The sequence below is a fragment of the Seriola dumerili genome, unplaced genomic scaffold (assembly GCF_002260705.1).
Source record: "Seriola dumerili isolate Sdu_G_001 unplaced genomic scaffold, Sdu_1.0 BDQW01000169.1, whole genome shotgun sequence".
NCBI classification, from domain to species: Eukaryota; Metazoa; Chordata; class Actinopteri; order Carangiformes; family Carangidae; genus Seriola; species Seriola dumerili.
The window spans coordinates 4607034-4751212 of NW_019174424.1; the positions used below are offsets into that span (position 1 = coordinate 4607034).

The following is a 144179-nucleotide window of genomic DNA, read 5'->3' on the forward strand; positions in this document are numbered from 1 at the left end:
GTAGCTAAATTTAATTTACCTGGTGTAGCTATGGGTTCTCAGATGAATGCATCTGTTGGGGTTTGCTCACACGTCTGTCACACTTTCACTAGACATGCTGTTCTGCATCCATCATAGCCTCTAAAACAGATTAAAAAAAACAAACATTTAGGGTAACATAGTAACTCAAATAAATGCACAAGTCACCTGTAAACGGTTGTATTTTTTGAATAACAGACTTACGTTGTGCCACTGATGTTCCAGTTTGTTGGGTGGTAAAAAGTGAGGTACAGTTCTGTGCCAGGATGAGGCAGAGAGTACAGAAGGTGTAGCTGCAGTCTCCTGAACACAAGCCAGAGCACACGTCCACACACATCTGGCAGCAGATGTCACAGCAGCGGTCAGAGCAATATCTCCAGTCGCTGCACACACACGAGCAGCCACCAGCCGGCTCACATTCTTCCTTACTTTGTAGGCAGGAGTTGCAAAGCTTGCAAGACTGTAAGCCCATGGGTCTGCCTGTTAAAAACACACAGACACCAGGAGATGAGATATTGGAAGAAATCACTGTCTGGAAAAATGGTCTTCTTTTCAAGTCCAGGACTGGAATTGAGGATGTATATACAAAAGGAATTCGGAGGAGAAAAAGATGCTGATAATTGGCTGTCAGCCTGTCCTGAAAATTGTACAAGTTTCTTGCTATTTTGTGTTAAGTCCAAAGTTCCTACTGTGTGCAGTATTTGCCAATGTTCTCCGTGAGCAGTTTGACCAACTTTTAGATATAAAGCATGGTGTCATACTTTGCCCCCTGAGGCCTTACTCCAGCCTGCTCCATCATCCCCTACGTTCACGAGACAAACCCTCAAGTCAGCCTGAGTGCCAATTCGGTGAAGTAATCTGCCCTTCAAAAGAAGCATGACAACCCCAAACGTCACTCTCAACAAGGTTTTCCTCTGTTAACAAAAACCCAAAATGCTCATAACACCAAGGAAGCGTTTTTTTCTCTTCTGACCATGAAATGAAAGAGAGAAGCTCTTTCTCAGGCTTAGCTGTCATGGGACCTTTAAGATAGAGATGGTGGTGAGCAAGGATAGAGAGCAATTTGAAAACACAGATTTAATTACAACAACAGCACTCACCATCGAAGTTTCTGAGAAAATAAAGATAGTGTTTTGGTTTAACAGTTTCCTGGTTTTTATCTTGTGTTAAGGAGAAAACGGTGTGTGGATTTATTGTAAAACAGCTGAAATAATTCTTATTTAAAGGGAAAGTCAACCTCAAATAAAAGCAAATATGAGAGAGCACTGCACACTGAAGGTTTGTGACAAAAACAGAGCTCTGTCAGGGAACGCAAGACAGATACCTGCGTGGCACATTGACAACACCTGATCATCATTACAACAATCAGTCCAAAGCCAATCACGTCGCACGCAAGCTAAACCGACTCATTTGTGCCCACAGTCATGTGATGTATACAGACCAATGTGCTTACACAAATACCTAGAAGCAACAATTAGAGATGCGTAAGTGCGTGCAGTCATGAGGGAAAACAAGTGGTTTGCCCAGTACATTTCAGACTGAAGTAATTTAGGTTATTGGAGTACGAATATCCAGGGTAATTGTGTTCAGTAATTACACTTAGTCTGATACAGCAGCCCTGCAGGAAGGTTGTGAATCAACTTTATGTTCATTTTGGAGGCTTTAGTGTTTGTTGCGCATTTGTTGTCGAGCTGTATTGCATTATACAGAGAGGCGTGTCTTTATTGTTCACCCCATTTATATCAATTTAGGATCTACTATGGAAGAGTCGATGAGCGGATGTGTGCAGCTGTTATCAAAATCTGGAGTTTGTGTCAACTAGGCCACTCCTAAAATAAGCGGGTATTAAATAGAAATTACGGGAATGAAAATTTTTTGCCAGGCTTGTGAATGAAACATGACTCCTTAGTTTTTATTTATTATCATCTTGCACCGCATAATAAAACTTATTTACAGCAGAAAATGATAACAGAGTTGATTGATCAAAGTTAAAATGACTCTCTTTCTCTCCTCCTGCTTGTGGCAGATGCAACATTTAATTTTATTAAGTCTTCAACTGTCTTTGAAAAATGATCACCTCTTTTCAAAACCCAATGATCCAGTGATTAAAAATTCTCCCCAGGAAACAGATTGCCTTTATATTTTTACTTACATATTGTATTCTCATAGGAGCTATACTCATCACGGTTAATCAAGGACAGAGAACAGGCTACATCTGTTCACATGGCAGCTCTCCTAGTGTTTTATTATTTCCCTTCCTTCTCCTCTCTGTCATTCTGTCTCTTTCTCTCTTTCACTCCCTTTTTCTTTCTTTCTCTCTCTCTCACACACACACACACACACACACACACACACACATACACACACATATTCCTTCTTGCTCCCTATAACACAAATGTCAGCAGGCTGAGTGTGACAGGTGAACGACAGTGAAGCAGATTTGACCTTGACGGCTTTGAGAGTGAAGTGACAGTAATAAAAGGCTGTAGTGAGCTATTGTTGGCCCTGGGGCATCCATTAATGAATGACATGAAGCAGCCGTGAGATCCGTGGACAGGCAGGGGGAGGTAGGATGATGGAGGACAGGTGGCAGCGGCCCACACGCGGCCCTCACCTGTGATGAGCGCCGCCAACACCTCGCGCAGGGGTGCACACTTAAACACACACTTGATGACACGCACTCGGTGGCAGGGTGCATACAGACGCTAATGTGCACACAAGCAATGCAAGGAGGTGTCAAAACACACAACCAACTACAAACCCTCACCGTTTGAGGACATTCTGTCAAAAGGGTGTGTTTACTGTAGAATAAATCACCAGCTATTCATTACATTATTCATGTGCTTAGTACAGCCCTCTGCACCTGAGGGCGACTTACATTCCTTCCACCTCCCACTCTCTCTGACTTCCATACCCGGATCATGCACTGATACAAACCCCAGTGACAATTCAGCCTAATCCTCATCTCCCCCTGCTGCAGTGCATCCTGTTAGTCAATTGTTGTGAGTGTGGAAATGAGGCTATTTCAGGGATTTGAGCATCTTAAATTCAAAGCACTGAAAGTACAGCACAGTCTCGGGTTCTTGCAGTCTAGTAGAATTTGTTGGTCTTTTCAACTGATATCAGGATAATTATAGATAATGAATTGATAAAGGCGATAAGTGTCAGACGCTAATGGAATGCAGTACTTAACCTCCATAATCCCTCTGTGCCCTTCACTTAGTGTCAGGAAAATTAGATTATTGCTGCTGATACCTTCTTTGCTCGCAGACATCATCTCATACATATACACACTTCCGCAGACATGCACACACACACACACACACACACACACACACACACACACACACACACACACACACACACACACACACACACATAAACCCACTGTGCCTATATAATGGACTCATGCAAACTTAGCAATGCATTGGGATGCATGGGCACACTGCATATAAAGATAAGTGAGAAGGGGACTAGTTTAAATAAGAGTGTGAAGTTTTGATAACATTTTATTTTTTCATGTATTTAAGTTCCCTGTGGAGCTTTTGACTGCTAGTAGTGCTATGGAGCAATGTTTTTACAAGTGGGTCCCTGTTTGATTTGTAGTGTGCATGCACATGTGCATGGAGGCGATGTGATTTACATCCTACTGGGCTGTTTCGCAGTACCGTGGGAATTCACAGTTGGTGGTGGTAATGCAAAAAAAAAAAAGATACATAGCAATGTGCTAACAAAGACAGTGAAGCAGAAGACTGCTAGCTGGCAAACATGGATGTAGATATGTTTTGAAAGCATTTTTTTAAGGAAGCAAATGTATTCAACATGTGTGTTAGACCTCATGGATGACCACAATGTCATTTGTGACGAAATACTGAATGTAAAGGTAACTTTTGTTTGCATGCAAGACAACTCCATAGGGCACCTTTAATGATTTCAACAGAGGAATACAAAGTGTCTTTCGAAAGTAGATGTCATCCTTACTTTAAGTACTGGAATTTCCCTTTGATCCCTTGATAACACTGGCAGTGCTGATCTTTAAATGATTTAGCAACCAAAGAGATATCTTCTTTCAGACAGACCATCAGCTGAAGAGAGGAATAGATGTGACCTGGATCAGGATTTGTTTAGAGCTCACTTGGAGGAACCGTGACCTTCATCGTGGTGGTAGAGGCGTGGATGATCTTGTATTGGTTGTGTGTGCCCGGAAAGTGATCATCTGACAGCTACAAGGTGATGAGATGGTGATGGTTGGATCAGAATCTGACTTGTGAAATTTGTGAGACGAATAGCAATATGGCAACATCCAAAGTCAGCTGATGTATGAAAGGTACATGTGTGAAATGTGCTATGCTCCGTCCTCTTAAAACTTGTATGTTCTAAGGAATAAAAAGTACCACATGTTGGATGGCTGTGATTAAAGTTCCATCATTTCAGTACTAGGCCTAGCAGTTCTTGGCATGATGTCCACAATGTTCTTCCACAACCTGCCTTGGGAGGATGGCTCAAGATAAGCAATGAGTAACAGATTAAACAGTAAAAACACTGAGAGATTTACTGAGCCTGTCAAAGAAGATATGGCAGCGCTGGGTGATGTATGACGGCGGGGAGGGCATACTGCGAAACAGGCGACTCCAGCATTTCATTGGGATTGGCAAGACACTTATATTTTACCTTGGCCATCCCCCAAGGGCTCTGCTCCAGCACCCCACATCTCTACATCACTTCTATCAACTGGGTGGGAAGCAAGATCTAATTGGCAGTTAGCATGTCACATTCAGCAGTGACAAAGTGGGGAAAAGAGGGGAAGGGAGGAAAAAGATGTTAGTGGACAGGAAGCTTGTATTAGACAAATTGTGTGAATTCATTCAAACTATTGTGGTCAAACTAACTTTCTTCTGACTTTTCCTTATATGCTACCAGTTACATTTTTTGGGTTTGTTTTTTTTGGGTGAAATTTATGAACAGCTATTGAATACGAATGAAATTTGGTACAGACATTCATGCGGCCCTTGGAATGAATTGTATCCTGAGCTTTTGATCCCTTTCCGCTACCATCATCGTAAGGTCAAAATTTCACTTCTTTAAAATATTTTCAACAAGTCCCCCACACACATCAAAGTGTTTTCTGATTTGACGTCCATCTCAGCAGGACGAGACACGACTTGGTTTGGGTTAAGGAAAGAGTATGGTTTGGGATAAAATAAGCTTGGAAAAAAATCTTGGATTAAAATTACTACTTCAGGCATGTCTTTGTGACGGTTACAATAATCACTACTTGGGTAACGTGAGGGAATGATCATGGTCATGCTAAAAAGAAACCAATGTTGACTGCTGATAGGAAATAAACAGCTTTCTCTGTTGCTGCAAAGTCCTATGGCTGCCAGACGGCTTTGTCACTCTGTCACTTTTTGGGCAAGCAGGAGAGTACACTCTTATTAGCATCAACACAATAAAATAAAATAAATACAATAAAATAAACACCATTCACTCTGGCACAAATGAAGACCCTATCTGATATTTTTTAACCGCTGAGCGGCAGAATCAGACCAGGTGAAGGTTTTAGTGCCTTGTTTACGGGAACCTTGTGAGAACAGTTGTTGGCAAAGGTATGGGAGCGCTCTCACTTACTTCCCCACCCAGACCTCCAGCCTGTCCAGAGATTTGAATGAGCAGCCATTTCAGAGGCCTGCTTCTTTAACTTTTTATGCTACAGCCACTCAAGGACAGACTAGCCATCTGGAGTGTGGGAGACCTTTGGGACAGCGGTGACTCCAGCAGCACTGATATGAAAAACAAAAGAAATAAACGGCCCATTCTGTTTGGCTATATCCTGATTTAGACTGGCTCACTGGGTCCACAGAGATGTCTGTGCGCAGAGGTCATCAATTTATACTATCTCAGGAGTCACATCTTTCCTCACTGTCAGCTTTAGAAGACTGCTACCCACATACACCAAGGTAATGCACACATACTCCTGAAGGGCTGGTGCTCAGATTTTTATTGAATTTAAAATATTATACTGCATGTTAATTACCAGTTCCATTTTAAAGAAGTTCCCATACATGTGTCCAGCTGATAACATAATTTAGAGGCTGTCGAAGAGGGAGTTTAAGACAGTGATGTATGTCTTTAACTTTAAGTATACAGTATGTTAATGTGTCATTTATCAGCTCAGCTCAGGCAACAACTTCACCCGCTGTTTGCCAGCTGGAAACTGACTACACCCCCCACCCCACCCACCCCCACCCGTGAAGTATCAGGTGTGAGATGCGATGGATAGGTGCCATGACAGGCCTTTCATAATGACTGATGTCATCTGCCGCACTTTCATTTACTGTTCAAAGTGATGGACAAATGCCCAGAGTGTGCCAAGGGACCGTGTCATCAAGATGTCTTTTTGAATGAGTGTTTCTGGCACTTGACAAGCTAGCGGGGTGGTTCTGTCTCTTTTCTTGCCCATGGTTTGACAAGGCGATCGATTATGATTGGTTCCTCAGCAAGTAGTCGAGCTGCAAGATTGACTTGGTAATGTGTGTTGACATGGAGATCAACTGGGCCTACTGAAGCAGCTGGTATTAATGAAGCACAAAATAACAACTGTTTGTTAGTTAGTGGCCCCGGGTAAATAACCCCTTCCCCCCCTTCATTAACCACAACACCCACTCGAGGCTGTGCTTGTGTGGTAACAAACTAGTCTTCTGTACCAAACTAGCTCTGACTCGTGTTGTTATGGCAATTAGATGATGTCATGCTTAGTCAAGCCTCAATTTTCGCTTTGTTCGCTCCTCTCAACATTTCACTGAGGAGCTGAATCTTCAGAACACGACCTTGCGTTCTCCTTTTAGTGAGTTACTGAAACTGTTGGCTTTTACCTTGTCTGTACTATGATACTCGAGCTATTTTTTTTACCCATAGCGTAAAATAATGCAGGTGGATTCTTTCTTCATTCTTCCTAAACCTACCTTTATAAACTGCAAAAGCCTCTTACAAAAAATCAAACCAAAAAATAGAAAATGTGTATCTGTCTTGTTTTCTACTTAGGGCGCACCAAATAAATGGACAGACAGATACGCTGCTGCTAACTTAAACATTGCTGAATCTCCACTGTCTGTGTTTGTGTGGATTATGCGCTCTACTGGAGCTTGCTTGGCATCCAGTGCTTTCTCTAGCCCATTCATCAAAAGGACCAGTGCTCTTGTGAGTGAGAAGATTTATACACCATGGAAGAGAGGTGGAGAATTAGCCCAGATTTATGAGCACAGACTGCAATGGCAAGACACTGGCAGCTGCTGCTTGACATTTGAACAGAGAATGTGAAAGAAAATTGGAGACGGGGGAAACAGGAAATTGGAACAACAGTGAGGTGGAGAAGGACTGAGGAGTGAATGAGACATTAGCTGGTCCTGGGTAAAAAAAAAAAAAGACAGGCATGTGATTGGGAAAGCTAATTCCTAAAAAAAAGGGGCTACATCAGATTTAAATCAAATACCTCATTAACTTGATTCCAATGTTTTTTTGTTTTTTTTTCTAATGCTCAACTGGAGGCACAAGTGAATGAAAAAGAAATTTGAGGCAATACGTTTGACATTTTATAAAATGACTTGTAATGATCTGTAAAGCGAGAGAGTTAGTAGCCTAATGCAGATCTCAGTAAGAATCGAAGAAAACACTGCAGCAGCTTTGACAAAAGCTTTCAGCTCATTATTCTGGTCTGTATTATTGACTACAACTGACTTTTGACCCACAAGACAGATGCCCAGAACAGAATTTATGAATTTTCTTTTCCTTTTCTTCATTGTGAGGTGGAGATCAAAAGCAGTCAACCATCCTTGACCTGAAAGAACCTAAAGATATAAACTAATAAAGGACCAAAAAAGCAGCTCAGCATCCTTCCCACTTCCCGCTCTCCACTGTCACATTGTGGTTTATAATGTGGTCCCATTCCCTCAGCAGCTCCAGCCTGTAGGTTGATGCCCAGGGACTGCTGACACACTACACATCAGCGTTCAGTTCTCACCCTTGCAGCAGCTGAGGTAGTTATGATAGGTGGAGAAAACATCAGGTCAGACTTTGGATACACAACGGAGCAAAGAAGCAATGTTGTGCACAAAGCAAAAGAAAGCCCAGTAAACCTTGTCAGGGGTTTATTTGAGAGGAAAAAAAGAGCTATTTTCAAGCAATTCAGCATTCCTTGGTTTTTCTTATACCCAAGTAAGTAAACATAGTTTTAAACAAGACAAGCCATTCTCTATGTGCATCATTTCTAGCATAAGCTTGCTAGCTCACATACTTATTTTGTTTTGTATCAGCTTAGAGCTACAAAACATGGATTTTTGTCATAAAACACTTGTGTTTTGTGCATTTACATGATAAGAGGAAATGGCTGACAGCCATTTGCAACAGATTAGGAAAGAGGATGCTGAACGAACAGGGCTGCTCAGTGGGTCAACTTTTTTTTTTTCTTTTTTTTTTTTTTGTTCATACAACCTCTAAAAAAAAGTCAGTCATTTTGCCTCGTAGGAGGAAACAGCAGAGAGAACATGAATGCCCTGGATGGTCTGTAGCGCAGTGGGAGACTGCCCTTCTCACCTGGGTTTGGGAGGCATGCTGGAATGACTGGAATATCAGACAGAGGTGATGAAAAGCACAGAGAGGGCTTCTTGGCCTTGGTGTGTATGCAGTCACATCAACTCGGGGTGAATCATCATGAGGTGACACAGAGAACCACAGAGGACAGTGGGCGCCTGGCCTCAAGGCATACATCCGCATCCAAACTGATTCCAAATCTGACTCACATCATCGGTGTTCAGCTTTCATTAGTCCGCCGGTGGCCCACACTCTACCTACTGACTTCATCATGATTCCCCCACATCCTGTTAGCCATCTCCGAGCGCCAACACATAGGCAGCTGCTCTCAGTCGGGGTCACTCCCTGCCACAACCAGTCATGACTGTCTTGGCTGGATGGAAAGAGCTCCAGGAGCAGCTATAGCTGGCGTTAGTCCACTGTTCTTCACCATCTGAGAGATGATGCAGACAAGGTGGGTTGTTGGGCCTGATGGGCTGGGAGACAGTAGAGTGTCTTCATCATCACAGATGCTCTCTCTTTAGCTGGAAGATCAGAAGGAGGGGAGTTAACAGCAGTGTTTTTGGCCATTAATAATATGTAATATAATAATATGTTAATATGTGTTCAAAATGTGCCCGGGGTAGATTGTTGTGATGCGATAGAGGACAGCGTTCGGTCACAAGGCACACAGATTCTCTTCTGACCTACTGAATTTAGGCCAAATCTCTCCCACTGAGATTACATAAGTATATTTTTTTTCCACCTGAAAACTTTTATCTGAGACGACAAGAGGTTCCCCGAGTGCTCCCAACGTTTTTTTCCTTATGTACTACATTCATATTTGGATTTATGATATGACAGGAATTTCTTTTCCCACCCTAAAGATCAAGGACCGAAAAAATGTTCAAGGGTTTGGGAGCTCAGTCACGCTGGAGTCTCATGAGGCAGCTGGTATAGAATCAGGAACAACAGAGTTAAGTCAATAAAGACCTGTGAGGGCAGGACTGCAGGTCAGGATCAGAATTTATCCAGCAAACGTGATCTGTAGAATACATGAAATCTACACACCACCCTGGTTTTTCTATTACTCTTCACCGTTTTGTGTGTTGATATTCTTGCATGAATTAACTACACTTAATTCCAGCTAATCGTTACTTTATCTTAGCATAATTAAGACATCATAATGACATCAGCTTAGGCACACCAGTCTCTCTTAAAGATGAAGTTCTAATGAAGTTCTTATCATGGGTTGCTGTGTACTGTGTGTGTATATAATATTGGAAAGGGAAACATCAGTCATGATGAAGATAAAGCTGTTTCTGATGTGTTTGACTGTGATCTCTTGACAGTGGCATAAACCCCAAGCTGAAGCATACAGGCTTTGCGCTGGGGAATAGATAAGAGCTCGATTGTAAACTACTGAGACTGCTGAAGCCTGCAGGCATTCTTCCTGGAGGTTTGGAGGCTGGCTGTATAGACTGATGGAGGCTGTTGCATCAACAGGAGATAATATCTGACTCCCCTCTCTTACTGCCCGAGGGGGAAAATATATGTGAACCTGAAATGCGATCACTCTATTCAGTCCAAGACTGTCGTCAAAAAGACAACCACAGGCCTGCTCAGTGGTTAATGTTTAATGGACTTAAAGGACATGATTGCCCGTTGGCACTGTATCAAATTTATGGAGCAGCCATATTCAATGCCACGATAAAAGGTTTGGCTCCATGCTCCTGATGACAAAAATGACCTCTATCATAAGTGTATGTCTGCTGAAGTTACTGCAGCTGTCCAATTCCAAACGTGATGCCTTGACGTCACAAGGACACTAATTATGGTTTTGACATAATCACTTCACAAGAGCTCTCTGTGATTAGCTCGAGTGGCTCCTCTAATGAAAATGTTGTCTTGCTTTGTTAACCTTGTGTGGCTTTAACACTCAGGTGTTAAACAGTGGAGGACGTGGGCTGCATACTGAGAATAAGAAATTGCATCAAGAATATAAGCCCTTAGTCTGAACAGCTCCATCAAATCTCATCAGCGTTGACGCTGTCATAACTGGGTTATGGTTGAATGTACTTTACAGTGCACTTTATTGCTGCTTTATGAAAATCAATATGTCATTTTATGGCATATCGTACAAATAGTGTCAATAAACTGTTAACAGGTCATCTAATCTCCTGTGGCCAATCCCATTAAAAAAAGAGGGAAGGAGCAGTTTTTCAAGCCTCATTTACAGGACACGATCATGCTGCTAATGTTCTAATCTCTCTCTATGGGGAATCATTTCCTAATGACAGTTAACAAAAATGCTCCTGCAAAGACATCTGTGAGAATCATTGATGTCATTACTCAATATAACCAATTGATTGCATGTCAAAGTCGCCTGCTGCATTATCTTTTTGTTGTGATTTGTGATTTGAATGTCAGATACTGTGAGTGTACACTTCTCTAATCTTCACACAAAGCAGTACGCTCCAACTTGCCATGTTTGGAAAGGATAAGTCACTTCTCATTTTACAGTCATCTCGTTTATGCTGTGCTTGTGTTGACAATAAGAAAGGGGAGGGCGCAGAGCATTTGGAATGAATCCTAATTTTTGTATACACCTTGTCTTATGCTTTCTAGACAGCGCAAACAATGCCCAACCCACATGGGAGCACTCCAGCACTCTACCACATTCATTTACATTACAGTACAGCCCAAACTCCTGAAAACTACATAAATCACTCTTGTCTCTGCTGGGCTACATGGGCAATTCAATTGGATTAAGTTTAGCCAGATAATACAGTATAATGGCATCGGTGCAGTGCAATAATTCAAAACCATTGATCTGATTACAAGCATTCTGCCCCACAATTCACTGTGTTGAAATGTATGCATAGCGAGCAGACAATAGTTTCATCTCTGTGGGATTTGACACAGCTGGGTCAAACATGCTGTATATTTATATTTTTTTGTGTTTCTTAATTTAGCTCCATGCTAGCTGTGCATGGTTTTGGAAATCATTAGAGTCCAAAATCTTCACACTTAAACTCAAGAGGCTATTATCACTCTTGCCTCCTTCATTGTGTTTCGGACAAACAGCAAGGCTCTAATGAACACCCAGAAACAAGGCATCAAATCCACAGAGACCCTTCACATACAGTCTGACACCGCTTTCCTTTTGGATCCCACTGTAATGTCATTAAAACCAAGTTATGGATTCTTCTCTGTTTAGATGTTGGGTTGAACTGGTTTGCTGCAACAGTGACGCATACACACGGGAGACTTATGGCAGAGTGACGGCTACAGGGGAAGAATTTCACAAGCTAAAAACCAGTGTGAAATTGTGAGAGACCTCTGGCTTCTATATCTCTGTTCATCCCACCTAATCTTTAGTGTGCCCAGGGTATTTTATAATGCCATGATATACCATGGCAGGGTTTATGGGCTCAAGGATTTAGCAGTGTGATGCGATCAGCCAAAAGGCAGAGTTGAGAGCAAGTAGGGAAAATTATTTTGCTCTGCATGTAAATAGCTGCTTTAATTACCTTCCAGCGGCTGAATACGAAGATGACAAAGATGACCTTTATCAGCCGGTGATCTAAAATTATCAGGGATATGCTCTCTAATGCTTTTCCCTTTCACATTTTTAGCTCGCTTTTGTTTGCAGCCAGCCAAACTGTCTTGTGATTAATGAACTGCTTTCTGTATGCAAGGAATAATTATTGATTGCTGTGTTTCACTTTAGTTAGAAAGAAACCTCATATAACTCTGCAGCACAATGGTATACATTGATTTTTTCACTATCTATGTAGTGCTGTAAACTCATTTTTTCCACTCACTCATCAGCTCAAAAGGTAATGAACATGCTGTTCTTTCTATGCTACAGCTCTCTCACTATCAGCGGCTCAGATGGACCTGGCTAAGTGAGAGGGAGAACAAAAAAAAAACCAAACACCTTCTATAAGCAGTGCTTTCTTTTGCAAGCTGTTCATTCTAAACAGAGGAAGCAGGAACAATAAATGGCCGCATCAGTGTGGTGAAGGTCACAGTGAGTGACACAGGAAGGAGGAATAGCTACAAACATAAAACAGGGCACAACAATCTCTAAACAAATGTCAAGTTGTCAGGTAGCTCGGTGGATTCGCGAGAAGAATTGTTCTGTCTGATAAAGACTTGAGCCCCCAGGAGTGGCAGTTTATACAGCATAACGTGAAGTCACAAATGCATCTGTTTGACTCTGCGGCCGGCCATCGAAAAATGCAACGCCCGTGCACGTGTATACATGTGCTCATTTCGGTCAGGGCATGGTGGACAGAAATTGCCACCGGCGAGGCACAGAATCAATCCCAATAATGTTGCATCTCTCAGGTGGAGCAGTTTCTCTTGACAACTTGAATGAAATGCACGCTTCACATCTCTAGTTTAAGACATTCAATTTGCAGCCGCTTCTTGGGGCAGAATTCTGCAGTGGAAGATCAATGCAAAATGACTGGAAAATTGCTAATGTTATTTACATCAAAGTGAGACTGGAGGAGACCTATTATGCCAGTGATTCAAGGCAATATTCCTAAGTGAGTTGTCCCTTGGGTAATAACGCTAAAATATTTTGATATTATGAATATTCCAAGAACTACCGAGTATTGTTTTTTTAACAACACATAAACTTAGATAACCTAACTGCAGGTATTTGATATCCTGCAGGTGTAATAGTTAATACGCTGTTGATTAGAGTAATTTATTTTGAAATGTATTTTTTGTTATGGTGAAATCCTAAAAGAATATCAGTTGCCAAGTCCACAGGATGTACAAATTGTGTTTTGTCGAGAGGAGAAACCAGATCTGAGAGAGTGACATATGATGCTATCCTCTGATGTATTTTGCTCAGATGCAGTTATGCATCTCGTAGCAGCAGCAGCTTGTTTGTATTTTTCATGTTTCAATTTGCAGCCAGAGTTTACCAGTGTCTCAAGGAAAGAGCTGTGAGATGATCTGTTACTGGGGAGAAATCAGATTTTTCTCTGTGAGGCACTATAGATGAAGTGTCAAGACTGATGCAGCAGCTTTGTGTAGTGTATGTACTGTATGTGTGTGTGTGTGTGTGTGCGTGCGTGCGTGCATGCGTCTGTCACATCTTTTTTTTCCACATCTTTTTCTTTCTTTTCTTAGGAACGCACATCCACATTGGAAAATCAACAATAGCAACATGTGTGTCAAATTGCAGCAGCGTGTACCGAGGGGCACAGAGAATGAAGAACAAAGCTGAAGCGAATGGCTGGACTATTTTTCTATTTTTTTCTGTTTAAAACAAGATGGAGCATGGCAACTTTACTGTTCTTTGCCCACAGATGTGACCGGAGGAGACTTGTATTTCATGACCACATGAAATACAACGCCCGCATGCATAAGTGAGGCAGCACAGAGCCAATCTTAAATAAAGCTCATTTCAATCAAGCCATTTCAGATCAGGCGAACTGATGGAAAGAGAACACCTTCTGAAAGGCCACGGTGCACTCCTCCATCTCCCAGACCGGCATGAGTATTTGTTTAGTTGTGATGCTTTTATAGGAGTACATTATCATTACAGTCCCATTGACAGTGAACTACAGTGACCTGCCAAGCGACTGCCAGTGACCCTGAGAACATACTGGAACAAAAATACAGATAGTTACATGTGAATGAAGTCTCTAAGAAGAATTGCTCTGCATATGTTATATTGGTGTCATTTATATTATTGCTGTACTGCAAAGAGCATCTGTCTTAACAAGTCATGTTATTGCAGATCCAGCTTTCAGGACTATCAAGGAAATGACACTTGATTGCAGCAAATTCTTGAATCGAGCTGACGTCTTTTGTACTTGTTACAAGAAAATAAGACAATATGAACTGTTTGGAGAGAGGGTTTTGTGCTTGTTCAAGGTTTCAAAATTAAATTGAAATTTTGTTTTTTTTTAAAAAAAAAAAGTAACTTTACTGTATGTTTTTCAGTCAAAATCAATGTCACCAAAATAATTTGGTCTGTCAATGTCAAATCACTTAGCCCATCAAGGACTCTTGTGGTACCTTTTAGTTGTCATTTAATTTTCTTGTCATACAGCAGTGGAAGCACTTTGCCTTTACCTCAGCTAACCTGTTTTTAACATTCTGTGTTACAATGTAAAACTGTGTCTCCCTTGGCAAATAAAAGTAGCTATTCTCTGTAAGTCTATGTATAAATGTCAGCTACACAATACCTTATTGTTTGACACCAAGCCTGTGGTGCACCCCCACCCCCACCGCCACCACCGCCACCACCACCACCAGTATGGCTTGTAGCATCAGGCAGCCTCGGCTTCCTCTGCTGCAGAACAGTTATAGAGACGGAGACAGAGCACCTGCCCTTGTGCCGGAGCACCGTTCCCAGCAGCTTGCTAATGTCAACCTGCCTGATATGCACAGCGGGGTGGGTGCTCCAAGACAGCAGCAATTTTCCACTGCATGCGAATGAGACAGGAGAGCAATCTGCTGGCCTAAGAGCCTCATAATCAGCACATCATTATCAGGAGGGGGTTGGTGCATGGGGTGGCAGTGGGGCGATGGGAGAGGAAATAAAGGGAGGGAGCAGTGGATGAGACCAAATGAGCCCCCGGCAGCAGTGAGACGTAAGACATAGGGAGAGGGGACGGTGGTATCGGTGGAGAGGAGGACAGGGGAACAGATTCACTATGGGACTGTACAAAGAAAAGCATAAAAGGGACTGAGGTGAGGCAACATCCCACAGGCAGAGAGTACCACCTCTGTTTACACTTCAAATAGGCTCTTTGAAAAGCAGTGGCAGACTTTACCTTGCTCATGGTGGCTTGGATGTTCCCTGCTCGTCACTACTGCTGGTCTTCAAAACTCACACACATCTAACAGCACACACATACATACCCATGTATTATTTTTTTTTTGGTTTTTTTTAAATGGTAGAAATATTGTGACAGCTCTTTGAAGCTTCTGCCTCACCCTCCATGCATTTTTCAGTGAGTGCAAAAGGAGCAAGGACAACAAAGCTTATATCACAGCCCATATGTAGCCGCCTCTGTTCAGAGAAGTGCAAGCCATTTCTGTTTGTGCTTACACTTGCCTTTTATGCTTTGTCTGGTGATAGAGGAAACACTCTGGTGCACTCGCAGACGGCAACGCTCTGCCATTCTACTTGATCTCAGACTAATTCCTAGACCACATTAAATTGTTCAGGTGTAAGCTATTTCCTATGCTATTCGTCTGTGTAATGGTGTGGCTGCTGGGGCTTTGAACCACACCACAGAATCAGGGTTTACTGAAGCCAGTGCAGAATAAATAGATCCACAGATCACAGCTCATACCACTTACTTTTAGTCTGTGACCCAGTTAATACTTTATTCTCAGCAGCAAAAAAAAAAAAAAAAAAAAAAAAAAAAAAAAAGAAAAACCAGAAACAGCCATCTGGAAAGATTTAGTTGTCATCAGGTAGTTTTGAAATCCAGGCTTTTGGTTTTAATATGTCAGCAATCAATCATAGCTGTCCGGATAGATATGTCCTACAACTTTCTGCCGCGTGGTGGCAATAGCGTACAGAGCACTTGGCCTGGCATTGCCTTGTTCAGGTTGTGCGCACTGCTTTACTCTATCTGATGGTCAATTCATAAAAAAAAAAGAATAAAAGAAAAAAAGATTGCCCGAATGTATAGTGAGCGACCACCCATACTGGCGAATGTGGAGCACAACAGAGATCGTTTCTGTAAGCAGAAGGAACCATTTTCAACCTAGATTGAGTCTGTTTACACTTGCAAACAACACACACACACATACACACACACACCTGGGCGCCACTGTGTAACCTCACTGCTGGCCACTGGGTAATGGAATGGAGCAGGTGGCTTTGCGGAAGTGGCTTGCTCAGGGACACATTTTCTAAGGAGAGGTATCTGTGTAGGAAACAGACAATTTTTTTTCTCTCTTTAGTCAGAAGACTGACTTATGACACTAACAAATTTCGGCTCAGGCAGAAGCTGTCATCCAGACGTCACATGAACTTGGGGGCTGAACGCAGTCACTACCTCGTCACGTTTTCTTTCATGTTATTTTACTCATCTCTCTCTGTGATACATTCTGAGGTTACTCGGAGCAGGAGGGAGATGATGTCAATATTCTGTCTCGCACACTTGACAGCCGAGCAAATTCAATTGGACTGACTCCGCCTTGCTCATGCGGGACTTGTCCACAGGCTTTTCATACCACCGCGTGCCCGTCTGCATGCTTGGCGCTCTCTGACGGACTGAGCTCTCTCCAAACTCTACCCCCACCCCACCCCCTCCTAACCCCCACCCCCCACCCCCCCTTCCAGTCAGTCACTCACCCTCATCACCAGTGAGGAGCAGTCTGACGCACAGGACCAACAAGCAGCCAGGACTCTTCCCGGGAGTGTGTGTGCCACCGAGCAACATGTTCCCAGCGTGGAGACGGGGAAGGCGCACCGGAGGCTCGACGGTGGCGCCGCGGACCATGGTTACTACAGCTGGACGGAGTGGACAGGTCGGACAGGTGTGGGTCTCCTGTTGGATTCTGCTGTCGGCGACTTGGATCCTCAGCGCTCAGGCTCAAGGTAAGATGCGCAACTCTGATTTGTTTGTTTTTTTGTTTTTTTGTTTTTTTTAATTCACACAGTGTAGCTACAGTTGTTGTTGGAGGCGACCAGAGGAGCGCACAAGAAAGTCTGCGATAGGGATGCATTGAAGTGAATAACGTAGCAAACAAAAACCTCTCCTGATCATAATTCCAAACTTAGACCAGTTATAGTGCAATGCCTGACGCACGCTAAATAAGATTCAGTATTGTCACATTCGTCTCCTCAAACAGCGTCTGCAAACTGTTGTTTTCGCCTCCACCACATTCCCACTGTAACCACAAGGCTACTTGCAAGCTGTAAATGCTCAAGGAGCACAGCCTGTGTCTGCAAAACTCGACACTAATATTCAGTGACAAATGTTGGCAGGTTTGAACAACCCTATTTGTGAGCAATTAAAAATGCATCACCCATTGGATAATGATTGTAATGTAGTGTATCATTCTAAAGAGTTCTGTGTTTGTGACTTTAAATCTTGTAGACATTTTCATATTATTAAAATCATTTGTTTTATAGTTTGTGATGACATTTTTAAAAAAAAAAGGCTTGGGATGGCTTTACCAAGGGTCCACATGCTCTGTGAAAATGTTTTTTAATCTTCAGTGAAAGCTGTAGAAAGACCAGTGGCCCCTGCTGAACAACCTCAGAATATATTGTTTCATTCATTGCCTGTATATTGAGCCGCCCCTCTTGCCTATAGGCCACCTTAATAGCCTAGCAGAGGCAGTCATTAACTCCTATGAATATGACTATGGGGCAGTGAAGCAGGGCCATTATTGGAAGGCTGTATTACATTTGCCTAATGTCCAGTGCTACTCTTGCACTCTTACTTACAGGCTGTGTGAAAGTGATGTGCAAGATGCAGGGTGAATAAATCAAAACACGTAGTTTTCATTTATGTCCAGCACGGTCAGAGATGAGTGGATAAAGGCATGAACGTGACCTACACTAATCGTACAATTACTGTGAAATGGGTATCTGTCAGTGACTGACCTGTACCTCTTGACCAGTGGGATGGTAATGAGATATACAGTGGATGCTAGATAGGGACAGGATGCCAGCGAGAGCAAAATCCTTCCTGCCTTCCATATTTCATAGTTGGAAAAGCATAACTGCCAGATGTCACAAGAACTGAAGGTAAGTTGATAAAGGACAAAATATATTGGATGGGCTTACTGGGCTATGAATTTCATCAGTAGACTCGATGTATATTCACATTATATGGTGTTTAACCTTATGCTTCAGAATTAAACTGCAAGGTCATGGTTTTTATTACAGAGGGGCCATGCAGAACCACAAAAGAAAGACGCATGTTTGTCATACAAATCCTTTAGGCATTGACTTCAGTAGGTCCCAAGGGAGAAAAAAAGTTGCATATTAGAAGTTGATTCATATGAGAAGTGGCTCCTTTATGCAGTACCCATCTTATAATCACAATGCTCAGTGCACTAAAGTGCTAAAAGCAGCATAATCCCTTTGCTTGTTTGTCTTTGAACAGGTCGCATTGCTCTAAAGTGCTCCCAACCTTATCTAAAAAGAGTCTCAGGCGTCTCTTATTATGCAGGGCACAGTTCCTCTAGCTGTTATTACCATCCTTTTCTCCAGCTAACATGCCTGGAGTCTGTGAGGATCTGTTTAGCGCTTCTAGGCTACTTCACAGGGCTTTACCTTTCCTCCCCAAACAGACCTCTTTCTCATCCTTGCAGTTGGTATTCAGGCCCTTTGAATGTTCCCGGCTGCGCATTAGCATTGGTGAGAGATTCACCCCTCTGTCTTCCCGCTCTTTCAATTGAGAAGGACCTCCTCTATGGTGCACAGTCACTGCTCTAGGTTCTTTAGTGAAGACGCAGTTGCAGTCTTTGCACTCAGCATCCAGAGAGGTCTTGTTCTTCTGAAGGAGGAAGCAGATCTCATCCTCATGGGGCATCTGTGTTTGCAAATGACTGGCAGGGTGGCTGTGCCTGTGCATAAAGTTAGAGATGCTGTAGCCATTCCCAGAGAGCGGGGGACCTCTGAGGATGCCATAAATTAGACGATACACAGGCACATACACATGAGGCCCCCAGGGAAGCGGAGGTGGCATGTACTTGTTTTTCAGCAGGTTCCCACTGAGGCCCCTGCTGTGTTTAATACTCCAGGCTGCTCCATTGCACAAGAGGATACCTGATAGAGTCCATGGGGGGACCTTTCTCCTGCCACAGGCCACTCTCAGCAGGCCATTTTAAGACTCATTTAGACCCCCTCATCGAAACACCAAATGAATAGATGTGAGGTTTTGTCTTTCTTCACCTCAAGGCGGTCTCTGTATGTCCTCTTCCCTCCTGAAAGCCTGTGCCACTGAAATCCAGCCATTTGTCTCATGTGTTTCTCTGTGCATCTTGTTGTGTGCATCTGTAAAAAGTGTGTGCGTGTGCGTGCTGACGCTTTTGTTCCCGTCTATTGAGCTTTAATCTAGATAGCAGCATTGACATTCTGCCAACTGGTAGCTGCTATAATTTTCTGGACGTACGTTATTATGCAGCCTGACAGCTGTCAGCCATTTCCAAATCTTTAAATCTTATGATAATCCACCATGCTTACAAAAAAGCATTTGTTTAAAACACTCTGAATCCTTGTGTGATTAAAACTCTGTGCTCTAATGCGGGCACCAGATCATAATTCATCTCCATCAGTGACACACTAACACACACGCGCATGCATGCAAACACATTCACAGAATGATAAAAAAAAAAAAAATCAAAAAATCAATGTGTACAAGATTACACAACTCCATCAGGAGAAATATAATACAGTTTTAATAGAATCAAAGGCATCTTCTTCTAGTTCCAACAAAGACTGATGACAAACTCGATCATCTGCACCCACACGTACAACACTCCATCACAAATAATAGAAGGCTTAATCTGTTTTGCATGTAGCTCCACAAAAGTAGACCCACATACTCACATTGATGCCACATTGGCCTCAGGCATCTGATTTTAGACATGATACTAAATCCCAAGCCCTATCTGATGAAATCATTGCATTTTTCAAAAACTTAAAGCACTTTGATCACGTCACAAGTCCCATATGGGGCATAGTAATGTGGTAGTGGGAGTGCTGTAGCATCTCAGCTACCATAGCATAATTACACACAGTGCATATTTATGACATATGTATTTCCCTGTTTGGTGAAATGTACTCAATTAAACATGTTTACTACTCCAGAGACCTAACAGATGCCTGCTGAAATTTGGACTAAATGCTTGTTTTCTCGGCAACGTGGCTCATGCCCAGAAAGACCAGCTAGTGGCTTGCACAGCCTCAGGTGAAACGCGGTGGCAGCCTGACTTCCAAATCAGTCTCCTTCTGTGTCTTCGGTGCCTGACTCCCCGTGTCTGGCTGGTTGGCTGCTTTTTCTTTGGCTGCCAAATGCTGTCTACACATGTTTATTCATGTTGCCACAGGATGCTTTATTCACCAAGATGGAACATATCACAGCTGAATTAGAAAAAAAAAAAAATAAAAAAAAAAATTCTGTGCTCACTGGCAGCAACATTTGAAATACATGAATGCAGAAGCCTGATGCATTTGAAAAAAAAAAAAAAAAAAACGTTTTGTAAATGTTTCACAAAAGAAACAAAGAAGCGAATATGTTTAACGGTGAGAAATGATTATGATCTACTTTACTGTTGAAGAACAATAAGGCTGCTGCGCTGTCAATGTTTTTTAGCTTCAGGAGGCCTTTAATTGGCTCAGTCGAGCAGCAAAACTGAGTTTATAGTTCATAATGGAAATGTAATCAAATTAACTTGTACCACAGGGTTTTGGCATTCACCCCTTGCCCAGTAATTGCCATTTGCCCACGGGGCTGTGGTAATGGCTATTTGCATGGGGCAAAGAGTCCTGTCTCCCACCATGTGTCTGTCATGTTGCCATATTAAGGTGGCTGACTGAAATGATCACTTTCTATGCAGGACTTTTGCTCTGTTTTTTTTTTTTCCGCTGTGCCACAGTTAAGTACTTACTTTTAATTACTATAATGTGTGTTTGTGGGGAGAATTTTATTGGCTAAAGCAGGCACATAATAACCTGGGCTGTCTTTTAATGATAGGCTTGAGAATATAAGGTATGATGCAACCTGTGGGGTAAGGCAAATTCTTCACCGCACAAAACTCTGCAGACTGATTTCCTTTACCCACACACAGCCCCTCTTTGTCTTACTGGGTGAAAAATACAGTTTGGGAATGGTGTAGGCTACTCAAATGAGATTTTTCAATAATAGTAGCATTGACTGAGGAGGCAAGTTCTTCTTTAGGGGCCAATTTTAATCACGTAGCTGAGAGTGGTTTTGTTTCCACGTCTCCTTGTTTACTGATGAGACTAAGGGGAGAAACGCTGCAGGGGGAAACAGACAAATTCTTCACATATTAATTCTCTTGGCTAAAAGTCTAATCAATCTGACACAGGAACGGGAGGCACCTCTTCAACTACCAAGAACAAAAAGAAATGTCTCAGAACGGGCTCTGCGCTGGGACACACACTGAAAAAGGAATTGACCTTGGGTAGGGAGAGCGATGCGAAGTGGCGCCATTCGTTTAATTTGTCTAATATCATTTTGACAAGGGAGCAAAGATGTTGCACAAGCTGCTTCATCAAAGTATCATTCCAAGGAGCTATTTGAAAAGCCCTCAAAATGGTGTCATTACTTTCATCCAGGGAAAAGAGGGATTGTACTAAGGCAGTATTCTTGGACCATACATCTGTCTTCCAGCCCCCAAGCTGTTCCATGTAAACATTTAAACAACACAAAGGCAACTCACCGAAAACTGTGGTGAGGAACAATGCTTTTTACAGCATAATGTGTGCACTGAATCTCTGCTCTCATTCAGCTTTCCCCTCCTGGGGACTGGTGAGTGTATTCTTGTGTTGTGAATAAATGGCAAAAGAGGCAAAGAAACAGAGAAATGGAGGAGAAACTGTGGTGGAGGTGGGGGTGGCGGGCCCATTTTTTTTCTCCCTCTCTTAGCAAAAACAACTGGTGGTATCAATCCATTTTCCTTTGTACGTTCACATGAATGAATTCACATCTTGACGTTCAGCTCCGTTCTTGCGCAGACCTCAAACCAACATCGCGACACTTGGTTTTGTTGCCCTACCACCAGTGGTGGAAAGTAACTAAGTGCATTTACTCAAAGTACTGTATTTAAGTGCAATTTTGAGGTACTTGTACTGTACTTGGGTATTTCCATTCTATGCTACTCTATACTTAAACTCCACTACATTTATTTGTCAGCTTTATTTACTACTTACTTTTAAGATAAAGATTTGATATGATGGATACTATAACAAGTTCTTGAAATACAACACATTGTTAAAGATTAAACCAGTGGTTTCCAACCTTTTTGGCCTCTGACATCTGACAAAAAACAGTGCGTAGCCGGTGTCACATTTCAGATGTTGGTGAGTTAACAGCACCATCTAATAGCGATTTTTCCCTCTAAACCTTTCAGATGGTTTCATTTCAATAAATGTTCATTTGATCCAACATCTCACCAAAAATCAAAGATCAGAGGAAAAGATTTGCGTATTAGAACTTTTCTTCTTTCCTCTCTCATTAAGCATCTGATGACTCCTCAGATTTATCTGGTGTCCCTGTGTATATATAAAACTGTACATAACATATTTCAAACTTGCTCCAGCTACAGCACGAACATGCTGCTTACACACTGATGCTTCAGTATTAATCATTTAATATCATGTGTAATACTTTAACTGCATTTTGCTGCTAATACTAATGTTTTTACATCACTGTATTGGTGCTTTAAATCATGTAACAGATCTGAATACTTCTTCCACCACGGCCTCCACCTGCAGCGAGATTCCCTGCGGTTAGTGCTGGTCTGGATGGACATGCCAAAAGTGCTGTTTCACTCACTACAGATAAATGGGAAAGGAACTGTAAAAGAGTCAGCTGAACAAGTGCCAGAACATATGGAAGTGAAGAGGACATTTGTTTCTTGTTTCCACCTCTTCTCTGCCTGCATGTTTGACCATCAAAGCCACATCTTACAGCTGGTGTTGCCAACTTACACCTTGCCGTTTGGAGAGAGCATTTTTTTATATAAGCACCATGCATGGAAGTGGAGTCAGGGGTCAGTGAATTGGCAGGGTTGGCTGAGCAGAGAAACAATTTCAGACTGGTGGCATACTTCCTATCCACGGGCACGGTCTTGTCTGGAAAGAAGGAGCCTCCATGCTCTCCATCTGCAGGGCTGAGTTTTCTGCTCTGCTCAGGCTGTGCTTGGCAGCAGGCCTACCAGTCCCACTAGGGGGCCTGGCGAAATGCCTCTAGCTGCATCTCCATGCCTTGTGCTCACTATTGATTAGGGCCAAAGCTGACTCTCATTCCCCATTGTCCTGCTCTTGGCCACATGGGAACCCATATCATGTTTGACATCGGTTTTTGTTTCCCAACACCTGCCTCTTTCCTCATCCCCAAGACAGGCAGAGCTCAACATCAGGCCCTCCCCACTCCTGTCACATTTTGACAGCACTCCACCTTCACTGTAAACACATGGCTTGCAACTGTGGATGTTGAAGCATGGAACGTGCAAAGGCATCAACTGTGATAAATCTTAAATAAATTCCAACCCACAATCTCATCCTGCAGCGGCTTTGTGTTTGTTGATAAGGGATTCCTGTCTGGTGTGCATGGCAGGGCAGAGTTGGTTGTCACTGCAGCATGGCAGCACTTTAATGTACACGTATCATTGATCACTGTCCTTGCCGCTAACATCAGCAGAGTGTCAGCTAAGAAGTGTGATGGTGATGGGAGCTGACATCAGAACTGTCGGCCTCTGCTCTATGGCTCATGTCACATCTGGATTCCTTTTTCTTGGCCCCTAGGCACCAACCATGAAAGCGCTTCAGGTACAAGACTGAAAGCATATGGCGGGATTCAACCTTGGGTGAAAGCCCAGACAATGCCTTTGTCCAACACTGACCGAAAGGCTGCTCTCCTCTCCTAAGGCAAATTGCATGTAGAGAGATGTGTAGACTTAAAAAACGAATTCCAACCTGACAACATCTGTGATAACTATAAACCTGTCAAACTTAACAGTGTATTTATCTGGCTAAATTTCTTATGAGCACAAGTGGCGACACATTTGACTGTAATGTCCTGGATCATCACATTTTTTTTGCTAAGGAAATAATCGACTAGTGTAATTTAAATCCCTCAAGCGAAACATACACAGTGGACAAAAGGCTCCAGTAAAATGCGGGTGGTCAGAGAGCTTTGCTGCTTGAATGATACAAATTATGTTAGCATACAGTACATACAAAAATCAATACAGCCTAGCAGCTCCTATTGAAATCAACAAATTGAGAAAGTTGTGGTATTCACTCTGCTTCTACATGCTTAGAGGATTAATAGGTACAAGGCCATGGAGAGCCAGTGTTTGACAATGAAGCATGAATCCGCCAATACGCAAATCGAGTGTGCCATGTGTATCTGCCTGGAATGATTTAGGATCAGTTTGGGAGAGCTCCTCAGAGGTTAAGCGGGAAGTCTGTGGTGCATTGCACCTCTGAAAGCAACCAGTACTGACAAGGATAAAAAGAGATCCTGTGCAGATGCATTTGCCTATTTATTTTAATTTCAAAGGCAGCTCGAAAGAGGAATCCAATAAAAGTTCCTTTATTGCTCTAATGTATGTTAGCAGATGCACAAACATGCACACGGGAAAAAAACATACTCTTATGCGCAAACACATTTTCTTCCTCTAACACATGCATCCACACATGCGCATGCAGATTGTTTCATTATCGCTAAATGGCGCTTTCTCAAAAGACCAAACCAGTGTTTGAATGCTGTTTTCGGCACAACTAATAAAAGTGGGGCACAGCCACGGTGTCTCGTGTGAATAGACAAAATCAGAATCAGCTTCTTTTTTCTTTTTTTCCAGTGTGAAGCGTCATGTTCAGATGGTCCTCTGTGCAAAATACTTTCCAATTTAACCTGTCTCCCTGCCATGCCGCACTCTCTGCCAACTGCAGTGAGGTGGCAGAGAGAGAGGGGAACAGAAATTAATATTGCTGTGGACGCTGCGAGGAGGCAGTGGTTGGGGGGTGGGGTAGGGGGGCGGCTGGGGGGGGGTATTGATGAAGAAAATAAAGGAGAGCGCTGCATCAGTGGGGTAGAGATTGCTGTAGTATACAGTAGCACAAATCCCAAATTCTGTGCAGATCCGACGGTAGCTAGGAAACAGCTGACAGTAAAATGGGGGGATCAAAGGGATTAGTGTGCCCAGTTTGAGCCCAAACAGTAACCCTTCCACTTCTCCCACTGCTAGCCTTTTTATACATTCACCCCTGTATTTGAGTGGTGTGCTCGGCCTGTTAGACACAAACTCATCTCTGGTTATCCTCCCCTGAGTCTAATTGTTTAATTTGGAATCACCCTTTTACACACTCCTTAGCTCTTACATTCTCTCACAGATCGGCAATATGCAGAAAAAAAAAGGTCACGGTTTCAATTTTAGAAGAGAAGTAGGTCTGAGTGGGGAAAGACACCCACTCTAACACACTCACGCACACTCATGGGCTACACACACAAAAATACAAATGCCTACACACACACACACACACACACACACACACACACACACACACACACACACACACACAAATAATCCAGACACAACAAAGACGTTGCATCTGATGGAAGAGGATGCACATGTCAGACGCGATCAGTGCTGCCTTTTGTGATCTGAGTGAGATTTCCTGTCACTGGGGCTTGAGACGCAGCCTGTTTAATTCTGCAGGGGACTGCCATGTCCCAAATGCCTTGGTCACTGTCTCTTCTTGTTTCAGAGCCGGAGAGACGTACCTAAACAAACGAGCCCAAGCGTCCTCTGTTGGGGACATGTATTGTACTGCACTGAGAGGAGGACCTCTGACAATGCCGGCCCCCGTGTCTCCACACTGGAAATGCAACAGGATATGTGAACACACTCTGGGCTGACCCAGAGCTTTACCCAAGAGAGTAAAGCCAAATCAGATCTACATCACATGTGACGTACATATGATGGTTCAAAACTGATTTGTGATGCCTGACTTAAGCGAGAGCATTAGGGCGGCAACAAAGGCAGGGCTTGGCTCTTGTTGTTCACTATGTGAGCGGATTCTGCATGCGGGCACATGACGGCTGCAGCTGCTGTCGCCGTTGCAAAAGGCCTCAGGCTAAATTTCAGTGTCATTGTCCTCAAAAGCTTTCACAAATTGCTGGTCAAGCTATTCTAATTTGCAAGTGAGAGTAATTTCCTTGTTCTGTGAAAGGAAATGTTTGAGCACATATCTTATTGTAGCAATGCTGGTCATGTTCTTTGCCTGTGGGGACAGCAGAAATGGGAGAGTCAGTGGGATTATATCAGTTTAATGAAGTTGCTCTGGCTGATGTTTAATTTCGTGAAATTCAATTAAAAAGCTTTATTTCCATTCCTGTAATCACTCAAGGGGTCGCCATCATTAGATTATAGAGAAGGAATTGTGAGAATAAATCACCAATCAAAAATGTGTTCTTTGAGTGCTTGTTATGCTGATCCGCTGGTGTCGTTCAAGTGCCTTGTGACTCTATAACAAGAGAAAACTTAACTGTAGGGACGTGAGGGAATAGAGTGCAATAAGGACGTGGCTGGGACAGGAAGAATTACAGCTGTTAGATGTGGACAATAGACGCAATCACCTGAGCAGAGGTTTCCTCTCTTATCTCCCTCTGATGCTCAGATTTTATTGTTGAAGCTCCTGTTATTGCTTTGGACGTACGGTAAAGTGGACATGGCGGTGTTTTTTGCCCTCGCCGCATTAGTGAAGAATAGTGAACAGAACAGCGACAGAGAGAGAACATGTACCCTACCAGCCTCCTTACAAACGCACACTGCAGAGCTGACATATGCAAACTCAAAGGGTGGCGGTGTTTAAAAGCTTTAATCATACCGCTGCTCAGAGCCCAATGTGGCGTTGCACTCTGCATCATTGAAAGCTTGTTTTATTAATGTTGTCCAGAGTGAAGTACGGTGGCTTAGAGGGGTTGATGGGGGGGGGGGGCATTGTGTTCTTGATTTAAAGTGGGGTGAGGCAGAAACAATGGCCATGAAAAAAACATGGCAATGCTGTGAGAAGCAGCCCACTTCCATTACTTGAGCAGGCACGGTGCCCAAAATGGTGCATGACAAAGTGGTTGTACGGTAACATTCACATGTGATGGGTTTTAAACTGTATTTATATGTCAGAATGTACAGTGATGTCAGTCGTCGCATAAGATTGTTTGTTTTTGTTTTTTTGGGGTTTTTTTTCCAGGATATCACTCATAGAGAGAAACTTGACTCTTGCGCTCTGGTCGACTCCAGCAGAATTAGTTCATCATGCGCTTTATGTGACACATACAAACCAATCAAGGCAAAGTGTGCTGTCTTCAAGCGAGCGGGCGAAGTTAAATCTCGTGTGAGCCTGATGCCTAATTGCTCTCATTAGCAGCCGACGTTCACACCAGTTATTCTGCGCAATTAACCGGCTGCCACCAAGATGTTATGAGGCAGAATATTGCGGTGGGTCAAGGGAGAAAAAAAAGGTTGTAATTAATTCTCACTTAAATTAATGATTTCATATTTCAAAGCCTGGTACAATGGCATTTTTGTTGAGATTCCTGATGGAGAGGCTGCTGATGAGTGTTTTTTTTTGTGTTTGTGTGTGTGTGTGTGTGTGTGTGTTGTGGAAATGAGGAAGTACGCACAGTTGATGGAAATCAGGAGCCATTGTTGTTTGACAGTAGGCACCTTTGCAGTGATTGCCCGTGTTATTAATTTGTGAGATGAGAGGAGGCAGGCTCCTCCAGCCTCTGATGGTTACGCACCGCATTAAAGAACTGCTGCTATGAATGACACTCAGGGCTAATGAATATGAATACATTTATAAAAATAGGCACCGGCTCTCCTCGCAGTGCAGATTGGGAGTGACAGTCACATTGGCTGGGCATGGTTGATGAGAGAGGGAACCGCTGCCCCTGGAGATGGAGGATGTTGCAGGGATCAGACAAACAACTCACACACACAAACACACACACACAGACACACACACACACACGCACGCACGCAATCGCACACACACATTCACACACACATGAATGCTCCAGCATGATGACATTCAAAAAGGCTACAGCATTTAAGACTGACAATCTTGTCATCTTGTGATACTATTTACTAACTGGACACAAACAATCTGATATATCGAAGTGTGTGTCTACCTCACTGTTATGTCCCTGAAACAATATCCCTGTATCCATCATTGCTAATTGCTCCATTTGTGCATGATATCACAGCGTACAGATCATTTATTATTATATGTGAAATATTGAGCAGGTGGGTGGCTTGAAAGAGGATTTCTCTTACTTTTGGAAACACACAGGTGACATATTGTTAGCTAGTGATTTATGCTGTACAAACATTACATTTGCATTGCCTGTCAACCAAGTTATAGACTGTATCCTGTGGATACGAAGTGCAGTTCTTGTTGTCATTAATGCACAATTCATTACTTTCAGACTGAGTTTATGGACACGAAGATCTGTCAGTTTATCTGTGGTTGGCATTTAAGCACACTAGTCAATTGTTTACATGGCCATTAATAAAAAAAACAATGATAAATGACAGGCATTTTTTCACGTTCTGTCCAGTCTACAAGAAGGAATGCTTTCTGTTCTATATGGCATTTTTTTCTGCACCTGTTTGAAACCAGGAGCAGAAATATGCAGTGGGATTTTTTTTATTTATTTATTTTTATTTTTTTTATCATTATTCTTTCTTTGAAACCATTTTCAGAGTAATCTATCACATGTGCAGTCCATCTCACACAGGCTCCTTTCATTTTTCTGTTTATGAACATCAAAAAGCGTGACCTCAGAAAAACCCACAGTCACGCCACCCCATAGCTATCAGAGAAATTTTAGTGTCACTCAGTGTGTTCTTTCTTTTAAAACAGATGAGAGATATGCCAAACAAGAATATGCAAATGTGTTCATCTGTTTCCCTCGCTAGGCGACAATTTTAATTGATTAATTGAAGATGTTTATTTGATTGGTTGCGGCTTAATAATCCACAATGTTATTTTTCAGGCTGTTAAGTTTAGGCGCTACAGCATGACTGCCCCCCCTCCCCCCCTTCTGCTTACATATTTTCCGGGAAAGTTAATGTCCTTTTATTTCCAAGTTTGAAGCACGGGTAGGACTGATCCCTCAAAGATTTGTGAAGGACTTTGATTGAGATAAGTGGGATACTCATTGGCTCTGACAGACGTAACCTTGAGTGAATGTTCTCTGGCAGCCACTTGAGGAGCATGGCAGACTGTGAATGCCGGACACTGGGCATGACTGACACCATGGTGCTAACCTTGAGCCAGGTTCCTGTAGAGCAGCGGCTCGGTATTTAAGGCCTAGAGAGAGAACTCATTGAGCGGCTGACTTAACTGGGTTAGACTGCACCCATGGATGCGAGCCATCAAACTGAACTAATTAACAGCAGAAACAACCTTGAAAGCTGCAGACAACAGTGTGTTAGCAGCATTCGACACCCCCCCACCCCCACCCCCACCCCTCCCTCCGCACACTCTCATTCCCCCACCATTTAGTGGTGTCTGTGCTATGTGCTATGCTACTCAATTCATTTATTTCGCACTTGAACAACAGTTACTTTATAATCTTTTCTCACCAGCTGAAATTAGGTTAGAAGTACCTTCCCATCAAACCATTCTGTTGAAAATTGGAGAGGCATAAAAAAACAGATAAAAGCAATACATGTTGCCCCTGGAAAAAAAAAAAAAAAGAGAAAGAATGGAAAAAAAAAAAGCAAAGCATGGTGGTTCGAGGGGTTGGAGACACAGGGAGAGCGAGGGAGAGAGCAGATACAAGAGCAATTTCAGAAAAATGCTCATCACCTTCTAGGATGCTCATCAAGACTCTGCTTAATGGGATGGCTTATTTTTTTTTTTTTTTGCTTATTAATTTGTATGTAGACATGTCCATGGTGTTGCCCCAGAAAGTGCAGGCCTGTGTTTTTCTCTTATGTTCGTACGAATCGAAAACAGCAGAAAGGATTTACTCAAAGGGGAGACTCATCAAATTCTGTCAGATTTGAACTCTCATACCAGTGAGCCCCAGGGATTCTGTTTGATTTCCTCCTGATTCAGCACGGCTGCCATTTTCTTCTGAGGGTAGTTTGGCGTGAGCTGCTGCTTGGAGGGGGAGGGGGGGGTCAGGGGCCAATTCAACGTTATTGAATAATAAATAAATAGAAATGTGTTCTGGCTGAAGCTGATCCCTGTTGTTTCTTCTCCTCTCACTTCCCTGGGCAGACAGACAGCAGCTGGGGCCTTGCATTTGCTGTAATGGCCTGTATATATGCAGGGTTTCATATTTCAATCACCGGCACCGGCAGCAGAAATAGGTGGTTTAAGATGAAGTTCAAATTGGAAAGTGGCTGTCGTGTCTGCATGAGGAAACACATTTGAATCCCAGTGGAAAGGGTGCTTGGCAGCTGCATCTGGAACACGGACTGACAAGTCCTTAGGAGGGGAGTTAAAGTTAGAGCCACAAGTGCTCCCGCGCCTTTCAAGCCTGAGCCAAATGATTTTACAGCGGAGGTCGCACCAGGGACATGAGATTTGAGGAAGTATTTCATAATAGCCTCGTAATCAATGATTCATCACTGGCAATATTAATGAGCCATAAATGATGTATTGGACTCTGATGAGGTAGATCTACAATCACATCGTTAAATGTCACAGAGATGTTCATTCATGGTAATAAGGTATTTGTGATAATTAATGTTTCACGTTATTTGCCACTAAAGTCTGTAAGGGAAATGACATGCCAGTGTACACTCATTTGATTATTGTAGTTGTAGTATTAGGGTGTCGAAAATGAGTTCAAGAGTTCCACCTTCATTTTTTGGTGTCACTTATTTCTGTTACTCACACTCTCTTCTCTCTGCTACATTAACTGAATATTCATCATGTGGCTAATAGTGGTGCCTTTGAAGAGGAATGATCATATTTAATTTTCTTGCCCGAGAAGGAACAAGCCAGTGAGGAGAGCATGTAGCAGAGGAGTGTATGGGGAAGATAAAGGGGGAGGGAGTGAGAGAATTAGATGAAGCGATGAATGGAGCGGTGCAGGGGCATGGAGTTTATGGACAGGCAGGGGTGGGGGGTGGGGGTGGGGGGGCGAGGAAGGGGCGGGTGAGTCTCCAGATTACAATATGATTATATCAGTCTATCAGCCTGATAGCAGTGATTGAGCTGCACCTGTGTCTCCACAACACCACCATCTCTCAATGCCAGCACTGTGTATGAGGGCGCATTGTTCTCCCCCACACACACACACACAGTCACACACACACACACACACACACACACACACACACACACACACATTGTGCTTCTTCTGTTTTGAAGAAGAGAGTGCTTTCTTTCTACTTTTTCCCCCTTACTCTTGGCAAGAGGGGATCAGATTATGAGAGAGAAAAAAAAAAAACTCCACCAGTGGCCGCAGCGGTATTTCTTCACTCCAGCAGCTGCAGTGCCTGGCTGCATTTATCGCTTTATCGATTACCATCACAAGGCAGTAATTTGCCGGGACTTGCAGGGACATGATTAAAGATCCGCCAGCGATGCATTGTGGCTCAAGTTGGTGCCGGGGTGTCATGTTGATGAACATGCACTGACACGCATACACACATACACAGACACCAACGCGCTGGTGAGCAGGGAGTGCTCAGGGGAACGGGAGGGCGAGGAGTGCATTGCTGTCATAGTCATCAATGGCTTTAAATCTCCTGAGCTAACCTTTTAATGCTCTCAGATCCTTATGGCTGGCTGGATAATTGATTGTGTTTGGTCTAATGGGATTAAGAGGCAGTAGTGGCCTTGGGCAGGACACAGTGGTAGTGATGGCAGCAATGGTAGTGGATTGGAAGATGGAGAGGTAGATAGAAGCACAGAGTGAATGGAGTGTGGACGGAATTGAGATGGAAGAGTGTGTCCATGTGTGTGCGTGTAAGAGAGAGTGAGACAGAAAGAGTGAAACGTAGTGACAGGGGCAGAGAGGAAGGGCAGAGACGGAGACAAGCAGCAGATCTGAAAAAGACTAAGAGGAGAGAGGATAAAAACAGGGTGGATAGATAGCTGCAGGTCTGCTTCTCAGTCCATTCCTAATTAGCTGTATGAAAAAACCATGGAGCTGATGGTATCCCCAAGTGGAAAGCTTGTTAGCGTAAGAGATGCTATCTGCCGGCTATTGGTTTTGGCTGTGTTTTTGCTCACTGGGTGAGTCACTGGGTCTGCGGTGTGCAGTGAGATGAAAGCGGCGGGAAAATGAGAGCCAAGGTGGTGAGGCCCCCCCACCCCCACCCCCCATCCTCTTATCACCCGGGATAAAGCCTGTCCCATCCTAACTTATCAACAGCCGCTGTGCTTGAGCTTCATCCCTAACACCAGAGCTTGTTTGAATGTGTCAGTTTGCTAGCCCCCCTTTCTTCTCTGAATTATTTTTAACTTCCCTCCACACTTGGGATGAGATAAAAGCAGAAGTTTGTGTGGGAGAGCAGTGAGGGATGAGGCTGCGGTTAGTAAAATTTTTTTTTTGCCGGAGTCTTCACCGACTGCTTGTCGCTCTGTATATTGCAGTCGTGTGTCTGGAATCCCTAGTCTCTTTATGCGGTGCATAGCTCTATCAGGAGCGCACTCGCAGCACAGAGCTGTCATCACCATCGCAGTTTTGGTTTTTTTTTTTTTTCTTTTTACGTCTACGCCCTCTCTAGCACCAGCACCTCCCTCTCCATTTATGTTGTATACAGCCAGGCAGTGCCTCATAGTATGAGGGTTAACAAGGTCTGTCATCGCTGGATTGCTGGCTCTATTCATACGTCCAGCCAGCCAGATCATACCACAGATCCAGGTTTTGTCTCTAGTGAATAGAGAGGCTGCTGCTGCCCACCGGCCCTTTATACTGGGCCACGTTTTCACTTGGGCTCAGAATATGCCAGGTCAGGATAACTGTTGCCATTTTGGTGGGCGGCAGACGGCATTTTGCCAGCTTCCTGTGGCGAGAGTAGTGAAGCTGGAAAGTGTTATCGTGAGTATGTGTCTGTGTATGCATCGGTGGCAGCACAAGTGTCGGTGAATGAGAGACAGAAGAGAAAGCACAGCAGAGACAAGAGAAAAAGGCAGATGATAAATCTGATGTGTAAAGACTAGACTCTGTGTGTCTGCTTATGCTCTGGTGGGAATATGAGAGAGTATGAGGGACTGCACAGCACATGAAAAATCATTCTGTGTTTGCGAGTTAGAGAAAATGTGTCACTCTGACCTGGCTGTCTGCCTATTCTTGTCGAGGAGACGACAGGTGAGGGGTTGCTATGGTTACCTGGAGTAGGGGTAGGGTTGGAATGAGCGTTTTTGTGTGGCGGCTTCGCAATTTCACATTTATAACTTTTTTACGCCTCACATGTTCCAGTTTTGTTTAGGTGATGGGTGATATTGTAGTGCCATATGGGTGCAGCAGGTGTTACTAGTAGCTGAGTGCCAGCCTGCGCACATAGTGGGTGTTAGAAAGAGCTATCAGTCAGCCCCTTTCTCGCTCCATAGAGACTTCCCAGAGAGCTGTGTCGTCCCTACAAGGGCCAGATGCTGCCTTGGTTTGCTCTGCTGCCCTCTTTCCTCTCTTCCCTCGTTCCCAGGCCCACATCAAACACACGCAGCCCATTTCCCCCACAGCTCTAAATCTCTTTAATTCCATCATCTGTTGCCCATTGAGGGCAGCAATTTAGTCTTTACGCAGCATTTTAGTGTGCCATTAAAAATTCTGTGAGGTTGGTGGCCAGGCCCTGTAGCGGAGAGGTGGCCAGTCTTCAATCTGTGTCTCTGTGTCTAACCTCTGCATTGCCATCCCCTGAGACACATCCAACCATAAAGATCGTGTTTGAACAGCTCGGCCTGAGCACATAGAGAATACATTACGCACCCCCTCCACGCCAAGCTCAACCACTCCATCATGCTGAACGTCTACATCATTCATATATTGTGATAACCGCAGAGACCACACTATAGTGTAGTAAAGGGTTGCCAGAGTAGTTATCAAGTATATATTTTTTTCTCTGCAGTTAACAGTCTCATACATGTAGAAGTTAGCCACTGCAGTATCTGGCAATCGTATGAGTGTAACTTAACCAACGTCTGGAGTGGAGGGTTAGTTAGAAGTGCTGCTGCATGGATTTTATAGACACTAGTTTTATATAATTTCCAGCAATTTCACCACTACTTTTACAGTGATTGGAAACTGGCTGTGCTCACTTAATGACTTCCCTATCTCCCAGATGGAGAGCAACACCCACACTCAAAACAATGACAGAACAATGGCTTGCAAAATAATTCTTTCTCGCAGAATGATACCAGTATGAATTGTTTACATCATTACGGCAACAGCACTCTAGACTAATCTGAAGTTGCTCGAGCTTCATAAGCAAGTGGCTTGGCCTCCGATTGAGTCAGGGGTCTCCTGAGGTTGGGCTTCACTGTTTCACTCCTGCTAATAGGGGGTTTGGATGAACCGGTGTTGGCCCTCTGCCACTCTGGCCAGCCGTTCTATTCCTCTAAGGTGAGAGAGAGGCTATGTCCTTAGCAGACCTGACACTGACACTAAGAGTGATTGGCCTGTCTCAATCAGCGGACTGTAGCAGCAGGGAGTCCCTGTGCGTGGTGGAGACCTGACCTGTCCTGATGCCCTGCTGCCCCACTCTCCGTCTGACTCATATTGATGTGGCAGAGTATTTTGTTTTTCAGGTTTTTCTTACCAAGTTCTTCTCAATAAACTTCTACTATAAATACCTAGATACACATATAAAAAAAAAAAATCTGTTCATTTCAATTCAAACTTTATTGTCATATGTACAGGAAACAGTCTGTCACAACAAAAGTGCAAGAAAAAAATGTATATATATGTTATCATGTAAACGTGAGACATGTAAACAGGAAGAGTCTGTGCAAATTAAATGTAAACATTGTGCACAGTCTGCAGAGGTAGGTGTTGCTTATATGTGAGTGTGTGTCTGTGTGTTTGGGCAGGGTGGGTGAGTGTCATTCACAGGCCTGATGGCCTGTGGGTAAAAACTTGCTCTTGTTGTTACACTCCTGTAGCTTCTTCTTGATGTCAGGAGTGTGAATAGGTTATATTTGTGGGTGGCTACTGTCCTCCATGATGCTCTCCAGCAGTTGGTAAGGCTACTGTTGGTCTGGGCCGCTCTCACCACCCGCTGTAGAGCCTTGCGGTCCTGTGCTGTGCAGCTGCCAAATAATATTAATAAATAGAAATAATAATAGAGAGATTTATTTATTTATTTATTTATTTATTTTATTTTTATTTTTTAATTTAAGACTCGATACAACTAGAATATTTTACACCCCGAAAGAATTACCCTTTTTTTTTCATGTTAGTTTCGAAACTATATAAGCCCTCTGGATATCATAACATATCATAACATGGTCTTATCTGGACTTGGACTTGGCTTCATGGCAGGGTCACAATGACCAAATGAGGGATCAGTGTCAAGTGTCCCTGCAAAAGGCAACACAACCCAGGCACACACAGCCAATGAGTCATAGCACATCTAGAATATATCATTGCTTTATCTGTAACGCTATGAGAATCATTCCCTCTTGGTGTGGGGAATAGATGCAGAATGTGCTATACCATGGCATAGTAATCCTAAAAGTCTAACATAACAGAGAATATGTTTATTGTTGAGAAAAGAGAACCTCCATTCATCTGTTTGATGAGATTATTATCAGTAAATATTTCCTGTCTACCTATTTACTGTGGTATCTCATTGGCAGCGGCATGTGCCCATCTGCGAGTGTTTTTCACCCAGTATCTCACAGACAAAGATAAACACTGGTGTTGTTTGCTGGTGAGCTGATGTCAACACCAGTGATGTCACTGATACCCATTGTAACAAACAAAACCACGAAACAATGATACAGGATTAGCTGCCCGCCGCTCAGGGACAGCCCAAGGGTAGTAGAGAGATACGGGCCCGTGTAGCGCTTTGGTTTAGCACATCTTGCTGACAGATGTCTGTCCACATGTCAGCCAGCGCAATAAACCTAATCCAAGGCTGGATGGCACCTCATACATGCGGCAGCAGTGACAGTAAGGAGAGCAACAACATGCGCCCCCCACCCCAACCCACCCGCCCTCTCACTCTGGAAATGCTAGGTGCTGGATTATTCCTGGTGTGGCAGATCATCCGCGGCCCTCTCACCCACCCACCCAGTCCGCCTCAGAGGTGGATTAGAGGCCTGGTAATCTGACTGTGTGGTGACACATGTCAACCATGGGATGTCTAGGGAGAGGAGTCAGGGTGAAATAGAAATGGCTGGGTAATCCAGGCTATACATCCCCAGAGTCTTTCACCTCACTCCCCCCACACCAACCTCCCCCAACCACCCCACCAGCCACACAGAAACACTAACGTACGCACACACATGTATGTGGGGGGATATACACGCAGACATTCCTGCACATGGGCCCGTGGGCTTCCTTGACATTACCTCCCCGACATTACCTCCTCAGCATAAGCCCAGCCTGGGATTCCTGTCACATCCTTCCATGGGCAAGACTCACATTTTCATTACGGCGGAGCCAGTGGCGCTGCTCAACCTTTTTCTCCTCTCTTCCTCTCCTCTTCTCCTCTTCATCACCGTGTCAATCATCACAATGCTGTCACTTTGGATCTGTCTCTGAACTAAGCTGTCTCAGAGCTAAGATCCAGAGACACTTGAGAGACTGAGGCAGACTACTCACCCAGACGCTTCTCTCTTGAAGTTGTACCAGTGTTTCACTCCTTTCTGCCTCTCGACATTTCCCTAAGTTTTTTTTTTTTCCCCAGATTTTTTTTTTTTCCTTTTTCTTTTTAGACTGATCTAATTTGCAATATTTCCACATATTAGATGAAGCCTGTACATGCGGAACAGAGTACACATGGCCAGGGAATTGAGAAGTGCAAATAATTCCCTCATGTGGAAAGGCTGCAATTAACTGGGGATGTCAGCCTTTGTAAAATATAATTGAGTTCAGGACGAAATGAACGTCTCTAATCCGGCCGACAGAGCACTGTCAATCAGCGTTCCTTGCATCCCCAAAACCAACTGTCATGCTTGTTTATGTCTGTCTCTCTGCCGAATTTCTGGACACTAATGCTCTGGCAGCTGCCTCTCTTTAATGCGTGGGTGACTGGGTGACTTTGTGCATGGCCGGTGGGAGCGGGATGCTGTACTATAGAGAGGGACTGGACATCTGTTTTCTCTGGTTGGGCTGGAGATAACATTGTGCGCTCAGGCATGGTGTCAAACACCTGTGTGATTGAGGAAACATTTTCTCCGTTACTGAGCATAAATCGCCTCTTGTGACGTGTGGAATGATATCAACAGGGAATGCGGCTATTAGCATGGCATGGCTTCACCTCAATTCTAAGGGTCAAATAACAGTCAGCCATTCAGCTGTCTCTCCAGTCAATGGGCCTCTTTCTCTCCCGTAGCTACTGTATGTGAATTACCTTTCCCATCATTGTGGTGTGATGTGCGAGGCATCTTCAGGACTTACTCCCGGAAATGTCAACCATTTACAAAACTCACAGATTGCCTGTCATGGCAAAAAAAAAAAAAAAAAAAGAGCGTTGACCTAAAAGTGTGGATAAATGAGTCCGCTTAGAGAACAATCACTTTTCTGTCCTCTTTTATTCCTTCACCACCTGTTTCTCCTATAGCAGCAGCGACTTGGGCCTCCGATCTGTGGCCTTTCTCTAATCAACCCTCTTACTGAAAGGTAAAGGGTCGGGAACGCATCAGATACCTCGGTGTCACTCAAAACAGACCCTTGTGTCTTTCCTCTTGTATGTGTCACACAGTTCAGTTTTTGTGTGTCTAATGATAGCCTTTCAAGGGCCTCCTCAATGATCCCCGCAGACTCCCAACAGGCTCCCATGGAAATGGATTAATTACAGGACGCCTGACAAATGGCTGCCCACTGTCGCGGCAGCTTTGTAAACTCTCTTGACTAATCAGCTGAAGACAGAGCCCGGTCACTCAGCACGACCTTATCGCCAGCCTGACACTGTAGCTGTGGCTGAAGGGCCTCTAGTCAGAGATTAATTGCATTGAAGTCTCATTGCTTGTTCACCACTAACGGACGCTGTCATCTCGGTCTTGTCAACAAAAGCGGTGGCTCTTCACCCCAGACACCTGTTGACCCGCTGTGATACAGAAACATCACTCTGGTCCTCTTCAAACCCTTTATCTCTAAGAGTTTTGATCTCTCAGTGGAATAGATTTAGGATTGACTGTCTGCACCCTGTGCTTGGTTTACAATGAATCTCTGTGTTTTTTTTATGTGCAGTCTGTTTTTTGTGCTCTCTGTTGTTTTCTCTGGGATTGTAGAGCAGGTGAATGCACGTTTGCAAGATGAAAGTAGATGTTCTTTTGCAGCTCACTGAAGCCTCCTACCAAATGCGTGCATAGGAGTTACTGAAATGTGTGTTTTTACAAACAACTGATGTGCAAATATCCAGCGTGATTTCACAAAAATCCTTAATAACCAGAATTCTTTGTGTTCATTCGTGAGACCCACTCTGAGTTATTTTGCTGTCTCTAACTTGTTTTCTCAGTCGCTTGCCTGCCATATGTCGGTTTTGAAACTACTTTCTAATCCAGTGCTTCAAAATTAGATACTCAACTCTGAATATTCATTTAATATATTCAGTCGGCATTTTCTGAAACACAGAGAAACGCCTGCAGCATTGTTTATGAATTTGAATAAACCTAAATCATAGAATACAGCAGGAATTCAGAGCAATGCCCTGGTGTACCTCTAAGAACACCTTTGTTAGTGTGTGCGTGCGTGCGTGCGTGCGTGTGTGTGAGTGTGCGTGCGTGCGTGCGTTGAGGTAAGAGGAAGGTGGATGAGAGCAGGTTGGTGGGGTGTTGGGCATGCGTGATCCCCTTGACTGGGATCCAGATCCACAGGCGGAGAGCTCTGAGCCCTCAGTCAGCACATCACATAAAAGCACCAGGCTTTGCAGGATTGCAAACTGAGGGTTTATTTTTTTCTTCGCTTGTTTTCCTTCCTCTCGGTGAGGACAGGTTTTCTACTATTGTGAGGAGTACACAAAAGAGTCTAACATTATCACAGCCGTAATCGGCCATTACAGTTTCTCTCCCACTAGAGTGCTCGTTAACTGCAGGACAAAAAGCCTCCAATACAGACAGCGTGTCCTGGTGCAAACAACAGGGTGGTTCATCGTGCCAGCTTAAACCAACAGCTTGTAAATTGAATCCCGTGGCATACAGTCAAGTTTACAGTGTTCAATGGAGCTTTGCCACTATCAACCAGCCAGCAGAGCCCCAAACTGACCCTGAGGCTCAACAACACCTGGCTCTTCCCTTGTTAATCATGGGCACGGATCCAATCTAAACAAAACTGTCTGTGTAGCTATTGCATTTCATGTCGGGCGTGAACCACACTTGTACGTCACAGTATTTTCATACATCCAAAACAATGCTTTTGTTTCACCTCTACAGGTTTATACTCTATGTCAGCCGTGCTGCATTGCGCCTTTTTCAGGGTTAGTCTAATTCACTGTGCTTCTCACCGTGTCTGCATCCATTTGCAGGTTTTTGTTCCCTTTGTCAAAGCGTATTATTGACGCTAATGGGCTTAGATGCCATACATGATTGGAACTGTCAGCATCTGGATAAAAATAAAGGCTAGTTGAAGATGAAGTACATGTTTTTAGCCGCGCGTGTGTGTGTATATGTGTGTGTGTGTGTGTGTGTGTGTGTGTGTGTGTGTGTGTGTGTGTGTGTGTGTGTGTGTGTGTGATCAAGCTGTTACCTGTGTGTATGTGTGCAAGCAACTTTACCCACGCTTCGGGTGGCTCGTTCCAGGGGCACACTTGCGACAAATTTCCAGTTGCATCAGAGAAATTATGTGCGACAGCAATCACTTTACATTCCCAGAACTGAGCAGATGGAGCGTGCCATACAGTGAAATAAACACACTGGTGAATGTAGCGCTTGTAAAATCGGGAGGGGGGGTGGCATGGAGGAAAAAACAACATTTGGTACGGCTTTGTTTCTGATTGTCCACTGTGTTGATGGACTTAAGGTAGAGAATTAATCTGTTGATCGGAGTAACATTTGTCCTTAACACCGTGTCATCCCTTTATTTCAAACACATCCCTCAATCTGCTCTCTACTCCTCAAGTGTCTTCTACTTTAAGTGTGTTGTGGTCAAATAGGATTATGAGGAACTGGACCACATATGGCCTGTGCTGGTCCCCATCCCTGTAGGGGCGTGTAATCCCCCCCCCCACCCCACACCCCCGCCCTGTTCTGCCCTGACTCATTATCAGATGGCCAGCATGTGTACTAGTATTATGCCACATACCAATACATCAGCAGCCCCCCTCTCACACAGAACTAAGCACTTCCTAAAGATTTTTTTTTTCAGTTGTCTGTCTCCTTATTCTCTTCCTTTATCTCCCCCAAATTGTGGCTGACCAGGATGTTTGATATACTATATTTGGTGGATTGGTGGGGGGGTGACAGAATGGACTTGCAAGGAGATTACATTGGGGGAAGTAGAACAACAACAATGTACGGATTACAGGCAGGATTTGTGTGAGGAACACATGATATCCTCTCTCATCCCTTTATCAGATTGTCCGTGATGGCGAGGCAATAGTGGCTGGGACCAGAGAGGAGTAGGTTTGGATTCATTAGGACAGAGCCAGATCGGGGCACAGAGAGTGATGATAGCAGCTCATAATTCAATAGAAAATCATCTCACAGTCAGATGAGGCGGCAGTCTGCAAAGTCCATCCTAACAAGTAACGGTAGAATCTGGCTTTTCCTAAAACAAGAGAATAAATCTGCCGGTTGGGCTGGATAATTGACTTGATTCATGGATTTCTATAATTTAGACACAGTACTATAGTTTAGAACAAGTGTGCTGATTTCATGGACAATAACACTTGTTCCTGAAACAAGAGAAATCAGACTGATGAAAATGTATTCAAGAAAACCAAGATTTTAAAGAACCACAATAGTGTTTTTTTTTGTTTTTTTTATAGACTATGTTTTCAAGAAAGATAACAGCATCAGTCATTTCAGGAAATGTACCAGACCAACAGATTTACAGTAGCAGTCAAAAGTTTGGACACACACTTTCCCATTCAAGTGAGGAGGAAGTCATGTGACATAAATAAAGTCAAAGTCTGCATATGTGTCATCCCGGTAGGCAGTTACAAAAAAATTTTTGTCCTTTAATGTGGAGGATTTATTGCATCACTGCTGATCCCAGGCAGTTATGGGTCTCATTTCAATTCACCTGATTGTCACTCTGTGTAATGCTCCATATGTAAATATTTTGAATTAAAAACTCTTTTGGTTGTTTATTCAATGACACTCATGTCCCCAAGGTTTGTGAGTTGGTTTGTGAGAACGATTTCAAAACAGCAGTAATGTAAAGCTTATTTGAATTTAATAGACTAAAACGCACAGGAACAGCCATTATGGTCCTTTAAAAGATCACTAGATTTTTCTGCAGTGAAGTCGGCCACATACTTAATAGGAGTCTCTTGAATCTCAGGAGTGAGGGAATTATAATTTAACCTACACAGACAGAAAATCTATTCTTTTCCTCTCGTGAAGCTGTACATAAACACGGAGCAATCAACAACATGCCCTTAACCTATAGTTATCTGTACTGACTGGGGGGGTGGGGTTTATACACTTCGCTGCCGTATTTATGTTCTGTGTCCTGGAGAAACTGACTCTGACAGCATCAAACTGACAAGGCCGGGTCCATCACTATTCAAGCTGATACACCTTCTCACAGTCCTGTCCTCCCACACCTTTCTCTCCGCTCCCTCCACTTGTCTCCTCTAAATAGCCACAGCACCGGCTTGCTATGCATGCAATCACTGTAAAGAGGGAACTCGCAAATCGTGACTTTCTGCAGTGTAGTTTCACCACAGTGCCAGACAGAGGGAGTCGGGAAAGTGATAGACAAATGAAAGCGCAACGAAATGAAATAGCTAGAGTGTGTGTGTGTGAGAGAGAGACGGAGAGACAGACAGACAGAGAGAGAGAGAATAGAGGAACTAAGAATGGCAAAGAGCTGAAGGAATAATAGAGTGAGAGGAATTGGGAAGGAAACAGATCGAACAAGAGCATGCCATGACAATTATAGGCAACAGAGCCCCCAACGTCAAAGTGGAACCTTATTTCTGGGAGCTGTCTATTCTTCCAAATGTGAGACAGTAAATACCTTGTTTCTATCTCCCCCAGACGTCATTGTGACCACCAGTGCCACAATGGAAACCCTGATGAGGAGCACATGCAATTGCTCTCTCTTAATAAAATCTCACAGTTCCCATTACACCACAGCACAATAGGCCTCTCGCCTGGCCGCTGATTGAGTTCCTAGTCTCCAGGAGCTATAATAGCAGGCCGGCCACTCCCTCCCACCACCCTCACCCATTTTACCCTGCTTCCCTCCCCCGCCTACGCCAGCCCCTGTCCAGCTCCTTCCCTGGCTCGGGTTTCGATTTTTTTTTTTTTTTTTTTTTGTCTCAAGTGAGATTTTTTTCACCCAATGCCCCCCGTCTCTCCTCTCCTCTCCTCTGGTCTCCTGTCCTCCCCCTCTCCTCCCTCCTTCTTTCATCCTTGCGACATTTCCTCTCTCACCGAGGAAAAAGTGACAGAGACCTGGTTTCTCTGGGTGCTATTGATCTGATTGATAAGTGGCTACTTTTAGAGCGTTACCCCATCTGATTGATGTGAGGCGCACCTTTATCAGGACGGCATTAGTAGCTGTGGAGATGGAGTCTGTCAGGGAGCAGTGCTGATTATGAGGGATTTTGAGGAGGTTTGCTGAAAGGGTCACGAGGCGGGTTGGATTCCTTTCCTGTAGAAAAGGGCGAGATGGTTCTCAAAAGTGGGTTAGGTTTGTGGGAAAGGGGATTTATTTGGTGTAATTGCACTTTCTTCTTTTGCAGTACTGTGGCATTAAGCACCTTGAAGGAGAATTCACCCCAGAGTAGGAACATGACTTAACAAATGTAACAGTGGCTTTAACGGGTCAGTTCATTGGGCTAAAAACAATAAAAAGTATTCAAACTCTCACAGCCAGTTAATGTCAGTATTAACTTTCTTGCATAGACAATGTCCATAAATACAGTTTTTAATCTAACAGAGGAATTTAGTCAGTGGTGGCCGGGCCTCATCTGACCCTTGCAGCTTTTTTAAGGTGTGGTTTTAGTGTTGAAATGCAGCAGTGGTTGGAACGGTCGTGTGGTTACTGCAAATTAAAGGATGAGGATGGAACTCTGATTTGACTTATTAAATTCTACTGACTCACACCCACTTTGAGGGCTTTTGCAGCACAGCCCACATCCACTTTGTAGTGGATCAAAGAGGTAATTTTCTTTTCCTTGTTGACTTGTAATGATATAATCAAAACTTTATATTAACACATACACAACAAAATTATGCACAGACACACATGCATACATAAAAAACTCACGTACACATCAGTGAACAGACAAACACACATACACATAGCTCCTCACAGGTGGTAACCCATTAGAGACCTTTTGATTAGCTGTTTTCAAGATGTGAGTCAGGTAAACCGAGGCACTCCCCGCTGCTGTGTGATGCTAGTAAAGGTCAGCAGCTGGTGGCTCCGCTCCTGTCTCCACCACACTTACTCCCTGAGCAGAGCTCAGACGCCCTGGGAATAAGTACAAAAAAAAAGCTTGTATTCACAAGCTAGCTTCATGTGGAGGCCACACATGTATTCTCCAGAGAAAACATACAGAATTGTAAGCAGATATATTTGAGAAAAGCAAGATAGCGTGTGTTTATACTGCTTTTTTTAGATAAAAGTATGGCTTCCCAATATCACGTTTCTTTTTTTCTGGCAAGGACATTTTTAGATTTCTAAACTTGGCAGAATGTGTGAAAATGAGGAACAGAAAAAGATAAAAAGAGAGACGTTCATTCTGGCACTGTCCAGTCTACTGTTTAACTTTACCGAAGCTGTTTCATGAAGGTCAGGCCTCTCGATGCCTCGATGCCGACTTTCTCTCACTCCGATGCTCCTCAGGCCTGGCATCAGCTGCTTATGTCATATTCATTTCATATGGACTAGATGGGCAAGCCTTTGATATACTTTATATTGATTTTTTTGTGTGTTACTTATATTTGATCCAGTTGGCTGACTTGTCTATGTGTGAGGGAACTGATACCATGAAGATAAGGGTGTCAGATCAGTCGGGTGCCATGCTTTATTTCCCCCTTGACAAATCCGCCGAAGTTTTCACATCTCATCCCCGCACCACGGTGACAGCCCGACAGGAGGGGTCCAGTCCGACACACTGCAACGACAGACAGCTCACGCTGACAATAATGCCACTGTTGCTCACGCTGACAAGAGCCCATCCTTTCTCATTTCACTGAGAAGGGATGCAGAGAGAGAAAGAGAGAGGGAGAGGGTGAGTGAAGGAGATGGAGGAAAGGAGAGTGGAGAGGTGGGAAAAAGAGGGAGGCTGACTGGCATCCAGGCAAGGAAAAAAGACCAATTTCTGAGCTCTACCACCACGATGGTAATTCTTCAGCAACACCCGTCTTCTGCTGTGTAGGTAGACTGTCAGACTGATAAACACACACACACACATACACACACACATACAAACATGGATTATATAAACCAGGCCTGTACATACGTAAGCAACTCCTATGCGTGGTGACACACTGCTCAGTGAAATTTTGACGTAGAAATCACATTCAGGTACAGAAATCCAGCTGCCAATACAAATTAATCACTAGTTATAAAAAAAAAAACACATTTTTAGACAGATCAAAATCTATAAGGAGACAAAAACATACAGGCACTGATAACACTGAACAATTGTGGAGGTAAAAGCTAAACGTTGTCTGTCAAACAGCTGTATTTACATGTAGGTGCTAACTTTTCCCCACCAGTCTCTATGATAATAATATAATAATCTAAAGCTATACATCGGCTAATACCCAGGTAGGAGGTTCCTGATTTGTACTTAATGCTGACTCTGGCCTCGTAAGAGCAATTCAAGATTCATATTCACTCGTATATATGCACGTGATGTTGACATACAGTCAGCGACATAAGCCTGACTGTCTTCAAATGCCTTCACAGTCTTTCTTGGGCAGCGTCAAGCATTTTTGAGCACAGCTGGTTGTTTGAACCCACGACACAAAAACCAAAAGACGTAGCTATGCTTTCTTCCCCTTGCACAGAAAAGACGTCAAATTCCCTCCTACTGAAAAGTTGCCAAAACGGTGAGTGATTTCACACGACAGTAAAAAGCAGCGAGTCATTTGTTGTGTTAAAGTGTGGGTGTGCGGCTTTTTGAGACTAATGTGATTTAGCGCTGCACAAATGAGTTTGACTTGACTTTTCTTATTTGGGGTTGGACCTGTTAATCCAATTTTCAGTGTGAGCTTACATCTGTGATTTTCACACCAATAAGTATGATTACTTTTAGCCTGAACTTTTAGCCTTTTTTGATTAGAATGACAAACTGTCTCTTAGATAATTTTAAAATTGTCCCTTATTACTTTTGCTTGAATTAGATGTCAGTTCTGGAAATATACATATATATATATATATGTAAATATAAAAAAAAAGAGATTTAATCCTGTGATTGATCAACAACCTGTCCAGCTTTCCCCACACAGCTGAGATGTAACAGTTCACATGTTAAGAGAATAAGCACAAACACATGCATCAAAGCAGGAAGGAGTAGGTGAGTGCATGGGTATTATTTTTGTGAGGAATCCCACCAGTGTTAAACACACGTAGGACAGCAGAACCTGACTACTCAACATATAAACATGACATTCTGTGGCTGATATGCATTGGATTAGATCAGAGTGGATTAGAGAGATGTGGAGGCAGGTTGGTGAGAACAGATCACCTAGATTGAAGAGGGATTTCTAACACTTCTAAATGAGATATGGGCACGCATTCGGAGATAAGAAGCCACATATGAAAATGGGTCAATTGTTCTGCAGGTTTAGCTTGTGATTAAGAAGATTACGTTCCACCAGTGAACAACAATGGCAAAGTCAGACAGAAGCCCAGTTGTACTTAGCCACTCTGTCAGCCTGGCTGATCCCTATTCTGTCCTTTCACCAGCATTCAGACTTTCATGTTTTGAGCGATGGGACTTAAGTACTGAGGCTGTGCTTGTCAGGCAGCAGATTTTCTGCTGGAACAGAACATAACAAAGCACAGTATAATTTGACTCATTCCCAGACCAAAGACTGTTTTGATGAAAGTTTATGTGGGTGCGTTTCTGGTCCTACCACCTCATCCTCAATTTTTCTTTTTTTTTTTTTTTTCAAATGAGAGTGATTAGAGCCGGGGCACTTAGGCCAGAACTAGTGGACTGCTACTGATTGATCAAACCTGGCCGTTCAGTCCTGGAGAAGAGGGAGGGTTTTCCATGCAGTCTTCTATTCCTCCCTAATGAAAGGGAGGCAAAGCTTGTTGCCTCCTTTGATCCAGAAGGGATTAAAAAGAGTGTTGCTTATGGAAGCAGAAAGATCAGGGCTGTCTGTTGCTCTGTCTGTCTGATGTACTGCTGGGAAAGATATACGGCTCTCTGCTGCGGAGTCTGAGGCTGGGTCAGTTCACGGTAGGGCCAGGGGATCTCATTCACTATATGGTCAACTAACAAACCACCTGCTATCATCCGGCTTTGATCATCGGCATCATCACTCGCTCATTTCATTTCTCCCTTCCACTGGTTTTATAAGATACGAGGTGTGCCTCTCACTCTTGTTTCTCTGTTTGATTCTCATTTCCTTCCAGAATCATATCTGTGTTTACTACTATTACATGTTTCCTGTGTGTCTGCGAACAGTTGCCTTTGTAATGCATCACAAGCCTCCCACTGACGGCAGGAGATCTGAGGTTTTTGACAGTCTGTCTGTTCGCAACATGGAAAGCAGGTTAGAATCAATAAGATCGTTTTGATATGCACAACGGCGCCTTGGACAGCAATTTGAAGGAAGTCCTGAAAAACACTAATAAACTTGAAGCCACGCTTTCAATAATTAAAGCTGATTTTCTCTGAGAGAAAACATTTTTGAGCGAGCTGGTGAGGTGGAAGGCTTTGATACAGCCTAGAAGCCTTCATAAAAGTTTTAGATGTAGAGAGAGTAATTGACATTTTTCGCAAGTTGGCAGTCAGAACCACATATGCTTTGCCAAGTGGGCCCTCAAGTTTGTGCGGTCGGTCTCTCTCCTTATCTCTGTGTCTCTCTCCTTTTCTCCCTCTCGCTCTCTTTCTCTCACTCACACACACACACACACACACACACACACACACATGCACATTTTCTGTCCAGTGCATTTTCAGTTTGATCTGTTTTATGGATTTCTCTCACAGCTCAGTTGAAAAATTCAATTAATTGAGCCATGCTGTGAAATATCTATCAGATGAGGATACAGTTATTTTTCAGAATGTGGACCATGCAGCATTCATATCTGCATGATGCATAGAGTGCAAAACACTTGATTTATGTGCATATCTGCCTGATTTATCTGCAGTTACACAGACACACACACACACACATTGAGGAAGGCACTTTAGGTGATGAAACACTCGTCAGGTACTTGCAGCAGGGTCCATGGGAAAGCAGTCTCAGACTTTTGGACCCCGCTGTAGGTGTTTAAGCCCTGGGGCGGTGGAATGCGGTGTGATACGGTATGCGCAGAGACATGTGGCTCTGCTGCAAACCATACACTTGTTGCTCGCCCCTTTTGAAGCCACTCTTTGCATAGCCTTCAAACCATTCAGAACGGTCTGTTTATGCTAAAGCCGGCCACCAGAGGGTTTCTTGTGTGGCTAGTTAACACACGCGCAGTTTTTCCCCACACGTATGTTACCACAGAGGGGTGGTGGAGTTGTTAAAGAGACACCGATAGCCGCTGGCAGGAGCTGTAGATCCGTCTGATCGTTCTCTCCAGGAGCGTTGTGCATGAGAGAGCGAAAACACAGCAAGTGGCATCACAGAGAGAGAGAGAGAGAGAGAGAGAGAGAGAGAGAGATAGAGTCTCTCTCTGCTCTCTTCATCCTCTCCCTCCAACTACCTGCTCATTAGGCTGGAGACCGGGGAGCTGCGTGAGGCCTGGTAACTGCGTGCCTGCCAGAGAAATGTCTAACATTATCGCCTATTTATCAGAAGTTGCTGAACTCGTCAATGCACTACCAGGCATCAATACATCAATAAATCAGCGTTCACTCTGGGCGTTCTTGACTTCTATAGCTTCCTGCCACCCTGACACACTTTTATATACTCTGTTTTATTCACTTTTTATGTGCCGGGTTGATGTATTTTATCGAGCTAGTTACTACAGAACATAAACTAGGGATTACAACCTTGTGCATAAAAAAGAAAAAAGAAAAAAAAATCTGCCCCCAGAGAGAAATGGAAGCAATCTGTTTTTAATATACCCTACTTCTCATTCTCTGCACTGCCTCCACGCCTCACTTTTCCGTCAGTCAGCCTGCCTTCCAATGTATGCAGAGACGGAGCAACATTGTTTTTATATCCTATTATTCCGAGAATTTGCCTGGCCCTCTCAACCCCCGCCTCACACCCACCCCACCCCTTCCCCACTTTACCTTTCTACCTGTTACGACTTGGAGAAGCAGATGCTGTTATCTCCCAGGCTTTCAACAGCCTGTCACATCCACTAGCTTCTCCCTTCTTCAAAAGCTGTCTCTACGACTACCTCGCTGGATGCACTCCCTGCGGTTCCTGATACCTGCTGGGAGGCGCAGCCGGTGATGTCAAACTTGGACAACTGCAGGGAAAAAAAAAAAAAAAAAGGAGGAACCAACACAAGGGGTCAGAATGATGGAAGGAAGTCGAAAGCATATGAGTGGAAGACTGAGTGGTGCCACTGCAATAAGGTTGTTATTTATTTTTTTCCTTCTGTTTCCAAAGCTGACTTTATTGATTTCTCTAACCTGAAACACAGCCACAGTAGAACCTTCCATCGTCCTATAGATTGGAATTGATTGCCTTGAGGCTCTCTTGTCCTGTAAATATTTGTAAGGGTTTATTGATTCCATTAGTGGCGGGCTGCTATTTGTGACAATGGTATGGATGGTTGCTGTTGGAAAGACTAAACTAATGCTGGGAGGGTGCTTTTTTTTTTTTTTTCTTTTTTTTTTTCTCCACAGCACATTAAGGTCTTTTTTCACACGTGCGTCGTTGTATACAAGCTGTCCTTGCAGCCGTTACGAGGCGAATGGCCACCTACTTGATTTGTGTGCCACTTTTTAGAACGCAAACTATTTAGGGTGATGATATACAAGCTCGCAGCCATTCTCATTAGTCTGTTTATTCATCTTCAAAGAAGGCATCGATTCTCTGTTTACTGCCAGATGTTTCTGTGTATGTACAGCAACACACACAGAGGGTGACAGAGATGCGTTTTGATGCGAGGTGTCAAGGGCCTGACCTTGGAGGTGACCCTCACTAGCGCTAGCTGATTTCCACATGATGGAAAGGAAGAGAGGAGGCCACCGCTTTAAAAGAGCTGTTGTCTCACACTCGTAAAGCCTCTACACAATGCTCATATAGGGGCTGGTGATGTACAGTGGATATAGACTGTGGGTGTTTCATCTAATCTGAGGAAGCAAAGGGGCCAGGAGAGTGCTGCTTTAGAGCACAAGGGAGAGCGAGGTGGCCCACGCACTGCTGCCTTACTGCTTCCTCTACCCCCCAACCCCCCCATCCTGCATATTCTACTGTTGTCTCAGGAACACAAAGACTATTTTCAGGCAGCCAATCCATGGCAGAGTGGGAAACTGCAGCCCTGCATGCCCCTAAAAGCCTTCATGACTTTTTAATCAGTGGCTCAGGGGCTCTGCGTCCGGCGGTTGGAGAGTGGACCCCACTGCCAGAGCTCCACTCCACGGAGGGGATCAAATCCCCCCCCCCACCCCGCCTGAATCGCGGGCCTGTCAAAGCAGTCAGGCATGGAGGCAGTGGACGAGTGGCATCTGAAGGTGAGAGAGGGAGGGAGAGGGAGAGACAAAGTTGGCAGTGGAAAAGAGCTGTTTGCGGTTGAGAGAAGGGTGGATGGTAGAAAGAAGCCAGGAGGGAATGTTTGTAAAGGGAGAAAGAATCTATGTGAAACTGCAGAGAGAAGGAATAGCCCTGCACCAAAATAGCAATTTCTGAGGTGAGAAGGAGTTTGTTCAGTGGAGTTGTAAGAGAAAAGTGATGTGTGAAGTGTGTGTGTGTGTGTGTGTGTGTGTGTGTGTGTGTGTGTGTGTGTGTGTGTGTGTGTGTGTGTGTGTGTGTGTGTGTGTGTGTGTTTGTGTGCGCATCGTACGTTCAACCCAGCGTTTGGAAGGTGATGGATTGTTACAGCATACCAAACAGAGTCGGAAAGGTGGGTGGTGTATTCTATTGGAGAGCTGGAAAGGTTTTGTGATGAATAATAGTCATGAGTGAATTGGTCATTGTCAGAACCCTCCAGAGCCTATTGAATCGGCAAGGCTAGGGTTTTACAACAAGCTTCAGCCATGAAGATCAGCCTGTTGGGTCGTAATAGATGGAAAGTGAGTTGATGGAGGCAGGAGGTACAATAGATGAGGCCTGCTCTCACCACTGGAGCGGCATTTGTCTGTGGGGAAATGCGCCACAGGAGAGACCTGTGTTCTGCCCACACACTGTGCAGAGATCAGAGAGCAATATGGATACATTTGATGATCTCGTAACAGGCACATGCGTACACACACACACACACACACACACACTTGCACAGGTACACGCACACATACAATAAGACTCCGAGCATAGCAAGCATGCTGCAAGGGTAGCATGCTGCCTAATGATGCCCTGTTGACCCATCGCTAATGATCCCCCTCATCTCAGGCAGGAACATGATGAGCTTTGATCTGTCTGTCATTAAGGGACTGTGGAGTACATGCACAACTCTTTAATCTGATGAAGAATTCAAATATACATGGATCAACTCACCAGAGAGACGCACACACACACACACACATACATACACACACACACATTCAGGAGCATGTATCCACATATGAATAATTATAGACGCAGACTCACATGAGAAGACACAAGTAAACACCTACTGTACCCTCAGTAAAATCTGCATTTACTGTACATGGAGGCTATACACACAGACACACAGACACACACACACACACACACACACACACACACACACACACACACACACACACACAGACACACGCAGGATAGCACAAAAAGCCCTTGAATCCATGACGGAGATTAAACATGTCATTTACTCGCCATGGTAAAAGAGCAGTAATAAATAAAACAGATGATTTATTAATATCCAGAGTTGTAATCCACTGCATTATATGTGTATTAAAGCACATTACTTACCATGGCATGGTGAGCGTTAAAGTGCTTCTAATAAAAATTTCTAAGTGCCTAAAGGCATTTCAAAGCAGCAGCAGATCTCTGAGCAGTATCTCCTCAGTGTCTCACTAATGGGACTGATGTAAATATGTTGATTTGTGAATCTTCCCTCCAATTTAGCACTGCTCATATTGTAGATGAAGATTATCCAGGGATTATGAGGCTTGAAAAAAACGCTATTTGATGTGTATTTATGCACGGCTTATAGATGTAGTAATAAGGAATTAGGTCCCATCATGGGTGGAAAATTCAAACGTTAAAAAAAAAAAAAAAAATAGTGTCACTCCTACCTCCCCCATTTTGGCTCCCTGTCAGGTTGTCATTTAGCGATATTCATTTCCAAAAGTGGAAATTTAACAGACGTTTGTGATGCAAATCACAGGCTATAACTCTGTGTGTTGTGTGGAGGGCCACATTAAGCCTTCAAATCACTCATGCCGTCGCTCAGGCGCCAGTAACATTATGCCATATCTGCTTGATCGTTCGCACATATTTCAATGCGTGATTGCAGCCAACAACAGTCAATGCCTCCGCTTTGGAGGTCCTTAGAGGCGGAGAAAGTTCAGAGAATTACCAACATGATATTTTTTACACTAGTGTGTTAAGAGCAGTTGTGGGAACATTTCAATAACACAGCGGGGGAAAAAAAAATACTCTGTGAATACATTAACCTGATAGGAGATGGTGTTCCTATTTAAATTTATGTAATTTCTAACGATAACCTCCAGGATATACCTGACATTGTGTGAAGACTAAAATTGCTGCGGTTGTAATTTTTTTTTTTTATAGAAAGAGCTCCTGCATATGTATAAGACCGTGTCAAAAAATAGAGCCAACCTTGGTTTTTTACATCACAAATTCAAAAACTTCTTTACACCTTCCCATGCTTCACATTCTCTTGCATATGTAATGGAGGTATATGGGGTGCTGGTTTCAATCCAGGATCAAACCAGGGTGGATTTTCCCTTTTAGCAAGGTTCTTCATCCTGTGCTCCCAACTCAAATAGAAGAAAGCAACTTTGCCAACATCACTGCACCAACACTGGGATCAATGCTAGCTTGAGTGCAAGCTCAGGAATATAATTAGATAAACATCATTAACCTCATATATTAGATAGCATTGTTGGCACAGGGCTCCCAGCTCCCAGTGTGTGCCAGTGTTATGATAGCTATTGATTACAGGGTATAGTTTTCTTGTAAGGCAGCTTGCAATTTTTAGATCAAAATGACACAATCTTTACAGGCGGAAATGTGGATTTGTTGCATAAATCAGGAGGATAACAGATGACAAGACTTTCAGAAGGTGAAGGGTGATTAAGTTTTAGTGTAGGTTCATAACAAATATATAGGCAAGTATAGAGGACAGCTCTTCCACTTTGTTATTATAAGTTGTGTATTTAAATAATCAAGACAGATATACTCATCCTTAATGTTTTGGTGTGGTCTGTCGGAATAAGTTATTCATTCATTTTACTCTCCAGCATGCATAATTTCATAGTATTCACATAGGATGTTATTATGCCGATTTTAACAAGCCGTGTTTCTCACACTAAACCATCCTAAAGGATCATGTGGAGAGAACACAACAATTAGTATCTCTGACTGAGAATTTCCCCTGCTTTGTGTGAATCGCATGCTTCTCACTCAGCAGCCGTTACTGTATCTGATAATTGAGATGAACAATGTGGTGTGAAGTCATGTAAGAACCAGCCAAACGCTCCCATTAGCATAATGTCAGGGCGTTCAGATCTTTGTCTGCCTGCTGGCGTTGTGATGGCTGCCTGTCTTCGCACAATGCCACAGAGCTGTGTTCCTCCTCTGTCATTGCTCCTGTTTTGCAGGGCATGTCCACGTCAGACACAGGAACGGTGAAAAGAAGGAGCTCCTGTCTGTGTGGACGCCTCTGAGGTCAGAGATGTGGCAGGAGGAGGCTGGCAGCTTTGAGATTCTCTGAAGAAAGTGATTTTTGGGGTGATGGGGTAGCTATCACACCGTCACAGAGCAGGACTTAGTGCTATAGCATGGATGATGGGAGAAAATAGTGGTCAGAGGGCCTCTTGGTAAAGTAGTGGAGAGAGGCAGTGATGTGACAAGCTTCATTCTGGTAGCTCTCACACTCTAGAGGTCCCAATTAGGAACAGGAACTCTTTGGTCCCTCAGGCTGCCCTGATCGCAAAGGTGATGATCCTGCTCCACATCGCACACAATCTCCACCAAAATTAGAAAAAAAAAAATCTATTCCATCCGTTATCCACTCTTCAACTCGACTCATCTATCATCTCTAACTCCTTCCCGCCAAAGACTCCATTGTTACTCATGAGTAATCGAATTCGTGTGACGTATTTTCAATGTAAGAACCTCCTGAGATCCTTGTCCCTGAGTGCACTGACACCAAAGGTGTTTGTCGTCTGCAAAGCAGGTAAATAAGGCATTGCCAATACTGATTGCTGTTCACGCCCGGGCCCAGAGGAAGGAAGGGAGACAGACAGGCAGGCCGTGTAAATGTAATGAAGGGAGATAATAATTCTTTTCTCTGTCAGCTGCTCTCTGCCATTAGCATTTACTGCCAGCCCCTGCCACTCACTGCTTGGCGCCCATGCACTCTGCCACACTGATAAGAATCACAATCACCAGCCATTCCGCACGCATATATTACAACGGCAGGCGCCCTGATACCTCGCACCTAGCAAAACACTATTAGCATGCCAGTGGTATCTTTCCAATTCGGAGATTCAAAGGGATCGGCTGGGGAGAAAAGCACGGATGGGACATGGCAGTTTGAGACCTTGCATTTTGCCTGATAATATTCTGGTGTCTGTATCTTAGAGAGGTGCAGTCACAAACACGCAAAAGATGAGGGTATTTACACACATTTTCATGCACAGGCACACACCTGTGCACACATATGGTACAGTATAAAGGATAAAGGAAAACAAGGAGCAGACAGGTTTTCAGAACATCAAGAGCAAAGATGACTCTCTCCTCCTGAAAAAAAAAATAAATAAAAAAAAGTACAACTCTATCTATATGTTAATGGTGGGAAAGAAAGATCCAGATCCCGCCTGGTGCATCAAGCAATTAAATCGAGACCTGCCTGATAGCTACATCTTCATGGAGTTACCCACAGAGGTCCCAGGATGGACAGGCAGCACAGCATTGCAGGTGCATCTGATCATCTCCATCTCAATGCGTGTGAAATAATGTTTCCCCCACCATACCATCTACTAATTAGGATCTAATTATCCAGCCTAGTGTAAACAATCACAGCAGATGGCATAGCGCGCAGTATTAACTCTAATGACCTGGGGCCCTGTGGAATTCACATTTCAGCGCGTTTGTTTATTTTCCTCCGTTAGTCTTTGCCCTACTTTCTAAATTCACTTAGGCCCATTTCCAACCTTCTCATGCCTTGAGAAAAAGCTGCCCGCCTCCTATTCCCGATGCTGCTCTGACTGTTTTTTTTTTTTTGTTTTTTTTTTTATTTCCTGTTTCTTCCGCTTACTGTCGTTTATCTGTTTTGTGTTGCTCTCTCTTGTTTTTTTTAGTTTTTAGTTTTTTCCAAACAATGTCAATTAGCTCTCAAAAAGATCAAGTGAAAATTTGTACCTATTTTCTCCCCCACCCGCTACCATCTCCCTTCTCCCTTGTGAGAAGAGAAAAGAGAAAAGTCGGAAAAATAATGCTGTGATGTCAGTCACACGCGCACTACAATGAGAGGGAAGCCTGGCTCATTTCCCATTGTGTTGTACTCACAAGAACACTCCAAATCTCACTTCCTCAAGATGAAAACAATTTCATATATCTTGTCGTTACAACGTAAGAAATTGCCATAGTGTCTGGCTTAAGTTGATGCATTGAAATGTTGGCTCCACGAATATGCTCACAGCTCGCTGCTGCAAGACATAAATCTTATTTGAGTGCCACAAAGTCAGACAAGAATCCCTGCTTTATCTTTTTACAAAGCTATGACTATCCCTTGGTGATTAAAGACATAACTTTCTTACATCTAGCTACAGTTGTTCAGCCGTGGTTCCCCCCACTGTTCATCGGACAAGGCTGAGCCGACTAGAGACTTGATGCTGCAGAGGGCGTGTAATGGTGGCTGTGGGTGTGTGAGGTCTCATTAATTGACGCCAGGCCATGTGCCTGTGCTCCTCTGCGTGCCGTGTTCTCTGCCAGGAGCTGGACTTGCTAATTAGGCTCCTGGATATCACAGACACGTCCCTCGGCACGGAATACAATATACTGCTAGTGACTCAGAGACGGAGTGCTAAGGGGAAGGAGAGAGCATGCAGGGCAAGAGGATGGAGGGAGACAGTGAGATAGGGAGGGAGAGAGAGAGACTGAAAAAGATGGAGAGACATCTCAACAGAAAGCGCAGAAGGAAGGGACACAGAGAGAAAGTGTGAGAGAGAGCGATGACAACTGATGAGAGGGCAGGGAGAGAGAGTATGAAAACAAGGCCAGAGATCAAGGCCGCCAAGAAAGAGAGACTGCCACAACACACGGAGGAAACTGTTATTGTGGCGGGGAAGAGAAAGTTAAGATGGAAAGAGAAAAAAGTGGAAGGAATCAAAAAGAGAAAGATAGTTTGAGACAGGCAGAGCATAGCAGAGAGGTAGAGTAAGGCACTCAGAGGAGTAGTGAGGCAAACAGGGAAGGATTCCAAACAGAGTGTGTGTGTGTGTGTGTGTGTGTGTGTGTGTGTTTGAGTATGTGTACAACTGTGAATCTGTCTGTGCTGCCTGCTGGAGTGTGTGTCCAGATAATTCAATCTACTGCCCATTGACTGGCCTCCCGCTCCGTCTTCACTCCTAATTAAATCTCCATTTGTTGGCTGGATGCTACTGCTTCTAATTGTGTTGCTGTAGCATCAGATAGACACACAGGCACACCTATAAGCGCACACACCGTGCGCACATGCACAAAGGGCCCTGCAGCAAGTTGGGCTCCCAGACACGTCACCGCGGTACATTACACCTCAATTAATCACATCAATTACGCATCAATTAACCCGTGGCGATCCGCTAAACACAGCTCTGGTGCAGGCAGCATTTCATCTGCAGAGGACCTGAGGACTTTTCTCCGCAACATCAAAGCAAGCGCATCATCAAAAAGAAAAACATTTTAGACAGCTTAACACGAAAATCCATATTCCTGCTTCATCTTTTCCTCTGAGCAGTGAGCATGACTGTATGGCTGTACGAGCTTTTAAAAGCATGTCACTCGGGCCATGAAGTCTATATTGCCACAACATAGATACCAAGGGATCTTATAAAGTGCATAGTCCTACTGAATGTTGGACAAACATGATTTAGGGGCTATAAATACAAGGGGGGGTTAGGGAGACATCAAGCTTTGATGGACTGGCACTCACATGCAGCATGCAGATGCTGATCCATGGGCCATTTCTCGAAATGAATGTAGGGGTAGATGGAGGCTCTTCATCTCCCCTCCCTGTCTTATATTGTCCTGGCCTGCTTGTTTGGCTTCTGCTGTAATGGGTCGCTTCACCTTGCTGCCTAGTGTTGGAGGACACTCCCCTCTCTCTTTTCATTTTTCTTTCTCCCCCTCTCAGTCCCTCACCTCGCCGTGCCTCTACATCACTTCTCAATCTCTCTTTGTTGTTCTCATTAAATCCTGCATTTCTCTCGCCATCTGTTTCGCCGTAACTCTCTTTTTCCTCCTCTCTGTCTTTTCTTGTTCGCTCACTTTCTTAATCTCCTCCTTTTTTTTGTGTGTGTGTGTGTCCACCTGCTTTCTGACTCACCTAAGTGATAGAGTGTAAACCAGCGGGGTGTCTGTTGTCACGGTGACAGCAGCTTGTGACAGAGTGACAGATCAGCCTGACCTTCAGGACGGACTGTGTTTTCACAAGGGAGAGGTGTGAATATTTGTGGGTGTTTGTGTGTGTATTTATGTATGTGCTTCATTTCATGGCTCCAAACGTCCTCATCTCAACTCGTAAAGCACCAACGACCTGTGTGTGCGTGTTTGCTTGTCGTGCATGTGTATATCCATAAGGGAGGTGTTTCATCAGCTTTTAAGATGCTTTTAACCTCCCTTCACCAACTCCCCAACCCACACCCTTTCACCAACCCATTACTAGGCCAAGGTCACTGCCATGACTGTTGCATAACCCCCATCAGAGAGGCTAGCCATAACCCATCTCACATGTTAAAGTCCAATTGAGGAAGCCAAATGACAGCTCTAAATTTTCCTGGGTGATATGATGCACCAGGAGGTGAACTGGAGGTGGTGGATGGAGCAGGGAAGCTGTGTGTATATGTAAGGAGAGAAAGAGCGGTGGAGAAAACACATAGCAAGGTAGAGTGAGTGAGAAATAGGGACAGAGTGGGAGTGGATAACAAGAGAGTAGACCTCCAAATGTTTCAACAGGCATGGGCTCCACTTTATCGCTGGATCTCAGTGATACAGTTGTGTCGAGTGCCAGCGAGGATGTGGTTGCATGGGCTCAGACACAGGTGTCTGAGGATTAAACAGAGGGCAGGAAGAGGCTCCCTGCTGCTGGAGTGGAGCTGGGGTAAGGAGGTGAGGCATAAAATAAGCAAGAAAGAGAATACAAGACAAAAGCCGAATGTGAACACCGTTTGTGTGATTGCATGCCAGCATGGCGCAATGGGGAGCACAATGGGCCTTGGTTTATAAAGCTGCCCCGGTGCCTGTGGTCTTTGTCTAACAGCCATTAAAATTCTGTGTATGCTGCAGGGGACCCGGCTGGAGCCATGCCACCATTCAACCTCAGCTGTCAGGTTAGAATAAGGTGTTTTTATATCTGTGGTGAATGAGCTGTGGTGGTGCAGCTTGACTGTTGGGGGGCAGCTGCTCTGCACAGCAGCCACATTAAAGCCCTCCTGGTCTTCCCATGCCAGTTTTTGGTCTTCCCTAGATCTGCCGACCCGCTCCGGTTGGCTTTTATCTGTGCCCACAGTGCGGCAGGAATTCCTGGTCCAGAAGGACTGCCCTCTAGCTTTCCATCTGGATTCGAATGCTTACAGCATGCAGGCTCCGCCACGTACCTGCCAAAACCCGCCGCTGTCTCTCCGTTCATCACTGGCATGGAGGGAGTGACAGCTCTTCTTAGCCAATGCTCTTCCTTTTCTTCCTCCCTCCACTGCTGTCTCTTCTAGAAAAAAAATGTCAGCTTTACCTTGACATAGAGCAGCCAGGCAGTTGCAGATAGGCACATATCCTCCATTCCTTAAGCTGAGTCCCCGCTTTGTATTTTGCTTTGTTTCTGTCTCTGTGTATGTCTGTAAATATATGCGAGTGTCATTTACAGTATGCTTATGTCCCATGAAGCCACAGTGCTCTAAAAGGAGATGACACCCGAGACAACTTATGGATCAGATCAGCGACGATGATACCACAGTGGAGGCAAACGTATCGACCTGACAACTTAGTGACAGCAACACACTCATTTGCAAAGTGCCATCTCCACTGTACATACTGTATATATTAACAGAGCTTTTTACTGCTGCATGTGCATACATATAAGCAAAAAATAGACAAGGATGTTCCCACATTGATGCAAGCATGCGCAAACAGATGCATTACTCATTCATTTCTCTGCAACGGCTGACAGGCGCTCAAAGAAAACAGAGGAAACGGAGATAACATGTAAAAATGATGCAGCCACTGTCACAAACACATGCAGCATCTGCCACAGACACAAACAAGTGTCAGCGGTGTTTGACCTCAGCAATTCACTGTGAAGATCAAAAGCACAGTGATGAAGAGGAGAATGAGGCCCGGACAAGAGGTTCTCTGTTGGAAACTCATTAGATCCCCGAGCCCTGTGTGCAGAGGAATTGATGCTATCTTCTTTTAGTTGTAAGAATTGTTCACAGTCAGTGGTCATTGAATTTCTCACCTGGACTCAAATAGAAGATCACTTCTGTTGTGTGTATACCATGGAGAGGAAGCTCTTTGAGAGTTTAGCAGCATGGAACTGGAAGTCAATCTTGCATGATGTTAAAAACATTGACTTTTTCCTCTCTCCCTAGCTGTTGCTCTTAAAAAATATATACTCTCCTCTTAATTTGAAATTGGTCACAAGGGGCACATACAGCCAAGACTTCTTAATCAGGGCTCAACTGAATGGGTCATCTGAGACAGAAACTAGTGTGAATATACAAATGGCAAACAGGTGCGTTCAATTTCCGGTTCCACGTTTCCAGATCAGTAACTTGGTATTATACATATTCCTTCTCTCCGACGATTGATGTGTGAGTCTGGGTTTGGCATGTGCAGGTCTCTAATGGCGGCTTGTTGATGGAGCCAGATTTTTTTAATTTAAATTTTTTTTTTTTTTTTTTTTTGGAGCCACAATTCTGAGTGCACATAGCCACCATGCCCCTGAACCACGCTGGAAGTGGTTGGGTGTTGTGCATTTGTGTAGGCATAAGCGAATGTTTTGGGACTGTGTGCGTGTGCAGGGGCGTGTGTGTGTGTTCGTGTGTGTGTGTGTGTGTGTGTGTGTGTGTGTGTGTCAAGTATGAATGCATTTACTAGTGGATGGAATTACAGCAAAGCCACCACTCCAGCAGCTAGTGCCTGGGGAAAATAGGGATGGCTCCTCCATTTGGGCTCAGACAGGGATCAGTTTCAAGGGGCCTGTTGGATTTGACTGTGTTTGTTTTGGAGAAGTTCATGCAAGGGTGGTAGAAAGAAGAGATTAACCAGGTAGTGGAGTATTGTTATTACCAAACGGGAAAAATCCAAGGGCTGGTTTTGAAAACAGATGGCTGTTTGTTTGCCTCCTCTTATGAGTGGTGTGTTTGTGGGTGATAGAAGGGAGAGTAAGGGGCTGTTTTCATATGAGGTATTTTCTGTGTGCTGGTTCGCTATGTGTGTGTCCCGTTATCTGTGTTTGTGTGTATGTACACGGCGCACGCGTGACCGTTTGTGTGAAACACAGAGGTTTACAGTCATTCTTTTATTTACCGTTTCAATCAGGCTCAATTTTCTCTATCCCCCTTCCCTGCTCGGTGCAAGCTGCCCTCACATTCACCCACTTCCACCACACCATCCGCCGCATTTACCGCCATAAATCTCGGGTGTGAACTTGCGTATGGGTGTGGAGAGAGAGATAGAGAGAGAGAGAGAAAGGCTCCAGTAATCAGCCATGAGAATGAGTCAGCTAGTGTGGTAGACCTAGAACCAAGGCGCGCTCCAGGCCTTGGCGGCTTACTGCAACTATTAATACAGACTTTAATTAGCCCGCCACTAACACTAGCACAATCGGCTCAGCGTCGCCCATGGCTGGTGAGGCAGACAGATCAATAGGTCTGATCATGCCTTTTTCATCAGCTCAAATGAAAGCACTTTGTCTCCAAGCTCAGCTCTGGACCTTGCGTATCACCTTAAAGGCTTTCTTTGGCTGCACTGGCTGTGTGCAGTGTTGCGGATGGGGCCTGTATAATCTGGCTGCATTAGGGAACTATAAAGATAAATGAAGGGAGGCACAGAGCATAACTCATCCTGTCAGAGAAAGGGGTTTAAGGCTGGGAAACTTTGTGTTTTCTAAAGCAGCTCCTACCACCCGCCACCCCCCATGGCTTCCTAGTTTCTCACTCTCTCTTCCTCCTACTTCCTTGTGTCCTTTCTTTTCTTTTCTTTTTTCTTTTGTGTATGTGTGTGTGTAAAATCTGTGCTGTATTTTTCTCCATCTGTTTTCTGTCTATTCACCCCTCCCCTCCTCTCACCACCTCCCTACACCTCCCCTATCTCTCTCCCCATCCACTTTTACTGATGTAGAGGTATGGAAGTGTTCATTTACACTTCTTCTGCTGCACAAATTGCTCTTCTACCTCTTTGCCAGCGCATTTCAATTTGAAATAAAAGAGTAAGCTGCTTTTTGCAGTAACAACTTATTCCATGTGCTTTTTGGCAGGCTTTTCTGTTGACCTTCAAGTTCCCAATCAGTGCAGAAGAAAAATGGAAATAGCTTGTTCTGAGTCCTCATTTCCTGTGAATTGCTGGGACTGTGTTGTGTGTCTCTGCTCACAGGGGTTACTGAATCACTGCATTTTTTTTTTTTTACAGCTAACCCTTCTTACTGCTTCACTTTGTTTCTTTTTCTCTCTCTCTCTCTCTCTCTCTCTCTCTCTCTCTCTCTCTCTCTCTCTCTCTCTGTCTCTCTCCCTGTGTCATTATCTTTTTACTTAACTCATTTTCTCCTCTCTCCTCCCCTTCTCTTTCCAGTAGATGATGTCCCACCTTATTTTAAGATGGAACCTCCTCAGGCACAGGTTCACCTAGAGGGGAACCGCCTGGTCCTAACCTGCATGGCGGAGGGCAGCTGGCCCCTGGAATTCAAATGGATCTACAATGGGACCGAACTCACACGTTTCTCCTTGGAATACAGGTAAGGAATCCAACCATGCCCGCCAGAGCTGATTCTATTATCTTTTTTTTTTCATCAACTATAATTAGCTTACTACATGAGGACAGTTTAGCGGCATTTAATTGTAACTAATAGCTCAATTGCTCATTTTTATTCATATTCCAGACTCATTTCTATGGATTTATTCAGGACTGATTTGGCTGCACGTCTCCCTTGAGACATAACATCTTGTGTTCAGGGGATTGTCAGATTTATTCCTGTTTGTATCTCACCGTATTCAACGTTCAGTGATGGTGTGAGCAGATAACTCCACTTTTCTCTCTCTCTTACTGTTTGTTGAAACTGTCGTTGCTGCAACAAAATCAGACAATGCATGTTTTTCATCAGATTTTCCAGTGTGGGTGGGCTTGCTTTGCTCTGTCAGCAGTAAGATGCTGTTCCACCGACCGTGGAGTCGTTCTGGACACTTTTTTTTCTTGCACACTTCAGCCTCTAAATACAATTCTGAAGCCCTCTACTCACAGCACAGAGTGTGGTCATCAGAAAGCAGCCTGTGCTAACAAGGCCTTTGTGTGTGTGTGTGTGTGTGTGTGTGTGTGTGTGTGTGTGTGTGTGTGTGTGTGCATGTATGCGTCAGCATGCCATGCTCATTTGTGCATGTACTGTATGCCTGCATGTGTGTTTACAGGTCACAGTTTCAGTCCACAGTGAAAGTCAGGTTCTATCTATTTCTAGCTCTGTTTTTTGGCCTCTCTACTCACAGTCTCATCAGTCCCCTAGACATGGATAGACACTCATGTTGCATTGCCTGATTGCTATCACCGGCTACCCCCACCTCCCTCCCCACACACACCTTCCCTTCCCTGTCTGTCTTTCTCCCTCTGTCTCACATCCTCCCTCCCCTCTTCTCCCCCTCGTCGTCTCCTTCTTCTTCTTCCCCCGTCTTTCCTAAGCATTTGGCTGTTCTCTCACGTGGCTTAAGTCTCTGGGTCTGCCTTGCAGGCCAGCCCTCTGCTTGTTATTCTTCACCAGCCCTGATCAAAGAGGAGGACTGGAATCCATTTAATCAGACCCCCCACCCCCCACCCCCACCCCAACACACACACACACCCCACACACCCTGACTTGCAGTGCGGGAGGAACATGGCAGGGGCGGACTCCACACTCCTAAGTGTCTGTAGCAAACCAATTAAAGGGGACTGAGCTCTGGGGTTATCTAGCTAGCATTTCACACACACCATTTAACATGAATGCACATCAGGGGAGAGATGGAGCTATGGCTGCCCAGGACTAACATGTGATAGGTACTTGTATGATTTGATTCAACTGACTCAAGAAACAAGATAACAATGGGGTTTTGTGAGTCCTGCCAGTCAGGAACTCAGCTGTCTCTATGTTTTTTTCTTTTCTTTTTTTAACTTGCTATCTGCTGTCCAGTATCTTCATCACCACTGAATGCCCGCTCTATTCTATCACTAATTTTGAACACGTATGTCTCATAGCAAAGTGGAATGTCATTTAAGCTGTGTTTCAGGTGCAAACAGTGAAACATCTCGATTCATTTCGCATCTTAAGTGTGGGGGATAAAAGCGGCAAGATGACAAATGTCGCTGTCTCTCACGCTGATGATGACTAATGGCACTTTGTGTTGCGTGTGCCCATTAGGTACCTGATCCCCTCACTGGACCGATCACACGCCGGCCACTACCGCTGCATTGTGAGAAACCGAGTGGGTGCGATAATGCAGTGTAGCACTGAAGTGCAGGTTGCCTGTAAGTGCTGTTTTCTTTTGCATACATCCTCAGTTCTGACAGAGTTAAGGGGAGGACACTGTTTTTGTGAAAGGCTTGTCATGCACAGTATGTGGATGACTCACTCTGAATAAAGGAGCTTAGCTTTTGAAAAAGGTACATAACGTGGTAATAATAACAATTCCTCTTTTTCATCTTCTTTGTTGCTGGCATGCATTTCCAAAAATTCCTCCTCTAGCCTTAATTCTTCTTTTTAACCCACACTCTCTTTCCTTCATAGATATGGGTGGTTTTGTGGAGGGTGAGAGGTCTCAAACTGTATCCCAGGGTGAGGGGGCTCTCATCCACGTACCGCGGATACACAGCTTCCCCAGGCCGCAGATCACCTGGTTCAGAGACGGGCGTAAGATTCCCTCCAGCAGCCGTATGTAAGTACTACCTTCTCCTCAGCTTGGTTTGTTTGATTTGAGCAGCATGTGTGTGCTCCGGACTCCTGTGCTTCTGCACGCATCTGAGCGAGTGCTCTCATATGTGAGTTGTTGGAGAACGCAGAGCTGCTGAAGCCGAATATCTTTCACTTCAGAGAGCTCTAAGAAGTTCAATACTGCTCACAGATTTTCTCCAATCCCCCCAACCCCACACGCACGCACGCCATGAGCGAAGTTGAGGGGAATAGTTGATGAACGAATGTTGGCGCAGGCCCTATGTTCATCATTGAATCACCTCTCAGTGATAGAGCGGGTTATTATATCACCCCTATTGACTTTGCAGGCGGAATGATTGAAGGGTAGAGATAGAGCAGGCAGCAGGGGAACCAATTAGACAAAATTGGACAAAAGGCCTCAATTGATGATATGTTTGACTGACAGTGCTCACCCCTGGGTTGATATGTGTGTGGGAGTCTATGTGTGGGATCTGTGTGAGGATGTATGTGGACAGTAGGGAGTTCTTGGGGTTACTGCATACCTACGCTCCGAGGGTAAGTGTAAGTTTGGATGCTTTTTTTTCTCTTGTTTCTTTTTTTTTTTTTTTTTTTTTTTTTTTTTTTATGTTTGTTGGATTCATGCCTGTTCAGATATGCAATCCTCCTGAAGAGACACTGTGAAGGTAATCACCTGAGATTAATTGTGCCATCCTGACAAATAGAGGTAGGCAGTCCACAGCTCCTCGGAAACCACCTCCTCATTTATTATTCAACAGCGAGCTCTGCCATGTTGACATGAGGACTTCTATCCTGAGTTGCATGCTCTTGCTTGAGGAACGGATTGGTGCGTGTCTCCTCTGCCTGCGGGGCTCCAGGAGCACAGTGCAAGCGAGAGCTGAGGGGAGATTGCAAGAAAACTCTCAACCCCCTAACCATGAATGCTCGACCAATTCCAGAGCGGCTGACTCTTATCAAAAATGAAGCGGTGAAGCTTTGCTCTGTGACAATGAGAGGCACTGACAGGACGCTCTGCATTTACCGCTTGTTTGCTCGCTTTGTGTCAGGCTACACTGACATTCAGCTGCGTTTGTGTATGTCGGTGTTTGTGTGTTTGTATGAGTGTCTGTTGCTTCAGTAAGAGCCACCACTCCTAATTGTCCAGGAGTGTCTCTGTTTATCCTGCTCTGATCAGGCAGATGCTGGCAGATACGAAGAGCCTAATCTGCCTGCGTGCTTAGCGTCAGCTCTCATTTAATGGGCCCTTTTCAGACGTTCAAGACCATCAGCCCAACCAGCATTCAGCAAAGCTCAAGGCTGCTGGGCTTCTGCACTTACAAAAAGGATTTTAAAGGGATAGCTTTTTTTTTTTTTTTTTTTTTTTTGAGCCACTTCCTAGTGCTTAGATACGTGCGTTTTTTATTCTCATACACCATTTTCCCTTGTATCCTGTGTAGCTTGTTACTCTAAGCACAATTAGTGAATCTGCTGTAAGTGCAAAAGAGGTAACACAATACTAATACAACACATTATTGTGAGTTTAATGGGAGAAATATATAAAGAAATATATTTGTCTTTATCAACAAATTAGAGACTTTGTTTGCTCACCCTTTTAGCGTCCGACTGTTGCTGGGACTTTGTGTCTTACACATCTATATCCTTTAAATACTGTATGTAGACATTAACCATGCAACCAACAGTAAAAACATGGTCAACTGAGCTTCCATGGACAAAACTCAGACTGACCTATAGTATCTCACAATATCAGCCCACCTTATCTTAACCCCCTTCAGTGATTTAGATGACTTTGAACTTTTTGTTACGACTCAAGTGCTGCAGGAACAGCCAGTACACAGCAGCGAGATGAATTCTGAACCATCCCTTTAAGACATTGTGGCACCTTGTAGATGGAAGTGCTCATAAAAATTGTTTTGTGCGCTTCTTTTTCGACATAATTTATGAGTGTGTGTGTGTGTGTGTGTGTGTGTGTGTGTGTGTGTGTGAGTGTGTGTGTGTGTGTGTGTGTGTGTGTGTGTGTGTGCGCGTCAGTTTACCCTCAGGATTTATTGACTTTTAGAAACAACTACTCACTGGTTTAATGATATGAGTGTGTCTGTGTACTTGTTAATGTGTGTGTGTGTGTGTGTGTGTGTGTGTGTGTGTTTGCTTGTGTGCGTGCATTTTTATGTGTGTGTTTAGGGGAAAATTTTGGAAAGCACACCAGCTGACTGAGGCTGTCTGTTTAACTGGTGATTTAACCATATTCATCACTACCTAAAGCTGTTTGTGTCTTTATCGGGGTAAGGTTGAGGTTAGGTGAGTGTCATGAGAATGAACGCGCATTAATGCAAGTATGCTTAACGAATGTATAAATGTTTGTGTGTGTGTGAATATTTACATCAGTGCCATCACGCTGGACAACACGCTGGTCATCCTGTCCACGGTGGCGCCTGATGCCGGACGTTACTACGCCCAGGCCGTCAATGACAAGAACGGGGAGAACAAAACCAGTCTACCCATCACACTCACAGTGGAGAGTAAGTACATGTGAAAACACACACACACACACACACACTCAGGTGCACATGTACACACATTCGAGCAACAGACTTCATCACCCACTCAGAAAGACGCACCTCACCAACAGATTGTTTGTGTCATGAGCAGATTGCATTAACAGGTTGTCGCAGATGAAAATATTGTTTAAAAAAAAAAAAAAAAGTTTTATTCCTTTATATTTTTGCTCAGCTCAACACTTGAGCACTCATATGCATTCATCTCAGCAACAGGTGGCTCAGCTGAAGACAATAGAAACAGAGATAGCGCCCTCTACTGGCCTGCCCTCTACTCCTTTCTGCTGTTTCTTCTTCTTCTCTATGCCCAACAGATCTAATCATACCCATTAAGTGCACAACAATAGCTGTCCTCTGGTTCTGCAGAACCTCCTTTAACCTCTGGCTCAAGCAGTGAATTACACTCATATGGTGTTTTTTTTTAAGGTGGAGCTCCAGCAGCACCTCCCTGGCTGGCTGGATGTACTAGGCCCATAAAGTGGACCTTCAGTTTAATCGCTGCTCACAAAAAGCAGATTTATGAAAATGACACTGAGGAGCGGGGAATGATTAAACACACACATACACACACGCACCCTCACAAACACACACATCAGATTAGATGGTCGGACTCACTTACAAACAGAACATGTTCACAACTTCAAATAAAGGTCGGCGTTTCTCATGGAAGTATGGTTGCACGTCAGATCATTAGAGTTTAGCTGAACCTGACGCGTCACCATCCCCATCCTCCCACCTATAGTCACCTTCTTTCATCTAAAGAAAGTCACACAAATCGTCCCACCTACCAATACATACTTTTATCTAAACATACCAGTTCCCCTCCTTACTAAAAGCAGCCAATTAAAGGAGTCACAAAATGTATTTTATAACTAACTGGCTCCGAAGATAATATTTATGATAACATTTTATACCGCAAATAGTACATCTTTTGGTAAAAGATATCACTGCATCCCTTATGATTTCTGTTATTTATCTGGTCTGGGTTTTGACTATTGTAGGAGGATTTTAACCTGTTTACTGTGGAGCCGCTCATTTTTAATGTCAGCTTCCTGCTCGCTCCAACATCTGCTCATCATATTGTTAATACCGTGTTTGCAATTCAGTGCTCAGTACGCATGACACAGCAATCTGCGGGGACCAGATATCACTGAATATCACTGAATCTGACCTTGCGGATCACACAACTGCATTTTGCATCTGAAAGTCAATAAGGTTTTTACAGCTGCATTTGTTCATTTTAGCAATTCTGCGGAGACAAGACAGAAAAAAATATGCAGAGGAGGGAGCATCTTGTTCCGAAGGGAGCATACAAATGAGACAGAGCTGAATCTAATAGTAAGAACCAGACTGACACTGGCTAATGCTCCAAGTGGGCAGACATTTTGCTTCTTTGTTTTATTCTTCAGAGTGTGAAATACACTACAGTTGACTCAGGTTTACAATTGTCTTTGGACACAGACAGATGTAAACAATATGGTGATATTAGTAGCGAGAATTTGCAATGCAGGTCCCCACGTTGTTTACTTTTCCCATTTAATTAGAAGATTACACACTTGAGGTATTCTCAACAATGAGAGCTTATGAACTGCAATACATTAATTAGTGTCAGCCAAGGAACCAATCATGTCCTCTGGAAAGTAAAATGAGTTCTTTGACACGTCAAATGGATTTGGTTGTGTCATTGGCAGACATAGAAAACATTTTCAGACAAATATTATGGAATTGAAGTTAATATAACCAGCCCGTGTCTTTTCTATATTTACAGAAATCTGTAAGACATTTCATGAATCTTAAATTGGTATTAATTTGTAATATAAGCAGAAGGGAGAACAGCAGCCATCATATTTTTAACAATGTCAACATGACTGCATCAACAATTACAATCAATAAATCATTCATCAATTATTTATATTATGTGCTGTCTATGCCACAAACAGTTATTAGTAACTAATAACTATTACTTTATCTCTTATTCTTAGAAGGGGGATATTAGTTGTGATAGAGTCTTCTTCTTCTTCTTCTTTTTCCTGTTTTTCTTCTTCTTCTTCTTCTCCTTCTTCTTCTTGTTCTTCCTCCGACTAAATTTATCAGGATCTCATAGACCATAACACCCACACCAATAAAACTTTCCACATAATCTCACCCATTAATAAGGCTGCAAAAATTACATGCATCAGCTAAATACTGTTATCTTACATTTTAGCCAACAGCTTCTGACCCAAGTGATTTAGATTTTTCCTCATAAATCCCTCGGACTTGAGCAAATCGTTGCAGCCCATTTAATTTCTTCTCTTTCAATTTTTTTGACTCGTCTGATGACTTGACAGCAAGCTGTTCTACATGGATTGATTGGTCCTCACTCTGCTAATTAATAATAACGTCAATGATACCCTGAAGATGATGCTTGTACCACCATGATGAAATGGATTAGTAGGGATCTGTAGTGGGATTCTAAAACCTTTCAGTCAGCTGCAGCATCAGAAAATCTGCCTATTTACTATCAATCAATGGGTTAAAAATCTATCTACATTTTTTTTTTTTCAAATAAAAAACATCACATCTCTTTTAAAGGACAAATGTTGTGGTTTGTCATGAGGAATGATCTTTTTAATCTGTGTGTAGGTGTGCTTTTCATATGTTTTACTTTCAAAATGTTAAGTGCATTCTTTGGACGCTCCAGCAAAATGTCAGCAGCAGCGAAATATTTTTTCCTCACTATTTGTGCTTGAAGCTGCACAATCATAATTAATATCTGGATGAGCCAAAATCACTACTTTTAGATACAGTTGTCAAAACTTACACTACTGTGAACATTTGTACTCCATGTTTTCATTGATTTTACAACTTATATTTCCGCCTCCTGTAGTGTATTACATAACCTAGAATGTGTGCTACGGGACCCCAACAAAAGTCTAATCTCACATGGTAAATTTTTGATTTCATTTTTTAACGGTAAATTATTCAACATATTGAAGCTGTGTTTATAAGATTGTGATGCAACTGAAATCATGATTTCAAATCCAACAGCTGAAGAGCTGGAGTCTTGAATGAAGTAATCAAATGGGGGGGGGGCAATAACCCATCAGATTGTCTGCTCCCACATTCAAGTGGCGTTAGTAGAGGAAGCGTTGTCATTACTCCGCTGAGATTCTACAAGAAAATGCTCCTTGGAACAGTGTGATTTACAATGAGGTGGCACAGAATAACAACAGTGATAATAAAAACTTGATTAGGGACACTATTAACCTCTGGAAAAAAAACTTCACAGACGCACATGGACACACGTCAGGCCCCCACAAACAAACACACGCAGTACATGCCATCAACACGCAATCACTCAAACACATACAAGTGCACAGCAGGCCCGTACCCGTACTCCAGGGAGGTGGGGGGAAAATGAGATCAAATTCAGAGAGAGATCACTGATTGAGGGCAGTGAATCGATGGTTGGCTGGAGGCTCTGTGAAACCCGTGAGTGATGGTGCTGCATTTAATCGCCTTTTGTGTTTGTCTCAATTATGCTACATAATGGCTTCTAACACCTGGGCTAACACCGTGCTCAGGAAATGCTGTGTGCACTAGAGAGAGGATCTAAAGTAAAGACAGGGGTGTTAATAGTTGGGCGATAGCATGCTGGCTACCTGCTGGTGATAGTGACAGATTGTCAGTAGCCTCCATGTCAGGATGTAGTCATGCTCAGTTGGCTATATCAGGCAGATGCACAGGCTTAATCAGAGGCCTGTGTGTAGTTTATAGATTTTTTTTCACTTTTTCTTTTCTATCTACTTTTATGTGTTTCTGTGTGCGTGATAGATGTTGGAGGACCTGCCGACCCCATCGCCCCCTCTATCATCATCCCCCCAAAGAACACCAGTGTAACAGTGGGGAGAAACGAAGCCGTCATGGAGTGTGTTGCCAATGCAAGGTAAATTTTCATTCAGAGGCTCATGCATACTGAGAATAAAAAAAAAAATTTTTTAAAAACATGCAAATACAGACATTCTCTCACCTCTGTATTTGATATTGTGTGATTTGACTGAATCTTGAAATCTTTTGTTTGAACATGATAGGAAAAGTGTTTTGTACATCTCTCATTTTGTACCTCTTCTCCATTCTTCCCTTTGATTCCAGGCTCCACTCTGTTCTCCCTATCTCACAGAAAATCCAGCCCTGAATTCTGACTATTATCTCCTATTCAAAGACTTAATCAGAATGACAGATGTATCCCATTGCTCCTTCAATGCTCTGTAACCTTGAAACAGAATATGAATCAGTATTAAAAACCACGCTCCCTATCTCTTGCTCTCTTTTTTCCTCTTTGCAACATTTTCTTTCCACAGACCCCTCGTCAAAATGAGTATTACTTGGAGAAAAGACGGGGCAGTGGTCAACACAGGGATCCGCGATTTCGGCCGAAGATTGGTCATCAGCTTGCCAGCAGTCAGTGACAGCGGCTACTATGAGTGTGAGGCGTCGCTCCGCAGTAGCAGCGTCCCCTCCGTCGCTGCTGGGGCCTTCCTGCATGTTCTCGGTAAATAACCCACACAGCTCGCATTTTGAACCTCGCGCACAGCAGCTGAGCCTAAATTATCCAAATATTGCATCAGCAGTCTAACCCCCATGATGAGAGAGCATTTTGTTACCATTTTATATTCCAGTAATTGAGTTGATGTTGTTATCTAGAGTGGTGCAGATGCTCATTCACCAGAGAAGGGTCGAGATAAAAAAAAAAAAAAAAACAGCAGAGATGATTTGTGAGTTGTTTTTAGAGGCTGTAATAGAGCAATGTTTTATGCTTCCTTTTTTTTGTGTCTTTGAAACAGAGTTTCCTCTGTTTGTAAAAGAGCCACCAAGTCACATCAGTGCAGAGATGGAAAAGGTGGTGGATATTCCCTGTCAGGCACGAGGTTAGTGGTGTTTGTTTTTTTGTGTGTGTGTGTGTGTGTGCGTGTGTGGGGGGGGGGGTGTTACTGCATGTCTGAAAGAGCAAGAAAGCATGAACAAAAAGAATACAAAGAACAAAAGGGTCACAGTGACAAGGGAAAAAAAAAATATATCCTCTCCTCCCTCTGCAGGCACACCGCAGCCAGACATAGTGTGGTATAAAGATGCAGTGCCCATCAGCCCGGTGAAGATCCCCAGGTACAGGGTGTTGGTAGGAGGCAGTCTACAGATCAACGGTCTGCTGCCAGATGACACTGGGATGTTTCAGTGTTTTGCCCGCAATCTTGCAGGAGAGATCCAGACAAACACCTACCTAGCTGTTACAAGTACGTCCCCCTGAAATTTTTTCAAAGCTATCTGCATGTCTAGCTGCTTAATTCTGCTCATCTTCCCCTCTCCGTTCACTCCCTTTTTTTTTTTTTTTTTTATTCTTAAATCCGCTCCTCTGTTCTCATTTCTAATCCTCTTTTCTCCCTCCCTCTCTGTGGTGCCTCCTACACCCATCTATCTATACATCTCCTTGCAGTGACAGATTTGTCACCTTGGATGCTCGGGCAATTATTGGCTATTTATGAATCAGAGAATGTGCAGGAGAAGCAGAGAGATGGAGGCGCCTTGTCAGGTTCTCAGAGCTATCCCTGAGAATGAGACCTGACAGCCGCCCCTTTTGTCAAGTCTATTAAGCTCTCAGCTGCCGTCTGCTTTATTAGGGAGAAAGATGTTTATGTCTCTCATTATCACCTCTGTCTTACCTGATTTTGTTTGTACGTATGTGTGTGTGTGTGTTGCTGACCCCTCCCCTCTCAGGTATCGCTCCCAATATCACCGCTGGTCCCTCTGACAGTGCCGTGATTGACGGCATGTCAGTCATTCTCCATTGTGAGACCTCAGGAGCTCCACGGCCAGCCATCACCTGGCAGAAAGGTGCGTGGGCTAACAGCATGAGGTGCAGGGGAGGGGGTTTCATTATGCTGCATTAGGATTTGAGAGCTATGGTAAAGATTCAGAACATGCATTTTCTGCAAACAAGTTGTACTTCTTTACCTTTACTGCACTGCTTCCCCCCTCTTTGTTTTCCCTGACATTTCTCCAATACCCTAATCTCTCTTTCTCTCTGCCCCCCACACCTCCCCCATTTCCCCCTGTCCTCCATCCCATACCATCAATCACTTCCACCCTTCCATGCAGGTGAACGTGTCTTGGCCAGTGGCTCGGTCCAGCTGCCCAGGTTCACCCTGCTGGAGTCGGGCAGCCTGCTAATCAGTCCCTCCCACTTGTCTGATGCTGGTACCTACACCTGCATGGCCAGTAACTCTAGGGGCATTGATGAGGCCTCAGCCGATCTAGTGGTCTGGGGTAAGGATAACAGTAACTGGAAACTCCATTCATCTGCAAACCCTGCTTATTACATTAGAAAATATAAAAAGAAAACGAAATATCCTGCTTTTTTTTTCAAGATCCATGACTTGTTTACTGATGGATGTGGAATTTAACTGGCTTGTGGAGATATTATGACTATATAGTCTAATGACTCACACATGTACTCATTTTCTGTGCATAAATTCACATTAGCAGTCCTTTAAAGTCTTGCAAAATTCTCCACCCATTGGAAGTACTGCATGATTCACTCTGTTTCAGAAAGACATTCAGTGAAAGATGAGACCAAGTCATGCAAACTCTCTTCAATCCACTGTTCAAACACTGTCTCTCTGTGTGTGTGTGTGTGTGTGTGTGTGTGTGTGTGTGTGTGTGTGTGTGTGTGTGTGTGTGTGTGTACAGCACGAACTCGCATCACTAAACCACCGCAAGACCAAAGTGTCATCAAAGGGACGAAGGCTGTTATGACCTGTGGTGTAACCCATGATCCCAGTGTCACTATCAGGTAATGATGACATCCACTTGTAATAGCATTTTTTCTTTTTTCTTTTTTTAAATCCCATGCAATTGTAATAAATGCCAGAGACCACATATATTTTTTTGTTATGATTTCTTGATGCAAACGCAGCCTAGAAAAGAAGCTTGGGTATCAATGTTGCACTTAATTAGCTTATGAAATCTGCGAGGGATCTTGTAGTGTTTATCCCTTTGACGACCTCCTATGGGAAGATTTTGAAACTCTTAGAGTCAGATTGAGGAATTAGCCCATCGCTTTTCCTCACTCTTCAGACAGTCTCGAGCATGATAGAGTGTGTGTACATGCATCCGTCTCGGAGGGACTGAAATGATGTCTATGGAGCCCAGTGATTAGAGTGCCTGTCACCTGTGGGCCCACGGCATTGATCAGATCGCGGGGTAAACAGATGAATATGTAAACAGAGTAATAACTTCAGACAGCGCCTTTAATTAAACGCAACACAGAGGAGATTAGCTGGAGAGCCCGAACAGTTGCAATTAATCACGGGAGCCCCTAGTGTGCGCATGCGTATGTGTATGTGTATGTGTATGTGGATGGGAGTGGAGGCGGGGCGGGGGGGGGAGGGGGGGGGGGTGCGTCCATATGTGCATATAGGACAGGTTCTGTACTGTATGTGTGACAGAGAGAGAGAGGTGGTTTTCAGAGTCTGAACACTGCAACATCAGGCTTTTGATCTGTGTCAGCACCTTCTGTGTTTTGCTCTATGAACTGACACAAAGCAAACAGATTTATTGTCACCACACTCAGAGATAGCGTTAAGGTACGAGTGTGTATATATGAGTGTGTGTGTGTGTACTACACTTACATACATATGCACTGTATATACTATACTTCTAGGTATGTATGGGAGAAGAGCGGCTCAGTGATTGACGTTAACACGTCGCCCCGCCTGCGGCTGGATCTCGACGGGACCCTGCACATCTCCCAGACGTGGTCTGGCGACATCGGAACATACACCTGCAGGGTGACCTCAGTAGGTGGCAATGACTCCCGCAGCGCCCATCTCAGAGTCAGGTTTGCATATTTGTGTTATGTCTCCTCTGTCTTATCTTGCTTGTCTTTTTTTTTTTTTCTTGGAAGACATGATGGATGGATGTTTTCTCCACTGCTGTGGTTTATCAGTGCTCTCCTCTCCAATCCATCAAACCCCTCCAATATTTACAATGCAAGGCTCTCAGTTTGGCTGTTTAATTCTGTTATGTGCTGCCTCTCTTGTCTGATTCTATTTGGCTTTATCACTTTGTCCCTCCCCTCACACACACATGCTGTCATGCAGGCAACTGCCCCATGCTCCAGAAAACCCAATAGCAGTTCTGAGTATCTCAGAGAAGAGGGCCATCAACCTCACATGGGCCCAGGCCTTTGATGGAAACAGCCCACTCATCCGCTATATCCTGGAAGTCTCAGAGAACAGTGAGTGGTTTAGTGTTCAACTTCACCTTAGCACCAGTGTCACCATTACGTTCACAAAATTCACAAAAAACTGCATTTTATTGTTTCTTTAATATTGCTACCTGGAAGCACTCATTTGCTACCCCTCTTATTACATTACATTTCTATTATGCTTCAAAATTGGCAGTCGCATCCTCTCTTACCTTCTGCAATGAGAAAACTCAATTGCCTTACCTGTGCGCTTCCTTACAAAATGATCAGGGGAACCAAATTGTGTTGGTGTCCAAAGCTCTTATCTTCCTTTCGCTTGATAAAATCAAAGAAGTGTGAATGCTTCCACCCATGGAGACTGAATCGTTCAACCATTTCTCACTGAGGCTCAGGCTAACTGAGAAGATGACACACTCATTACGAGGAAAATGAATCCAAGGATGCAGATGGGATCTGGTTTTTGGATAATTGAATTTCAATCTGATATTTAGAGGGGGGAGTATACAAAATAAATGGGTTGTGTTTTATCAGTAGCTGCAATATTATTACTGAAAATGAAACAATGGTGTGCAATAATAGTCGGGAATAACATGGAATTCAAATTTGAGTTGTGTCGGGGAGATTTTTCTCAAGAATGTTAATGCTCTCATAAGGTCATTTTCCGTTCACTGGCTATTGCTCACAGCTCTGTCTTAATATGTGTGTCTCCTCCCTCTCAGATGCCCCTTGGACGGTGCTGCTGGCCAACATTGAGCCAGAGTCTACCGGGGTTACTGTTGGTGGCCTCATCCCAGCACGCTCGTATCAGTTCCGCCTGTGCGCTGTCAATGACGTGGGCAGGGGCCAGTTCAGCAAAGAGACTGACCGGTGGGTACTGTTGTTCTGCATCTACTGAATTTTAAAAATGTTGCTGGTAGTCTGTTGTATCTTAACATGCACACTGGCCATGGGAACGGCGTTGTTGCACAGTTCTGGAACAGCCCGTTCTTCCCCGTCGTCTCGGAAGTTCAATAGAAAAATCCCGTGATTATTTCCTGTTAAGTCCACTTTTTGGTCTTCGCTCCTGTGGGAGTGAGTGAGAGATGAGCCCGGCTTCGGGACGGGCCTTTTCATGATGAAACTGTGAATGAGCTGAAATTGCGCTTTGTGAAGACTTGATGGGTGCGCTGACCCAGCTTCATCTGTCTTTGCTGTACTTCACGAGAGTCTTGAAAGAGGCAGAGATTCACACAGACTCGAATCTCAAGGGAATTCTCTCGACTAGTAAGACGAAACGGTCGTAATCACACAGGCACACACACACACGCACTCACACACACTCATTCTTGGTTCATCACAATTCACCTGTGCACACTACTGTCTGTCCTTGACCGCATCAATGCAACCCCTTTGCCGCTTTCATACCTGCGGCAAGCCATCACTACCCATCATGCACCTTTTGCACCACACTCGTTCACAGGGCTGAATTCGGTGTGAATGTGCCCAGACAAGGGCGCACCACAGGAGGGTGACTGAGCGTCAGTGAGAGTGCGGGGCTTTTCTGAGGCATCTCTCCGGCACACCTCTTTGATCCTAAACACTCTGCTTTATCTCCTCCAGAGCAGTACTCCGGTGCACTGGGAAGAAATCAAGATGTCATCTTAAATTGACTTAAGGGGAAAGTCTGCCTGGATCTCTCTTTCTTGTTCTTTTATATCTTTCTCTCACTTGTACTGTCTCTCTATTGCGCTGCTCCATTTTCACCAAGGCCTCTTTGATCCTTGTGCCACAGCAAGATGTCCCTCTGCGGACAGTATTGTAGAGAATATGTTTTGGACGGAGACACAGCCACATTTACTCCAACTTTGCTTTATGGTGTTCTGGAAAAAAAAAATACAAAAAGCTGGCTTTATTATGATTTGATGTCTATGATGAAATGGGATAGAAATATGCGAAACTCATGATAATTAATGCATAGCTTCACTCTTTGTCTCCTCTATCGCTTCTCTTTTCCTTTTTCTTTCTTTGCTGCACCAGACTAACTCTCCCTGAAGAGCCTCCCAGTGCCCCCCCTCAGACAGTCATCGCGAGTGGCCGCACCAATCAGTCCATCATGATCCAGTGGCAGCCACCCCCCGAGAGTCATCAGAATGGTCCACTCCAGGGCTACATCATCAGGTGAGATGAGCATGCCTGCCTAATTTCTTGCCTAATTTCCTCCCAGGGATAGGTGCCTGTCTGGGCCACTGCTATTCAGATGTGATAATAACTGTTATGTCAGCTCCTTTTCTTCCTCTCCATTTCGCTTCACCGCTGCAATAGAATAATTGGTGCCAATTAAATACCTTCCTCTCTATTCATCTGTTGTCACCTCTCTTTTTGTAGCCACTTTCTAACCGTTCTGCATGGCTTCTCTTCCATTTCTACTCTTCCTCCCTCTCTTTTTATTTCTAGAGGGTCTGGGTTCTAATATATTTATATTTTTGTCCGTCTGTCTGCCTGTCTCTCCCTCTGCTGTCAGGTACTGTCTGTCTGGTCTTCCAGTGGACTGCCAGATGAAAAACATCACCAACCCAGACCAGACCAGTCTGCTCCTGGAGGACCTCATCATCTGGACCAACTATGAAATTGAAGTGGCAGCCTATAATGGAGCAGGCAGGGGCACCTACAGCCACAAGGTCACTGAATGGACTCTGCAAGGAGGTGAGTGACTTTATTTAGTTGCACAAATTTCACTCACTACCTGCAGCCTCATCAATGGTAGCTTTGCGGATGTTAAGCCTGCGGTGCGAAACTTGCGAGTGATAGTTAATCCAATCATCTATTTTTTAACGATCAAATTAAGAGGCCCGTTTTCTTCACAGCACACCGTTTTTTAATCCTTTGCTAACCTTGAAAAGGTGATTCACACACGTTGTTAAGACAATGGCCGTTTTCCTCACTCCCGTCTCAATCAGAACTCGGCAATTAGCACAGACTCCAGCAACCAGGCTTTTAATGGGCATGGTCATGTAAGTGTTATTTGCCTCTCAGCACTGCTTATTTGTTTTTGTCAGGTTTTATGTGGTTAATTTCCCAGTAAGCGCAGCAGTACTCCAGAACAAATTGTGTGCAAACATGAGCCAATAGCTTAATCAGAGCCTTTTTTTAGTTTTTTATTCTATCCAAGCATTTACTTAGGTTTTTATGTTTAGATTGATCACTTTCAGCTTTGTCAGCACAAAAAAAAAAAGCCTGGAGACATTGGTTGGCCTGTCTGAGCACAGATCAAATAGACTCTGCACATACATTACCAGGTGATGATGTGCGTCAGACTTGTGACATACGTCGCTGAGGGAAGCTGCTTCAGTTGACTTCTCTTCTCGTTGTACACGCTGGGTAATATAATTAGAACACATATTGTGAAGGTGCCTCGGTGTCATACAGCTACATATTTCCATCACGCCCAGTGATTCCAACACTTCATGTTCTTCGCCTCCCTCCCTCTCGTTGAAACTCTTCAGAGGATGAAAGTCACATTTGTTAATGTAAAACTACACCGAGATGAAATTCAAGATTATTTCGGCGCCTAGGCAGTGCACATTTCAGATATAGGTTGTGAATCTGGCTCCTCAGAAGAATTTTACAATAAGGATCAACCACACATTAACATGCTGACTTTTTCTCTTTTTTTTCTTTTTTTCTTTTTTTTTTTTTTTTTTTATTATCAAGAACTACAGCCAAAGTAGGCTATAGCTAATACATCAGCATGTTGAAAGGTTAATCCATGTTTTTATTAGAGGAAGATTAAATAATGCTCTCTTTACTGGCTTTCCTAAAAAGTCAATTCATAGATTACAGTTCAAAAATGCTGCTGCTAGACTTTAACAAACACAAGAAAGAGGATATCGGTCCTGGTTTAGATATGCTGCGCTGGCTTCCAGTTTGATTTTAAATTCCTTTAACTTGAATATAAAGCTGTGAAAGGCTTAACACACTTGCATATCTCAGAATCCCTGTCATGTTAAATCCACTCCATGAACAGAGATCCTCTACACCAGACTCACTAAATATTCTCAAGAGCACTCATAAGAAAACTGGGAGTGTTTCCATCTCCCTATTCTGTTCTACTCCCTGCTCAGATACAGTTATTACAGAGGGTGAATCAGCAGATATTTTGGTTGCATTAGATTTTACCAGTGTCTAATATTAGCCTGTTGCGTTGAAGTTAATTTATTTATATAGCTTTTTGTCATGTCAAGTCTAAAATACTACAAGAAATAGAGCATAAAGCATTTCTTATTCCTACCTGACCTAAGCTTTTAGTCTAGTATCCCCCATCACTCACACAAACACAAACCCTCGCTCTCTCTGTCCAATAGTATAAATGTGCTGCAAATATAAACTTTAGCAAAGCTAGAAAGAAGTTGCTGACATTAGTTTTTGTCTCTCTTGAAAGTCGTTTGTCTCGATATGCTTTATCTGATTTTTTTTTTTTCTCTCTATATATCCTTATTTATTGGCTCTTCTGGTTCATTTATATTACAAGCGCTGAGCAGGTGTGTGTGTGTGTGTGTGGCTTCTATTTCTGTCACTTTCATTTGGCTGGATGATTACAAAACACTTCAAATGCTTGAGAAGTGATTGATTCTATCTGGCATACATTATTGTTAAAATCTTGGAAACTTCAGCTTGCTTCCTGTATGATGTCTGATCAATCAATCAATCAATTCACAAGTGGGTCCAAATCAGAGTCTGCTGCATCTGCAAATAAACAAATGTACAGCGCTTGTAAAGAAAAACAAGAGTTTTGTTTTTTAATTAGCAGCACTTTGAAAACCTGGAAGGTATATGGCAAACTGTTTTATTTCCATCTCCCTTCCCTTGCAAAAAAAAAAAAAATTTCATCATCCAAGTCACTGTCAGTGAATAACGACAGTGAACAAGGCATTCATGTTGTTTAGCTCAGCTCTCATTAATTGGATGTTCCCATCACTCACCCCATTACAGGCACAAGAGCAGATCACGATGTGCATTTAAATACTTTCAAACAGAATCAAGGATAGCACAGGGATATGAGGACCAATTCTGCCCAATCAGCTTCATTAATATGTGACTCCCCGGCTGTTTTCCGCCGTTACATCAGAATGGCATGCTCACTTCAAACAAACTGCTGCAGGGTTCACCTGGAAGTCGCCTGAGGCAACCGCTCTCACACCCGGTTTGATTGGCATGTTCTTACCTCCCCAAATGAGCCAAAATAGAAAAAATGAAAAATGCTTCAGCCCGATTCTCACACTCTTAAGGAGGCTGGTCTGAAATTGCCTGCAAGTTTTTTTTTTTTTTCTTCCTTCCCTATCTCATCACTAGTCTCTCTTCACACCTCCTCCCCTCCCCTCTCTCCTCGGCTGTCTGTATTCCCCCACCCCCTTTCTCCATCTCTCTCTCCCCCTCTCTATCTCTTTCTTTTTTTCTTTTTTTTTTCTCTCCTCTCTGGATCAGTGCCCACTGTGCCACCAGGAAATGTACAAGCCGAGGCTGTCAACTCCACCACGGTGCGTTTTACCTGGAGTGCCCCGAGCCCTCAGTTTATCAATGGAATCAACCAGGGATATAAGGTGAGCAGCCCCCCCCCCCCACCTCCCCCCCTTCTGTCAACTGGCACACTCTAGTGGTCAGAGGTAGAAGAGCACGCCATCGTTGAAATCTCATTACAAGCAGTGATCGTAACATTGTGGAAAAAAAGCAGAATTTTCTATGTGACTCATAAACCTAAGAAATGTTCAGTTTTTTTTTTTTTTTTTTATGTGAACAGTTTTAATTTGAAATTCTACTTTATTAAATTTTGAGCCTGTAATGCATGTAAATGCATGTGCTACATTTAAATCCTGCGCCCTGTCGCATCATTTCCAGCTGTTGGCGTGGGAGCCCAGTCATGCAAATGAGGTCACCATGGTTACGGTGCGTCCGAACTTCCAGGATAGTGTTCATGTCGGGTACATCGCTGGCCTGAAAAAGTTCACAGAGTACTACGCATCAGTGCTGTGCTTCACTACCCCGGGAGACGGGCCCCGCAGCCTGCCTCAACGGCTACGCACCCACGAGGATAGTAGGTGTCCCCATTCAGGGTATTATATAGTTTGCAGATAATTACATGTCAGGCTGTTCGTTTACTGCCTGTTTTTATTATCTTTTATAGCCCCTGGTGCTGTGGGACACCTTAGTTTCACTGACATCCTGGACACCTCACTAAAAGTCAGCTGGAAGGAGCCACAAGAGAAAAATGGTGTTCTCACAGGTAACCATTAAGGATAACTCCACAATGTTAACATGTCTTCTCTGCTTTGCACAATCTATGTGTCACCAAGGTATGTTTGCTGTGAAAACACAATACTATTCGGATGTTGCCACTTTCTTCCAGGCTATCGTATCTCCTGGGAGGAATTCAACAGGACCAACACTCGTGTGACCCATTATTTGCCCAACCTGACTCAGGAATACAAAGTGACGGGGCTCACTGCCCTCACCACTTACACCATCCAGGTAGCAGCCATGACCTCTAAGGGCCAGGGCCAGCTCTCCGCTTCCACTATCTCCTCTGGCGTACCACCAGGTTCGTGGTCAAACGAGAAGATGAACTACTCGAGTTGAAATTGAGAATTTATTACTTGAAAGATCTACTTAATAAGCTGCAGAGGATTTTTAAAATAGTCATTCCACCTGCCATGACTCGGCAGACTTCTATTAAGGTATTTCTAACAGCTGTGATGCTTTGAATGTCATTTTAATTTATCCCTCTTCCACAGAGTTGCCCGGTCCTCCCACCAATTTAGCCATCTCCAACATCGGCCCTCGCTCCGTCACTCTGCAGTTCAAACCTGGTTATGATGGCAAGACATCTATTTCCCGCTGGCAGGTTGAAGCTCAGGTGAGACACTTCATATTTATTTTAACATAATTACAACAGTCTGTTTTTGTTGTTTGATGTTTTAATATTGGCTCAGGGGTTTAACAAGCTTATTTGTTTAATTTGTTTGGCTGCTGATATCGCCCCATTTCTCTCTGTGCTTTTCAGATTGGCATAATAGGAGAGAATGAAGAATGGCTGATGGTTCATCAGCTGGCTAATGAACCTGATGCCCGATCACTGGAGGTCCTGGACCTGAACCCTTATACTTTCTACAGGTGAGCACAGACACCAGTTTACAATACGTAATTAAACTAATATTTTTCACACCCGTCTTTTATAAAACACTTAATATGGATGCTGCAAAGTGCAGTATGTTCGAACTTCAAACTAAATTAGTCACTGATTAGCCTTTATCTTTATATGCTTTGTTTGCATTGTTTTCTTCAGTTCTCTCCTCACAAATAGATCCTATTCTCTGTTACTGCAATGACCCAGTTTCCTTTTGGGCATCATTAAAGTTTCATCTAATCTAATCTAAAGTAATCTAATCCCTTCTCATATCACCACCGTGTCATGATTAAACTCCCGCCTTTAGATGATTTATCCACCACCTGCTGGTTTTCTTTGCCCCAGGTTCCGGATGCGTCAGGTGAACATTGTGGGCACCAGTCCTCCCAGTCAGCCCTCCAGGAAGATCCAGACCCTGCAGGCCCCACCAGACATCTCCCCTGCCAATGTCACCCTGCGCACAGCTAGTGAGACCAGCCTGTGGCTCCGCTGGGTGGTAAATTCTCACAAAACATTGCGCATTGAGCCTGGCTCAGTGTGTATGAAGTTAGCAGTTTTATTAGATTATTATTAGATTTAAAAATGCATGTCGGGGTTGTTCCTATTCAGACTCAGACTATTGAAACTGTGCGCTGTTTTGGTATGCATTTGCACGCATATAAGCTATTTCAAATTGCTATCTTTTTTTTTTTCGTCCCTCTCGTTGTTATGGTGGAAAATCATGTTGTGTACAAGACTGAATTGGCAAAATTCCCTTGGATATTAATTGGATGCAACACTCATAAGATAAGCTTTGTGGAAATCTGATTTACACGATTTCATTTCGCCCATAAAAACCACAAAATCTATTTTTTTCTTATATTAAAAAGTTCGACATTAAATGATGACTTTCTTGCATCAGTTGATTTAAAAGATTGCTTTTAAATCTCACCAAGAACACTTTTGTACAAAACCCCAATTTATGATTTTGCGCACTTCTTTGAGCAGCTAATGTCACCTTTTCCATCTCATGTGCATCTGTTCTTGTGCTCTCGGGGCTCCTACATGATGAATACAAGAGATGGCACTGATAACATTTTGGAAAGGGTGCATGCACTCTGTCCTTGATTATCGCCGATTTCAGCGTCAGCACTTCGCCAATGAAGTCTTTGCTACATCTGTCCATTATTGTAACTGTGCCAGTGCCTGAGCGAGATGCTCCTGCAGCTCCTGGATTAAAAAAAGGTACATGTTACCTGGATTTAACAGCGGAGCTCTATGATACGGCTCTAAAAATTAATGACATAGCTCAATGATTTTCAAAAGCTGGGTGTTAAACTGTAGTATAATTTTGTGGTCCGCTTCATTGCAATGGTCATGGAAGTCTTAGTCGGCCATATTAATTTCAAGAACAGAAGCTCTTTCACAGCAAAAAGCCCAATACATATTTACATGACTATGCTCACTTATCATGCGTATTCCCATGCATGTGCCAGTGTTAGATATTGAAAACAGGTAGTTTTTATCCTGAGTGACTGTTCGAGTTATTGCAAACAGCCTCAAAACACTTTCTCACAACAGTTAATTTCAATATTAATGCACTAAAAGTCACCCAGACCTGTTTTTATGCCTTGCATAGCAATTATGTTTTTAATGACTTTTCAAGAGGGTAAATAAAAAAATTAAAAAAACATTCTCACAGCCTCTTCCAGAGTGGGAGTACAATGGGAACCCAGATCTCGTCGGCTACCGGGTCCAATACTCCAAAGCCGGGTCTAAAGGGGGAGTTCTTTCCCATGTCATCATGGACCGGCTGGAGAGGGAGTTCACAATCGAGGACCTGGAGGAGTGGACGGAGTATGAGGTCAGAGTTCAGGCTATCAACGGTATTGGCTCTGGACCCTGGAGCCAGCCAGTCCACGGCAGGACCAGGGAGTCCGGTGAGGAGGGAAATATGTACACAAATGCCAAGATAAAATGACATGCGTAGGTATACCTAAAGTGTTCTAAACATTGGTCTTTAACTCCTACTGCAGTGCCCTCCAGCGGCCCCACCAATGTGTCAGCCTTCGCCACCACCTCTAGCAGCATCCTGGTGCGTTGGGGGGAAGTCCCAGAGACCGACCGCAATGGACTCATCTTGGGCTACAAGGTCATTCCACAGCTCATACCATTCATCTCAGTCCGTTCAAGTGATCCAAATTAGTATCACAGTAACCTATAGAAAAAAACATCCATGTGTTAATAGGGAATCGCCTAACTGTGTAACATTCCCTTCGTCTCTCAGGTAGTGTATAAGGAGAAGGACTCAGACAAAGCTCCCAACTTCTGGACAGTGGAGGGCAACACCAGCCACAATGTCCAGCTGAATGGTCTGGGCAAGTATGTCCTGTACGAGATCCAGGTCCTGGCGTTCACTCGTATTGGAGACGGAAGGAGCAGCTCGCCCTCCATCCTGGAGAGGACCTTGGATGATGGTAAACAGATCTATTTTACCAACCAATTTAATCTTGTTATCACTGAAATTGTATTTTTCTCTAGACAAATTGAAAAAAAAAATATATATGCCACTGCGCTGAGATAATTTTACTTGTTGTTAATCAATTTGTATCTAGAATTTTCCTGCTCTAAGTATTTTTTCAGCAGAATTGATTGAAATGTTCTCCTTGTATGACTAAACATAATAGAGAGGGTTTTTTTAATCTTGTTTTGATAATAACTGAATAACAGCCCTGCATTTTGAGATTAATATATTTCCTTGGTGCAGTTTTTATCAAGGGATTGTTATCAAGAGATGTCCCAAATAACACTCATTTTGGTAATTTACGTGTGATAGTGCCAGGTCCTCCGGTCGGCATCCTCTTCCCAGAAGTCAGAACCAACTCAGTCAGGCTCATCTGGCAGCCGCCTGCACAGCCCAACGGTATTATCCTGGGTGAGTTTACAATATACAGACTTTCATCTATGATCTTGGATATTATTGTGAGACAAAGGCAGGGCAAGTTAATTTGTATAGCACCTTTCAATACTAAGGCAGTGCAAAGTGCTGTAGTTGTGACATAAAAGGCAATAGGACGAAAATATAACAGAAAAACAAGACACATAAATAGGATTTAGAATGAGTGAAATAAAGTGGAAGATAAAAAATAAGCTAAATAGAGTAAGACGCATTAAGCAGAAGAGTAAAAATTATAGTGCAGCTGCAGTGAAGTGTGAGATATGAATACTTCCAAATTAAATGTAATAAAAGGCAGTGGCAAACAGAGCTTTTATTTGAACAAAATATGTTATTCTGTGTCCCGTTCCGAGAAAAGATTTTTCCTTCAACTGACTCCATGTACTGTTGTTTGATTTTGAAGTGCAGCTGGATTTTTCTATTTGCTTCTGTTGTTTTTATGCGTGACTTTTATGCATGTTAAATGAGCTCGTCTTCCCAGCCTATCAGATCACATACAGAAGAAACTCCTCAAATAGCAACGCCGCCACCGTCGACGTTCTGAGCCCCAGTGCGCGACAGTACACAGCGGCTGGACTGAAGCCAGAAATGGTTTATGTATTCCGCCTCACTGCTCAAACAAGAAAAGGTTGGGGGGAGGCTGCCGAGGCTTTGGTGGTCACAACAGAAAAGAGAGGTAACTACTGCAGCCAAAATGTATTATTTAAATGACCCACCTCTAAATATTAAGTCTGAGAGTGACCGTATGTGTGTGTGTGTGTGTGTGTGTGTGTGTGTGTGTGTGTGTGTGCGTGCCTGCGTGCGTGTGTGTGCATGTGCGTGTGCGCCCTTCAGCTCGACCCCAGCCCACGAGTCGTCCTGTCGTGCCTCAAGAGGAAGTGCAGGCCCGCAGAGTGCTGTTGTCATGGGAACCAGGCAGCGACGGCCTGTCCCCGGTTCGTTACTACACAGTCCAGTACAGAGAGCTCCCAGACAGTAACTGGACTGTCCACTCTGCATCAGTCAGCCACGAGACACACTCCTACATAGTGGATAGGTAAATATGAATGTCCATTTTATCCTCCTAAACAACTGCAGTTGTTTGTTTAGTATTGCCTGTGCACGCATCGCGCTCTCTGTCTCTCTTTAAAGGTTAAAGCCGTTCACTTCTTACCAGTTCCGCATTAAGGCCACCAATGACATTGGAGACAGTGAGTACAGTCAGGAGAGCGAGGCCATCACCACGCTACAGGATGGTAAGACCAAACATGTCACCGTGCAGCACGCCGTCATTATCTGTTGCTTCTCTGTGGATTTGTAGTAGAACACGTTTGCAGTTGTGTGAACATGCCTTTACATCCATATTTTGACTTTGGATTTTCACTGTGAATATTTAACATCAACAGTGTGTGTGTTTACTCTCAAGCTGTTCCCTACCAGAATGTTTGAATTTTAGATCACTCTCCACAGCTGTGTTGGTTTGTTAACACCAATTTTTTTTTTTTGCTTATCTTCTCTAGCCCCGGACAAAGCCCCGACAATTCTGTCTGTTACACCTCACACCACCACATCTGTGCTGGTCCGTTGGCAGGTACACTGTTGAATTCCTCAGCACTGTGTTATGTGAATGGAAGAATGAATTTTATCGGGCAGAGCTGTCGATCGCATCCTACGTTTGTTAAGTATTGTCCGTTAAGCCGACCTCTTCTCTTTCCAGCCTCCCTCTGATGATCACATCAACGGAGTCTTGTTGGGGTTCAGGGTCAGGTACCGAGAGTTACACTACGACCGGCTGCGCAGCTTCACTGTCCGCACAGTCAACAGTCCCTCTGCCAACTGGGCTGATCTCACTGGTGAGTTGACATGGAGAAAGTGAAGCTACCATGTGCTTATTTTCCAAGTCCAAGCATTGCTTTGATGCTGCCATTTAGGCTTTTGCAAAATAAACATATGTCTATTCTTTTTCTAATAAACATATTTCTACTCTTTCCTGATCCTGTGTCCCACCCTTGTTTTCCCCCACCTTGCTCATCCTCTATCCAAACTCCAGCTCCTTACAGCGTCAGGAACTTAAGTGAATCTTCGCTCACCCAATATGAACTGGATAGTAAGTTTTATATATCCCTTCATGTCTCTGCTCCATCGCTCTCCGTTTGTTTGCATGTCATCTGCATCTATTTTACTTCCAGAAAATATGCCATTTGTATAATAATTCACAGCAAGCGCGCGTTGCACCGTCCTCCCACTCAGCTGTATCCGCTGAGGGGCTGGTGCTGATTCCTATGATGTGCATATGACTTTAATCTCTCCGAGCTGCCCTGTCATTATTTCAGTGTGTTTTCTTTCTTTGTAATCACTGACAAATCTTCCCCATGTCCCCACAACAACCTCATCTTTTCATCAGTTCGCCTTACAATTCCACCCCTGCGTTTTTTTATGGGTTTTTTTTTTCAGTTCAATTTAGGATGTTGTCTTGCCACGGGCGTCACTATGACTTTGTGTCTCCCTGGAATAACTTCTTTTTTGCTCTTTTATCTTAGCTGTTATGTTATAATGCTGTTATGGGTTCTCTCCTTGCAGATTTGAATAAACACAAACGCTACGAGATCCGTCTCAGCGTGTACAACGCCGTGGGGGAGGGTCCTAGCAGTGCACCACAGGAAGTGTTCGTTGGAGAGGCTGGTATGTTTCTTTCTTTCACTGTGGAACATGTGTGTTAATCTGCTTACCTCTTTATTTCTTAAATGTCACACTCTGCCCCCCTTTTCTAGTCCCAACAGCCCCACCGCAAAACGTGGTGGTCCAGTCCTCAACAGCCACACAGCTGGATGTCACATGGGACCCTCCTCCTCTGGATGCTCAGAATGGGGACATACAGGGTTACAAGGTATGAATTATGTGTTTTTTTTCTGTGTTGCCACAAATTATTTTCATTGCATCATGCCTTCCTTATTTTTTGAATTATTTTCATTGAAAAAAAAAACTGAATGAATTCTGCATCCTCAACTCTATTATTCTGTTTATAGATCTATTTCTGGGAGTTTCAGCTCCAGAATGAGACGGAGCGCCTGCGTACCCTGTTCCTGCCGGAGCTCGGCGTGAAGCTTAAAAACCTGACAGGCTACACCACCTACATGATCAGTGTGGCGGCCTTCAATGCTGCAGGGGATGGACCGCGCTCCCTGCCCACTAGAGGGCGCACTCAGCAAGCAGGTGAGTTACACTGAATCCAGATGTGGAGAGAGAGAGATTAGAGTTATCGTTCAGAAGACCAGGGGCATTTATCTTCCAGCTCAAACCTTCTTCTGCCAAAACTATGAGACATTTCAGAGTCTGAGGCTCTGTGCTTCTCACTGCCTCTCTGCCTTTCCCCTATCTGTCGCTTTCTGTCATCTGCACAGTGAAAATGTATCCTCATTGTTTAAGTGCCTGTGTAGAGCAGTGTCTCAAGGTAAGCCCCTCCATTCAGTAACAAAAGATGCCTCAAGTTAAGATCATGAGCGCTTTCATGGTCACTGTGTCACACAAAACTGCATAAAACTGAAGTGCACATAATGTAAAACCCACTCCTCCTATTCACCAAGAAATAGAACATTTTCGCTAAAGAGTTTCATCCCGTGAGATATAGCCATACAGATCAGAGTTCTCTTGCCACCTCTTCCGGGACGAGCCAGGGGGGTGGAAGCCCAATGACAGCGGAGGAGCAATGAATACAGAGTGCGGGGGACACATGTAGATTAGTTTTTTGGCTGCAGCGGCACAAAGACGTCTGTGTTTACCAGCGAGCGAGAGTCCCTCCTCTGCGGTTTCAGCACAAAAATGGTTTACAGTTTAAATTTCTCCCGTCTTTTTCCGCCCCCTTGAAGGCTGTGACATTGGCGAGGGGTACAAAGTGCTGAGAACTTAAAAACACAGGCAGGAATTTTGGCTCTCTGCACCACAGGGTACTGGGAAGTGAGCCAGCACAAGCTTTTGTGAATTTTATGCAGAATTGCGGCTAAATCCTGACACTTAGCTGGATCTGGGTTGGGTCAGCAGGCGGAATTCTCACAGCTCTTGTTCAAGGTCACAGAACGATTTTGCGCACTCTCCTGTCTACCTTGGGTTTGCTTTTTGGTGACTCATTTGTGTGTCTAGTCATACTGGATCTGTGTGTGTTTGTTTTTTTATCCACATATTTCCACATTGATCTGGGCCCCACGGCCGCTATTTTTAAATGCACCAAACATTTTATTGTTCATGCTCTGATAATAAGCAATGAACAATGAAACCTCTTTCACTGTTAATCTCATAGTATTCCTGTTTCATGTCAACCAGCTTAATATGATTTGCATGAATATGTCAAAGCACCTTCCATGCTGTTACTACGAACCCCGCTTTTGGATTTCACTCTGACGTGTTGCTCCGATGCTACTTTTTTGTTGACAGTGTAATTTACCCAAATGTCTAAAGAATTTGAAGAAAATTATTATGAGAGCGCCCGCAACAGGAGCAATTTAACAAATGTACTAAATTACTATTGTGACTTATGAGAACTCAGATGTTTACTGAAGAGGAAAGTCAAGAAGAAGATACATAAATGTTGCTGAACTTCAAATTGTTGTTGTATAAATGTTTCACTGAGATTTTACCAATTCATTTTCATGAGCATGTACTCCAGGGTGGTATATCCAGGTCTTTGCAGCTCAGTATGCAGTGTATGTAGTGTTTTGTCTCAGTACTGTGAAGCGATCCAGCTGTCATCACCTCTTTACCCCTTTTCTTCACCCAAAGCGCCCAGTGCTCCGAGCTTCATCCACTTCAGCGAGCTGACCACCACCTCGGTCAACGTGTCCTGGGGAGAGCCCAAGCAGGCCAACGGTATCATTGAGGGCTACCGCCTGGTTTACGAGCCCTGCACTCCGGTCGATGGTGAGAAACTCCTGCCTGGAGCCTAATAACTCTGCCATGTCTTGACATTCCTCAGCTGGCTGTGTCAGGCAGTGATTTACAACCTCTAGCCTCGTTACTATGTTCGTTCTTAACCCACGCTGCTTAAGCTCATGCTCTAATGTGTTGCAGATGAGTATAGGCCCCGCAGTAGCATATATGGCATGGCTGATAAAATATCCTGGAAAGCTCTGGTTAAACTTTGCACAGCTTCCTCTCTCGCTAAGAGAAACATGGCTAATAGCTGGCTAAGTGTAGTTGCCTGGACCAGATTGCCAAGTAATTGGGAGCAGAGGTGGAATGCAGAGCTGAGGCTGCTGTGGTCCCTCGGCTATCCGCTAATAGACCCAGAGCAAAGCTGAACAAAGTAGCAAAGACAGGGAGTATCAGCTTGTCTGTCCTGGTGTCTCTTCCTGTCTGGCTATCTCGGAGGCTGCTGGAATAATGCACCTTCTCTGTTGATTCTGGAAAGATGTGTGTGTGTGTGTGTGTGTGTGTGTGTGTGTGTGTGTGCGTGCGTGTGTCTGTCAGGTCTTCTAACTCTTTGTCATTGTGAAGTTGTCTACGTTCTTCTGTGTGTCTGTTCAAACAAACAAAGCTTGGCTATTTGTCGCTTGTAGAAAGCAGCATCTAGAGTCTTAGTGTTTCCTGTACAGACTCCTCTCCTCGCACTCCAGGTGTCAGTAAGATAGTGACAGTAGATGTGAAGGGCAGCACTCCCTTGTGGATGAAGATCAAAGACCTAGCCGACGGCGTCACCTACAACTTCCGCATCCGTGCGAAAACGCTCACTTATGGCCCCGAGGTCGAGGCCAACATCACCACTGGGCCTGGAGAAGGTGCTTTTTATTCTAATGTTCGTGTCAGTAATTTAATCTTTTTGAGTGCCTCCCTGACAGAATGCCAGTTTTTCTAACTATCCATTTTTTACCTCCCCAAGGAGCCCCAGGCCCTCCCGGAGAACCCTTTATTTCTCGCTATGGCACCGCCCTCACACTGCACTGGACAAGCGGTGATCAAGGCCGTGCACCCATCACACGATACGTCATCGAAGCCAGACCGTCTGGTGAGACACACACATAAACATGTCTTTGCACGTGTCCCTCCTCGATGACGACTACAGCTTGAACAGCTGATATACTGACATCTTTTCTCATCTTGTCTTCAGATGAAGGATTGTGGGATATCCTCATCAAAGATATTCCTAAGGAGGTGACATCCTACACACTTAACCTGGACATGCTAAGAGAAGGGGTCACCTATGACTTTAGAGTAATTGCGGTCAATGACTATGGCTATGGGTCCCCGAGCGCCCCCTCCCCTTCCATATCAGGTATTTTAAAATGACCAGTTAATGCAAAACCGTGTTAATTATCTAATACATATTTCATTTAGATATTGATTTCTCTTATGTTTTCAGCCCAGAAAATTTCTCCATTCTATGAGGAGTGGTGGTTCCTGGTCGTGATTGCTCTGGTGGGCCTCATCTTCATCCTCCTGCTCGTTTTCATCCTCATCATTCGAGGCCAGAGTAAAAAATACACCAAAAAAGCAGATTCAGGTAGGAAACGCGACGGACTGCTGAACTGAGTGCCAGCATTTCACTTTCTCTGTCTGTTTCTGCAACTTAAGCTATCGACTGAAATTACTTTTCCCCTCGGACAGTTCTGCTGAGAATTGCATCTTAATGACTGCACATCCGAAAGTCTGTTCTATGAAGTAAAAGCGTGAAGGCTCGCACAATCAAAGTAAACCTATATTCCCTTACATTGTTTGGCTGACAGGCTACCAGTGAAACAGCTGAAACAGGCAGATGAATAAACATTATTGTTCATGTTTAACTGCAGTACGGATCGATACTGGGATAAATGGCTTGGCAGTGGTTTAATGCTGAGGTCATTAGTCAGACTGAGAGTAATTATATAACTACAGCGTTAGTGGCTCTTGCACCACTATATCAAGAAGCCAATTTTCATGATTGTGAATTATCCCAGGTGACATTACCGCTGCTGGAAACTCTTTATCAAGGTTTCTGTCTTCAAACCCAAAAGCATAAGGCAGGGGAAGTTAATCAACATTAGTGGACTGGTTGTTAATACATTGTGGTTGGTTGGCAACTAATCACAATGGAGGTACCTAGGGCAATTTTTCTAGTCTTGGTCTGGCCACCCATAAGCTCAGAGTAGTCAGCAGTGGAGACAAACAGAGTGTTAGGAGGGGATGGAGGGAGATTCGCAGGAAAGAGTGAAGGGTCAGGTCAAGCCTTCAACTGGTGACTTTAGCTTAGTCAGCATTTAGCATGATGCCAGGGTTACCAGGGTCAGTAAACAGGGACTGGCTAGACCAGTACAGACAAGGACTGTGTTTGTGAGGGGATACAAAGAGGGCTTCTTAGCCCCTCTCAGTCTCTCCCCAGTTTTCCCAGCCGTGGAGCTGGACTGTCCGACTGGCGGCTGTTTGTTTTACTGGACAGTGGGGCCAGACTGACTGACTGATGATGATGTTCTACAGATGAAGTCATTTTGATGATAATAAAATACGTGTATACACAAGTTAGGAAAAAAAGTCTGGAGTTTTATTGTTTTTGTTGAACTAATACTGTACTTAAGACTGAAATTGTTTTTCGAGATTTGACTACAAAGATCACGAATCACTTATTTCATTCCACGACCCACACAGTGTCGTCCTCATACCCCTGTCCAGGCAACCACTCCAACTGCACAGCGCTGCCTCTGACCCATGGAGAGATGGTGCGCCTGGATGAGGGACGCTTCCCAGCCCTGGAGCTTAACAACAGACGCCTCTCCGTGAAGAACTCCTTTTGCCGCAAGAACGGCATCTACACACGGTCAGTGGGAAGCACTGCGGGCTAAAAAGATGCCATCAGTCATACACTCACAACCAGCTGTGGTGTTCAGCTGACCCTTGCGTTCATTTCCCATAGGCAAAATATCCCACTTCATAAAAATATTGTTAACTCAGTTTTGCCTGAGTTTCCTTTTCCAGTAGAGTGTGTTACTTATGATACTGACAGGAATTAATAATGTAGTGTTGTGTGCCCCCTTCTTCCCTCAACAATAGTCTGTCATTCTTGAGAGACCAAACCGAGCCTGGAGGAGCCCGGCTGCTGATTTGAGCCTCCTTCCGCTCCCCTCGTTGATATTCCGTGTTTGTGCGCGGCGACAATTTATATAAGGGGACAACACAATACCAGCTAATTAGCATTCATGAGCTTGTGCATGGGCTCTTTGTCTGTCCATCACTGCCTCAGACAAAGGGTGCTTATGGGTCAGAGCCGGCCATTTTCCTTTGGCCTTGAGCCCAGAGTTTCTCCCAAGTGCAGTGCTGTGAGAGCTATCTCAACATAAAGTACGACTCTGTCAGTGTGAGAGCACGTCCTTGCATCCATCAGCGGGACTTTGGCAAGCTGGCTCTTTGGTAATATTTATATAAACATTAGATAAGAGGAATTTCACAAACTCTGCAGCATGAGAGGCAAAGGGAAAGTAGAGGCATGGGTCACACATTTTGTGACTGGTCACGTGGTCGTGTTGGGGGATGGGGGTTCAGAGTCTGCTTCTTGTCACAGCGAGAAAAAAAAAAAAAACTGAGGAACATTAGTGTGCACATTATGGTTGAATGTGCTAGAAGGGGGTGCAATAAGGGCAAAGGAATCTATGCTGTTTTCTCCTTGACCAAGACGGCCGAGAAGAGGATCAAAGCGCCCTGAGATCCTCCCTCTCTTTGAAGGGCTCCAATCTGGTTCCGTACTCTCTGCTAATGATCTGTGGACTAAGGAGGAAGAGTGGGAGGGCTCCCTGTGGGATATTTGAAAGGGTGAGAGAGAGAGAGATGAATTAGACAGATAAGGCGAAGAGGAAAAAAAAAAAAAATACAGTGCTTCTAAATAATTCAAAGCTTGCTGGCTGCATTTTGTGTTGAGTGTGGTACAGGATCCATCGCCCCTCCGCTGCACTCACGTGGCCCCTTCCTTTTCTAATGTCTGATTTAACCTTGTTTGAATTCTAAGTAGATGTTGTTTTTTTCACAGTCTGCCCCCTCATGTCATCCCCTTTAACCTAAAAGGAGATGTCCCTTTGTTGTGTCAATCTTTTCATGGCTGTTGTCATGTTGTGTCTTCTAAGCTTCCTGTTCTTGGCATTCCCAGTGATTAAGCTCCTGTATATATCTCAGCACATATTCATATTTACTTGAGAGGTCGTCAAGGTTGTCTGCTTTATGCTTTAGTATTGCACTTGACATCACAGAGTTTTATGCTTGTCTTTTCTGCCCCCACGTACAGCGTTTTCCATTTCAGATCATTTAAACATTTACTTTCATGCCATTCCCAGTTTATGTAATTCTCTTTTTCTTTTTTTTCTGAAGCCAACTGAGCGAACTCTTCTCTAAGCGTTGTATTCGCCTGAGTTACATACCAAGCCCACTGATGTAGCTCAGTGATGTGAAGGTAGTGGTCCGGTTTTGGCCCTCGGACCATCCCATTCAATCTCAGCAGACCTTGAACACAGAAGCGGTCTTTACTGCAGAAGAAGAAGAAATAATTGCCTGCAGATTTCTCTCTCTGCTTCACTTTACAGACTTAATGACTGGAGCCAAAAGAAGCTAGGGGTCTATTTACTTGACCTGCACTCATAAAAGAACTTCATAATACTTTGCCGAGCTCAGGGCCATGCTTAGTTACGCAGCTTTTCTGCAGGAGGTCTAAATCTATGACTGACTCAATCTGTACAGTCATTCAGCTCTAATCACCACGCAGAATCCTTTCATGGACATACTCATATGTTTTTGCACAGAATCCTGTTTGTGTATCTCATGACGGTTAGAGTTAGTTGAACTCATGCAGAACTCACCCCCTGCCAACGCTCCCAACAGACATTTGGCAAAGATCAGTAGGAAGTAGCAAAAGTATAAAACCAAATATAATCTCTTCCCTGCTTTGTGTATTACTGGATTCCAGGAATGCACAAATAACTCGTTCTGTGCTTGTCTGAAGTAAGCTATCATTTTCATCAATGAGTCTGCGCTGAATCTCTGCATATTCACCCCACTGAGTCCCCCCCCCCAGTGGGATGATGAATCTCCTTCATTTTTTGAGCTGCTTTGCAGGCTTTCATTAGTCATCTGAAAGGTGTCAGTCACAGGAATGACAGGTTTTAATGTTTACTCAAATGTGTTCTCAAAGAAGAGAGAGCTCTAGAGGTTCCCAAAGAGAAATATGATGATGATCAAATGAAACATTTTTCTTATATAACCATTGTGTGTCACTCTCACTCGGGTTCTATCTTTTGCTTTTTCGATCTCTCATATAAATATACATATAGCAGTCTCCTTTTCTCCAATCTGTCCAGGTCTCCACCTAGACCCAGTCCTGGAAGTCTGCACTACTCAGACGAGGATGTCAGCACTAAGTACAATGACCTGATCCCAGCAGAGAGCAGCAGTCTGACTGAGAAACCCTCTGAGATATCTGACTCTCAGGTAAGCAGTGTCCCTGACTCGCAGCTCATGTCCTCACAGTGAACTTGAATTTAAACTGTTTAAGCTGTCTAAACTCAAAAATACTCATATTCCACTGTCTTTTACTTCTATCGCAGTCATAGTAACCTCCACTCTTTTTGTCATAATCGCTGCTTTGCTAGATGCAAGAAAACTAGATAGCTGTTTAATTACGAAGCAGCATTTCTAATGATGAATTAATGACAGCCAGCAAGACATTCCGCCTTAAGTGAATCACCATTTATCCTCTGTTAGCGCAGGCCAGTCATGGCTGACATCTCTGAGTTTTAATGTTGATTTCTCCCATGGGAGAAAGTGTGAGGCCGTTTCTCATGTCTCATTTGTCTTGGAATATCTTCACAACTAATTAATTTTCCTCAAACAGGAAATGTCATGTTAATCTGGCCTGCTGGGTTTCAACTGGTCACGTGACGATCTGAACAAGCTCAGTCTATGTGTGTGTGTGTGTGTGTGTGTGTGTGTGTGTGTGTGTGTGTGTGTGTGTGTGTGTGTGTGTGTGTGTGGAATAGGGAGGTCCAGTGAAGAGATGGGGAGGGTAGAAGTGATGAGAGATGATGGATATGAAAGGCAGAGAGGCGGATTGTAGCATATTCTGAACATCTGTCTTCCCACCCTTGCTCCAGGTCTCCCTGGCCAATTTATCTGGTACCTGCACAGTCAAAACATTGTTCAATCCGGTTTGAACAAACACGTCGCTCCCGGGAGACACAAACTGGTGTTATTCTTTTCCTCCGCATAGCCCTCCCACTGTTTACGTGCCACTTGTGCAAATAAATGGTGCTTCAACATCTGTTAAGCTGTAGTGTCTCAACAGAGCGGTAGATGGGCAGGCACTTATCAGGCACACAAATGTGCCAAGTGTGCAATGTTTTCTGTGAGAGTAATTTGCTCTTTTTTTTTTTTTTTTTTTCCAACTGTTTGTGTTTCCCAAGCCTGTACAATGTGCTGGAACGGCGACAGGATTCACCCACACACACATTTATTACTTATAAGGCTGATGGCTTCATATTACAACAAAAAGCAAATTAATCCTGTAAACATTATCTCTGTCCAATTCTAGGACGCTCTTGTGTACGCTTATCACAGCTGTGCTCCACAGAGCTATGGGTGAGCTCCTATTTGTGAAAGATGCTTGAGAAAAGTGATTATGTGCCCCGTAGAATTGCACATGGATTAATAGACTCCTAGTTGTCTCTCAGTAGATATTCCCCTGCTGTGTTATGACTCAGTATTGTGCGGTTCGTCACTAAGGATGCTGAAATAGAATTAGCCTTGATTTGTGAACATGTACGTGTAGCTGTCTTTATCCTCTGCAGTCTTTTGTTTTCCACTAGTCACTATTTTGTAACTATGAAGGTGTTTTTTTCTGTTTCACGCTGACTCACAGGGCAGCGACAGTGAATATGAGATGGACCAGAGTCGGCAGAAGACCCACTCCTTCGTCAACCACTACATCAGCGACCCCACCTACTACAACTCCTGGCGGAGGCAGCAGAAGGGCGTCTCTCGTCCGCCAGCGTACGGCTACTCCCAGCCCGAGCCCCTGGTGGAACAGGAGTCGCGGCCACACCCCCCACCCGTGCCCCCTCTGCCCCCTCTCCTCCCCCAGAGTGCCCCGTCCCCACAGCCGCAGTGCCAGGGCCAGGGCACCCTGTTCAGGCCTAAGGGAAGCCGGACTCCCACCCCCTCCCTGCTGTCCTCTGAACCCCCCAGCCAGCACGGCACCCTCTACCGGCCCCCCAGCAGTCTGGGCTGTGCCGCTCAGGCACCTACCGCGGGCTTCTCCTCTTTTGTTTGACACACAGCTCTCCTTCCAATAACAACAGGACCCTGAGGACGAGTCTTTGATTTTGTTGTTGTTGGTTTATTTGTATTTCGCTTTTTTTTTTCTTTCTTTTCTTTTTTTTCTTTTTTTCTTTTTTCTTTTTTCTTGACTCTGTCTTACTGACAGAGTTGTTGCTCAATATTAAGCATTGCAGGCATCTTGAATAGCGCTTTCTCCTCTGTGAAGAGTGTGTGTGTATGATTGTGTGTAGCACGTATGGTTGGTTAGTCCATGTGATATGTATTTCATGAAAAGACAATCATTTGAGAGTTTTTATGCGTTGCTTAAGTAAATTTATTTGACGGTTCAACCACGTAAACAAGGGATAAACAGAACCCAAGGTTCTGAAAAAAAAAATCCTTGTTTTAAAACACTGTATTATTGTTTAATATGAGAGCTTTATGGAAAAACAACCACCTTGGAACCATATAGAGTATGGACCACTTGGCTTGCTGAGACTGGACAATGGAAAAACCCACTCTGATGGAAAAATATGCTGTTTGACGAAAGGACAAAATAGTGAGAAATTGACTCTGACTTGGAGAGAGACGCTAATGGTCTCTGTGGCCATTGGCTGCCTTTGACTTTCTCACTCTGCCTAATCATTGTTGGAACTGCATTATGTGTTTACTATATGTACTTGTCTTATATTGTTTACCAGATATTTATATCAATCAGCTTCAAGCTCAACATTTTCAGAACATCACTAGTGACAATGTTATGAATCACATTAAAGCATTGTGGCACCTTTATAGTAGTCTGGGGAATGTGTTGATTGTGTGCTGGTACTCATGTCAGTAGATACACAGACATAGATAACGTTGATCATTGGTGCATTGGGTTGCTTTTATGTTGATCACAGACAGAGGACCAAAAGCACAAATCTTCCTCTTCTTCACATGAGATTATCTAATCACAACCACATCCAGCATAATGCTTTTAATAGCTGTCAATGAAGAACAAGAATAACTCGCTTTGATCGAGTTACTAAGACATAAAGAACATTAATAAAAGGTTGTTGACATAGCAAAGTAGATCTATACAGGTCTAAACCATGGTGTTGATTTTCACAACAGTGACCAAACTGAAAGCTCTAATTTTGAAAAAAAAAAAAAAAAAAAAATTGAATGCAACATTTTTTAAGGAATGTGTTTCTGTGACATTACTGGAATGGCAGTATGAAACTGCTCACTCACAGAGAGTAAACTTTCAAAGAAAAAGCTCATGTCTTTTGCAATCTCAGTTTGTTCACGAGATGGAAGAAGCAGTCAGCTTCATTGTGTATATGTTTATTTAAAAAGCTTTATTTAAGGATGGAAAACAACGATAACAACACATGTATTGTGCGTGTCATCCACCACCAAGGACTGTGTTGTGACATGATTTGTGTTCAGCGTGTTACAGTGTAACATGGCGTTGATAATGATGACTGAAAATGTGTTTTATGCTCACAGTACACACGTATACATGTGTCATGATGAGATGGCTCCTACAACAACACCTTTGAATATGCTGGTTCTTGAACGGGACATTGCTGTGCTGGGGTTGGACCCATAGTGTATAAACTTAGACAGTTGGTCCACAAATATCATCTGTCAAATTTCCAGTGTGAACATAACTGTATACATCATGAAGGAAATAATATGGACCTATTCATGGTAGCTCTCTAAAATAAAATATTCTATTTTGTAATGGCTTTTTCTTTATGCCTCATCTGAATATTTTAGAATTTAACAGGAGACAGATAATGTTGGCAAATGAGGTTGTGACATATGAGAGGATTGGTAAAGCTTTGAATTTCTGACCCTGCAGACAACTATTTTACACAGACAGCTCTAAGTAGACCTTTTTGCATAGTCTGGAAGACAAAGTGATTATAGGTGACACTCGATCCTACAGTGCAGAAATGACCTGATTCTCTCAGCCACAACAGAGACATAATTGGAATGCATAAGAGCATGAGTTACAGGGAAGAATTTGAAGAAGAACCTGATCCGGTGCAAGCACGCTGAAAAGCTGAGGGGAGGGTTGGAGAGTGTGCCCGGGTAATCTCCTTATTTCAGGCCGGAAAACATTGATCTTAAGAAAGGCAAAGGGGGGAAGAAACAGAGGGATCAGGCTGGAAGGTTTTAAGGGAGAAGAAAAAGTCAAGTCAAGGGTACAGATAGTTGGTGTTGGAACATATTTATTCAAAAACTAACAGAACAAAAGACGTTATTAAATTCACAAAAGTGGCTGGATCGTCATGTGGATAATTTATCATTAAGCAAATGCCATCCTTTTTTATTGAGTCACATTACAACGATGTGGAAAGTCTGACTTAAAGTATTCCCCAACACAAAGTCGAGAATTGCTGTAGCTCATGTTCACTTTACAGCCTAACAACAACAGAAACTAAAGCTCAGTTTTAAAAACTAAATATAACATCTTGCTTTGTGATATATTAAATAATTCTATTTTGTAACTCAAAATTATGGTAATTCTTCACACTCAACTCTACCATGACTATTTTCACCTTCTGCCAATTCACTGCAGGGAGGCACACAGAGTAATCTTCTGTTCACACGCACTCACCCACAAACGCACGCGCACACACACACGTACACATGCACACACACACACACACACACACACACATAGATGTGGCTTCACATCAAGAAATCTGTTACATTTTTACATTTCAGTTCAGTCAGTTTCCTCATGGGACCGACTTATACAGAATGTGTCCTAATTCTGACTGTGCTTGTTAGAGAGCGTCAGAGCACATTTGCAACACAGCTAACTCATCTTGACTGGTGACTACAAAATTAGGACAAAATCACAATGTGTGATACAGATTGGAATTGGAAGTTACAGCTTTTAGAAAGTTCTGATGAACGAAGACTTTGCTCAAAATGTCTGTTTTTATCACATTTCACTCACAGACACAGTGGCGTCACATACACCTGTCAATATATGCAGTCAGTGCAGGCATCTTGATAAAAAGGTCAGACAGTCATAGTCCTAGTTTTTGTGAGCAGGGTCAAAGCCCTGGAATGGGTTCTACATTAGGTTTCTCCACTGTCCACTGCAAGACAGCGTGGTGATATTTTTATGCTCAACCAATCAGGGCTGCTTGGATCTAGTATTTGTCCTTGGCCGCTGGCACACAAACTGCCATGCACAAATAGGCTAAAAGGTTATAGGGTGACGCCTGACTTTATTTGACACCCACTGCAGTGAAATAACAAAATCATAAGATTGATATTATACCAGACACATTTGAGCAGGCCTCCAATCCACTCCAGCTTCCCTTCTTCCACTGAGAATGGAAAGGCAGAAATTGTCACATCACACAACTCCTCTTGTGGATCTGCTGGCACCACAGCAATAGCCACGCAGAAGAGATACGCAAAAGTGCTGCCAAAAGTCCAAAATGAAAGTTCTGGGAGGTTAAAGGGATCCAATGTCCAATCTGGGAGAAACTTCGACGTCTGACCCTGTAAGCCGTACTGTAAGCAGATGGAGAAATCAGAGGGACAAAGGCCAGAGAGCTTGGGATTTTCCTAAATGTCGGAAATGCCACAAATGAGAAAGAACTTTGTGGAAAAATTTAAGAGCATCAAGTATAGAGACAAATCAAAGCTGAGACGCCACTGCACGAACACCCTCCTCTGATGCTCCACTGAACAGAGCTGTCAAACCTGCCGAAGCTAAAACAGCGAGAGACTGTTGTGGTATTGCTCCAGCAGTGGCACCTATAACTGAGCATCAGTGAGCGAGAAGAAAAAATAAGGAGCCAACTAGGATTTTACATGACTTTAACGGAAATCATCCACACTTTGTTAAAGAAAGTTGAGATTTTGTTCGTTTGCACCCCCGCTGACTTTGTTTTGTTTTTCTTTCCTCTTGACTGTTTGCTAAGAAGTTTACCTTTACATTATGCATCATTTTCAGCTTTCTTGTGATAAAGAACACAGTGAGCAGTGAATGCATGAAATGTGTTGTGTTCACTCAGCACAGCAGGATCAGGGCCAGGAGAACAATCTGACCAGCTGCATGTGAATGCAGGTTTTACAGTAATCAGGTTATTGCAGTGTTTGGAAATGCGCTCTCAGATTTCCTGTCTCAATCAGATTTCATTGACCACGTCATTTTCTGCAGAAAGGTTACGAGCAGTACAACTGATACTTTTAGGGCGTGGGTATGACGAGAAAAAAAAAGTAACATAATATTTGAATGCAGCTTGAGCCTGGACAAAAGGCCACTGCAGTCAAACTCTCACCATAAAGATCCCTGTTCTCCCATCAGCTGGTGGGACAGACTATACTGGGAACATAGCCAAAGGCAGGAAATAGCTCTTGAATGTGTGTGATGGACATGCTGCTTCTAACATTATGAAATGAGAGATTTTCAGAAAAAAAAAAAAAAAAAACATGGACATATCGTCTGTAAAAGACAAAAGCGAATAGTCATTCTCTCCAGCTACTGAAGGACAGTGACTTTTGCCCTTTGATAATTATCAGCCAATTCACACATTCCTTTCTTTTGAGCTCAGAGTGAGCTCGTGCAGCCTAGGGGGTGTACCTTGGCTGCTTCCCACTCATTTCCATTGCAAAAGGTACAAGTGACCAGCCGCTGACAGAGGGCAACAGGTCAGCCTGGAATACACAAGGTCAAACAAATGGTTCAGTCACTCAATTAAGTCTTCAGTTCATCGCACAGTGTGAAAGAGCTTTCGGACATCTTTCTCTAAAGTGGACTTCATTTGACTAGAATTTGTAGGTTGTGACTTTTAAAAGGGTGAGAAGCCAAAAGGGGACAATTAACTTACCTTGAAGCTATATTTAAACATTCACTTTAATCCTGCTGAAAATAAGCTTCTCCTGTATAATTATGACATCCTGATATAATTGTCTGTGGCTCTTTTGGAGAGTTTTGCAAGTGAACAGTGGTTAAAGGTGTAGAAAATTAACTATCTGATCTACTTATTAGCCTTGTTCGTTTGTGCAATCTATTCTCCATGTAAGCGAGGTGTTTCCCCTTAGGTAGAAGGAAAGCATGACACTGTGTTTTGCAATATAGATACAGGCCTAAACGTTCGATATTATAGTGCTGAGACTGGTTTAGCACAACACATTCTGTAAATATGGTTTCATTTTTATATTTTTAATATCTATTGATGTAAAATCTACTGGAAATGGTGGTATTCACGTTATCAGAATGGTTTAGTTTCCTGGTTTCTTCTCATTAGTGTATATGACACTGACCCCGCCTTCCCGAGTGAAGGAAATGATATTGAGCCAGTGTGAGCGGCCGCACGCTGGCAGCCTGTATCTTTAAGGGGCCATGTAGAGAAGGCGTGTTCACGCACACTACCGAGGCAGGAGGCATTGTAGTGAGTTATTGCGCTTCAGAGCAGCAGCATCTGAGGATGCGGTGACAGCCACAATAATATTTTTACAAAAAGAAGAGAGACGCGTTTGTCTGGCTGCGTTGTTTGGAGTCGCGAGTGTCGATCCGGGCGTTTTACATCTTTCTTTTGATGAACGCAGCCTCGTTGTCAAGCTGCTGGGGGGCCTAAGTGGTGCACCACCCGGCTTTTATGAATGGGATGCTCGGTAAGCGTGTGCGTTTTTATGTTTGTGCTTGCACTTAAACTATATCACTATATCAAATGTACCTTTTACATTTTTTTTTTGCATGCAGCTCAAATAGACCTGTATGTATTGGACAGGCCAGCTTTATTCAGTGGTTCAGTGGAGCGCACCGTGTAGCAAGGCAGCTGACGCTTTTGTGGTCAGCTACTTATTGTTCTCTGTGCTATTGACCCACCCAGAATCACAGCTTTATTGTAATATGATAGAACCAGCAGCCAGAGGTAAACGCCAGTGCTGTTAAATGGAAAGAATTAGTTTTACCGTTTGAAACATTTCCTCGTGGAGGCAATTCTTGTCTCAGGGAATCCAGATATTTTCTACAGCCCCTTTGAAACAATATGAATTTATTGGTGTTATCATCTTTATTTGCTTTGTGTCTTAAGCTGCAGTGTCACTTATTTTTAACTGATCACTTTTCTCCAAAGGAAAACTCTTTCATAGGCCTCACTCAGGCCAAAACTGTGTTTGATGACATATTGAGTGAATGTGTTGTAAATGTGAAAATTCATGTTTTTGCAATAATGATACCTTGAAAGATATCTTTAAACTTGCTCAATAATGAGTCAGCAACAGAGGAACTAAATAGAACCGATAAACATTGAATTGATGCTGGTTATTGATTTCACAGGATAAGATGACTAAACAAAAAAGCCCCACATTACAAACTTTCTGCCCCAACATGCAGTGCACACCTGGGTTATTTTGTCCAGTTCACTACCCACGTATCCCCTGGGCCTGCTGGCTTGGCAGTCCTGTTCAGCTTGCTTGGCATGGGTGTCACAATGGCATCTGATGAGCTCATTGACTGGAATAATAAGGTGATGAGCCTCAGGTCTGTAGGCCATCACTTCATCACCGCCATACTGATAAGTACTCCTCAGCAATTGTTTGAGGAGATAATGTTATCAGGGGGGTTCTGCTTGTGAGGTAATTTGGGAGGCTTTCTTCGTTTTCAAAAGGTTTAAATATGACATTTGGCCTGTGTTATCCAAAACACGCAGAGGGTTCTTCTGTGAGACGTTCAGTGATGGATTTAGGTTGAAGGCACAGCAAACAAGCAAACCTCATCGCCAAGATTTATGTGTCATAGGCTTAGCCTGTTTACTTTTTCCCAGAAGTGCCCCTGAAATGCCTCACTGAGCCGGCGACACATTTTTAACCAGCCTGCACAAGTTCTGCTCCCTCTACTTCCCTCTGTTTCTTAAATTACAAAGCATCTAATTGCCTGCAGGAGACATATGGTTAGTGCCTGAAGGTGAAAGTTATTCATCCTCCGTGTGGTGTTGGACACTGTGCCAAGCTCTGTGTTACTGGGCACAGTGCAGTGTACAGACAGCATTTCCTGGCTCAAAGCCCAGGAAACACAGCCTGCTCAGAATTTTTTGTTTACCAAAGTTGAATAAGTTTGTGCACCTTACTTTCATTTTTGAAGATGACCCACGTCCCTTTTGTGGTGCTGCTGAAGTGCAATTTTTAATGTGTTATTTGTGGCCAGTGAGTTTATAGTCTTGCACCCATGTTTGAACATGTCTGCAGTTTGTGTGCTCATTAGAGGCAATGTGTGTGTCCTGTCCAGCCCCTTCACATTCCAGGAAATACCAATATAAACTGTTTTTTTTGTTGTTGTTTTTTTTTTTTTTTTCCTGGAATGCCTATGAGCATGGTGATAGTGAACTGCTGGGTTATTATAGACAACACGACAGGTTTTTTGAATGATGTGCAGTTTGAGGAACAGGTTGGGTTGTTGTCATCAGCCTCAGTCACTAAACCACAGGTCTGCAAATGATGCACATAAATCCCAGCTAAGTGTAATTCTTACTAGTTGTTGAAAACTTTTTTTATTCACTTAGTTTTGATTGCTTGACATAGTTGCCACTGCCACTTTTTATGACCTTGTTGTTGTCCCATCCTTAAACTCTAACAGCATCTCATGTGTCAGTGTGTGAACGCTGTGTTTGTTCCTGTGTCTTTTGTTTGGAGGCATTGTTTTCTGTTCTTATCCAACATGCTGCATTGTGACCCAGCATGCTGGGGTTGGTGCTAAAAGTAGTAGGAAGTGTTCATTCTCTTTTTCCATCCTGTTTCCTTGCCACCAGTTGTAAATATTCTATAGACTTGATAGAGTTGAATAGACAATTACAGGTGCTTATTGTTTTGAATTGCACAAATGTTAAAGAGATTTTTCAGAGTTTAAGAAGTCGGTCTTTATTTTCATCTTGGATATTTTTTGCTATTTCATTTGTATTAATATTAAATTCTGAAAGAGACCTAATGCAGGTAAATCATCCAATTAAGAGTGACACTGTAGTTTGCCACTCTGTGGAGAAAAAATTCCCACACAAAGGTTGAGTGGTTTCTGATGTTTTTCAAAAAAGTGAAATCTTTGACGTAAATCGACCTCCAGTATAGCTGCTTCTTTGGCTTCCCTCCAGCCTGTGCATTTTGCTGCTTTTTTATGCTCTTCTGACTCTATAATTATGGCACTCTCGCACTTTAAAGCAAGATTCTCTGGATCCCATAATTTCCCTGCATTCTTTCCATCGAGGGGCACAGGTTTCCACTCGAGTGTTTTTCAAAATGTAAGCTCACTCCTCTTCTGCAGCCCTGAAGAGACACCTGGCCAGTCTGCGTCAGTCTGTCCTGGGTGACGGAACGGACATCTAGGCCTGAGGCCAGAGCTGTCATCAGCCGTGACTCAGCCACACGCGATGGAGAATATCCGGTCGTGTTTAGCTTCTAAAATAATTAAAGTAACTTCATCTTGCTCCATGTGCTGTTGCATTTGGAGCTGTTGTTGAACATACAGTCCCAGCACTGGCCCGAACCCCTGTTAGGTTATTAAAAACTGAGTGTTGATGGAGATATGAGCTGTGTTTGTTTGGTTAGCCCATCAGTAGTACAGTATGATGGAGGACAGCCTTGTTTACATTATGACTGGTCAGGAAGGGCAGGAAGAGTAGATTTCCGGAGAGATGGGAGGGCTACCGCCTCATTTTCTCCCTGCCCTTCCTGTGGACGAAGACCCCACCCCCCCCAGCCCCTAACCCCCAACATGTTTCTCCATGAATTGGCAGCTATGTATATTAAATCCGCTCTTTTGGAAAACAGTAGGCTAAGCGTTGAGTTTAGGTCACTGATGTCGGTCACTTATGTCACTGGTAATTAGTCATATTCCTGTAATTCTACGTGCATGTGCCATTTTAAAAGCACCCAGATGTCTTTGTGGAGACGGGGATAATTATTCATGACCTGGAGCTTGTTGCTGTGTTTTCATGATGACCAGCTGGGTGAGAATGGAAAAAGCTCAGAAGGTTTTTAGCCATGTCTCATTCCAGAAAACATTCACAAATAATGTTAAGTGGTTATTTCTGGCATGTTGTCTGCTTGATATCGCCAGTGTCCATTTTTCCTCTCTGCTCATTCTCTCAGATTATGTTGAGACCCTCTAACCCCCCCACCCCCCATGTTTACTTAGATGCATTGCCCAGTGCACAGATGACGGTGATGTTGAGCCATGCTGGCTGCGATTTCAGAAGCATGCTTTTTGTAATTTTTATTCTGATGGGAGGCGATAACAGGCCAGGAATGGACAGTATTGTTAACATATAAAAAGGCATTGTAGATCCACGAAAACAATGTTTATGAGTCTTGTTGAACCCACAGAATCATTTTCGTTCTTGAACGTGATGTAATGGAGTATGGCATTCTTGTCTGCCCTCCGCTGTTTGTGCCTGTAATGAAAGCTGTCGGCTTCATAAAAGCAGAGAACAGAGAGGGAGAGAGAGAGAAAGAGATGGAGTGTCGTGTCTGGAGGCTATGTTGGCTGTAAATGTAAAAAAGACAAGTCATCTCCTTTCGGGTGTCAGAGGTCAGCTGGTACACGTCAAGCTGACTCGCTGCAGGCCCTGTTCTCTGCCAGGAACCCTGTCATTGGCTGTTGGGGCTCTGCTCTGTCCTGGTCATCGTCTGTCTATCACTTCTTCTCACTGGCTCGCCTGACCTGCTTGTGTAACTAAAAAAGGACCTTTACTGTTGGCGTATTGATGATCGTAATGATGCTTTCAAGTTTGAAGTTTTGCTCCATTAACACAGCGACCGTTCCCCACTGACTGTATAGCATTAACAGTCTGTTTAGTTGTGTAATCATTTAGCAGTATGCTGCTGAGTGCTATTTTTAAACACCGCTGAGTTTTGTAAGTTTATTCTTCCAGTCAAAGCTGCTTACCTCAAATATTCCACTTACTGATCTAAGGATAGCGACAGATTTAGCACTCACCGATATCAGTGGTGCCAATTCAAAAACCCACAGGCACTTTTATTAGCAGGAAAGCTCTAAAGATCTGTTGTACTTTGATCCTTAGCGAGCAAAATGTCCTGCTGGGTTGAGTGTGACATTAGCTTAACCGACCGCCTCACACCAGCTTGCCAGGTAAAAACACTGATATGTGATTTTTTTTTTTTTTTTTTTTTTTTTTTTTTTTTGATGTTTGTGTTTGAGAAATGCACACACAGGCTTTTGACTTCTTCATGGTTTTCATTGATTAAGGATAAACTGTCTTTCATTTTGTTTTTTGTTTTTTGGAAAATGTCGCTCCAAGTTCATGATTTCTTGATTTGAGTATATAGTTATCTTTTGATTTGATCTGTCAGTTATTGTCTCAATTAATTGATTAGGTTTTTTGTGTATAAAATGTCAGAAAATAATGAAAACCGGCCCTTCAACTGTCTTGTTTTGTCTGACCAACAGCCCCAAAATACCATTTAAAAATGGTATAAAGCAGGGAAAAGCAGCAGATCCACTGGATGCCCATTATTAGTATAGTGGCCAGTTAAACTTCTATCAATCAACTGATCATTGCAGCTCTGCCTGTCAAAGTGTAATAAAATAGTTGGTCACAAAACAACAAGCCAACATGCACAGGCCAAGGTTGGCTCTGAACAGGCGGTGGTCAGCCACTGCCGGCAGAATCTGTGACCATGCCCAATGTTTCCCCATCATTTTGAGCATTTCACAGTAACAGAGTTTGGATTTTGGATTTGCTTTGCTCTTTAGACTGCTCTCGGGCTGTATTGGAACTGCATGGCGGAGAATGCCATGGCAAATGGGTAGTGTGGCGGGAGGGCACTCGAGATACCCTTTAGGTCAACGACTTGCTCTGAATCCATAACCCCACAAGCAAATAGCATGCTCATTCAAAGGGGCCCCAAATGGGCCGTTTCAGTAACAGCTAAATCTGGCTTTCTTTAATGTAAGCTTTTAGGGGCTTTATTTGTAAATTCTCATTAGATCAGTATGTTTTCTCATTGCCGCATTTATCTCAGAGGGCAGCATCAGCTTGATGTATGTTGTTCCCTGTCTGTGTGATTGAGAGATAATGTGATTTCCACTGTTTGTCCTAGGGCTGCTCCTTCCTAAATGGGATATTCAGGCCTGCTAACTGAGTTGCATGGCAGATACCTATCTACTAGAAGCCATTTGTCTGTTTAATTACTGGATCGTGTGTGTGTGTGTGTGTGTTGGCCTATTACTGAACAGCGGTATACCTCTTACTGGTGGTGGAATGGAATCGGGTTTGCTAAAGGTATGATCGTCAGACTCATTTTCAGTTTGAAACCAGCAGTTTTAGCCCCTGTTCTTCACACAGATTTGGATGCATGAGGCCTCCCCACCCCCTAATGCCATTTCACCCTCAGGTCATTCAGTTGTCCATCCAGGTCACTGGCTTCAAATGAGGCAGACAGACAGCCCCCACCACCACCACCACCACCACAGCAGCAGCAGGCACCCTGTCCCAGACAGTAGAATACACTCTGGGCGAATTAAGCACAAAGAAGGTGCATCAATACTCAATTAGGGAAATGGACCATTAGTCATGTTTGAGAGGAGCGTGCGTGTATGTGTGTGTGTCTGCGAGTGATCTCTTTGTATTACTTTTGACAAGCCTAGTGTGAGAGTATTGACAAGAAGTGAAAAGTTAACGTTCGTCCTAACCACAAATTATCTAAGAGGTCAATACTTCTCTTTGGTGTTCATCGGAAGTTTTTGTCATGCAAGTAAATTCACAGTCTTCAAACTAATTTTGTGTGTGTGTGTAGCTGAGCTGTAAAACATTAATGGATGCATGTTAATTATATTAGTGATTTCTGAGTCATAGCTTAAGCTTGCAGCCACTGTTTGTTCACTTCCTCTGATGTAGCATCTGTCTACATTGTTGAGAAATGACTGCAGCGTTTCCTTTTGAGACGCCAAATTCCTCCCAGGTGAACAAACTGAGCTTATTGTCTGATTTATATTACTGCATTTTTGTTTTTTCACCCGTTCAGTTAGAGCCCTTTTCTATTTGCTTCCTTCCTGTGTTATTTCTGTGCTTTTCCCTCAGAAGAATTGGGTGTGTATTTTCCTCCCACAAAGTATAGCAGCTATAACCATATGATATTTAAGCAGATTTAGAACCCTCCATAGACCCAGCCTAGGTATTTAAATTGATAATTGAGTTGTGTGATCCATAAACAGAGCTAGCATTACATTCCCACAGCAGATATGCATTTGAGGGAACGGGGTGGAATATCATTTACACAAACGGATGCAAAAAGAGGAGAGATGTGAAGCAGCATTGCCTACAATTTGGAAATGGTCCCAGTGTGCTCAAGTTTATCTCAGTACATGTGTGTGTGCATGCTTGCATGCATGCATGCTCTGATGCTTTTTACTCAGCAGCTGCCACATCCACAGGAAGACCGGTCAGTCATCCTTAAAAGCTCTATATCATTCGAGGGCTTGACAGTCTGTGGGTCAGAGATGTGTGCTGTGTGTGTTAGTTTTTAAGAAGCTTGTAAACGGTTTCCGATTTCCCAGTCAAATTGAAATTGTACAGATGTGCCTCGTTTGCCTGTTCTGTCTGTTTCTGTCCCACATTCTGTGTCTCTAGCAGCCAAAACCCCGAGTGTTGTGAAAGTCTGTTTATAAAGTCAATCCCCCCCCTGCTGTGACCCCGGAGTTCCCACGCTAACTGCTGCCTTCTAAGGCCCTTTCCCACTTTTTCATTCACGTGTACACCCACACGTGCATGCACGCACACACAAAGATACACAAAGCTATAAATACAGCTGGGCTGTGAATCAGGTTTGATGTAACTGTGGAACTGTGCTGCTGCAGAGTTTCCGGGATCTGGTTTAGATTCAGCTGATGAAGAACAGTGGGCCTGGCAGCCTGAAATGAATTCCTGCATCCATGTCCCTGCAATGGGCACCATTGAGCTTTTCAACTTGATCCTGGCCTGGGGGGGGTGGGATGAGATGAAGGAGCGGGAGGCAGGCTTTTACCATCTGTCCTTGTTTCATCTGCTGGTTGTTTTTCCCTGTCTGTTTTTGCCACCCAGAAGCAACTACTCAGAAAAAACTTTGTTTTTTGGCTGAGTGTGAATTATTTCCTCCTGAAAAAAAGGAATCAGAACATGCAGCTTCAATAATAAACATGTTTCTGTGAAAAAAAAGGGGGCTTGTTTGTGTGTTTTGGCACGAAACCATTTGAGGTTTATGGAAAGTTTTCACATAGTGTGTCAGCCTCAGTCAGAAATGCTGCAGTTTTACACACATATGCTTCTCTTTCTATAGATAGCTTTATTTCCTGGTCTGCAGCACTAGAGCATGTATATATTATTTTACTTTCCATTTTGACCAATAAAAAAATACCCACAACATGGACGGAGTGAGTGAGTGAAAACATGACAGACACCAGATTAAAAGGGCGCATTGTCTGAGCTGTACATTGACACAGACGGAGGCCATGTGTTGCATGCTTGCCTGAAGCCTTCTGTGGCCCGTGAACAGGAAACACTGTTGCTTGCTTGCAGGAGGGTGTTTCTATGGAAACCGAAGCAGGTGAAGGCATTAACAGGAAGTGGAGTGTAGAGGCTCAGCTGGCAAAGACGCGCGGTGGAGACAGAATAACGAGGTCAACGCACTAAAGAGCCTGCCACATTAAACAAACGAACTCGCCCAATGGCGCTTCTACCAAAAACAACTGGCTTAAATATCTTTTTGAAGCCTCGCCTGTAAGAAATCTCAAAGTCAAGGTTAAGTCGCAGACTGTTTTGATGATCTTCCTGTGTTAAGATGAGTAAACAGAAAAGAGGCACAGCACAAAGCCAGAGAGACGCACACTTGAGACGGCAAGGTAAGCATTTTCTTCAGGCCTGCTTACGTGCAACCGTGGAGATTTTCCACCCCACAAGTCAGAGGTGCATGTGTTTTTGATGTCTGTCTGGAGAAACTGCTTGCTCTTCATTTTTGCAGACCACCATGGCAGTGTTCTGTTTTTTCATGTGTATTTTATAATGTTGGGATGGATCGCTAATGAGACACCCTGCTCCTGTCCTCCAGTGGAGCATCTGAAGAAAGCAGCAGCGGCGGCTAGCTGGCAGCCCGCAGTGAGGTTTCCTCTGTATGGGCTCCACGTTTCAATAATGCAAAAACATGTTTTCTATCAGCTGTCAGTCACAAACCTCTGGGGGCTTTAACACCGGTTTCTGAGGAAAAAGATGGCCAGGGAATATTTTGTCATTTCTTCAGTTGAAATTCCATTTACATGTCTCTGACTAGAAGATAAGTTTTCGGTCTGATAATCTGTGCTGTGCAATCAAAGTTGAGCTTTGCATCAGAAAATGTCAGGCGAAGCTCAGCTCTCCAGATCATGTCGGTCTGTGGTTGGTGTTTTTGCTCTCCATTCTAATGCTGTTTTAAAGCAGAATCCTGTGGTTCTCCACATCTATTTTTTTTTTTTTTTTTTTTCTTCCCCAGATCATCTTAGAGGTCATCACACAGAGATTTTTGAAGAGTGATGCTTATCATTATGCAGTTGCATAATTGATAGCTTCAGTCCTTGTAATTACTGGATGAGTTGAAATTCCTAGAATTGTTTTTATTTACATGACAGCCAAATGAGAATATTCTGCACAACATGATGTGAAAGCTGCACAATAAATAGACTACAGGTTTCTTTTATTTGCTTTATGGTGCGGTTGATTCCAGCCATTTGACACCAGTAAATGTGATTTGAAGTACCTACTGCTTGAAGTGTTTTAAAGTGTTTTTGAATGTCCGTGCTATTTTTACTTGTCTTTTTAATTCAAAGTGATGTTTTTTTATTTAATACGAGTGCATCATTCTGAATATGTTCTGTGTAATTTATTGTTTTTATTTTATTTTTTTTCAGGTTCCCAGGCTAATTGGATTTAAAGAGCATCAGTATCCATTCCAAGGTCTCTAACAAGCATCACATTTGAGAACTGGAAGCTCTTTTCGTAGTCTGACTGAATCTCTTCTACCTCTTTGTGCAAAATAAAACAACCTAATCAGCCACCATGCCAATCTTGAAACAGCTGGTGTCTGGCTCCTCCCAGACCAAGCGCCGCTCACGCATGGATCTGACCAGGGAGATGATCAGTGCCCCACTAGGTGACTTTCGCCACACTATGCATGTCGGTCGCAGTGGTGATGCTTTTGGAGACACCTCCTTCCTCAGCACCCGCTCAGGGGAACCTTCCCCCGAGACCACATCCTTCCCCCGCTCTCCCCGGCCTGGCCTCCTGTCTCGTACCTTTAGAAGCAGCAAACGCTCCCAGTCTGTCACCAGAGTGGATCAACAGAGAGACAATGCCCTGGCAGTCGCAGGTGGGTCACCCACCTATGTGAAGAGTGCCATGTCTCTGCCGTTTCTCAATGATGAAGACAGAGGGGACAGTATGGTGGCAAAGAGTCTCTCCTCGAGCCCCTTCAAGCAGCACGGGGAGTTGGATGGGACGGGTGCCGCCGCGGCCCCTCACTTCTTGGAACTGGAGGAGCGAAGTTTCGGTGAGCTGACTGAGCTTCCAGAGAGCTCCCATCACTATGGAGGTGGAATGAAGCACGCTGTGTCAGTAATGTCTTTCCATGTCGACCTGGGACCCTCCATGCTGGGTGACATCCTGGGGGTGATGGAAAAGGAGGATGACGACCTTGGCTACGAGGAGGGCAAGAGCAGCGAGGGCCGTGCCTCGCCCCCCCTCAGCACCCACGGTGAGGAGGAGGAGGATAGTATGGAGAAGGGAAAAGATGAGGATGCAGAGGAGCAGATGGAGGCGGCAAAAGAAGAAGAAGAAGAAGAAGGAGAAGAAGAGGCAGAACTGCAGCAAGAGCCCTCTATGCACCCAGCTAGCTCTATTGATCTGGGGCCAGAGAATGGGGGGCCCTATACCCCAGAGTACACTCCTGAGATACGGCCCAAACACTTGCAGCATCTAGACAGCTGCTCCATGTCCAGCTCTGGCTCTGCTGCTCTGGATGAGAAACCAAACAGTCAGACCTACGCAGGAGATACAGACAGCGCCACCTTCAGTGCCCCCCCAGAGGAGGAGAGCAACTTCTCCTCTTTCTTGGAGGATGAAGATGATGAGATCCGTGTATGAGATTCCAAAGCCTTCAAAAAAAAAAAGAAAAAGAAAAGACAGAAAGTAGGACAGAGCTCTGGAAGGGGTTTATGTGAAACAAGCAAGTCCTTTGACAGTGTGGATTTGCACTTGAAGACACTGTAGTCTGGTACTGTGGGAATGGGATTGTGAAAAAGACGGAGGACTCTTACTTTGTAGGTCTGCAAAGAGACTGTGACTCCATCTGTCAGAGAGCCTCACCCTCCGCTCTCTGTTTGTCTGTCAATCCGTCTCTGCCTTTTTGAACAGTGAGGGAGCTGACATGGAAGAGCAGCCACTTTTTGAATATGGAACATTCCAGAAGTGCGCAGGGAGGACGGGTTAGAAAGGAACTTTTGTAGGGGAAAAACACTTTCCATAACTAAAGCTCAGTTCACGCTCTCTCTCTCCCCTCTCTCTCTCTCTCCTCTTCTCTTTTCTCACTTGACGTGTCACATGTGCTTTTTTCATTTGCTTTGCCTCCCTCTTGTTGTTGTGCTCTCTCTGTCTGGCTGTGGGACATCATGAGGCCTGAGCTGAACAGAAGGTCTCTGTCACCACAGGATCACTGGTGGGTATCTTGTCACAATAAAGGGGGCTGTGTTTTGTCACTGGAGTGTGAAGTCCTGCCTTGAGCCTCCTTTATCTGAAAATATTATCCTGACGTACCATAAAGTACCGTAGATAGTCAGAGTTTTCCCCCTCTATGTAACTCAGGGTCCTTGTGACGCTGCACAAAGGCTGCCATTTCCTGCTGTAAAGCTGGACCACAAAGCCCAAACCAAAATTCTCTTCTGTTTTTAATTCACTGTGAGCGCCACACAGGCTAAATTAGAGAAAACAGGCCTATAAAGCTAATGGAGATACACTGGCCTGCATTAACTATAAAGAATGGTGTTACTACATACAGGAAGCTGGAGGTGTGAGGAGTGTTGTGTGGCACACTGTCTTGTCTATGAACAGATTCTTTATTTCACCCTAAAGGCTTTTTTTTTTCTTTCTCAAATGGATTTCCGTGAACTGACATGAATTGGCCAGCTTCCTTCTACTAATCCGTCATTGCAAATTGAAACTGAAAAGAGTTTGATAACCACTTCCTTCCTTGTTTTTTTTTCTTCTTTCATACATCTGAGCAACTGCAGTGGTGCAAGTGAACTGTGTAAAAGATGTTGATCCTTTTTAAGGGGATACCTTTTATGTATCGAACAGTTTCCACCACTACTTTAGGGTTTAGGGTATGTATGGTTGAAAATGAGTGCACCACCAGGCACAATTAAACCACACACTACTTCTGTTTTGGTGTTTAATACTGGTTGTTTTTATCCCTTGGAAAAAAAAAATCTTTGCTATATTTGTGTTTATGTCTGTTTGAAGAGTGGATGAAAAAAGAAGACACAGCCAGCAATAGATGTAAGAGCATTTAGAAAAAGATTGCTATTTTTATGCAAGTTGCATAGTCATTGCAGCTTGACAGTATCTCTTGCATCATTAAAAGCTGTGACCAGAAGTATTGAGGCTCAGTTGCGCTGATTGATTTCACTGCCTTAAATGAAACTGACATGTGCCAAAATCGTAATTTTCGAGCCAAAAAAAAAAAAAGATTTCAGTTGTGAAGCTCACTTTTTGGGAAGAACCCGCACACATCTGTCTGTCGCTTCCTTTCTCGGTAATCTCTGTTGAATTTAAGTGAAGATTGAGTTCAGCTTGCAGGTTAAAAAGAATCAAATGAAAACAAGTAGTGTTTTTAAGATGTCATATCATGCGGTGGGGAAAAGACTGAATTTGCATAACTGGATATTTATATTTCCAATCGCTCAGACACTACATAATATATTCAGGTAATTTCCAGGGTTAATTTTGTGCGAATGAGGAGTTGTCTGTGTTGCGTTGTTCTGTATAATGTATATTATGCCTTACTGTTGTCTTCTTTACTGTATATTTACAGCCTTTTTTTCTGTATTATCCAAAATAACCTATATTTTTCAATAAAAGAAAGCCTGAACATCTTTACTGCTGCATATTTCATTACCTTTTTTTTTTTCTGTCCCAGTTCATCAGCAGAAGTGCTTCTCAATCAGCAGCATTAACAAAGGAATTCCTTGAATCCCTTCTCCGTTTCCTGTCACTATTCTCTGGCTCTCCCAGAAGAGGAAGGAAGGAAGCAATTGAGGCCTTAGTTGGACGAGTCTCTTAAGTATTAACTCTACAAGCTGAAAGTGGTGTGATGACTCATGAGTAAATGTGTGCGCGTGTGTGACAGAAAGGTAAAGCTTACTTTCAAAGCTCCTGTTTGAAACCCCCACGGAGCAGCTCTATATTCTCATCAGTGCAGTTATGAGAGGGGTGAAAGATGGATGGATTTAGGAAGGAGGGTTAATCATTCTATAGAGCTGCATTGATAAACAGTGATGACAGGTAATTCCTCGCCCCCTGATTGGACGATGGATGAGTCTGGCAGCCACGTAAGAACAAGATCCTACTCATCATCATGGACTCAGAATTGTTCTGTCGCTTTTGATTTTTTACACCCCATGCCTGGGCTCTTCTCACACACACACACACACACACACACACACACACACACACACACTCTGGTGAACGGCCCTCATGGCTCGGTCAAAGTTCAGTGCACTCTGTTTTGTTAACACTTGCTGCAGACAGTCCAAGGTCTCACCCCTGTATGCCTCCACGGTACAAACTGCACGCTGAGAACACAGCTCCATTTCTCTTTTGGTATTTTTTTTTCTCTTTTTTTTTTTTTTCTCAATTCAATCTTTCATCTCTACTTAAGGGGATGCTTTATCTCCTTCCACTTTCAGTTTTTCACAGTCACATTATACCAGCGTCCAATCTGCTGGAGGGCTAGGAAAAGTCATTATTCTTAGACTTGTGGTAGAAACAGGCCATTTGTATTGATTGTTGTGGTCAATACGAACCAGCAGTGCTATTGATCCCTCTTTTCTCTGTCTGTATAAAGTCATTACTCTCCTCAGATATACTTTTTTTTTTTTTTTTTTTTTTTTTTTTTTGTTTGTTTCTTGGAGAAGGAAAGACTAAATCTTCACGAGTCACCACTTTTGCATTTGTTTCAAAAAAAGTCTTGTTGTTAATCGCTCCTTGGAACTGAATTATATATCATTCCCTGGTGCTGCTGCCTGGTTGGGGCAAATCACTTTGTTTAAGGCTTGGTATCTACTGCCATCTAGTGGTCGTGTAATGTTCACGTCTGGTGATGGGTGTGTCAGCGTACTGGCTCACTTGATGTTGAGATCTTGAATTGGATCTTTTTAATACTCCACATTTGTTGATGAGTTTATCTTTATTTCATTCATGTCTCAGTGTTGAACACACATATAGAGCTTGATTCACCCCTGCCACCCTAAAAAAAAAAAAAAAAAATCTCCAACTCATCACCAAGACTGTCATAAGACATTTTATTGGGTGATTTGTAGTAAGAGGCAGGATGTGAACACGAGTGCTGAAGTTGTCACACACATTTGAACTTGACACTGGAGACAGGCTGATTTGTTCAGGAGGCTCAGTTCACCTCTCCTCCCTTCCTATAGAAACTCATTGTAATCTGAGTCTGCCCCGCAGCTGTTTCTCCCTCTCCAACACCCTGGTTGTAGTTTCTCATCTGCTTCAGAGGCTGTCAAATGTCATTTCCCTTTGGTTTCCAACTCACATTTAAAAAAAAAAAAAACTTACTTGAGCCACCAATGGGAGGCGCTCATTGCCTTTAGGTTTATTATGTCAGGAGCCCCTTCCTGGACCCACAACCTTTTCCACCAAATTCCATCAGCAGACTTGCAGCTCTTCCAGGAGGCCGACGGCATGCTGAAATCTGGAAAGTATTAAACAACCTGCTGGTGGAGGGGACTGGGGAAGGGAAGGTCGGGGGGCGGATGAAGCAGAGAGAGAAGGGGGAAGTTAAAAAATGGGGGATGGGGGAAAAAAAGAAACAGAATACAAAATTGTTCATGTACCGCCCTTTGCCTTGCTCTGTTCCCTGTCCCCTCCCACACACACACACACACCCTCAAAAAAAAAAAAAAAAATCCAGACCACTCCCCAAGCAGCCCCAGCATTTTTCTTTTATGTTGGCAGCAGTAGTTTGCGAGTCCTTTTTTTTTTTTTTTTTTTTTAATGGGTCATAAACAAACAGCCGTTTCTGCTGTGTAGTCCTGCACTGTGGAGGAGAGTTGGGGGAGTGTGTGTGTGTGTGTGTGTGTGTGTGTGTGTGTGTGTGTGTGTGTGTGTGTGTGTGTGTGTGTGTGTGTGTGTGTGAGAGTGAGTGTATGAGAGAGTGTGGAGTTGTTTGCTGGCAGAGAACTAGAAGGCGAGTGCCACGGTTCGAAAAGCCCCAACTGTGTGTTTGTGGCTGGAAGCTAAAATGAAAAAACTGGATGCCTTCCAGACATCCTTTCCCATGCTTTGATACACATATCTCTGACCAAATGTGTGCACAGTGTCTGGGAGGGCATACTGTACCCCAGTGAGAAGGCCCGCCCATAAAAGATGTATAGAATCTTAAGTGTGCCAAGTTGAGCTTTCATGCAAGCAAGAAAGAAATTCCTCTTCCAAGGGAATAAGCTCTGTCCTCACTGATAAGTGTCGGTGCAAAATTCAGAATTGTCAATACTCTTTTCTTCTGCTCTGTTCTGTTCTGCAAAGTTGTGCAGAAATAAAGTTTGACTGTATGTCAAGTGAATTAATGATCATTACTGTATATTTGTCAGTCAAGACATTCCTCCTCGGCTCTCTTCATTGATTAAATCTCAACACTTATTGCCACAGTAATTTGTCTTTGCCTTTTCAAATTCTCTGTGGCTGCCTTTAGTCCAGTCTGCCAAGTAACCAAACAAAGTGTAAGACAGTCAAACTAACAAATGTTATCCTTAGGAAACATTTTTTTTCTCCCTTTGTGTTCTCAAAGATATAGGCCGGACTACGGATATTGGTGCTAACAGGAGCGGCGAACATAAACATTCCAGTACCCAGTGTTGACCTCTTGACCTCTAAACCTTGGAATAGCAGGGCCGGTACCAGGAGACCACACACACACATACACACACACGTGGTGGGGGGAGGAGCAGGGAGCTTCTCCGGTGTCCTCGCTTTAAAGACCTTCAGATGCCTGCACTGGAGACTGTGAAAAATTAGCCCATCCTCTAAAACATCAGTGCAGTCTTCCCGCTCAGGGATTGTTGCAGGTATGTCAGAATGTGGCTCTCTCAGATGGAAAAGTTATTCGAAGGGAAAGCGCAGCTCCTGTCTCTCGTTCTCCCCCTGTCGCCGTGCAACGAGCAGTTTCCTTTATAAATCTGGAGATTGTGTCATAAGCTCTTTGGGCAGGACTCAAACCTTCAGTGTTAAAATGTTGTTTTTCCATCTTGCAGAGCCACAATTGCTAAATCAACCTTCAACCCAGCAGCAGAGACTGTGTATCCAACAAAGTTTTATTGTTCTCTGTGCTATAAATGAACAAACAAACAGCTGGAACAATATTTCAAAAGTTTTGATGTTTTTTCTTTTGTTTCAAAGTTATGATTTCAAAACTTAGTTGGATAATCATATCAACTTCCACCATGATTCTTTTTGCTGTACTGTGTTTTGCAACCAGCATGTAGCGCTAAAATCTGAACATGGAGAGCTCATTTTTGCCATACGCACAGAAACAATGATTCATCCCCTCATTTTCCATTCTTTCCTTCTGTCTGAGCAGTGCCGTGCTAACCTTGTCTCACTCTGCTGAAGAGGAGATCGGTTCCTGCAGCCATGTGTGTCCCCAGGAGGTCTGGCCTGGCCTGCACTCAGCCATGACCACATAGGATGGGGCTGGGGGCTCTGCTGCTCTCTACCCCCTCAACTCTGCCAGAGGCTGCTTCCCTTCCAAGGCCTGCCCACGGCTGGCTGACACTGAAGGAAGGAGAGCGCTCCTTATACCTCCACGCATGCTGAACTCCTACGTACTCCCACATTAGGGGTCGCTGTCAAATGTAAAGCTCCACGCATGAACTTTTGGTAAGTTGTGGATAAAAATAAAGTATATTTTTAAAAAACAAAATCCTTACATTTAAAATGAATGGGTTTGAATCTACTCGACTGTCACTCATTGGTGGGAACAGTCAATTTATCAGTGAACCCAGGATTGATAAAAAGAGGCTTTAGATGTTGATCACACATTGAGGCCACATCCTTGCCAACATAGACTTGGCGCCATCCCAAGAGGAGGTTGTATGTCCATACAATACCTTCCTTGTTTTGTAGACACTGCATGCCCACTGTGGAGCGAAATACTCTAAAGCTGACCAGGAAGTGGGGGTCACAAAGGGTCACCTCCCATAGGCCAGCCTTAAACTTTGACCTTCGAGTCCTTATTCAACTTAATCTTCCCTCTCTCCTGACATAATGAGTAATAGCAAGGCCACTCATTCACTGCATGGGCTGAAGGGAAGCTGAAGGTCAATCTCAGAGTTTGATGCCTTCAAATATTTAGAGTGATGATTATCTGGAAATAAGTGCCTCTTTTTGTCCAACACATTTCTTTCATTTAGCAACGCTTCTCTTCAGCAAACTTAAGTCATTTTTTAATATGTATCAACCTTGCATGTGCAAATTCATTTTTCGGAACGTCTCCGTGTTTCTCCAAAACTAATTTCAACTTTTCACTTCCTCAGCTGTACTTTAAATTAAAGTGTACTTTGGCAGATATTAGTTTTGAAGTTTAAAGGTTACAAGCAAGTGCCAGAAAGTATACTTAGTAATGCATCTTAGTAGCTATGACATCACCTCAAAATACTTTTGAAGTCGCAGCTATACTGAAGGATGTTTAACATGTTGCTCATTCACTTCTTACTTCATACTTGGTTGGGTGGGATGAAGGGCTGTGTTCAAGCCTCTGCATTCCTCACTGAGCTTTATAAAACACACAGTGTCCTCTGTTCACATGGTTCACAAACCTCAGTGATTTTATAGTGCACCCACTAATATCAGCAGTGGCCGAGCCAATCAGACAGACTTTCCATTACAGTCTATCACCTTCCTGTTTTCATGTGACTTTATGCGCAAGCCCCATTTCACTAGCGGAAAAAACTGCAACAGCTTAAAGGCTCATTCCCCCCCCCCCCCCCCCCCCAAAAAAATCTCAACAGCATCATAAATCAGGGCGTGTCCAGAGATAGACAACAACACTACAGGGTGAAGAATCCCAGAGCTCCATGTGGAGAGATGACTTTAAAACACACTGTGCTGGGTGTTGGTTCTCGATTTAACAACTCCGTCATCCAGTTTGTGCTCCCCTCCCTCTGGCCATGGTTCCCTCAGGGCTGAGCTGGAGAGGAGTGGGGGAAAAGTCCGGCCGATGCTGGCTCTCTTCATCATCCTACCAGCCAGGCTCTGACTCGCCTCCTCCTCTTCTTTCTCCTCCTCCTCCTCCCCCGAGTTTACACAGCCAATCAGAGCCAGAAGACGATAAACAGATGCACTGTGTATGCTTGTGCTTGTGCTTGTGCATGTGTCGGGTTGGGTTGAGTCGTATTTATTTTATTTCCTCAGATTATTCAGTTATTGAATCAGGCTGGATTTACATTTCACTTTAATAATAAAGCAATTCAACACTTCAGTTCATGACTTTAAAAAACAGCCAAGCGTATTGACTGAAGAAGGGGATGATGTACAAAATTCAGCATATACAGTGTATATAAACTGCAAATGATCTTGCACATATTAAATTCACCCATATACATTTTTCTCCCCGGTATTCAATGAGAGAGGACAGAACAGCAGTGGTAAACACTCAGACAAGCTGCTGCCTTCCTGCAGGCGTGAATGTTATAAATGTAAATGTTGCACTCAAATGCTGGATTAAAACCAATGTCAAAAAACAGCACCGCACAAATTTTTGATCTCTTAAACAACCTTAACACTCTCACATCTGTCATGAGATGTGTTTTGTTTTTTTTCTTTCTGCATGGATTAAGGCTTGAAATCTGCAGCTATCTGCAGTGTTTATTTGAAATATAAACACTCAATGTGACTCTTTGCATGTGATGTTGAGGCGTCTGGCTCTGAGCTCGGGAGACGCAGCTGAGCATGAGGCCATCTCCTGGACTCTCTGTATCATACAATTGCCTTTTGGCAGCGTATACCTTGCATGGTAAAGCCTGGCTAAAGCCCCCTCCACCCCTCTCCATCTGTGACTGTTTATTTTGATTGACAGCTCACTGGGATGCTAGAAGAGGCAAAAGAAAGTTGTACAAGATTCATCTCAAGTGAAGCGCTACCTCATTCACACCACAATCTCCAGAAAAACGTCATGTTGACAGCGCAAACCTCAAGCTCTCTGGGAGCAGAGTTGTGCGTATGTGTGTGTGTGTGTGTGTGTATGTGTGTTCAGGAATGCAAGAGTGCTTACGTGGGTGTTTGACCGACTTGGTGAGTAAGAGCGAGATTGGATAAAACGTGAATCAGAGTAGGATGGAACAGAATAGAGAGGGAATGGTTAAGTAATCATCCAAATCACTTTTTTCCCTCAGTATTCTCTTGCTGCATGCTCCAGCTGTGCTCCAGCTTTGGGCCAGCCAGGAAGTGTTGGAGGGGGAGTGTGTAGGGTGGAGGCAGGGTGAGGTCACCATGCTGTTGGCCCCTGGGATGGGAGGATAGCTAAGAAGAGAGACACTCGGCCCACTGTTACAGCTCTATCTATTCATTCTCCACCTTATTGTTAACTGAGCCCTTCATCAGCAACATATTATATGTCCTAAGTGTTCGAGCACACGCTACATCTGGAGTGCCAGACAGTGCTGCCATTCTGAACACTATCAAACACTAACCCTCTCTTTCACATATGTTCCCATGCACATACAGACAGACGTGCACAGTGAGACTGAGTAACCCACAGACCCGTAGGCATATTTAGAGACCTCTGTGTGAGTGCCTGGCCTTGCGTGCTTGGGATGCCTTGGGTGTGACCAGGGTGGCCTGCAGTGTATATGTGTATATGTGTGTGTGTTATGGTTGCTCCAGCTGCCTGTCATCTGCAGCCTGTACCCTCAGTTCTCACTGAAGGAAGAGAGCCAGCCAGACAGCCACTCAAGCAGACACACACAGACACACACAGACACACAGACACACACACACACACACACACACACACACACACACACACACACACACACACACACACACAGAGGAAAGGCTACTCAGTGGAAAGAACTGCTGATAGAATTTGGAATTTCCTGGTCACCAGTAGATTTAAAGGGAAATTAAGCGCAGGTCAATTTCAGACCTTGGCTGTGGCACCAATAATCTCATAGAGCTTATTACAGTGATAAAATGGGTGAATCATATAAAGTAAAATTCAATAATGAAAGCTACCTGCTACCAGTCACCGTGACATTTGGATACAGTGGTGAGGAGTGAAACAGTTTTACCGTCACCACAGAGTTTCCAGTTTTCCAAGAAGTTTCCAGTCATCCATTGTGCAACAATTACACTGTAGTTTGTCTGCTGATCCTCGTGGCTTGGCCAGCACGCCCTACTCCCTCCTCCCACAGCCATGTGTGTAGTTTTTTTTTTTTTTTTTTTTTTCAACAGAGTGAAGATCTACAAACCTAACCATGACCTCAGAGAATTAAATACTCTCCTTGGAAAACCCCCACATCCCCAAAGTGGCATTTTAGGTTGTCAGCTGCATTGTGATTGTATGTGCATTTCTCTCTCTCTCTCTCTCTCTCTCTCTCTGTCTCTCTCTCTCTCTGTCTCTGTCTCTGTGAGAGAGCAGAGAGATTTTGTTTGTGGCTTCAAATATGTCACTGTTTTCCATGGGCATGTGTCTCCAGCTTGTCCTCGCTTTGTGTATGTAGTCACATGCTTGTACTTGTGGTTTTTACAGTAAACTTAACATAAGTTATTGAGCCCAGAAGACGGACATTAGGTCTTACATGAGCCCGGTTTTTTTATTTTATATTTTTTATTTTTTGTAGGCCCTCTGTGATGAGAGCCCAGGTTGTTGTTTTGAAAGGGTAACTTTATAATGGAAAAATATAAAAACAAAGCCTGTTTTCAATTAAGTCTTTCCGTACCATCCCCCCACAACTCTGAAATAGTGGAGTGTTCAATCCAAGCTGCCATGCTATATTTTCTTCTCTGACTTCACAACTTGTCTAAACCATATGACCAAGTATGAGATTTAATGTAATTTTTCTGCTTGCGCTTTCTTTTTAAACCTCAGTTTTTGGTCTTGGAATATGGCTAAGGTCCTATTTATAGTCTTTGAATATTTTTGTTCCAAAGGAAAAAAAATAGAGGAAAAATGCTACAGAAGCTAAGTGATTGTTGCAAATGAAAAGATATTGTTTTTTTGTTTTTTTTCCTCTCCTTGCAGCACTGCTTGTTGTTTTTGACCACACCCAACGTTTCTTTTGTCATGAAAGGGTGAAATTCATTACATAAAGGAACTTAGCGGAACACATGTTTTGAAACACTCATATGGGTGTGGGGAACAGGGTAAGGTCTCATCTGGAATGCATAAAAGCATAACAATACATCCCAACATCTCTCATCACGCTGGATCAAGCGTGCGGTCAGGCTGGGATGGGATGGGAGTGGGTGGGATCTGCCATGTTTGAAATCCTGCAGGAGTAGTATAGGCTAATGCTGTGGGCTGTATAGCTTCAACTGTTCTTCCTTTGCATTTCTTCATATATGTGGAAATTTGCACTTTTGCAGGAGGACATGTTTTAATTTGACCTGAAGTTAGGTTGAAGTGATGATCTGCAAGATGTGTTTTATGGGGATTTTATAGATATGATAAATGGTGAATGTGGCTTTGTTTGTCACTCTACATTTCAAAGATATAATCCTACAATCTAAATAGTGATATATTTTTCCTTAGATTTGTCTTTGGTGAGCGTTAGCATGCAATAACTGCATGCTAATATTTGGTAATTGGCACGAAACACAAAGCCCAGCTCAGGCAGATGGAAAATCCATTCGTTTTTCCAGGTATTTAGCCATGAAGGACTGACCTGATGATGCCGCTAAACAAGAAGCGAAGGGATCACTGAAGTCATTACAATTTGTCCTGAAGGCAAGGCCAAATTTTATTGGAATACATCCAATAGTTGTTTGAGGCATTTTACTCAAAACCACAAATATCAGCCTCATGGTGGTGCTACAGGAAATGTCAAGGGATCACCGAAGTTATTAGGATTCATCCTCTAGGGACTACTATCTGAACAAAATTCATTCCGATCCATCCATTAGTTACTGAAATATTTCAGTCAGGACCAAAATGATGGGCCAACTGACCAACAGACAAGCTGAATAACTTTGCCTTCCTGCTAGTGAGGCTAATAGAAATATATTATTTTGATGAATTTTCTTAAATTACTGCTTTAAGTTCAGGGAGAGGCCTTTTAAAGGGAGTGTTTGGGTTGATCTCCAGGTCAGGGAAGGGCTTTCAGAGCAATTTGCCTGTGAATTTGTGGATGTTTTCCAAGTGTTTGTGTGCATCGTCTATGTGTGAATTTGCAGCATGTGATCTGTCTGCCAAAGTTTATCAATCCATCCTCAGTGGGTTCGGATCAGATCTTGTGGGCGTTGGTGGCTGTTCTGGGCTGCGGTCCAGACCAATGCCGAAGCACACACTGCACAGATTCTCTCTGCTCCAAGCCGGGCTTTACAGCATGGCCACAGTTTCCTTTGGCCAGGCTAGCCATATGTGTATCACCGCATTCACCAAAAAACCAATCACGTTGGATCAACCATGTCCTTTTACAAATACAAACAGGAGAAAAAAAAACACCATGAGTGTTATGGTTTTCATGATCTTGCTTGGTTTCATATATCAGCAGCCAGATGACTCATAACTGAAGCAGTGAGGCTGATCAGACAGAGATAAAACAAAAAATTTGTCCAGCAGCAAACTCAAGAATGGTCTCATTCATGCTGTTTCGCCTCCTGTCTTTCACATAAGACAACAGCTAGCTGTCCTGAAACCATTATTGTGCCGACTCACCTCTCAGCTGTTTTACACAAAGACTTGATGAAAGTCAGTGCCAAGTGTAACCATGTGTAAAACCCGCTTGATGACCTCAAGGTATCTGAGCTTCACTCGCCAGCACCAACCATGTAAACACATCTTACCTCAGAGAGTATATGAGCTCAGGTTCTAGTCGGTTTACATTGGCCTATCATGACCTTTGACCCCAGCTAAAGCTGTGTGCATATTTTCTGCAAAGCTAGCCTACATTAAATACATGCCTTAAATAGTCCGCTAATAGCCAGTTAGAGTCAGCTCCTCGCAGGTAGACCTGATTTTTAAAAGCTAGTGCTGGCAACACGTTAAGATAGAAAATATTTGCTGGCACACACCTTATTTCACATAAACTCTGAATTGGCAGCCAGTAAAGGAAGTGCTGCACTGTTAGCTGTCAGAGGAGCACAGATACACAGTCTGGAAAAGATAGCAGAGCAGCAGGAATGAGAAAACCACTGATAACAAGAAGACAAAAATTATTTTCTTCCCTGGGAGTTGTAGAGGATTTTAGCTGAGGATCTTAAAGCAAATGAATCATGAGACCATGAGTGATTATTCACACGCATTTGATTGGAATCAAAAATAGCTAGCATGGAGTGTTTCTGATGCAGCTTAGATATTTATCCATAGTTTGCAGATCTGTGTGAACGGCAGTGGAAATGAGAGGGAAAGTGATTCAAACTGAATTCTTTCGTAGCTTTTATTGCTTCATTCCAAACCCCTGAGGCCAGTATCACTGATTCCAAGCAACAGTTTGTATGCTGGTCTTGCCTGTTGGGATATGCGTGTACTGATGACATCGACTCCAACAGGAAGCCAGGGGCTAATGATTAGCACATGTTTAGGATCACTAGGGTGCCACAATCTGGAGTTCGTCATGCCGTATGTCTCTGATTTATTTTGTTGTTGTTGCTTCACAGGGAGGGACAGGCCCATATCTTAAGGGAGAGAAGCGAAGTGCTCCCCCCACCCCCTCTCTCTTTTCAACCTTTTGGCCAGCTTTATCTGATTTAGCTCCTAGCCAATGGAGATCTTCAGCTCAGTCATGGTCCATTTTGCAGCTTCAGAGTTTAAGATGGGAGAGGTGAGATGGGGCATGTATACGCTTCAGATGCTCTAATATGATCCTGCTTCACACTTGTGCACAGATTTCTGTGTATTTTGCTGCTTTGACACACAGCATGTGAAGCATTCTGTGCATATTTATGGTCCTTGTCGACATGCAGTCTCATATCAGTGTCATTGTGTGTGTGTGAACAACTTAACATGACCTCGCTAAGTGCGCGACGCTTTTACGTAGGTCTGGGACTGGAGGGCTCCTCTCCAGTCCTCCTGCGTGGTCTATGGGATGTTATCTGATAGTCACTAAGTGGCGAAACATAAACACTAAGAGCAGCACAGTGAGGCTAGCTCAGCCCCGAGGATTGGACAGGACCAGGAAAGAGCCAGACACATCCTGGAAAGCAGAGAATGCATCTGCAAGAGGAATGCCACTGTCTACGGTTTCCAAGTAGACAGGATGATGCATTTGACACTTTATTTTGATCAAGCTAGGCTGCGGCACAAACAGACCAAACTAACCCATGCTTTAACAAAAGTATGAAGATCTGTGAACAGCTGTGTGCTATGTAGATTCAATGGTTTCCCAGCTGTTACCCGGAGGTGTCCAGTGAGATGACCTAAGGGCTTTCTAGAGCACAGGCGTTGTCAGCTACTCCTGATGACTTTTGACCAGACTGACTTCAGAGCTTTAGCGTTTCCTCTTGTTTTGGCAGTCACTTCCATAGGTGAAGGAGGACTGGGGCGTTCCATCATTCCTTCATATTCCCACAAGTGAAACTGCCTGTCCAGCTGTCCCACTAAGACGTCCTCTAGACAGCCAAGGCAGGGTCATATCCAAAACCAAAACCTAATCCCTAATTGTCTCACTCTTCCCTCAGTCCCATGTTTGCTTTTAGAGCCGGAGCAGTCCAAAAAGAGTCATTTGGCCACTCCTGCAGGTGGAGCCCAGTGTTGTGCACCAGGGCTGGGCTTGAGCTGAGGCTGACTCATTCTGTCACTAAACAGCAGACCATTCCAGTAAAACACCTCCACTCTAACACAAGTCTTGTCTTGACTTTTGATATGATCACAACCTCTTATGGTTTTGAATAGACAAACACAAAGGTGACATGACTTGCATTGAATGGGAAAACAAAACTGAAAGTTAGCACTCGTGTTAACTCCAAGTCCAATCCGGAAATGTTAGCGTAATTACAAATGCAGGTATACATTTAAATAGCCATATCAACATATTATCATTGTAAGAATATTAGAAGAATTCAACAATTCGTACACTTTATGGAATTTATTCTCCTGGGGAGGGTTAGCATGTTTTCCTTTTAAAAACATATTTTTCCAAACAAAGTCACAGCCCAGTTTTTCAAAGCATTGCAATTTGTATTTTCATTTAATAACAGTGAAATCATTATGACGCGTCTGTGGTTTCGTTTTAGATCAGCTGTTTTACTCGAGGCCCTGTAGCTTTTTTTTTTTCCACAGATCAGTGAGATTCATTTAGGGAAACAGAAAGTTCTCCAGTTAAACTCCACAAATCTTCTCTCTACAACTCACCTGTCTGGTGTCGATTCTCTCAGTAAAGAGGGGTGTGGCAGTTTTATATTTCAGCTGCAGCCTCACCATAATGGCAGTGACTATATTTACGGGTAGTTAGCTCCTCCAGCCTGTTTGCTTTGTAATCCTTCACTTTTAAAAGAAGAGGAGCTGTGTGTTTTCATTTAATGGGTTTGGGGGGAGGGTGGGGGTGGGGGTAGGGGGGGGTTTTGGATGGTTTCCAGTGCTATCAACCATGTAAAAAAAGATCATAACTCTTCAGGGTTATAGTTGAGCTATCTCTGATAGCACAAAGTAATCAGTCAAAGAGACTGGCACTAATAAGAACGCACAGTAAAGAAACCTACATATCTGTTAGAGTGTGTGTGTGTGTGTGTGTGTGTGTGTGTGTGTGTGTGTGTGTGTGTGTGTGTGTGGGTGGGGGAGTTTCATAATGAAATATTTAACACAAAACTTCAAACAGTTATTTCACAAGATTCATTAAAAAGGGAATACGTGCAGGTATTTATAAATATTATTAAATATCCAGCCACTGTCTAATCATACATTTATTGCACTCCCATAGCTTATTAAATTAAATGAAGTTGTAATAAAGAAAAGGGTGGGGCACTTTGTAGCTCACTGCAGTGAAGCTTAATTTGAGCTGAGGAATGTATCACAGATGCTGTATTATGAGAGCTTCCTACAACAACAACAGCGACAGTGTAACTTTATAACTTAAGACTTTTTAGAACTTTAAATTCATTTTTATGCATCTACAGAAAGATATACGTAGGTTGTTTAATACTCTGCTTTGCATATGTCCACTTTGTGACTAATAGTGAAGGATTTTGTTCTGAATCCTCTCTGACCAAAGAGGAGTGTCATAGACCACTGACATTTACAGTCTCCACACACACCTGCTCCAGCTGGGCAGTCAGGTTTGACTTCTCACCATGCTGCTGCTGGCACAGCCTTCCCCCTGACCACCGCACCAATTACATCTTCATAAACAGCAGCACGTCCAGCTGAGTGGTCGGCTGATTGTTAAAAGGTTCTCTCTGTTTCTCTCTCTCTCTTTCTCTCTCTATTCCTCTTTCTGCACTGTCCAGCTCTGCCAGGGTGCACGGCACTGCCTCACCCGGCATCCCACAGCGAGCCTGGGCTGCAGCCCACAGTTCCTCCCCTCGCGTGTTTACAAACACAGACCACAGGAATCCACCTGATTGAGCCAAAAGCTGCGAGGGAGAGGAGAGAGGCAGACACGAGCTGTGTTCTCCGACTGCAGCACCAGATCACACTTGGATGTTTTCAAAACAGCAAAATGCGTGCTTGTTCTTTAGTCTCTTGTTGTCATCTGCATTCTGCTTTGGTTTACAACTTTGTCACTTGTGAGGAAATGGCCTGAGACCGCAGTGTAATGAGGGATGCAGAACCACGGCGGCGGGCTGTGGCAGGCAAATCTTTGTCACTCATCCTTGAATCTTGTGTGTGGAAAGATCCAAGCTGTTCCATCAATTTAGCATGACCGAAACATTGCACCCTGTTAACTCCCTTTGGCACTGGACAAACTCTCCCTTCTCCCAACAGACGCAGGGGTAAACAGGAGGCCTGCTTCACACACACACACACACACACACACACACACACACACACACACACACACACACACAGGCATTCTGGGCATACCGCGGGGCCTCAGGAGGGCTGGTCTATTCACATGCATACACACACACACACACACACACACACACACACACACACACACACACACACACACACACACACACACACTATTTGGACAGAATACTACTGGTCGGGTGTGTTTTATGAAGCTTAATGTTGAGTTCAGCAAGTCAGTGTGGGTCAGTAGATCTGCCCAGCCACCTTCAAGCATGTGGAACAAGGTAAAGAGTCGCCTTAACTGTCCTGACAGCTACAGCTCTCATAGTCAGGATTTCAGGTGTGGCCTGTAAAGAAAAAAAAAACATAAACAGAGATGCTTGCAGCATTTAAATAGTAAAAACCTTGGCACCATAAAGATACATCACAGCTATAAATGACACTGATAACACATGTTAATTTACTCAGCACCATAGGCTCAAAAAGGCTTCGCTGGAATTTAACAGGTTATGTCAAATTGCTGTTTTATTAGTAGGTGTGAAATAATGAGTGTTTTTAAGGGCATATGTGCAGAGACCGACGCCCATGCGTTTACATATGAATTTTTAAGGCTTTGCGGTTTGCACAATAATACCATAGGATACTCCATACAATCCTCTGGACTTTAGTGTAATCCAGATGATAGGCTACCACGGGAAGAAAGAAAAAAAAAAAAATTGGAGCGGGCCTCTGGTGACGTGCAGGGCCTGCAGGGCGGTGTTCTCAGGCGGAGAAAGAGACTGACTGGGGTGTGTGAGCCACATCTGGAATAGTAGCGACAGAGAGAGAGTCGAGAGAAGCAGAAGCTTGGAGAAACTTCCCCCCAGCTCTTCACTTCAGCACTCCCACCCCTATTTTTTGCACGGAATCAAACCTCTTTGCTTTTGCCTTTCCCCGTAAGTTGGACTTTATGTGTTGGAGCGTTTTAACTTTCGTTTTTGTCAGTCACCTGACTTTTTCAGTGACTTTCCCCCCCTCCCTCATACTGCAGGACGTCACTCTTGGACTTTAAATCGACTTTGGATTTTCTTATATGACGCTTATAAGCAACCATGTCTCATATGTCGCTGCTTTACCTCACTACGGCCGCTTTAGGTGTAGAAACTCTGTAGATTAAGAGGCTATAGGTCGGTAGAGGTGGAGGCGCACGCATGGCGGCACTACGCTGGAATGTTTTTCACGCAGATGGGTTGAGTTTGTTTTCCAGCAGCATGCATTGATTAGCCGTGAATGAGTCTCGCTCTCTTACTCATATCGACCCTACGGAGGTTCCCGCCAAAGCTTTTCCCCAGAGCCCCTTTCACTTAATATGCAAACATGCATCGCTTAAACTAACGACTTGTAATTAACCCATTTGGACCTTGTAAATGGATCAAAAGTTCACCGTAGCAAAATCAACTTCAGAATCGATTGGGTTTCATTACCACAGCCTCTGACTTGAAACTCAACATTGACCAGTTGAGCTCCATCGGGAAGAAATTATAGTTCTTTCTTTCTTTCTACGTTAGAATGTAAGGGGATACTTTCACATTGAGGTAAACATTGCGGTCGGCGCACAAGTGAGGAAGCAGCGCCATCTGGAGTCGAGATGAGCTGATATTGAGCTGCACACCTAACATTGGGATTTGGTGTTGTGGTAAATTCATGTGGACTGACTTCTTCTGTCTCCTGTATCCCTCTAGATCTACTTGAAAACAAAAAAACAAACGGAAAAAAAATGCTGCTCATCCTGCTCGGAGTGCTCATCTTGCACTTAGTCATTCTCATCCTGCTCATTGTGTCAACAGCAGCCAGTGTAAGTTCAACTTTTCTCTCACTTCACTTTTAAACTTTGTAAAAGGAACAGTAGAGCACGGCTGTGATGTGAATAAATGAGCACACACTCCAGCTGCTTTATTGTATGATCATCCACTGTTATTGCTGTTGGCGATTTTAGCCCTGAGCTCCTGTTGTGGATGCTGCTATGTATTGAAATGGCTCTGTGTTGTTGTGTTGACCAGGCCTGGACTGTAGGTGGGGATAGGAGCACAGATCTATGGTACAGTTGCCTGTCAAGTAGTGGAGGCTACCACTGCAAGCCAGCCAGCAATGAAGGTTTGTCAGCATTCCTGAAAAGCAAATTATACGATGCTATGTGCCTTTTATTGCCATTGTCATCGGAAAGTAATGAATGTGCTTAAACTCGCGTTCTCTTCTGTTTTCTGCATGTCCTCTAGACTGGATCCAGGCGGTGCAAGCCCTCATGATCCTGTCCCTGCTCTTCTGCTTCTTTTCCCTCATCGCGTTTGTGTATCAGCTCTTCCGACTGGTCAAGGGCGGACGCTTCTTTTTCACCGCCATCTTCCAGATCTTGGCAAGTGAGTATGACTTCATCAGCACACTTGACAGGTCACACCCTGAGCACACGTGGGTGGAGTGGTGAGATCATCTGCTTCAGATTTCCTTTCAGATCCGCCTCACCTCTCCTCTCCTCTCGTCTCTCCCCCTAGGTTTGTTTGTGATGTGCGCGGCGATCATCTACACTGTGATGAGTCCAGATGAGGGCTCCGATACACAGTTCGGTTACGCCTACGTGCTGGCCTGGGTAGCTTTCCCTCTCTGTCTCATCAGCGGCCTCATTTATATCGTCCTGAGGAAGAAAGAATGAGAGAAGGAGCACGGGAGAAAAGAGGAGGGGTAGTAAGGAGACCCCTTACCACAACATCGCACTGTGCCTACTGCCCACAGACCATAGACTGACATCCTAACAGTACAGCAAAAGTACATGTGTCACTAACATTGTAAACACAAAAAGGAGATATGTATCACTGCAGGGGATCTCTACTTGCTGTATTTCAGTGTCCATTATGTTCCCATCATATGCTAACACATATCGCACAAGTCTGATGTGTGAGTTTTAACAAACACTACAAAAACTACATTTCCTGTGGTGACAGATGTGTCCTCGTAATGTGTTTAGAAACGTGTTGGTGACATGTTGACTTTTGTTGCACGGCAGCACCCGACTTCCACAACTCCATCACGTGTGGTAACAACAACGAATAATCCTGCCCTTCTTTAGTACAAAGATGTACATAGTGTCTGTGGTTTTTAGACATATTTATAACATTTTTACATACATTTTGTACATAGTGTTGTCAAGTTAACATTGTCATGCTCAATTTTGTGATAGAGAGTTTGTGTCTCTCACAAGTCATGCAGCTGTGCCAAAGAGAAGCCGCTTCAACTGCCAGAGTATCAAGCTTTTTTTTTTTTTTTTTTTTTTTTTGTGACTGATTTGTCTTGTTTTGAGTTTTTGTCAAATGCTTTGAACCATGTGCCTTACTTAGAATATATGTGTTCTTCTTGAAGGAAATGAGTAAATCCTCAGAAATTAAAAAAAAAAAAACACCAATAAGTTTAAATAAACCCATGAAGTTTTTCTGAATTATCATTGTACTTGATATGCCAAATAAAAAATGTTTTGCATTTTGTAATCTAGTTTTGAAAAATGGTGCTTTTTTATCTACTACTCTTGAAATGTATAGCTTACTTTGTGTTGCAAGTGTGTCGTGTCCTGTGATTAATTTGCTTTGTACAAACCCAAGTTTCCATTATTGTCAGTATTCTTCTAAATAAACCTTTTGAAATTAGTTCTGCTCACTGCTGAAAAGTTCAGTGATGTGCATTTCTTTTACAGAAGCTGCTCAGATGAACCATGTGCAGTTTAGGCTGATTATTATTATACACACCATGTGAAATTTGGACTTGATATTTCCTGTTCAGTATTCATACTCTGAACTCAAGGTGGATGTGCTATTAAAGAATACGGTATGGCTGGGACTAGCCAATACCTCTTGTCGTTTGCTAGTACCAGCATGCAACACTGACCTTGTAGTAGCAAGATTTGACCACATGGTGGGGATATGACACAAAACACTCACAGGACCCTGTCAGTCACCTGAGGGAAACATTTAGATATTTGGTGATGAACCTGGAGAAACACCTGTGCACAATATAGCCAGATTAATATATTCAGTATCCAGGTTAGAGAGGAAACCAGTAGATCTCAAATTATCCAGTAAATCAAAACCTTTGAAAAGTTTAAGTTCATGACTTGACAGACAGAGACTTCTAACTTTTCAAATTAATAATGGCTAAAATATTTTTTCACTTGCCTTAAATGTATATAATTATTCACTCCTCAGCATCCAGACTGTGTGTTTTGTTGCTAATTTTATTAAGATTTTTTTATTTACAGAAACACCGGAGCAGCCATGTACCAAACCCAAGCCCAGGTCATACAGTGGTCCACATATTTCTATCATTACATCACCATTAGATGTCAAGGGAAGGTTCATTTCACTTGTTCTAGTATTTCTAGTTAGACTGATTGAATAGATCACCTTCAGGTCTATATATTATCCTTTTAACTGCGTTACAGTATAAACAGCCAGCCAGTTGTTGCTCATGAGAATAAGAAAATATTTTGAGGCTCTCATTACTTATAATTCCACTAGGTGGCGACTGCAACATACTTTTGTAGTCTAAACAACCGTTAACTCCACAGTGCTGTGTTGAAGGTTTTCATAAAATAACCAAAACTGTGTAGATTGTTATTTGAGACATATGGTGCAGGATACATTGTTTTCTCTCTCATACCGAGCAGCCAACTCTGTTTCCTATTTAAAGTATATACAATACTGGGGTAACATGACACTAATCTGCTCTTATGCTCCCTCTCAGAAGTTGACACCACAGTGGATTATTGAAATAGGATTCTGCCTTTGATCAAAAGAAGTTTAAAGATGTCTTATACTTCACATCAGAAGAAAAAGTTTATGGCTGCCAGCGCTCAAACATACAGAACTCAGTACAGTATATGCACATGATGTTTAACGACTGTTGAGCGCTGTGTTATCCATCTAACCCAGATTAAAAATGCTCAGTTTGTGCTGCACGGTGATACATGGTGATATTTTTATATTTAGAAAAAGTGCACCGTTTTTCCTTTCCTTTCTATTTTTGTAGCTACCCTACCTTTGTACATGACGATCAGATCAGTTGAACTGTTGTTGCTTTACTTTAATGCTCTCAAAGTTTCATGTCAGTTCTGCGTTACTTCTCCATGACATGAATCAGAGCATCTCCAGGCTCCAGACATTTTCACAGATACCACCGGCAGCCACGAAAGATAAACACCAACCTACACCAAGGTACCATCACCATTAGTTCACATACTACCCAGCACCATCTGTGCACAAACCCATATGCACACATGCAGCATGTTACGCCACACAAACATGGGACACATCCTATGCAACCTACGTGCATTTCGTGCAACAGCTCATTGCGGCTGCTGAACGCGAAGACGGAAGATTAAAATCTCGTTTTCAGGTTTGTTGATTGAAAAAGCTCTTCCTAACTTCATCAATCCTGACACAAAGGAGAGGCCAGTTAATGCTGCAGTGGTAAAAGTCCCTGGGCATACAGATAACATATTGGGGATGTCAAGAAAACTCCGGAGGCCTATAATGGCCTCACAGCTCCATTTCAAACGTAGTTAACCTTAAGGGTTATTTATCACTGGGAGGGTCACTGGGGGGCACTAGTATTTACTGCAGGACATGCAGGATGGGGGAGAGGGGACTGAAAGGAGGCCACCCTCATCACTATCCTCTGGGTACTTGGCTGTATACATACATCAACACAGTTTAACTAGATAAAGTTGATGATGCTGACAAAGATCAGGGTATTTCGCTGACACGTCTGACTCTCTTCAGCGGTAAACTGTAACAAAATAACAGCCAAGGACAGTTACATGGAGGCAGCCAAGTGCTTTCTTGGTATCCCAGGAACACATAAGGATCATTTCCATAGGCCTATGGTTGGGAATTTCTCTGGAGAGGGAGTAATGGTCGTGAAGCAGCACGTACAATGGACTGCAGCCAGCTGATGAGTCCCTGAATGGGACATGTGAGGACTTCAGAGGAAGCTGCGGCCCTCCTCTCTTCTTTGGCTTTAGATTTGTTGCCTTTTTATGCAGGGTGTCTGTCTCCCAGAACAAGCCCTGGAGCCTTCAGATGTAGCTGAACGACAGAGAAAACGGGCAAGCCCAGTTTATTCAAAGCTGATTTCATCACGCCCATAAATCTCTGAGAAATCAAAGCCCATCTTATGCCTACCCCTCTCCACTCCCTTTGTCTTGCTAATACACATTAGAGTGCGGCTGGCTGCCCACTTTGACAGCATCCTGGACAGGATCTGGGCAAAGTTGCAGATGTGGAACCTAGAGGCACCTTTGACCCATGACTCCTGCCGTTAAATCCTGCCACTAGCATCCTCCTCAGACCCCCGACATGCACAGGAATCTCCCAGCTCCATTTCCTGCCTGAAACTCACAGGGACACATGAAAATATATATGGAGAATGACAATAATAGCTGTTTCGCCACTTCATATAGAAACATTTTCCGATTCCTACACATAAGTACCTAAAAGCTAATGGCTGCACATATGGATCCGCACACCCACACAAACACATACACGCACCGCTAACCGACAAACACACTAATACCGAACATAAATGCATTCTATCTAAATTATGAGTGTGAGTAGAATCCCACAAACACTAAATCATCCATCCCTCATGCTCTTCATTTCCACGGAAGAGAGCAGGGCACAGATGTGAAACATTTTCCTGCAGCAGGGAGCTGTCAGGAGCAACAGAGCTACAAGTTATTGAATGCAAAACTTCAACACAGAATATGGACCACAAAAAAAAAAACAGGAATACATTTTCACTGAAGTTTTAGATTAAAGTTTAAAAAACTGCGCCACAATGTGTATTAACTCATCCCAAGTGACCCTGAGTAATATTTGATTCAAAACAAGCTCCTGTAACTTGAGACTTAATTAAAACAGTTTGTCATTAATAATTTAGTGCCAGCTGCAAGACTCAACCAGTCATAATCGTTGAGTGTGACGAGAGGTGGTTGCAAGGAAGAAAAGGAGGAAAAAAAATCAATTATTCACTGCTATTTTTGCGCACATTAAATCAGGTTTCATAAATATCAGGGAGGAAGCTGGGAAGTGGTGCTAACATTTGGTGTCTCAGTATGGTGTTTCCCTCAATATTCTTGTGTGCCTGTCCTCCTGTCATACACACACACACACACACACACACACACACACACACACAGATCTCATATTCTTACTTAAGACACACTCAAACACTGTGTGGCCACTAGCCAGCTACAAAGACCTTCTAATCCAGCACTGGTGGCTAACAAGGGTTTTCTATACTGGTGTGACAAGGCTACAGAGGCAAACATTTCTCCTTTAATTATACAACAGTGAGTTGGAGAATGTCTTGCCGCTCTCTGGTGTTTCAGGCCCGAGCAAAGCTCCTCCAAATTAGAGAGCAGTGTGACAGTGTCGAGATGCATCACTGTGGGGAAACATGGAGCAGCGGTTACACGGCTGCTGATCCATTTATGGGCTTCAAATACGCTTCCCACATTTGAGACGGAGATGAAAATATGCAGATAATTTGAGAGAGCCTGTGAGAGCTTGCACATTCAGGCACATGAGGATAATTACACACAAAAGTGGCACAAAAATGATTTGAAAAAATTGTACTGTTGAGAAAGTCTCCTCTCTTCACAGATAGCCTAAATGAAGGGGTGATCTCCCCCAAAATGAGGATATTAAATGTATTTGATATTTGGCTGCGGATGTGAAAATATGTTTTTGCTATGACATAAGTCTCTTTATTAAATGCCAGGCAACTGCCCGATGGTTCACATTAAGGCAGACTTAGAGGGTGACAGAAAGAAATCCACCCAGAATTAGTGCCTTAATGTATTTGACTGTATCTGCTGCACATTAATAATTTCATATAAATTCAACAAACTCAGCAAACCCTATTTTGGCACATTTAAATTCAGAATACAGCACAGTAGCATCTTGTGAATATTTCTATTGTTGTTTTTGTGCCTTTATTGGTTTTCCTGAGATAGATAGATTGATAGATACAGTCACATATATGCATACATAGATCCAATTACAGCCACTCATCTGTCAGAGAGCTAAATAAGCCTGAGTGGTGGATGTGATATCTACTGGCAGATCAAATGAAGGATGGCGCTTGTGGCCTAATCGGGGGGTCAAATTGAAGTAGCTGTGTTATTTCAACCTCACTGACCCTGGCCAGTGGCCCCAGTCTCCCTGGTGGATTTCACAGTGTTTGGAGTAGGTGTCTTTGTTTGTCTTCCCAGCCTGGATGCCCCTCTTTAGTGACTGATGATCAGAATCCTGGTGGCTGCTGAAGTCTAGAACAAGGAAAGCTAGAATTACACCCTTAGCAAACACTCCACTGCCTGGCGTTGAGAAAAAAAAAAAAAGGGTGTATGAGATTGTTGCTTACACACAGGTAGGGAGGTAACAGATCCTATCTGCTCAAACAGATCTGTCTGTCTGACTCTGTGGCCATTCTGATTGGTCAGCAGTAAAATCCAGCTCCATCACTGCAAGCCAGGTTAAGTTTATTCAGTTCATCCTCATAAAATTTGTCATCACCTGAAAATTTAACAGAGGCCAAAATATATTGCTGCAAGAGAACCCAAAGGTTTCTTGTAGAAAGCACATCTGCTACCCTGTTTATAGCCATGTCCACTTATTAAGACCACCCCATGAGCTACGAGCTTTGTTATTGTCTGTTTCAATTGCTTCTGTGTGTTTTTTTTCCACTCTTAAAGTGACTGACAATGCCTGACTGAGCGTGACAGCAAAACAGGTATTTAAAAAAATGATTATTAAAGTATATCTTATCATCTTATCTTATTATCTCACCCTCCACTGGACTTAAATGTGCTTTTATTTTTATGAGATCTAAAGTAGTAAAGAATTTACTTCCTATCTGCAAATTCAACTCTTGGAGTGTATGAGTAAGAATTCCCAAACAGTGCTTTAAAGAGTGTTGATGCGATAGAAACTGGACAATGTAAGCAGCACGGAGGCCAGAAGACCTTTTTTGAAGCTGCTGGCATGAACCTGTAAATACTAAGGGATCCCGGTTGTAAGCAGCCAGTCTAAATCTTGTTATCCCACAGTTAACCGTGTCAGTGAGAATGTTCAGATGAAAAAGAGAAAACTAGAAAGACAGAGTGAATAGAGAGAAATCTCTGCTTATAGAGTACGGATCCCAGGTTCAGACAGGGTTAACGGGTTCCCCTAAACGTCTGCGTAGTGCAAATATTGACAGTGACTCCATCGTCCCGTCTAATGACCTGCTCCATGTCTTGATCACTCCTCCGGTCACGTTACCTCCAGACTAAAGAGCCCCAACAGCTGCTCTGTGATCGCTTTACTTTTACCCTGAGCAAACCCAGACCAGTCTGGATATACTAAGACCTGCATCACTGATGATGACCCAGACTTCCCACAGCAGAGATGGGAGGTTTAGGGGTGTAGGCCAGAATCAAGTCTGCTCTGTTGTGTATATAAAACTTCATAAAAAAAAGATTATGGAGGGATGGATGCATATTCTTTGACTAAGATTTCAATCAGAAGTGTGCAACAATATCTTCCTCTATTAAGTCTTTCAATAGATAATTATACAATCATGCCTGGGGAGGGATATTATTTAATTATCTGAATAATGATATCTCAATTTAGCCACTATATTACGGGTTAACAGCTCTAGTTTTAAATATTTGAGCACATGATGATATGATAATAATTTGAGTTAACATGATTATATATATAGATATAGGATCAAAACAATCATATCTGTGACTCTTGTGTAAGTCAATCAGTCTCACGTTCCACCTAACAATTAGAATCTGTCGTTGAAATTGTGAAGTAAATTTATGATCTGCCACTTATTCGAAGCTCTTCAAGAGATGTGATTTGTTGAAAACCGCTGCTTCGCCCTGAAGAAGTGTCTTTAGAAAACAACGCATTTTCTATTACGCAGCCTGTGTCAAAATAATAGTTAACGGAGACAAGCCAGGTTAATTCAAACGTGCCTCTAAGTGCCTCTTGTTCAGTTCCTCATTGATGGTGTCAGGCAGAGAAACTGCCCCAGGCCCACACAGTGCTGTGAACTCCATAAATGTGTTTTGGAAAAGTCTGAACTGGTGAGCGAATTGTGGTTAAGCAAGAAAACATTTAAACACTTTTCAACAAAACATGCCTCTCCCGTAAACAGCCGCACCCTCCCCACAGCTGGCACGTACCTCACATATGCCTTTATACTGCTGGATACTGGGATATACTGTATATGCCTTATACATAAATTCTCTATATATCTATAAACATCCCTTGTTTATTAAATCATAAGCTTGGTTGCTCATTCTTTAGAAATGTAGGACTTCAAAAGCCTTTTGATATCTTATGAAGCCTCAAGTGTCAACAGCACACAATGGTTAGCATTAGCCATATCATAAAGAGCATCAGCTAATAAGCAGGTTAACCGCTCAACCTGCAGACACAGAGCTTATGATTGGCCAGTGAAGCCAAGCATGGAGCCCTGTGTCACCAGAGCTCTGTGGACAATCATCTGTCTTGTCTTTTCTTTTTTGTTAGTAAAGTCTGAATTTAGGACAAGCATAGACGTACTTTCTCACAGCTATATGTTGCATGATATGAATATATTATATATATATGATCACAAATGAAAACATAAAATTGCAATAAAAAAAGGCTACACCATGGACAGACAGACCCCCACCTTTAGAAATGCATGTTCTTCAGATGTCAGTAAACTTGGCTGGAGATGAACTAAAAAAACTGAATAAATTAAATTGTTTCCGCCTCACTTGGTAGCAGTAACATATTAAAGTCTACCTCTCAGTGTCCTCTGTGCAGGGTAAAGGGTAAAGCGACTTTACCATTGTTACTTAAAACTTCCAAGAAGAATCCATTTGCTGAATAAAGAGCAGAAGATGGGAAAAAAATATGTTAAACATTTTGTCAGAAATAACCCTCGTAGATATCCTGCTGTCTTTGACAGAAGTAACAAGTGTTTTTACAGCTCCACTGGCACATCAAGTGTACATGTGCACTAATATGAGATTTTTTCCATATGTGGCTGTCAAGGTGTCAAGAAGCCTTTTGATAGCACCAAAGTTCACACCATCTTCGTTTTGTCGAGTTCACCCCTCCCTCTGACATATGACCAGTGGTGGAGCAAACATCAACAGTAAACTTCTGGGTCATAAAAAGCAGGATTCATGGGAGGAAGCTCTGGGGTTGCATGAGGATTTGTTTGCAGTAAAGCCTGGGGTGGAGCACAGTGGTCAAGTACGGACTTGACATGGCCTCAAAGCTGTTCTTCCTCCCAGTGAAGCACAACAACTCGTAAGCCCTTGTCATCACAGGTCATATTACACACTTCACTTTGTTCAAAAATGTTTTTTGAATTGATATATCAACAGAAGAAAAGGACTCAACACGATGCACTGAAAATATAACGTGATATAAGAATTGGCTGCAGCAACAGCTTGTGCATATACACTGATTTATACACTACACACATGAGCACATAAAGAACAAAACAGTGCAGCAAAAACATATTGACAGGAGCAGTCGTTTCTCTTCCCAGTCCCACCTTAATCAGAAAAGAACATTGTTTCCCAATGTGAGATAGAAGGACTACACAAGGACAGGACTGTATGTCACACATGTTCATATCTTTGCCCCCTATTTCCCATGGAGACAACAAGTGTAATAAATCTGGCTCTGGCCCTCAGCTGAGACAAACATACAGAGGTAAACACAGTCACTAACACATTCCTTTGGCCACTAATGGGTTAGCCTTTTAAAATCTTATCTTTATTTTGACTATTATGAATATGAGATGGTCTCATAAAGCCTCTCATAAATCTTTGTGATAATTAAAAACAGGCAGGGTGCACGTGCTGGCTGTACTATAACCTCACATGTAAACCCAAGCATACAAGGCCAGTACTCGCCTCATTTCATGTCCAGCGTTTGTGGCTCCTCTCCATCCAGATGGCCGGACCGCAGCAGCCTCATGTTAAAGCCTGCAAGGGTTCACAGGTCCTCTTTAACCACCGCTAAAGATGAGTGGTGAGTGGAGCTGCACCAACCCTGACGGCTGTGGCTCACCAAAGTCTGTTTGATCTTGGTGCAGCCTGCTGAAAAACACTGAAGTGTGTCACTGTGGGTGTTGCAGGATGCCTGTTGTGGGTTATATGAAGTTAGACATGGTGACATAGTGCTGCAAAAATGTCCTCATTTGGAGGGGGTAGATGTAATTTTAAGCATTTTAAACAAGGTAACTGAATTATAATTATTATTATTCACTGTATTTATGGAGAAAAAGTATATCCAACACAAGGGAGAATATTTTTATGCTTCCATGCTGGCGAGAGCCAGAAACATGATGTCTGTCCATCCTGTTCTCAGGGACGCGATATCTCAGTAACACCTAGAGGGAACTTCTTTAAATTTAGCATAAACATTCATTTGGATTCAAGGCTGAGCTAATTAGATTTTGGTGGTCAAATGTCAAAGGTCAAGGTGACCTCACAAAACACAGTTTTGGCCATGTGACTGTGATATCTCACTAATACCTTGAGGGAATTTCTTCACATTTGGCACAAACATTCACTCTGACTCAAGTTTTGGCCTCTTGAATGTGATATCTCAAGACCACCTTGAAAAAATTAGCAGTAAACTGATTAGAAATTGGTGGTCAAAGGTCAAAGGTCACCGTGACCTCACAAAACATGTTTTTGGCAATAACTCACCAATTCATACACTAATTATGGCACAATTCAATTCAAATGTCTAATGTCTTTTACTTTATATGCCATTGTAGTGGTGAGCGCTTTCAGGTAGTGTAGAGCCTGTGAACACAGCCCCGGCATGACTCCTCCCCAAGCCAACCTCCTCATCAGGGCCAAGTTAGAAAGGGCACCTGCTGGCTTCTCTCAATCCCTTGCTGGTTCCTGTCAATTGTGGCTGGAAGCATTGGCTGCAGGTAAGTGGTAAAAACAAAAACATCATTTTACACCCACCAGTCACCTTGCCACTTCCCTGTACTGCCTCTATTTTAGTGGTGCCTCCTCATCCAACTGCTATTTGATATTTTGTTTCTAATAAAATATTTATTGAATTCAAAAACGCTTCTGTCTTATCAGTTAACATATCCTGGTGTGATTTCCCCAGGTGACGTTGTTGGCCCCACACGCCACATACATATTGTTAAAATAAAATGGGGCCATTAAGTCACTTAGGAAATACTGTAAATCTGTACTCGAAAGAAAGCGTACAACTTCCCATGATGTATCACATGAATTCCTAATTTACACCCCATAAAATTTCTGACATGCTGTATGTGAACCCGAGGCTGTTGCTGAACTTTGAGTTGGATTTGTGTTAGCCATGCACTGGAATAACCAGTGAAGACAAAGATAAGGGCCGGACAGCTATGTCAGCTATTGTACTTCCTTCAGTTTAAATTAAGAAGCTGTTGGTGGTGTGCACTTGCCTCCTGTCTTAAGAAGCTTTCTGAAAGATTATTTGCTTTCAGACCAAGGCTCTTAAAATGTAGGTCAGATATTGAGCTTTATTTCAGTCTGTTCATTATTTGCAGGAGGAGAGGAGAGAGGGAGCAGAGGAAAAGGGAGAAAGCCCTTTGAAAGGAGCAAAGAGCCTCTGAACCTTCTGAGCTACAGTCTTGCTGTCTCTGGGTAGAAGTTGAGTTCTTGATGAGCTAAAAGCGAGTTTCTTTTCTTTCAATGTTCATAGGGCAGGATGCCATCCTTAAAGCTGGCAGGTCTTTGATTCTGTGGTTTGCCATGATTTGTCTCTGATTCATGTGGAATTTGGTCCTTTTCATTCATGTGGATGTAGCCCTTCTGTTAACGAATACACACACACACGCGCGTACACACGTGCACTCATCCTCACAACCTAACTCTGCCTCAGTACAGTCACACTGTGCTGACAGACCAAACGAGATGCCAACACACAGCTGACTCCAGAAAAACTGCATCGCAGCACTGCAGGGAACACAGCCTGTTTTCCTCTGGTTTAACTTGTTTGGAGAACAAGGAAAGAAAAATGTCACCCTGAAGGCAAAATGTATGAGTAAAAAAAAAAAAAAAACTAGGGAAAGAATTTGCTAAATAACAGATTAGTGATTATCATACTACTGGAAAGTGGTTTCACTGAGAATTTACTGCATTGTATAATAAACTGCAGTTCAAGAGAGGCCATGGTAAACAGAGGATGTTCCA

At 43.4% G+C, this 144179-nt stretch overlaps 3 protein-coding genes across 4 annotated transcripts; all 3 read left to right on the forward strand.

Moving 5' to 3' along the window:
- The first annotated feature begins 17016 nt into the window (after positions 1 to 17016).
- Positions 17017 to 97520, forward strand: LOC111227146 (protein sidekick-2-like). The gene is made up of 45 exons (XM_022752560.1): positions 17017 to 17176; positions 62054 to 62216; positions 63861 to 63967; positions 64227 to 64374; positions 66771 to 66904; positions 70757 to 70868; positions 71284 to 71474; positions 71767 to 71850; positions 72019 to 72213; positions 72695 to 72811; positions 73076 to 73243; positions 73667 to 73769; positions 74640 to 74816; positions 75079 to 75215; positions 75905 to 76052; positions 77202 to 77342; positions 77686 to 77867; positions 80646 to 80761; positions 81057 to 81252; positions 81343 to 81441; positions 81565 to 81756; positions 81950 to 82071; positions 82219 to 82328; positions 82687 to 82837; positions 84023 to 84260; positions 84357 to 84472; positions 84608 to 84797; positions 85157 to 85255; positions 85758 to 85952; positions 86111 to 86312; positions 86408 to 86511; positions 86776 to 86846; positions 86973 to 87108; positions 87306 to 87362; positions 87836 to 87937; positions 88027 to 88142; positions 88282 to 88468; positions 90029 to 90166; positions 90862 to 91023; positions 91125 to 91250; positions 91353 to 91517; positions 91605 to 91745; positions 92888 to 93032; positions 95554 to 95683; positions 97110 to 97520. The coding sequence occupies exons 1-45, from the start codon at positions 17017 to 17019 to the stop codon at positions 97518 to 97520; spliced, it is 6684 nt and encodes a 2227-aa protein (XP_022608281.1).
- Positions 97521 to 102912: 5392 nt separating this feature from the next.
- LOC111227245 (cdc42 effector protein 4-like) lies at positions 102913 to 115600 on the forward strand. 2 transcript variants are annotated; one of them, XM_022752679.1, is made up of 2 exons: positions 102913 to 103147; positions 112401 to 115600. In XM_022752679.1, exon 2 carries the CDS (start codon positions 112549 to 112551, stop codon positions 113629 to 113631), a length of 1083 nt encoding a protein of 360 aa, XP_022608400.1. In that variant the 5' UTR covers positions 102913 to 103147; positions 112401 to 112548; the 3' UTR covers positions 113632 to 115600. The 2 variants fall into 2 exon arrangements, with proteins under 2 accessions (XP_022608400.1, XP_022608401.1); XM_022752680.1 differs by lacking the exon at positions 102913 to 103147 and adding an exon at positions 111129 to 111362.
- A 15066-nt stretch (positions 115601 to 130666) lies between these two features.
- On the forward strand, positions 130667 to 133560 carry LOC111227104 (peripheral myelin protein 22-like). The gene is made up of 5 exons (XM_022752504.1): positions 130667 to 130824; positions 131611 to 131723; positions 131929 to 132022; positions 132145 to 132285; positions 132418 to 133560. Exons 2-5 carry the CDS (start codon positions 131646 to 131648, stop codon positions 132573 to 132575), a joined length of 471 nt encoding a protein of 156 aa, XP_022608225.1. The 5' UTR covers positions 130667 to 130824; positions 131611 to 131645; the 3' UTR covers positions 132576 to 133560.
- Positions 133561 to 144179: the final 10619 nt, after the last annotated feature.

What these genes read in the sequence shown, in the direction of transcription:
- LOC111227104 (XM_022752504.1), top strand. Translation starts at nt 131,646, where the DNA reads ATGCTGCTCATCCTGCTCGGAGTGCTCATCTTGCACTTAGTCATTCTC. An exon ending in TTGTGTCAACAGCAGCCAGT is followed by an intron (nt 131,724 to 131,928) that starts GTAAGTTCAACT and finishes TGTGTTGACCAG; the next exon opens with GCCTGGACTGTAGGTGGGGA. An exon ending in CATCTTCCAGATCTTGGCAA is followed by an intron (nt 132,286 to 132,417) that starts GTGAGTATGACT and finishes CTCTCCCCCTAG; the next exon opens with GTTTGTTTGTGATGTGCGCG.
- LOC111227146 (XM_022752560.1), top strand. Translation starts at nt 17,017, where the DNA reads ATGTTCCCAGCGTGGAGACGGGGAAGGCGCACCGGAGGCTCGACGGTG. An exon ending in AGTGTTCGTTGGAGAGGCTG is followed by an intron (nt 87,938 to 88,026) that starts GTATGTTTCTTT and finishes CCCCTTTTCTAG; the next exon opens with TCCCAACAGCCCCACCGCAA. An exon ending in CACCACTGGGCCTGGAGAAG is followed by an intron (nt 91,024 to 91,124) that starts GTGCTTTTTATT and finishes TACCTCCCCAAG; the next exon opens with GAGCCCCAGGCCCTCCCGGA.
- LOC111227245 (XM_022752679.1), top strand. Translation starts at nt 112,549, where the DNA reads ATGCCAATCTTGAAACAGCTGGTGTCTGGCTCCTCCCAGACCAAGCGC.